At 41.4% G+C, this 113782-nt stretch overlaps 5 protein-coding genes across 7 annotated transcripts; all 5 read right to left on the bottom strand.

Moving 5' to 3' along the window:
- Positions 1-2188: 2188 nt before the first annotated feature.
- LOC131132601 (adapter molecule crk-like) lies at positions 2189-11675 on the bottom strand. Its single transcript, XM_058078378.1, has 3 exons — positions 11140-11675; positions 8124-8737; positions 2189-6051 (listed from the first exon to the last, which is right to left on the bottom strand). The coding sequence occupies exons 1-3, from the start codon at positions 11360-11362 to the stop codon at positions 5917-5919; spliced, it is 972 nt and encodes a 323-aa protein (XP_057934361.1). The 5' UTR covers positions 11363-11675; the 3' UTR covers positions 2189-5916.
- Positions 11676-12898: 1223 nt separating this feature from the next.
- Positions 12899-28772, bottom strand: LOC131132210 (smoothelin-like protein 2). 2 transcript variants are annotated; one of them, XM_058077622.1, is made up of 11 exons: positions 27564-28772; positions 21466-21727; positions 19484-19594; positions 19302-19424; positions 19092-19235; positions 18939-19001; positions 17863-17920; positions 17661-17783; positions 17474-17588; positions 15467-15618; positions 12899-13221 (listed from the first exon to the last, which is right to left on the bottom strand). In XM_058077622.1, exons 1-11 carry the CDS (start codon positions 27987-27989, stop codon positions 13095-13097), a joined length of 1704 nt encoding a protein of 567 aa, XP_057933605.1. In that variant the 5' UTR covers positions 27990-28772; the 3' UTR covers positions 12899-13094. The 2 variants fall into 2 exon arrangements, with proteins under 2 accessions (XP_057933605.1, XP_057933604.1); XM_058077621.1 differs by having other exon boundaries at positions 19092-19241; positions 27564-28771.
- An 875-nt stretch (positions 28773-29647) lies between these two features.
- On the bottom strand, positions 29648-60721 carry tlcd3a (TLC domain containing 3A). The gene is made up of 5 exons (XM_058077623.1): positions 60382-60721; positions 50681-50767; positions 42983-43202; positions 36724-36819; positions 29648-34392 (listed from the first exon to the last, which is right to left on the bottom strand). The coding sequence occupies exons 1-5, from the start codon at positions 60501-60503 to the stop codon at positions 34048-34050; spliced, it is 870 nt and encodes a 289-aa protein (XP_057933606.1). The 5' UTR covers positions 60504-60721; the 3' UTR covers positions 29648-34047.
- Positions 60722-71364: 10643 nt separating this feature from the next.
- LOC131132692 (ubiquitin carboxyl-terminal hydrolase 2-like) lies at positions 71365-80497 on the bottom strand. Of its 2 annotated transcripts, none has more exons than XM_058078545.1 (12): positions 80065-80497; positions 76936-76986; positions 76721-76841; positions 76176-76284; positions 75984-76094; positions 74282-74346; positions 74092-74195; positions 73928-74008; positions 73786-73864; positions 73513-73620; positions 73292-73412; positions 71365-71890 (listed from the first exon to the last, which is right to left on the bottom strand). In XM_058078545.1, exons 1-12 carry the CDS (start codon positions 80218-80220, stop codon positions 71785-71787), a joined length of 1212 nt encoding a protein of 403 aa, XP_057934528.1. In that variant the 5' UTR covers positions 80221-80497; the 3' UTR covers positions 71365-71784. The 2 variants fall into 2 exon arrangements, with proteins under 2 accessions (XP_057934528.1, XP_057934529.1); XM_058078546.1 differs by having other exon boundaries at positions 76936-76983; positions 80065-80491.
- A 3063-nt stretch (positions 80498-83560) lies between these two features.
- tecta (tectorin alpha) lies at positions 83561-109296 on the bottom strand. The gene is made up of 24 exons (XM_058077727.1): positions 108730-109296; positions 106388-106452; positions 105974-106113; positions 101988-102275; positions 101740-101877; positions 101505-101670; positions 100751-101163; positions 100067-100637; positions 99398-99993; positions 98538-99111; positions 97194-97822; positions 94160-94802; positions 93720-93928; positions 92387-92767; positions 91691-91977; positions 90780-91060; positions 90589-90699; positions 88905-89107; positions 88650-88813; positions 87480-87728; positions 87258-87420; positions 87099-87186; positions 85960-86079; positions 83561-85890 (listed from the first exon to the last, which is right to left on the bottom strand). The coding sequence occupies exons 2-24, from the start codon at positions 106449-106451 to the stop codon at positions 85808-85810; spliced, it is 6561 nt and encodes a 2186-aa protein (XP_057933710.1). The 5' UTR covers position 106452; positions 108730-109296; the 3' UTR covers positions 83561-85807.
- Between the last annotated feature and the right edge of the window lie 4486 nt (positions 109297-113782).

The raw sequence follows: 113782 nt of genomic DNA on the forward strand, positions 1-113782 counted from the left end.
TCCGGCGTCTGAGCTCCACCGCACCAACTGCGCCTCTGACAAAGTGTGTTTGACAATGACCGCTATTTTCCACTCTAAGTTTATAATGCAAACTAGTAACGCCGCTCGTCAACACTGTGTATTGGAGCAAAGTCAGCAAAACTGACATTGGTCCTGCACAGTACATCCTGACACCCTCCAGCTACACAACACAGGACACTGGCAAGCCAACAAATAATCAGTCATAAATCAACACTAACTTAACAAAACTGTATTGACCTCTTTTTGGTCAGGATTTCTGTCTTGTTTTTATTACCTGTAGGTGTTGACCAAACAGCTGTATGTCCGCCTTTTAATGCTCTTTGCACATTTTCCACGTTAGGTTAGTTAGGTTCGGAGATAATCTGTTTCTGTCAAACCATCAAGCATTTCTTCAGTGACTTTTTAAATTAGCGCTGGTGTGCGTTCCCCGGTATAAAAGGCAGTGCTATCATCCGCAAATAATACCAACTTTAGGTTTTTTGTCACTTTCCAGATGTCATTGATATATGAAGTTGAACAGTTTTGGTCCCAATATTGACCCCTGGGGTACTCCACATGTAATATTTAAACTTGCAGATGTACAGTTGTGCCCAAAGGTTTACACCCCCCTGCAGAATGAAATATTTTTTGGCCTTTTCTCAGAAAATATGAATGATAATACAAAAACCTTTCTGTCACTCATGGTTAGTAGTTGTGTGAAGACATTTATTGAAACAAAATATTTTACTCCATTTAAATCATAATGATAACAGAAACTTCTTGGACATTATTCTCGCCAGGGACAGTTCTTGTCATAAAGTGTTACTGTTTATACTGTATATCCTTTGCACAGTACACTCTCTCCCATCTTTGTTCTTCTAGATCAGGGGTGGGCAAACTTTCTGACTCGTGGGCCGCTTTGAGTCAACAAAATTGTCCAGGGGAGCCAGAAAATATATTTAACACACAAACACGATTTTATACTTACAATTCTAACATTCTGCATTGAATTACTTGTCTAATTTTATCTGTAAAAGTGTCATACTATCAGCTGTATGTTCTCATGTCCCTTTTTTTAGGAGCACTTTAAACATTAGATCACATCAAATTAAGAAATGTAATTAGATTTTTTTTTTTTTACTGAATAAGACATCCGACTAGCAAGCCATGTTGCCAGCTTGTATGTTAAAAGTTGAAATACTTAGAAAGCAACTGGCGGGCCGGATTCAAAGCCCGCGGGCCGTGGTTTGCCCACCCCTGTTCTAGATCTTTCCTGAAAAAGTTAAACGCTGTTGTCGTCTTTTGGAGTATCCATTGTAAATTGTAAACACTGGACGATGGTGGCTAATGTCACTGATAAACAGACCAGTAGTCGTGTCACTGGTGAATATTTTATCAATTGGAGTGGCACCAGTGGGCTGTTATGGTGCTTGGTCTTGTGATTTGGTGACATAGACTGAAGCTATACATTGCTATAACCAGCCCCCCACATGCTCGGAATGAAACCAAAATAGTCCCATTTTTTTAGTGCTAGGTTAGTGATGTTTTGTGCAGTTAATCGAACATAACGTTATGTTTAGGACACATAAATTGGAGGCTAACTGGGTAGCGGCCATCTCGTATGTCCCTGCAGTGATTCCGTAGCCTGAACGTAATATTTGAGAAATGTGGTGTAAATAAGGACTAATGAATGAATGAATGACTATAGGGGTGTTATTTCATGTCCACAGGTTTCTAATAATGGGAAAAAAACATTTTTAAAAAAGCAATAAACAGATTTTCTATGCCCTATGAAAATATTCGGTTTATTGATTCCTGCATTGTGGAAATTCATTTATTGATTCCTAGTTCATAGAAATTAGCTTATTAATTGACTGTGATAAATGAGGGACGACTGTACTTACACATTACAGTATAAATGTTTAAAAGGGCATTTTCTTTTGATACATTTTCCCCACTTTGAATCCAGAGTTCAGTACGAAACCGCAATAAAAACTAGTGTTTGAAAATAATTGAATAATGTTGAGTCAGTGTCTCTTAGTTTGCCACCTAACGAAGTGCTTCCTGTTACCTAAAATGACAACAAAGAATGCATTGGTTTTGGATGCAGCACTGGTGTAAAGTATGCTTGTTTATACGGCTAAACAATGAATACAAAACAAAGATCAAGACAGTGAAAACAAGTTGGTACATTTTTATTGACTAGGTATATTATTGACACATAACACGATACAGAAAAAAATGTATTTTCTTTTAAAACATGAAATAATATATTTTCATAACACTAACAATGTACAAAAGAATGATGTTTTTGCTCGTTTCTGGTCCTTTTAATGAGGCGGGGGATGAAAATATTTGAAAATTTTTTTTTGGGGGGGGGGGCATGAAGACTTTAGAAAGCAGTATGGGCGTTAAGGTGCATGTTAACAGGTCATACATACAATACACACAAGTGTCTTCTTTAACATTTACATCCCAGTCGCTATAATGCCATTTCATTGTGGATAATCTTCTTTATCCAAGAGTTTGCTGCAATTCCTCCTTAAATACCCTCAAAGGAACCAGAGTTTGGGTGTTTTATTTTTTAGAAGTGTTCACTCTGCCAAAAAGACAAACTTACTTGATCACATGAAGCTCCACATTTAGCAGCACAATAAGCTCCAACATTGAAAGGAGTGCTAGAGCCGCACTGGATCAAAGGAAATCAACTTAAGCCAGAAGTACGGCGGACTATTAGGGCCACATTGAGGAAAAATCGCAGATTTCGAGAATAAAGACGTAAATATGGGAGAAAAAAATCCTAACTTTATGTTACAGGCATTGCCCGAGACAGCTATGAAAGGGCGGACCTTTGTGTTAGCGCCACATGCGGGAGAAGGGCTGGACATGCTCATGTGTTTTGCTGCCACGTTATAAATAAAAGCTCGCCTGAAGCGAGAGGAAAGTTCCCTCTCTTCCTGAAGTTAGTCGCCGGACCAAGAGAAAATAGCTATGCTCTATTTTGCCCCCGACTCGAAATCTTAACATTTTCTTTCCTCATTATTACAATTTTATTCTCCTAAATGTACAACTTTATTCCCGTAGTATTACAAGTTTTCTCAGGAATGTACGTTTTTTCAAAATTTTTTTTTCTTGTAAATTTACGACTTAATTCTCATATAAACTTTTTTCTCCTAAATTGACAACTTTCTCGTAAATGGATGACTTTATTGCCGTAGTATTACGTAATGAGTTTTTCAAATATTAACATTTTTCCTGAAAATTTCTGACTTTATCCTCATATTAGTAATAATTTTTGACTTTGTTTTCGTAATATTACAAGTTCTGCCTTGTGCATTTATGATTTTAATTCCATAACGCTCCATGGTACATTAGAGCATGAAATAATTGCAAAAAAGTTTTATAATCAGCTATGCCGTTTTTTCTAAGTTAAAAAATGACAACATAGAAATAGCATAAGAGGAAAAAAAAATATTAAGAGAAAAAAAGACATCTAACAAGAAATCAATGTCTTAATATTAAATATTTAAATTTTAAAAGTCATGATTTGAGAAAAAGTTGTACCTTTTTGGAAAATTTGGTTAGAGAAAAAGTTTTATTATGGGAATAAAGTCAACATTTACAAGAAGAAAATTTACAAAGATTATTTAGGAGTTAAAATAATGGAAAAAATAAAATAACCCATCTTTTTTTCAAAGTACATCAAAAATGGGGGAAAATGAGCAATTTTGATGCCAATAGCTGAGATGCATTTTTTTCTTGAAATACTGTATATGCAATATAACTTACATATACATGTAATGCTTTAAGTGTCCAAGTGGAAAAGTTGCATCGTTTCATTTTTCACTTTCGCTGGAAAACGTATTGACATTTCCCTTTGAGTTTTTGCTCATAAAGCTCAGACTACATTCACACAATAATGCATCTAAAAACCAGACTATTGACGAAATAGTAAAAAATAGTAAATAATTTTTTTTTCCCTTGGAAAATTCAGATTTTATTTGGACATCACATCTTCTTACCTAATAAAATTACATAAAATTGCTCCTGTACTTTAAACTTTTTTTTAAACTCGTAACGATACGATTTCCCCCCCGATTTTCATTCTTATTCCTTCCAGTGTGGCCCTAATACTACTTTCAAACAAGTACTCCCAAATTGGAGTACTAGGAAATGTTGAGTAATGAGCATGAATACACATGTTGAGAAAGCCGGAGATATATATATATATATATATATATATATATATATATATATATATATATATATATATATATATATATATATATATATATATATATATATATATATATGAGTCCATCCGGTGTGGTTCAAGGTCATATAAATAGAGCATTTGTTCATCAGCGTCCATAAAAATAATCACTATCACCATTTTTTGTGATTGGCACCGAGCAGTTTGGACATTAAAAAAGGTGCAATGGGAAACATTTGGCTCAACATTCACTTAAATAAAATACGCTAAGATTTTCAAGCGACACGGTCTGGCTGGTCAGTTGTCCTAAGCAAATGTTTCGACTCCCGCAATGCCAGACGTGCCACCAAGCCGGTTCCTGCTGCACTAAAATCACAGAAACCAACGTTTTTTGGAGTTCCTGTGACGTTAGCTACTCTTGAGCGACGTGAAAACGAGCAGAGAGGATGTTCGGAAAATACGGCGGCCATTTCTGGGGTCAACTTTGCTTAAATATGTTAAATTGTAGTTTCTTTCCATTTATAGTTGATGGCGCCACCCGTGACGGACTAGCTCTCGCAGTTCAGTCTCATTTCCCGAAGTGACATCATCGGAGTACCATCACTCAGGTAAACAAACATGGCGGTGCACTGTACAAGTCAGAGGTTGTTTACAGTCATCAAGATTTGAGCCATGTGTCGATAGTTTGAGAAAAAAGGAAGAAACATTTGGTTTTAAGCCTTAAAACATGAAGATTAAGATTGGTCACCTTCAAAATACACAATGCTGACCCTTCAATTATTGTTTTAATGAGCGTAAAAGACTTTACTGTTTTGTTTCCATCCGTCTTTCCTGCTTTACACTTGATGGTCCATTGTCTTACACCTTCCTCTTTTTGTTATAGTATCACACAAATACTGTGAACATCCAGCAGCAGCACAACATTTCGGCATGACTGTTTTGATGATAAATGTACTGAACCAAGTCGCCGATCTACCTCGAAAAGCATTTGGCTGAGAGGTGTCGCGACTTTGAGAACTTGTTGGTCATGAGTGGCGCCATCAACTACGAATGCCATTTATGCATATTTGCTTTAAAAAATCCAACAATGCAGGACATTAAAAATTATATATAGAACTTATTCAAGCAAACTCGATGTCAGGGATCCTTGAACAGTTCAATGTTGCTCCAGAGCGCCTCTGCTGGCTATAGCCAGGCAGTGCACTACACACCACTTTGCCCCAAGACAAGTCAAATTATTCCCACATAATTAACCAGCTATTATGCCCATCCGTAAGCCAGAGGCGTAAACATTCACTTTTGGTTTCATGTCGCACACATGTAATGAGGGATTTTCAAAAATAAAAACAGAGTGAGACCTCTGTTGTTGTTTTCACCTGAAAAAAGATTGGCACTTGCAATCCCATATAAATCATAAGCAACATAAGAAAGTCATCTGTATACCTTATCAATAAAGGTATGTATAAAAATGATCATTTGGGTTTGACCGATGACTTTCATGGTTTCTGTTCTGGAGGAGCTCAAGTCCATCTGAAGAGAAGCCCTTTTCACTAAAGCTCATCTGGCCTGCCTTTACCTCGGACCCCGGGGGGTCCGGGACCTGCTGAACTCACGTTTGCTTTGTCGTTTGTGTGTGTGTCCTCCCCTCCTTCACAACAAAAATGAGCGTGAATGATGCGGGAGGCGACACATGAGAGCGTCTCTCAGCTCTCATCGTCCGGCTGGTGTTGCTCCAACAGTCGGACGTGAGTGAAAGGGAAGTGGCCTCGTTTGCCCTTGCACTCACCCTCCCACTGGCCGTTCACGTTGATCTTGGTCACTTTCACCATGTCGCCGACCTGTTGAAGGATACGGAAAAAAATACATATTAAATATGGGATGTGTACGGCTCATAAATACTTGGATTTGGGGGAACGAGTGCAATGCTTGCTGGCACCAGCAGGGTCTCAACCAGTTTACCTTTTCATATTTACTGTTATATTATATAATAAAATATAAATATTAGATATATATTTATTATTATACTATTTTTTATTATATATAATAAATTATATATAATATTTAATGTTTACCTTTTAACACATTTTAAACCAGGACAGCTTTGGGAAGTTAGGCAAATATTACAAAAGATAAATAACTAAAAACCATCATTGAAAATTGTAATTGAATTAAAAAAAATAAAAAACACTAAATGTAGGAAATATAGTCAAATACCTGTCCTTTGTTTACAATGCAAAAACAAAGGAAAAAAAACTTTTTCTTTGCATCTTTATATTTACTGTATACAGAGCAGTAAATTATTTTGTGTTATGTTCTAAATCTGTGACTAAAAGTAGTTATTTGGCCATCCAAACCTTTTTTACTTTGTTGTTTTATAGAAGTAAACAACGGTTCAGATGTGTGACGTGTCACTGGAACAAAAAATATGGATGTCAGTTTTTTTTTTAACCAAAATTTTGTGTTTTTGCTGAAACCACCGTATGTTCTACTGCTGATTTATAAAGACCCCAAAATGCTAGCAACAAACTTTTTTTTCCTGCTGAAAGAAGAGAGTATGAAGTTTCTTTATATAGTTTCAATGGTTATGTAGTCAATATTTTGTGGGTATTGAAAGTTTAGCAAAAGTGCCCCAAAACTCTGGTAGTATGGCGCTCCCTTCTTTTCACACCCACATTCATACCTATGGACAATTTGGAGTGGTCAATTAACCTAGCATGTTTTTGGAATGTGGGAGGACGCATGCACGGGGAGAACATGCAAACTCCACAGAGATCGTCAATGGTGGAATCGAACTCGGTTCTCCCAAGCTGTGTGGCCTGTACATTAACCACTGTCACCATGCAGCCGAAATAGTAACATCAAAACTGAAAACAACTCTGGCGCCAAGAGGGTTGAGAGTTAATTTGACATAACAGCAAACATAACAGTAAAATATAGAGTATATTAAAAAAACAAAAAGTTAAAAAAAAGTAAACTAAATCAAAGTAACCGAAGAATTGATCATTCATTTTGCCAGTAAACGTCATCAAATGTCAATCCACAATATGCAGAGCAAACAGCTAGCGGTTTGGTCCACAACATATCAGAATGTCCATCATTGTTGTCCAAAGTCGAAGTTGATGTGTGAGAATATTTTGCTTTGCCAAAACCACAAAGATAATTGATGTCCTTTCTGAGATGACAATTGGAAATGTAATTTAAAAAAAAACATTTGAAAGGCTGTCATTTGAAAGGATATTTCCATTATTATTTCACAAAACGAGGACACAAATACTTGATTAATTGGATAATCGATTAATAATCAATTAACTGATTAAGTTTTGCAGTTTTAACTGCGATACTCGGAAGTGATTGTGCGATGAAATGTAATTGGGGCTAGGTGTGCCTACACGAGCAATAAATCTGCATGATATGATAATGGCGTCACTTCACCACTGGAGGGAAGGTGCTTAAAGCTGCATGCGTAGCGTTGTCTTATGTTTCATTAGTAAAATGGGAAATAAAAAGGAGGGCAAAGTTTTGGGATAGAATATATGCAACTGTAGACTTAAGTCACTTTTCGGTGACTAAAAACGGTGGAAAGGCCAAAAAGGTGTGGAAAAATGTAAATGTCCCAGAATGCCTTTCTGCTGTCGTCCCCACAATGAGACACTCCCATCACTGAAATCGGGACACAATGGGCAAGTGTTGCATTCTGTGCTAATATGTGCTGGTCAGTGTGTCACTGTGTGGCTGTCAGCTCACATTTGTAAGGGCACTTTGTGCAAGTGCACACATGCGTGAGTCGGCCATTGATGAGCATTAAAGTTCAGCTGACACCACGATGACGGGGAGGACAAGAAGCGACGCAAATGAGGGCATAACGGTGACTAGAGGGGACAGTCGTGGTGAAAAAGTGCGAAAGCGCTACCTCCAGAGCGAGCGCCGTCTTGTCGTAGGCGTTGGGCACCCTTTTCTGAACAGCCCGGGCGTAGACGGGGCCGTTCTGTAGGTTGGGAAGCTGAGTGTTGACCACCGGCTGGGCGTACTGGCCCGGGTCACCCAGAGCGTTGCCCTGAGGGGCCCCAGTTCCGTCCACACTAGCCAGTGCAACGCCGACGTGCCCCCCTTGTCCAGTGCCCACAACAGGGGCGCCCATGCCAGTGGTGCCGGCTGCGGTGGGCGAGGAAGGTCGGTACTTCTCTACGTAGGGTACAGGAATCATGCCGGCGCGCCCCTCCTGGTTGGCGGCGTTCCACCACTGCTCCTCGGGCTTTTCCAGCACGCGCAGGATGTCGCCCTTGTGGAAGGGCAGGTCCTCCTCATCATTGCCCAGGAAGTCAAAGAGCGCCCGGACAAACTCCGCCTCCTCAGGCTGCTGGGGGGCGCCAGCAGAGGAGGCACTGACAAACGCTGAGTTTTTGGATTTGCTGATGGGTTCTATGAGGGTCGTGGTGTCCAGGTAGTGGATCTTGTAGAACTCCAGCAGGGACGGCAGGGCCTCAAACTCCTGATCCCCGATTCGAAACCGTGGAGGAGCCAAACCTGGCAGAGGACACACGTTAAGCTCCGCACAAACATTCATATTTTCGAGATGTGGTGGTTAGGGGGGGAAATCACTTGATGATCTGCCTACTGATAGAGACCTGACATAGTACCTGGATCGATCTGTGAGGGGCAGCAATGAGCCACATGGTGCCCGATCTGCCTGGATATAAAAAAGCAGTAGCAAGGCTAGGTAAGGCTTGTGTTCATGTGTGCAGGAGTCAGGGGGTACATGGCTTCAGGTGAAATGTCTGAAAAACGTTTTGGGAACCACCATCCTACATGAAGTTATCCTCCCATTCTGTGTGGAAGTGGTAAGTTTTGGGCTTCGGTGTCCCTTAATTTAGAATCCAGTACATAAATTGACGTTGTTGAGTGTAAATGTGAATATTTCTTGGTTGAATTTGTGCACAACCTCAACTTAGAATCTTCTCTCTGTGTCCTGTGGCGAGTAATTGACGCTTCCGAGTACCGAGGCTTGATTCATTGGGGGGAGGGGTTGGAATTGATGACGTCCGAAGCCTCGCTGCCCGGCTTCGGGAAAAGGTTCAGAATTTGCCGCGATGTTTGCCTGTCATCAAACATTCTCAACACACACTTCCAGCCTTCAAAATAAGAGCGCCACTTCTTTTTTCAGCTTTTTCCGGAGCAAACCAAATACAACTGGAATTGCACTGATGCCTTTGTCTTCCGTAATCGCAAGCACGGGTCATTACAAATTGTCGTGAATTTTGTAGCAATGTTAGCAGTGGCTCACATCCCATTAAAAAAGTTTGCTAAGCTACATCCGTTTTTGAATTGCTGGGAAAAATTACTGGGATGAAATTTCCAGGTAATTGCTTGTTTTTTTTTTGTAATATTCAGACAAATGTGACAGAGTCAAAATCTGAAATATTATGATTGACTGAGACTTAATTTAATTTTTATTGAGCTTTTACTTTGTTTAATTGATTATATTTATAAGCTCTTGACATGCCAATGACAGTGTTAAATACTAAAGTGTATTGCTTTTGATACCATTTACTCCCATTATTATGCCAAATGATTCATGAAAAAATTGTTTTAAAAAAATATTGTCAATGATATTAATTATCGACAATAATTTCTCTGACAATTATTGTCCAAAATTAGTTATCGTGACAATCCTGGCAGCCCAGGCTCTTACATTACAGGGATAGTTTGTATTTTTTGTCCGTCAACAGCGACTCATTCTCCACTTGGTCCTGAGCCGAGTTCTGGTGGGATTTCGGTGGTGAGGAAAGTAGTTCCAGCTAGTTGCTGAGGACAGTTAAGTAAAAAGTTTGGCTTCTCAAAACAATATGCGTTCAAAAGTATCATACATTTGCATCACAAAAATGCCTATTAGAACTATCCCTTTAAGAGGCAGCCTGTCAACCGCCAACATATCTTTCGCTTGTCAAACTGGATATCCGTACTAGATCATGTGGAAGATTTTCTATGGCTTTACAAAAAATGGAGACTGAGGGATACTGCAGCATAGTGGAGACTGTGGAGCAAGCCAACATTAGCATGTGCGTATGACAGTTATGTACTGGAACTAGTACCTTGTAGTACCTCGTTTCTCCAAACAAGTCCTATATGACTCCCTGAAGTGTGAAAAGGTAGCCTAAACCCAGAAAGGGCAAAGGTCGTGCAACAAAAGAGCAGAGAGTCTGAGGTGGAAGCAGGACTGCGAGTGTGCAAGAAGGCAGGATGACAGACATTCCACAGAAGCCAAACTGAGTCGTCATCCCCCAGTTGTGACAGCGGAGGTTGTCCAGTTCCATTCAAAAAGTAACGGGCCAGTCGGCACAGCCAGCATCACCAACAAAATCATCTTCAATCTTACTACTAAGGAAGTCTGGCTGGGAGTGGGACGTCAGCAACCAAAGTGCATTCAGAAATATGTCAGTTCTGCGACTGCTTTAACTTTATAAAAAAAATAAACAAAACTTCATCACAATCACTGACTATTTGCATCCTTCGGGTTCAATTAATGCGTGCGGGGTACTACTTGTGATACAATTATTGCAGTCCTGACGTAAACACCCGTTTTCTGACATGCTATATGGGCCACTAGCTAGCAGTGCAGCACGGCGCTACACCACTCTTCCAACTTCAAATGTTGGTTAAAAAAAGTCTGGTGTATGTTTCCAATGCGCCGAAATGCAAAGCAGAAAATGCAACAACAGAATATGTGCAATCAGCTAAGGGGTTGCAAAGTTCAAATGGCAAAATGCTGGCAAACGGATCAAATTGTACTTTCCACTATGGCGGTTTAGTGCACACGGTGAAGGCGGAACAGGGAGGGGGCGCAGCCATAGCAAGCAAGTCGGGCATTTTTAAAAAAGTGTTATTTTGCACATCAAGAAAAGGGGTTATAGGAAAATATGTCAAATTACCTGAGCCGGATAATCGATTGTTATTACTGATGCTGTTGATGATATAGTGGGACACTTTGGAGTTCTCCGACACGGACAGCACGTAATCCCCGGGGCTGGTGATCGAATCCCTCACCAGGAAAACGCCATGCCGCTGCCCCTGTAAGAGAGAGACTGCTTCCTGGCGGCTCAGCCTCCCCCAGTACCAACTCGCTCGGTCTTCGGCGTCAAAATGACCCGCCATGGCTGAACGATTCCGCCCGAGGCTTGAGGCCTCTCTTTATCCGCAACTCATACAAAAACTTTGGGTCGGTGACTCTCCCCCCGCATTAGAAAAAATGTGTTATATGACGACTTGAGGCGATTTTCCCGAGTAACGTCGAGGCACCGAGGGTTAATATGTTATCGTAGCCCAGTAAAACCCTGATACAGAACTGGTTTGTGTGATGAAATGACGCCAAAATCCCAAAGTAATATGCAACAAGAAACTCCGGGACTGAAATGGCGGATCTGGGGAAAAGTTGACCTCATCTACCGGAAGGGATGCCTGGTCAATGGGAAGAGCTGCGTTCAAGACATCTGGCGAACGTCGGAAAAACGACACACGTGTTTCAAACTCACCCTTGGTCGTATTTTGAAAATATTTATCATGTTTATCATGATTGATTCGTCTTTTCACTGTATTTTGTTGAGATTACAGGTGTAATTCATGAACATAAACCCGTCAAGTGCAGCATGAGGAGTGGGTGTGGAAATATTAAAGAAAAAAATATAATATTGTGGGAAACAAACAAAACAAATTTGTAATTTTTTGAAGATTAGTTTTGGAAAAAGTAAAAAAAGTCAAATTATTATGGAAATAAAGTCAACATTTCACGAGAATATACTAATAATATTATGAGAAAATATAATGTCATTTTAGGAGCCTACAGTTGAAATATCAGATGAGGCGGAATGTTATGAGAAACAAAACAAAATAAAGTTGTAATTTTAAAATGTATAATATTGTGGATAAAATATTTGGGGGAAAAAACAGTAAATGACAGTAAATGTGGTAATAAAAAAACAGCAAATAATGAAGTTGATACTAATGTTATGCTTTTCACTTAAATCACAAACCTCTGATGTTTTTTATGAAATATACAGGGGGATCGAAAAATAACGCCCTATTTTAAAGTGCTTATAATATATTCATATGTTCATATGTTGTAATAGTTTTTTGTTGTGTATGTTCCATGATGTATGGGAATTAAATCTTTGTTCATGTTTTCTTTTTGCCAGTTACACTGGTCTACACTGGTCTACACTGGTCTACAAGCAAAATTCTTCCAGGACAAAAGTAGTGACATCAAGAAAAAGTAAGTTAGAAGTGAAGATTCGCTATAGTTTTCGAGATACAGTATTGGGTAAAAATAGGAAAAATATGCAAAATAAGGCAAAAACAGTAATCTATCAGAAGGAGTTCTATCTGAAAGCCTATGTGCACATTCCAATACATTCATTTTCATGTCTAAAGTGTTGACATAAAATGTTTTGTCTTTATTTGCAGAAATCTCCCTCTTGGAAGTGGACAAGATGCATGCATGGAGAGAAATTTCATGAACGGTAGCAGAAATTTGCATCAGAGTTTCTTAAAATAACAAAGCAGATCATTATAAACAGCTGATGGCAAGGTTCTATACTGTAAATATATCAATACATTCTACCCCCACCCGCCACTCCCAGCCCAATACTTCTCACAATTCTAAAAAAAAACACGATATTTTAGAAAAAGGCTTTATTTTTGCACATTAACACAGTGTATATATGTGTCGTGTATATATAAGAATAGTGTAAACACTGCCAATCTAGGCACACACGCAACTGGAGTCACACCAGTAGTAGTAGCACAGCAGCTTGCTGAAGGCGCTGGTTAGATATACTGTGGCAAAACTACAATGTGTATTTTTGTCATGATGCTGATCTCTGATACAGAGTTACTCAAACGTCTTCAAGTGATTGTACAGGGACTGCACATAAGTAAACACGCACATGGGGTCTGGCTTGTCCCCCATCTCCAGCATGTCGTCCACCTCGATCAGACGGAGACAGTCGGCCTGGTCCCTGACAGGGAGGGGACGCCATAGTTAGTTACATCGTTACAGTTAGTTACATGGTGACATGGTTACACTTACATCATTACAGTCAGTTACATTGTTAGAATTACAGTTACATCTAAATTATCTGTATTCGCAGCTGTACTTGGGGTGGGCGGGCAGGAACCGGAAGTGGGGGCTTACATGTGTACATTATTTTAAGTCTGAAATTGACATGGACAACAACAGGGAAATCATCTATCAGCCTTGTTCATTGTCCCCCCCCCTCAAAAAACATTCAGTACTTGAAGCAAAGTTTTCCAAGTGACTTTATCTTACCAGCCAAAATAGACGACAGCAGATGGGAAGGGGGGGGGGGGGGGGGGGCACCGTGTACAACTATTTGACCATAGCCTTTCAGGCAGGGTTACAGGGTTACGGTTACATTCTTATAGTTACAGTTACTTTGTTAGAGTTACATTGCTACAGTTACAGAGTTACGGTTACATTGTTATAGTTACAGTTGCTTTGTTAGAGTTACAGATTTACATTGTTAGAGTAGTTACATTGTTAGTTACATAGTTACAGTTACATTGTTATAGGTCCACTTACGTTAGGGTTACATCACTACAGTTAGAGTTACATAGTTACAGTGACATTGTTAGTTACAGTTGCTTTGTTAGAGTTACAGTTACTTTGTTAGAGTTAGTTACATCGTTAGTTGCATAGTTACAGTTACATTGTTATAGTTACAGTTGCTTTGTTAGTTACATTGTTAGAGTTAGTTACATTGTTAGTTGCATTGTTACCGTTACATTGTTATAGTTACAGTTGCTTTGTTAGAGTTAGAGTTACATTGTTAGAGTTAGTTACATCGTTAGTTGCATAGTTACAGTTACTTTGTTATGGTTACAGTTCCATTAGGGTTACATCGATACAGTTACAGAGTTACATAGTTACAGTTACATTGTTAGTGTTACAGTTGCTTTCTTAGAGTTACATAGTTACATTGTTAGTTACATCGCTAGTTGCATAGTTAGTTACATTGTTATAGTTACAGTTGCTTTGTTAGAGTTACAGAGTTACATTGTTAGAGTTAGTTACATCATTAGTTACATAGTTACATAGTTAGAGTTAGTTACATTGTTAGTTACATAGTTAGAGTTACACTGTTATAGTTACAGTTGCTTTGTTAGAGTAACAGAGTTACATTGTTAGTTACATAGTTCCAGTTACATTGTTATAGTTACAGTTACATTAGGGTTACATCGATACAGTTGCAGAGTTAGTACTTGTTAGAGTTACATAGTTACATAGTTACATTGTTATAGTTAGTTACATTGTTAGCCACATAGTTACAGTTCCATTGTTGTATTTGCAGTTACATTGTTATAGTTACAGTTGCTTTGTTAGAGGTACATATTTACATTGTTAGAGTTAGTTGCATCGAGTTACAGAGTTACAGTTACATTGTTATAGTTACAGTTAAATGGATACAGTTACAATGGGTTTTAACTATGGAGGCCCCACAGGGAACCAAACAAATGAGTGATGTTACTGTAATGTTGGGTGAGACACACAAGCACCAAATTGGTGGACGGAACAAGAGGCTTCTTTTGCAGCTTTGAATAATGTCTCAACAGGCACAATAATCCCTCCTAAAAACATGGGCTACTCTTGCACGCCAAGCTCAAATTCATCGTCACTTCTTGTCCCCCAGCACCGGAACACATTTACAGCAGCACACACGAGCACCAGTCTTATTTAGGTTTATCTTATCTTATGTTTATCTTATTTACTCTTATTATGTCTACTGTATTGGATAATAGGAGTGTAAAGGTAACTATAGGGGTGTTATTTCATGTCTAGAGGGCTCTAATAATGTTAATGTATTTAGAAGGCTTAGAGAAATTTTTAGGTTTAGAGAAAATGTTTTCTGCCAAAATATTCCATCAATAAATAAGGAATCCTACATCACGTATCACAGTCTGGAAGCAAATACTCGCCATAAACGAGGGATTACCATGTCACATTTTCATGTGACTCCCATGAGAGGGACCTAGGGGGATTTTTGGAGAAGCTTGTTCGCGCCCAAAATAATAATGCCTCAAAATCAATAATCACCATTTTGCACCTCATTTTTGTAAAATGTTTAGTGTTTTCCCTGACGCTAACATCAGTCTTTTTGACATGGTGACATTTTTTTAAAAAGCAAACGTTTCTTCATGGAGGTTCAGGGGCCATTTTGACACCTAAGGGTAAGTTGAACTTACTCGGCCGTGGTGAAGGCCATTTCCAAGTTCTGCTTGCGGTTGGCGGGCTGTAACGTGTTGTAGTCAAACGCCAGCGGGAAGAAGGAATGGACCAGAGCGCAGAAGGCCATGCCGTCGCTCCAGCTGGAGGAGAAATTCTGGATGTCGATGTTCTGCCGGGAAGATGGCAGCCCATTATTTCTTGTGGCCTTTTCTAGTGACCCTAGAATCTGTTAGCTCTTCCACTGTCAGAACTAAAACAAATTCTTTTTCACTTTAAATGTAACTGAAATTTATCTTAGCAGGCTTGAAAAATATTTTTTTAGCCGCACTGGTCTAGAAGCCACATCATAAAATGGCATATTCTGGCGAACATGAGCCTGCAAGGACGAGGCAGCTCCTTACTTGACAGGAGCCAATCAAAAGCCATGAAAAAACACATGGTGAGCTTGTCCACCTCTTGGAAGTTGCAGGAGGCCATTACTCATGATTCAGGGTGCCATCTTACAACAAACACTAAACTCATCACACAGCAACTTAGCACTGAAACGTATACATAAGAAATATACAAACATGAGCAAATAATTTCATTGGAGGACAGACCGCATAGAAACTGGATGGGTGGTGCTGCAATGCTGTCTCTGTCCACCAGAGGGGGAGCAGATGAGCCTGGACACTAGAGGGGAGGCTGACGTCATTGCAGCACGCTAATGCACTATGGGAAAACTTTTGTTTATTTTTTCATTTCTAGTACACTGGTTCACGTTTGTATATTTCCGAGTGTTAGGTTGCTGTGTGACGAGCATAGTGTCATTAGCAAAGTTGTGGGTGCACCGATAGCTTGTTACTGGCTCCTGCCAAAGAAAGCGCTACTATTTCCTCACTGACTTGCGAGTGGTATGCTAGTTGTATAAGACGCAGGGTTCAGAATTGAAAGAAGAAAAACGTAGCAGCTTATACACTGAAATTGATGGTACTTCATGGAACATGATTTATGTTTAGAGCAGAGGTGTCTAAAGTGTGGACTTGGGCCTGCAGCACATTCCAGAAATATCATTTTGCAAAAAAAAAAAATCATCAGTAATTTTACAAAAATGTAAAAATAAGAAGAGTAGTTGTTATCTTTGGAAAATTAGGTTGCAGAAAAAAATCATGTTTCAACAATAAAGTCAAAATATTATGTGAATAAAGTAAGAATTATGAGAAGAAAAATTACTGGAAAAAAGTAAAAACAGTTAGCAAATGAAAAAACTAAACTAAAGCAGAAATGGAAAAAACAGCAGTAATTTCATGAGAATAAAATCAAAATATGAAGAGACAAAAACTGTATTCGAATGAGAAAAAAGGTTTTTCATAAAATGAAATTTTACAAGAATAAAGCTGTAATTTTATGAGGAATTATTTTTTCATTTTAGTAGAATAGACTTGAATATTACAATAAAAACTTTATTTACTCTATAATAATAATATGATAAAAAACAAAAACAACAAAAAATGTATTGAAAATTATGTTGCGGAAAAAGTGATATTAACTAATATTATGGGCATAAAGTTATCATATTACAAGACGAAAATCTGTAATGCCATGAGAAGTGAAAATTTGAAGAGAAAATTTCATATTCTACCTAGAATTAATAATATTGTGACTAAAGAGTTGAAATATTAAAATGTTATATTTTTGAAGTTATAGTATTTATGCTAAACAAAGCAACAACAAATAAGGTCGCAAGGTCGATTCATGAGAATGTCATATTACGTTGAAGATATGAAGTGAAGAAGTTGGCTTTGTGTTTAAAACGCGTGATAAAAAACAACTTTGAGAAGTTGAATAAATTCTTTAAAAATGATGTAATGTGCACGCCGGGCCACTAGATGGCGATGCCACTGCCTACGTGCCTACAGTAAAACTTACAGGAGTGTTTCCATGGGAACGTCCAATTAAAAACCCAAATGGTTGCGTTTTTAAAGGCACTTTGTGACGTAAAGAAACCAAATGAGACAAAGTCCAGTTCAGATAGTTTTCCCTACCTGGTATCCGATGGTTTTTGAGCGGCACCACTCCAGCAGGATCTGCTTTATACCGCTAGCGCTCGAGACTCCAAAGCTCTGGGATCGCTTCAGTTTGGGCTTGGAGTCCTTGGGCCTACCGATGAGGAACGCAACTTACTTAGGCTGTGACGGTGATGATAATATCGTGATCATATTTAGTACAAACTTTGTCGGCTCCGAGTTCATCCTCTCGAAGAGGGCACGTTTGGCCTGTGCCCCGCTGGAGCGAGGGAGCGTGTGAGACTTCACCGGGTCTGGTTTGAACTCAACGCCGGTGGAGTTGGTTTTCCTGGAGAAGAAAAGCAGCAACACTGGCCGGGATGCGGATATGCTGGATGCTGGAAACGCCTGATTGGCTGCAAACTTACTTGTCAAAACTTGGCGAGAAACCTGCTTTTAGGATTGATTTGGAGGGAAGAAGCTTTTCTGGAAAACACAAAACAGTACTTTTTCTGCCTGTGTCGGCTAGCATGCTAACACACAGCAGACCAGTGCTTCTCCAACAGTGCCCCCCCCACCCCGTGAGGCGCAGTGAACTGTCAGGCATTTTACAAGAATTTTACTCTGAAATATGCTCTGCTAAGCCACATATTTATTTTATTTTATTATTTTTTTTTTTATTATTTTTTTAATTAATTTAATTTATTTTTATTTGTAAATTTATGTTTAAATCTACGTATGTTTAATTTATTTTTGTAACTTTATATATGTCATTTTAAATATATTTTACTTTTCTTTGACACTTTTATTGAAGTCATTTTTATTTGTTTAATTGTATTGTTTTTTGTAAATTTATTTAGATCATTTGATGTATTTAAAGTCATTTTTATTTTTGACGCTTCAAGACATTTTTGTAACATTTATGCTTTGATTTGTCTTTTTCATGTTTGTATTATTTTTATGGTTTGAAATTTTTTATTTCCATTTTTGATTATTTACATCATTTTAATTTATTTAGAATATTTTTACCTTTTATTAAAATAATTTAATTGGTTTTTTTAAAACTTGTATTAAGTCATTTTTATTTTCAAGGCTTTAAGACATTTTTGTTTCTTTTTCTACACTTGGATTTGTCATTTTTTACTGTCATTTATTTCATGTATACTTCCACCGATTTTTTTCAATGTATTTTATTATTTTTGTCATTTTTATGCATTTATGATACTTGAAGACATTTTTATGATTTATTCTTTTAGACATTTAGGTCATTTTCATATGTATTTCTTTGACTATTTTTTCCACTCCAAACAAAGCTTATCTTTTAATAAGTCATTTTTTGCAGTGGTTTCTATACAGTATTTGTAAATATTGTAATGATGAAGCTTTTATACTATGAAAGCTCATATTTTAATGTCATGATTGAAGCGCTCTTTGCCACCCAGCCAAGACTTTTGGGACCCGACCCACCAGTTGAGGACCACAGATAAAGTATTTTTTTTTTTACCTGCCGGCTGAGGAAAGCTGACACTTCTCTTCAGACTGGGGCTGGGCGTCTTTAGGACGGGAGCTGCATGGAGTGGAGGAAGCCAGACACAAAGGAAGAATGATGACAGAAACTGTGGAAGAAACGTGGAAAACGAAGATTCCATGCGACTACCTCTCTTGAAGGGGTATTCCCCGGGTTTAACCGTGGCTTCCGGCGTATCGGCGTTGGCTTTCCCAGAAGCCGAGAGAGACGAGAGAGGCGAGAGAGGCGAGAGAGGTGAGAGAGGCGAGAGTGGCTTGGCTTCGCTGCTGACATCTAATCCTAAGAAGCAAAGACCCGTTCAATGGATGAGGTTCGAAAACACAAAAACTGCAGACTCACCGCGTCGGAATGGATACTCTCTTGGTTTGATGGTCTGGGACTCCGGCGGCGATGGATCAGATTTAGGGGCGGCGGCGAGCGGATGGTGGGCAGACACCAAGGACGTTTGATCCCGAGATGCTCCTGATGATACCAAATGATGTATGAGCTGGGGACAGGATGCCGTTGGCCTGGGAACTGACCTTTATTAGGAAGACACTCCACGGATGGATCCTGGGAAGGTTTGGCTGCTTCCTGATTGACTTTGGAGGTGACGGAAGAGATGGGAAGATGAGGCTGGGGTTCATCTGCATCTGGAAAACCACAAAAACGCAAACAAAGTTAATAGGATTAGTAATGACATTCCCGTGCATGGCAGGCGGGAGAGACCGGTGTCTGTCGGGTGGAACTTCTCTAAATAGGAGTTTATATTCAATACAGAGCAGTGGTGCGATAAATGCATGAAAAAGGAGACAAAAATCATTCAATTGTGAAATTAAAATAATAAATAAATAAAGAATAATACAAATTCTTCATGCTGGGGTGTCCAAAGGTTTTTCCAGTGAGGGTCACATTGTGAAAAATGAAAGGATGCAAAAATATTTCAAGAAAAAACTGCATCTCAGCTTTGTCAAATAAATGAAAAAATATTAAGTTCAATCCCCGTTTTTGTTTTTTTCAATTTTCCAAATACTTCAACTTTCTTCTTCAGTAATCTCCATCCATGTGACTTTATTCCCAGGATATTTTGACTTCATTTGCATGGGAATTCAACTTTGACCTCAGCCTAATTTGCCAAAAATTACAACTTTTTTTTATTTGTTTCTTGTAAAATTACGACTTTAAAAAAAACTTAATGCTACAAAAATGGCATAATTTTTTTCTGTTGCGATGGAGGTTTACAAAATGACAGCTTTTTTTCTATTGTAACTTTCTATATTTTCCAATGGCATTTATGACTTTATGACCTCCAAGTTGATGTTTTTGCAAGTATTTATCTCTTTGTTTGTGTTTTGGGTTCAAAATAACTTCAAAAGATTAACTTTTTCAAAACTTCTGGATGCAGCATTTTTTTTAAGGGGACGTTTTATGCTTTTTCCACTTTTCTGACCTATTAATGTAAAAATTAATACATTAAAATTAGAATGTTGTATTCTGGTATTATAAGATGCGTCAGGTGATGAGCCCTGAAAGAAGTTTGGAAAGTCAATGCGACCCAGACTTCCTTATATGGGGTGCAGATAGCCTGTGAACGCATACTCGGGAGCGCTCAGGAGTGTGACCAATCACAGCGGAGTGGACGTACCCAGGGGAGGGGCGGGGGCGGGGTAAATTAAACAGCCCGTTTGGGTCCGAAGCAGGAAGTCGATGGAAACATTGCAGAAAGAGGTGCAGATTCTGGAAGATCTAGAAAGCTTTCTGTGCAGGTTATTGTGGGAAGCCGTAGGAAAAAAGATATATATTTTTTTATTTTAATTTTTAAAATGAAAATGAAATGTAATGAAATATATATATATATATTTAAAAAATATTATAATATTATAAAATATATATGAAATGAATGAAAATGAAATGTAATATTATAAAATTATAATTACAATATATATATATAAAATAATTTTATAATATTACATTTCATTTTCATGTAATATTAATAATATGTAATAATGTAATATGTAATAATGTAATATTATAAAATTATAATATATATATTATAATTATAATTTTATAATATTACATTTCATTTTCATTCATTTCATTTCATATTATATTCATATTATAAAATTATAATTATAATATATATGTATATATTATGATTTTATAATATTACATTTCATTTTCATTCATTTCATTAAAAATTAAAATCTATTTTTTATACAATTTTATATATATATATATTCTAATTATAATTTTATAATATTTTTTAAATATATATATATTTTTTTCATTAACATTTAAAAAGTTCTAATAAAAGTTATACATTATGTGAATAAAGTCAAAATATTAGGGGAAGAAAATTTACAAGAAGAAAGTTAAAATTAAAATAAGACAAAATAGCATCCAAGCTCCAGCATACCCCCCAACCCTAGTGAGGATTAGCGGCATAGAAAATGGATGGACGGACGGATGGAAAATATGATCTTTCATTTTGGGACAGCGTTTGGATTAAAGAGATTTTCCTCACCACTTTTATTTCTGAAGGCTTTCACCGTGCTTTCCGTTGACGCTTTGGACACGGAAGCGGGAGGGTGGGCGACCGCTGGAGCTTCCGTGTTGACTTTTGTCACGGCCGTGATGGGCAGATGAGGTTCGGAAGGACCTCCCAGCTCCTCCTGGGCTGAGCCGTGCTTGGTGACGGCAGTGAGCGGCATGTGGGGCCGGGGGGGCGGCGGAGCAGAGTCTCCTTGCGTCTCATTTTGCTGTTCCGTCGCCTTGGCCTCCACACCCTGTCGGGGAAAAACATTTCAAATTGATTTCCATGAAGTTGCTGGGTCATAATGGAGTTGACGGGGGGCGGGGGCATCCGGGACCCAACATGCGGCAGCTGCCGTCTGTCTATTTGTGGGTGGGCCTTAGCAACGCCACAACTATTGTTGACTGTTGACACTCCAGCGTGTACCCCCCTCTCAGGGGCCAATGCCATTATTCCACACCAGTATTTTAAGACGAGGGGGCTAAATATAAGCCTGTAGAGGACCACAAAGTATCCCACCCTACATCCTGTATTGTTTATGGCAGGGGTGTCCAGCGAGGGCCCCACCGGGATAAAAGAAAGGACGACATGTACTGTTGATATGCTATCAAGTTATTTACACTTCAAGAAAAAAGTGCATCAATTATTCTTGTAAAATGATGACCGCCATTTTGAGACATTTTCTTTTCCTAATTATGACATTATTGCCATAATATTTGGACTCACTGCTGATTTTTTCATTTTTGCTGTTGTGGTTTTGTGTTAGTTTCATGTCTATTTTTAGAATGTGTTGCGAGCCAATCGAAAAACATCTTATTTTGTTTCTCATATTCAATTTTTTTTATAGTTCAACTCTATGCTCCTAAAATGACATTATTTTTCAAAATAATATTATATTTTATTTTGTAAAATTGCAATTACTTTTTACTCCGTATTTGACTTTATTCCTGTAAATCCATCTAAATTACCACTTGGAGTGGGCGGTGCATAAAGCGGAAGTGGGCGTGGTTTAACCAGAAATGTGTGAGTCTTCCATCTGTACATTATTTTAAGCCTGAAATCGACATGGATTGATCAGAAGTTGCTATATTTATGATTACCCGGCCATATGTGTACTGTGTACATATGTGTGTGTAAGTGATCTGTGTACCTAATGTTGTGGCCAGTCAATGCGGCAGAAGAAGGTTGGCCGACGTCCGCAGCAGCTGAACGGTTTCTCCTGCAGCGACAGCTGTGGCCAACAAACTCGTGTTCCCGTTGCGGGGCTATTTTAAATGTCGCCGCCGGCCCCCGTCTGCAAGAGTTTCCTTTCTGCTCTCAGGTCCCGATTTAGAGGAGTTAAACCGAGCATCTCCTAAGTATATGACCCTGGAGCGTGGCCTTTATTTGCCCCCGCCCCTTAAACACCCCGGGCCTTTTTCTTTCCTGAGACGGGCCGTGCCACGGAGATCTCGGATCTCGTAGCCAATCTGTCAACTGGTGGGAGATTAGCGCTGCGGTAGCCTCTGTAGGCTACCCCTAGCACTAGGATATCACACAGTCCGACTCTGTCTGACACCCTTAACCCCCTTAAACCCGGGTCGGGTTCAGCACCCTGGACTTCGGCATGCAGATGATCAGCTTTTGTGTTGAAAGGCATTTTTCGGCATATGGTAATCACATGCTTTTTCACGGAAATCGTCCCTATAAATGAGTGCTTCTAAAATGGTGGGGCGGGCCCCAAGGGGGGCGCAGAGAACTGCCAAGGCTTTCATTTTAGTGAAGACTGCTAATTTTTAGTACTCAACATGGATTTTTTTCTCTTGAATACGCTTGTATGCTTTCCATTTCCTGGTTTATCAATAACAGTATCAGATTTTTTTCCCAATCATGATCACGTTGGTTCCACCACAAGAGCTGTTATGTAACAATTATAAGTTATCACATGGTTTGTCTGGTGTCAGGACAGGTATCATGTCCCCAAGTGTCAGTATCAGCCCGAGACCGAGGGCTGATACTGGGCCTGATACCAGACAAACCATGTGATGATCTTATTATCACATACTATTTAATCATGAGCTTATTATCACGTACTATTTCATCAAAAGACCATTTTGTTTCGCAGCAAAACAAACGCTGTGTGTTCACGCTCCTGCGCTGTTTTCTGATTGCTTGTTTCACGGGCACGATACCAGAGCAACGCGGGGGCTGATACTGGACATGGTTAAACTCTATAGTTTATCAGTATCACTGCCCTGGGCTTTGACACAGTATCATTTCGGCCTTTTCCCGTATCATTCATGGGCGGTTTCTAGGGTACAGGGCCAATTAATACTTAATTATGTGATAATTATCGGTATCGGCTGATATCGGTATTGGTAATCGACAGTTAACCAATATTGACATATTGGTTGTCAGCAAAAAAGCAAATATCGGACATCCCTAATTATATTCAGTTTCTCTAGAATTTCATATTGGGGGGAACGTGAAAAAAATAAAAATTCTTGTCCCTTAGGGGCGGGGTGGGGGGGGGGGGCATGACAGAAAATAACGGAGAAGCACTGATATAAATGGAAAAAAAAACCCCCAATGAAAATAGAATGGGCCATCGGGCTCTTTTAGCTAAAGTTTAAATAAACCAAACAATAACCAAAACAATAAAAAAGAGACCCTGCCTCTGTTAAGAGACAAAATATATTGATTATAAAAAATAGTTGGTAAAAAATGTAATGTGATGCGTATCATAGACACCACGCCATATTTATCATTTTGAATCCCTGTCTCTAATATTGAAAAAAAAAAACAAACAAACAGAGAAATAACCCAGAAATACTCTAAAAATGTCGTGGCGTAACGCAGGGTGCCACAGGGTGGAGTGTGGCGCAATGTGGTCCAGTGCGCAGCCAATTTGGTAATTTGTAGAATGGATTGTGCAAAGATGGGCGCACCAGGGGAGGTGTTCCCAATTTTCAGCTTGGTGCAGTGATAATTCCGTGACACGCCAAAGGTGCCCTGAAAGCTCGCCTATTCCGACCTGGTCTATTCTTGGCGCAGGCGAAGCGCACCCTGCGCAGTGGTAAATTGGCTGACAAGCAATCTGACACATCACCAAAACCTCACAGACAGGTTTTTCAGAGTGTCAGGCACATTTCAATGCAACCAGCAACCACTATTGAAAGTAAGCGTCTGAAGCCATCCCTTCGATTTCAAGCCACATATTTATGCCGCCGCATTGAGGTCGCTAAAATGGTACTACTTGCTGAGCTCCATATTTTCAAAGAAGTTGAGTGTTTATTGGAACGTGAAAGGCAGGGGTGTCCAAAGTACTGACCAGGGGTCAGCGGCTGTTTTTTTGTTGGCCCACAGCACATTCTAAAAGTAAAAACTAAAATTTAGAATAACAGTAATAATTTTACAAGAATGGAAAAACGTACTTCGAGAATGTCATAATATTATGAGGAAAAATCCAGTAATATTACAAGACACAAACAAAACAAAACAACAAATAAAGTTGTAGTGTTTGGAAAATTAGGTGGGGGAGAAAGTTCTAATAGTACGAGAATAAAGTCAAAATATTATGGGAAAAAAGTCATGATTGGGAGAAAAAATTTAAAATGTTGAATAGTTGGAAAATTTGGAAAAACAACAGCAGAAATGGAAAAAACATAATTTTATGACAGTAAAGTCAAAATATTAAGAGAAAAAGTCTCAAATAACATAGTGGAAAAATAATGTCATTTTAGTAGCATAGACTTTGAATAGTAACAAACAATTACTTTTTTTAAAGTCATAGTATTATAAGAACGAAAACAAAATGAAGTTGTCATTTTAAAAAAAATTAGGTTGGGAAATTTAGATATTCTGGGAATAAAGTCATTTTACCAGAAGACAATTCATGAAGATTATTTAAGAAGAAAGTTGAAATATTTTCAAAACAACAACAACAACAAAAACAAAAAGAGTGAAGTTGATGGTCTTTTTCACCTGCAGCGGTGATGTCAAACTCAATGGCACAGGGGGCCAAAACTCAAAGACCTGATCTATTCTTGGCGCAGGCGAAGCGCACCCTGCGCAGTGGTAAATTGGCTGACAGGCAATCTGACAGTGCATCCTGTACAGGTAAATATTTTTATTTTGTTCTGATTTTGGCCCCCTTATTAAGACTGTAGGCTACCCCAAGCGCTAGGATATCACACAGTCCGACTCTATCCGACACCCTTATCCCATTTAAACCCGAGTCGGATTCAGCACCATGGACTTGTTGGAACCATGCCAAAAGTTTGAATGGTAAAAACCATCACTTGTACATTAGCTGGATAACCGGTTCTCCAACCTGTGGCACGAATTAAGACTTGTTGTGAATTGTGTGCTACATATACTTCCACTTTTAAGAATGACTTAATTACACAGATCACAATAAGTGCTTTGTTCCATAAGGTCCGTGAGGCGAGCCGACACAATGCTATTTTTCCAAACACTTCCAAGGGCCATTGTGACACATGTGACCTCGAGTACATGACAAAGCCGAGATGCAGTTTTTTCATGAACTTGATACAGAATATAACTTAGCATATCTACATGTGTTTATTTTCAAGATATCGAATGGCAAAGGTGCGTCCTGTCCTTTTTGGCCACCCCAGGTGCCAGGGGACTTCATGAGGATTATCCAATGTACATTAGGATAGCTTCAAACCTCTTGAAGCAAACGTCATCATTAGCGCATGTGCACAGTGATCATTCCCATTTTCCGCTACTTCCTGGGGTATTAACAGCTTCAGATACACGATAGCGCTAATAAGTCAGTCATGCTAGCAAGATTCCTTCAGGAAGATGGGTAGACCGGCTAACGTCACGGGCAAAACGCAATGTCGGAAAAGTGTTTGAAGTGAAGAACAGCTGCTTTCTCTCCCAGCCAGGGTATTCGTCGTTGACAGGGTGATAAACGTAATTCAACTTTCCATTAAGAGATTTGAGAGTCGGGCTGGCAGCGAGTGGCGAGATTCCTCGGCCATCAGGTGACAAGAGGTTTATTTTTGTGTCGGCTGGGGGTGGGTGGGTGGGGGCATGACGTTGTGATATGCATAACACAACATGAGGACTGGCTGTTCTATTTGGGGCGGCCACCCTTTAGGTGTTACTCACCGACCGGGAATCAAATCTTCGAATCGAAGCTGCATTCATGCGTGTAGACGGTATTGGCTTTTAAGGCAAAAACCACCGGATGTGACGTAGCTGGAGGGGAAACCCGATACAGAGCACACGCTACCCTAAAAATAGCCGTGGCCTTTTGGCTGCTGCTGTAATAAAAGCTAGCAAGCCTCCTGAGTGAGGATATAATCACGATATTAAGGATGATAGATGACGTACCCCTGGTGCGATGGTGGAACGCAAGACTTTAAACGATAATGTAAGAAGCCTAGGAGACGTGGTCCCCACTAAACCTCCGTCAATCTGTAATTTTGATTGAAAAATGATAGAACATTTTGGAAATATTATTGTGTTTTCTGCTTGGATAATTGGCAGGGACCTGGAATTTCACTGGCAACAATCTCTAGCGTCATACACTTCAGACCCTGCAGGCCCGGTAATAGTCCTTCAAATAACTACAGCCACAAAATTCTGAATTTCACTACGGTTCCTGCTTGGATGACTGGCAGCGATCTGGTTTTTGCATACTCGTTGGACTCTGGAGGCCTGGTAACAGTCCGTCAAATAACGGTAGCCCAAAAGTTGTTCCTGCTTGGACAACGGGACGCAATCTCTCATTTGCAAAGTCGTTTTTGGAACCAAGTAGCTACCTAGTAACGGTCCATCGAATGGTTCAGAAAATAACTGGATTTTAAATAATAATCCAAACATTTCCTGATGTTTTTCGGGTTCGTCTGTTTCGAACCACCTAAAATGGAATCCCATATTTTCCAGCAACTGCAGGGTTTTAGTCACACCTAAGTACCTAAGTACAAACTGCTAAGGAAGAGAGTGACATGACTGCTTCAGGCAAACAACTCCAACTTGCACCTGACTGCAGGTTCTTCAAGGTGCCTTCAAGAAACCTTCACATAGTTTTAGTGGCAGGTAGCATCAGTTAAGTGGAGAATTTGAATACTCACGTTTATTTCCATCAGCTTCTTTGTCCTCCATGCAGGTCCGATTGACTCCTCAGAGGATGCAGCCAGACCTGCCGGGCCCCTCAGGTCTTCCCGGTTCCTGGTCTGCATCTCCTTAAGTCCATTCTCCGCACCCTTCGACCCGCCGGGGGAACTCCTGTCGATCTGCACCCCGGCCAGACTCTCTACCAGACGGCTGAGGGCCTCCAGCTTGGCGCGGAGCTGCAGGTTCTCCTCCTGGAGCCTGTTTACGGCTTCGACCAGGGGCTGGTTGGAGACGCTCATGTCTTCCATGCGTTGCTCCATACGCTGCTTGAAGGCGCTCACGTCGACGTGGACCTCCTTCACGGCGGCCTGCAAGGTGGTGTTGAATTGGACCAGGGCCTCGTGCATGACTTTCTCCTCGGGACCCTTGGCACCTTCATCCATGGTTTGGTGGGAAGTGTCACCAGGAGGGATTCAGATGTAAGTCTTCAAAAAATCTTTTTTAAAAATACCTGCTTAGTCCATACAATCTTGGACTTCTCTCGACACTCGTCTTCTATCTTGTTTACCTTTTTTAAAGAAAAAACCTCCACATCAAGTCATCTTGGTGGCAACGTCACGCATTCGGATGAGGTTTGGAAAAAGTGCGTTGCAGCAACGGAGGGATGTACACTCAAACTGACCTTCCGCCAAGATCTGGCTTTGGTCCCATCCTGGTTTTGCCTGTTGCCCCAGCTCAGCGTGCCATCTGTGTTTGAGAGCAACAGGTTTGTCTATGTATTTTGGGACATAAAGGGGGCAGGGCACAGAAGATGAGTAGGTGGGGCCAGGATTATTTATGTTGCCACTGGTCCAAGCAGAGGAAGTGACTTGCTTGCTATTTCCATTCTTCTTCATCCCAAACTTCCCTGATAGCTTCTTCCACACCAAAACCATCCAAACATGCTTTGATGGACCTTAGCTTGTGCACGGGGAGCAAAAACATTTTATTCAGGTGGAAGCTCCAAAATGTGTTGCTAAGATAAAGACTCTCAATCCAAGGGATAACGACAATGACAACAAATATCATTGTTTACAATTGTTGTCACTCCAGTAGCTCAACCTCAGATTGACTCAGCAGTGCTGCCAAGTGGAATAGATGTGCAATTGCAGCTTAAAGACCCACCATGGATAACCACAACAAATTGCACAAATGCAGATATTTTCTGCATTTCTGCCAAAAAATGTTTGTGTATGTTTGTGTATCTTTATTAATAACATATTCAACAAAGAGGATGCTAACACTTTATCCATACAGTGGAACCTTGGGAACGATCATTTACTCGTTCCAGGTCGGACAGTAACTGAAACCAAAAGCCAAAACCGAAAAAATATCAACACGGTTTTATAGTTTTACATGCGAAAAACTATTCAAAATTCAAATAAATGCATATAAATGATAAATGAAAAGGATAAATGAACATCCACGGGTACTTTTACCTCAATGAAGACGCAATTGTTGACAAAGACACGGTGACAGCGAGATCAACAACCTGCCTACGTCTTTGGTAGCCAATGAGCTAATCCACCTAGCAAGTCCAACTGTGTTGTATATATATATGTATATATGTATATATATGTATATATTTTTTTTAATCACAAAATGTCCTAGCATCCGTAACTTGCTAACAAAATGGCCACCGGAACCGGGCGCCTGCTGTGTCGCCCGTCCATGATGTCATCAGCAGTTGACTCACGAAAACATTCACACAAAACATGTTTTTCTCGTGGCTTATTTGCAGCTGTGATAAAAGAAAAGCAGAGATTTGAGGTGAAACAACTCATGGCAAAACAGGAAGGTGGTGTTGATCTCGTTGCCACATTATGTCTTTGGGGAACGGAAAGCTAAAGATGCTAACTGGATTCGTGCAGTGGATTAACAATATGACCGGACGCTTGCCGTATTGTGCGCTAACCAGAAAACGTTTTCCGGCGTTAACCAAAAAGCACGCTAACCCAGACGGACTTGAACTGAGGTTCCACTGTATATGAGTATTATTTCATTTGGATTAGATTTTAGCTAGCTATTATATTCACATATATAAAGGACACTGAAGCTCAAATTCAAAAGACTATCAAATCAAATTTATTGATTTCCTTTAAAGGGGTGCTCCAAGTTTACAAGTAGAAGATAAAAGTTCATATATCTCCTCTTCCATACAATATTTTCATATTTTGTCATAAAAACCTGTCCATTCTGCCAAAAATATCAAGCTACAAAACAAGGTCCAAGCCATCAATTGTCTTTACCCATGGAAAAAATGATTTGGAAAAATAGAACACGGGGGTCGGGGAGGAAATGGGAAGGTTGGTGCAGAAAGTGTTCAAAGTTTGTGCCTGTGGTGCGTTTAAAGACTAAAAATTTAATTTCAGGATGCTAAAAATGGACTAAAACAAACAAAAAAAGCACAGCAAACCAATTTAAGACATTGATATATCTAGTTTCAATGGCCTAACCATAAATTTAGTTCAAAAAATGCAAAGGCCTTAAACTAATAAACAAACCGGGATCAGTTCTTATTCATGTCTTAACAATGCAAATTGACTCCAAATATTTAAATTAACCTAACACATGATTGTTTAGTAAATGATGTATATATATATATATATATATATATATATATATATATATATATATATATATATATATATATATATATATATATATATATATATATATATATATATATATATATATATGCTGGTGATGATAACCATAGAGTTAGAGCCACAACTGTAAACACCGCCTGACAACTTTTTTTTTTTCCTTTCACACTGGAAATGATCAATATTTTTCCACAAGGCGGTTCGCTGTCCGATCAATATAATTCCACCACATCATATCACAGCTCAAATATTTGTGCATTTTTATCAGAACAGTGCTGCATTCATTTCATCATGGAAGAAAAAAAGGAAAAATAATGACGCTACACTGGTTAAATTATTAAACTACAACTCCACTTGAAATACATCCTGTGATCAATCACTACAGCTTTGTACGGGAAATGATTTTAGCTTTGAAAAGCTTTAGTATCAGCTAATCATTCCGAAAATTGTTTTAAAAAAAGTGCTCAACTTCTGTCACTTGCATACTGTAGGCCTGGTAACATTTAACCTCCAAACATTTTACATTAGCGCTGCTAGCGGAAAACATTTTCCCTCAGTAAGGGACAGCTTTATCGCGATGCTAACATTTTTTAGCTCACCCTGGGAAAAAGGGTTAGCATTAGCAGCTAATCTACACAGACTGGAAAGAGCTAGCTTACTTTAGCGTCATTGATTCGCATTTTGTGAGTGGTCCACAACCACCATGCTAATGCTAACATAGAGTATAATGCAGATTCAGTGTTGTAGCTGCCCTACAGCCAACATCTTCTATTTTAGGGTTCAATTGAACCTAAAAATGAAGCCGAGTACGAATGGAACAATCGGGAAAGATTTATCGAAAAGAGCAAAGAGAGAGATGGTTTACTGATCCATTAAGACAAAAGAAAAAACTAGCGTGGTGGTAAATATTTGGGCGAAACGCATCATCTTCACATTGCTCACGTTGCTACGACGGACTAAAGTGCCTGACAGTCTTTGGTTTACCAACCAGTACAAAAGATGCATCCCCCGCTAAGCACGGCGGTGAAATATAAACGAATCTACAGAAAAGAACAAAGCAGAAGTGATGAAACGATATCTGCGCTAAAGTTGAGAATCAGCCTGCTCGTCACAGTGTCAAAATCTTCCGTCATTATTTATCTACATCTAACCCTGAGGAAATAGGATCAACTTAAGACATTCCACGTGAAAAACTCAAAGTGGCCCAAATTTACTCTATTTAATTGGTTTGTGTTTTTTCTGCAATTACAAGTAATTTGTAGCAGTACATACAAGTACCTTCATGTACAAATGGTTTGACCCCACCCCCACCACCTTGTTTCTTCAGTTCATTGGTCATTTCAAAACCTGGTACAACTAAAATGCCATTTGTTTGGATAACTAGAATGACAACAAAAATAGCTCAGAAGAGTTCAATCCTGGGGCTGCACGGTGATAGAGTGGTTAGCGCGCAGACCTCACAGCTAGGAGACCCGGGTTCAATTCCACCCTTTGCATGTTCTCCTAGGTTGCTAGGTTAATTGGCCACTCCAAATTGTCCATAGGTATGAATGTGAGTGTGAATGGTTGTTTGTCTATATGTGCCCTGTGATTGGCTGGCCACCAGTCCAGGGTGTCCTGTCCTGGGATAGGCTCCAGCACCTCCGCAACCCTCATGATTATAAGCGGTAGAAAATGAATGATTGAGTTAAATCTTTTGGTAACACAATGCCATAGCTATTGATGTAAGAACTTAACTGATTGTGGTAATTATAAGGAAATTATTATATTATAATTATTATAAAGAAACCCATGAAAACTGCAAGATACAGTATTAGCTCCCATAACTCTTATGAGTTATTTTGGTACTCAAACAAATGTACCTTTAGTTGTATCAGGTATTAAAATGAACAAGATGGCCACAGATCTGTTTTATAGCGACGGTGGGGTTTAGAAAAGCGGAACCACACATTATGGTGTAAAAACAACTTACTAAAACTTCAAAAGGACATCGAGATGAGTGAAAACTACAAAATGCAATTCGAGGCAACTTGAAAAAGGTGCATAGTGTCGACAGGCAACGCCTCGCCGAGCACTGCCCGAACTCTATATTTCCATCCATCCATCATCTTGCCAGAGTTCCCTCTTTAGCAGGCCAGCTAACCTATCCTGGGTCTTCCCCGAGGCCTCCTACCAGTCCGATATGTCTTGACCGCCTCCCCAGGGAGGTGTCCAGGAGGTCTCCTGACCAGATGGGCAAGCCACCTCATTTGGCTCCTCTCAATGTGGAGGAGCAGCGGTTCTGCTCAGGGTTTCTCCAGGATGACAGTGCTTCTCACCTTATCTCTAAGGGAGAGTCTAGCCGCTCAAAGGAGAAAACTTGTTTCGCCCGCCTGTACCGCCGATCACGTTAGTTCGGTCATTATTCAAAGCTCGTGACCTTAGGTGAAGGTAGGACCGGAGCTCGACCAGTAAATTGAGATCTTTGCCTTTTGGGCTCAGCTCCCACTTGACCACAACGAAACAAATAGGGAGTCACTTGTCAACAAGACCGCGAGGGACTTAAACTCGTCCACTTGAGGCAGGATGCCATCCCGTACCGTAAACGTATTTGTGTCGCCGAAATCAGTCGATTTCTATGCTGGGTTGAACGCAAAGATGGTCCTCACGGATGGATGGATGGATGGAAATATCGTCATGTGTACATCACATGACCAAACAGTCTTATTTTGTGGATTTGAACTGATGAAGGTTATCTGTTAGCACCGGGTCACGCCCAACTCTAAACTTAAATATCGACCGACAGTACGCAAGCAATTGAAGGAAAAACTACGCACTCAAACCAAAGTGATTCCGATTAAAGAATAATAATAAGAACAGTAAAAGCAAAATGAAACCTTTCACCTGGAATGACTGCAGGTTTTTTTTTTAATGGAACTAATCTTAAACTATGTGAACGCAACAAGACGGAAATCAAATTTGACTTATGTCTTGTAAACATGCAGCACGGCTGTTTTTTTTTGTTGCATAGGTCCTCTTCGCATGAATGTCAGTTAGTCGCCTATAAAGCTTTACCGTGTATGATATCATCTTGTAGTAGGAAGAACCCGCATTCTTCCTCTGTAAGAACAGAAAAACTTACTGAATTGTAAATCAACCACTGATATGCTAGCTATTGATAATGATCAAGTCGTTTAAAGGTTAAGATATTTTCGTTACAAATGATGATTAAAAACCTGAAGTGTTTAAAGCCCTCGTCGGTGGAAGCTGACCAGATGTGGTCTACCCTCATCTTATTGCTCGTCTCTGAGGCACCGGCTGACCGCGGAGTGACATGTGTTAGCCTTCCAGCCAATTCATCAAAACATTTCAAGAAAAAAAACTAGCAGTCATGTACCAACCAAGGACGGAACTTGGGGTACACGACAACCCTCCCCCACCCCCCCAAAAAACAACCTATCCGCTACATTAGCTTCGGTTAATACTGCCTGAATCTGCATCACTAGTGAGAAAAACTTTCTAGTCATAGAAGCGGAAACAAGACCAAAGAGCCGCCATTCGCACAACAAAATCACCCAATAAATATCTGTCATAGCAGCCACTCGCACACACTTAACGGCGACAGAGATGATTTGAGTCGTGGAGCGAAGGCGGCGCTCAAATCTTAAAACGGGGAGGAGGCTTCAGTAACATCCCAAAAGCACACCGCCAAAGACGTCAGTAGTCGTTGTCAGGGAGGTCCACTGTTAGCAGCAGATTTCAAACTGGAGGGTGACAATTGTGCGAAATACGCCAGCAGTCCTCCCGGCGTACGGTACAGGAGTGTGGGGGTTGGATGCGAGGAGTCGTGTTTGTGTGCGACGACGGCCACCAGAGATCACTCGTTCTTTGAAGTGGACGGGACGGCGTCCCCTCCGGCGGGGGCGTCTGTGGGCAATGCAGGGGCAACTTTGGGTGGTGAGGCGGACCGCCGACTGCGCTGGTACAGGCGGTAGCCCTTTCGGCACAGCAACACGAACCAGTAGACCTGCGGCGCCAGGATGCAGCAGTTGCCCAGGTTGGCAGAGAGTGGCAGGTGGGGGGGCACGGCGTAGAGGGGGATGCCGTAGTGGCGCCCGTACATCCAGTACATGTACGGGAAGAGGGCAATGCGGCACATGAAGAAAGTGAGCAGGACCATGCCGCCGTTCAACTTGTGCAGCCAGCATTCCTGGAGGCCCAGCTGGTGGAGGAGACAACAGAGTTCAAGATGGACTTGATGTCGGTTTCCCGAACCTCAAAGCACAATCACGGAAATCTAAGTCGGAATGCAAACAAACAAGAATAACCAAGGACAACAAGGATCTCCTGTATTTAGTCAGCCCCCGTGCACTGCCGTGGGCTCGGGCCAAGTCCTTCGGGATGAGCATGAGCGCTCCCTAAAAGCCCGGTCTATCGATTCGATGACTAGCGCGGCTCTTAAGGGTAAGAGCATTAGCGTTTACCGTTTATTTGCACCGCCACACTGGCTGGCATCCGTTACGTGGAGACTGTGGAGTATAACCCTGGGTAAGCTAACATTGGTTTTTCTTTTTGTAGGTCCAAGCCACACATCCTCAGAAGGAACTGCCTGGAAGTCGTTACATATAGTAATGCTGGTAGAAAGTGGGCTGTCAAAGCTAAAGGCTATATGCTAAAGTATGAGATTCAGCTGAGTTCATTACCTCCTCTGTAGAGTTTTCATGGTAATTGTGGCTTTGTTTATGAGCAAAATAGTGGGGAAAAACATCTGGAAACGTGTGGAGTTCAGACCAAGAAAGAAACCATAAAATTATATCGCAAAACTACCTGGAGATCCAGGAATCGACATCATGTGGCATTTCTAATAATGCATGAATCATTTATCTGCAAGATGTTGGTATTTACATATAGTTTACAATTAGATGCTGACCATTAGGTACTGACCATGTGCACAGCATCTTTAGAGGAAGAGGTAAATGTAACAGTAGATGTAAATGGACAGTAGATGTCAGCAAAGACCAGGAAGCTCCTGCGGTCACAAATGCCACATGACATGTCAGCTGACATCAAAGTCCCTTCCTGGTTTGTTGCTGCTCCCAAAGCGGCATGCAAAACTGCTTTTTCCATTATTTTATTATCCAAACTCCAGGTAAAATAGGTCAGCAGCAAGATACAAAGTCTTCTTTGCATTTGTATAGTTGCTAGTTCCGTGTAAAACCTTGGAGCCCACCCTGAACTCCATAACAGAAATGTATTTTTCTACACTTTACCTGTTGATATTGTGATTAATTTTTTTATTAAAGGAGAAAAAAATCCAAAGCTACATGGCCGTGTGTGGAAAAAGTGATTGCCCCCTAAACCTAAACCGGTTGGACCATCCTTAGCACCAACAACTGCAATCAAGCACACTGTGGAGGAATGTTGGCCCACTCATCTTTGCAGAATTGTTGTCATTCAGCCGCATGAAGCCTTTTTAAGGTCATGCCACAGCACCTCAATATGATTCAGGTCAGGACTCCAAAGTCTTAATTTTGTTTTTCTTCAGCCATTCAGAGGTGGACTTTCTGGTGTGTTTTGGATCATTGTCCTGCTGCAGAACCCAAGTTGGTTCCAGCTTGAGGTCACCAACAGACGGCCGAACTTTCTCCTTCAGGAGTTTTTGGTAGACAGCAGAATTCATGCTTCCATGTATCACAGCAGCCGGAAAACAGACCCACACCATCACACCACCACCACCATATTTTACTGTCAGCATGATCTTTCTCTGAAATGTGGCGTTACTTTTACGCCAGATGTAATGGGACACACACCCTTTTGAGACAAACTTTAATGTTGTTTTTGGTCTTGGAACTCTGCCATGAAGGCCAGTGTCTTTCTTATGATGGGGTCATGAACACTGACCTTAACTGAGGCGAGTGAGGCCTGCAGTTCTGTGGATGTTGTTGTGGGGTCTTTTGTGACCTCTTGGATGAGTCGTCGCCACAATCTTTGGGGTCATTTTGGTTGGCCGGCCACTCCTGGGAAGGTTCACTATGGTTCTGTGTTTTCTCTGTTTGTGGATAATGGCTATCACTGTGGTTTGTTGGTGTCCCAATGCTTTGGAAATGGCTTTATAACCTTTTCCACATCTCAATCTCCTCTCAATCTCTTATGTTTTAACAGGTGGTCTAATCACTTTTTCACACAAAGCCATGTAGGTTTAGATTTTTTTCTCCTTTAATAATAAATAAAAACTGCATTTTGTGTTCAGTTGTGTTGTCATTGAATCATATTTAAATGTGTTTGATGCTCTGAAATATTTTAGATTGACAAACGTGCAAAAAAAAAAGAACTCAGGAAGGGGGCAAAGACTTTCACACCATTGTATATTACACAAAGAAGCGCATAGTCACGTGAACAAATGATGACTCCATAAGATAAAAGTTATCGTATGAAAGCATCACGTCTGCTGCTGCGGCAGGCGGGACTTTCCCAGGCCGAGGCTGGCTGTTGTCTTTGAGAAGCAAAAAAGCAAGACAACAGATATCAGGGGCGTGTCTGAGTGTCGCCTCACCTGAATCAGTATCTTCCCCAGGGAGACAAAAGGAGTGCTGAGCTCGGTTAGAAACAAGCAGCCGACGAAGAAATCTCCCTTTCCATTTCGAAAGAACTGAAGAATGGAAGGGGAAAAAAAGAGTGAGCGAGAGTAAAAACAAACATTAGCATGGAAAACAAAACACAGCTGGCAACCAAGGACAAACTCTCAGAAACAGGAGGGTATTAAAAGGCTCAAGTGCGAGTAGGCCATTGACTAAATAAGTACTAACACAACCTGAAAGTAAATCCTCTGTTCATTACGATTGGTCCGCTTTTAAAGACGGGAGTACTTCCTCTCTTTATGACCTTTTCTCACACCATTTGGACGCCATCCAAGACGTCACACCAGGAAATATTGCAGAGTCTGCTTTTACACTGACCGCTTTGAAGGAAGTAATTGGCCAAGTAAAAAGACACATATTATTTCAGAACGGCTGTTTAGACTGTTTAGACCAGGGTTGTCAAAAGTGTGGCTAGGGGGCCACAGAACTTTTAAAAATAGAATTTACAAAAAACTTCAGCAGCAACAAAAATGAAGCAATGTTGCAAGAATAAAGTCAAACTCTTTAAATATTTTTTTAGAAAAAGTTGAAAACATGGAAGTTGAAATATAACTATTAAAGTTGCCTAAAGTGCGGCCCTGGGGGACATTTGGAGCTTGCAGCTTTTTTTTTTTTTTTTTTTTTTTTTAATTTGATTTGCCTTCAGCACATTCTAAAAATATAATTTACCAAGAAAACTGAAATGAAAAGCAATAATAAATAAATAATATAATAGAAATAAATAATAAAATATGAGAATAAAGTCAAAATATTAAGAGAATTAAGTCATATTCTAATGGCTAAATAAGTCACAATTTTATGAGGAAAAAAAAGAAAATATACAAAGATCTAAAAAGAAAAAAATAATGAACAGCAAAAAATGGGGGGGAAACTGAAGTTGAATTAATAACAGACATTTTCATCCATATGACAAAGATAGTTGTAAAATTAAAATAAATAAATAAATATTATAAGTAATAGAAATAACTAATATAATAACAAAATATGAGAATAAAATCTAAATATTAAGAGAATTAAGTCATATTCTAATGGCTAAATAAGTCACAATTTTATGAGGAAAAAAAAGAAAATATACAAAGATCTAAAAAGAAAAAAATAATGAACAGCAAAAAATGGGGGGGAAACTGAAGTTGAATTAATAACAGACATTTTCATCCATATGACAAAGATAGTTGTAAAATTAAAATAAATAAATAAATATTATAAGTAATAGAAATAACTAATATAATAACAAAATATGAGAATAAAATCTAAATATTAAGAGAAATAAGTCATATTCTAATGGCTAAATAAGTCACAATTTCATGAGAAAAAAAAGAAAATATACAAAGATTTAGAAAGAAAAATGTAATGAACAGCAAACAATGGGGGGGAAACTGAAGTTGAATTAATAACAGACATTTTCATCCATATGACAAAGATGATGCAGTCATTTTTCTTAAAATATAGAACCTCTAAGCGTAATTCCATAGCATATGTGGTGCTTTTCAAAATACCAAAGTGGCAGAGTTGCATCCTTTCATTTTCACTCAGTGGCCCTCGCTGGAAGTGTGGACACCCCTTGTTGAGACTGAATAAACTAAAAAAAAAGGAAACAAAAGTGTGCAAAAGTAAGACACCACCACAACCCCAGTGATGTCAGAAGCTTTAGTAATGAATGAAGCTTTCAAATATTGACCAATGCGGTTAGAGATGCCATCCCGACAATAGACCTCCCGGACACACGGACACTCTTGTGGACAAAAAGCTCTGTTTGCTTGGTAAAGCTCGCTAGCTGGTTGGCTTGCCAGTGATGAATAAAGGATGAGCGGCTCTGCCATCTGTGACGGGAACTTAACACCGCAACTACCTGGATAGGCAATCCCTTGTCACCCTTCCCTCCCTTCCCCCAACCACACGGCATCCAAACCTGAGGAAAAAGACTGGTAAAACCACACACGTCGACCTTAATTGCGAGCCGCAACGGCCTCCGGGCCGCTGAGAAGGAAAGGATATTTGTGGTTTGTGCTTGCCATCTGTCTGTTTTGTGTGTGTGGGGGGGGTTAGATACCCATCTGGCTTGTTAACCTGTGTGCCAGCACCATGCATGACAAGCTAATCCTCCCGCAAAGACAAAATAAAACACCCATTTTTATGCCATATCCCGTTTCCTTATAATAGGATGCAGTTGTCCCCCGGCAGGTTGCACTGATCGGACAACCTCAACCCTCCGATATTTTAAACACGCTAATAGGAGAATAAAACACCTATTTTGATACTGTTTTACAAGAGGGATGCTAGGTTTTTGCAGGTTGGATCCCTAGTTGCCCTTTAGAAGACGCTCCCCTAATTAAATGGCTTTTAGAAATAAAAACTCTACAAAACAGATCCACTCAGCTTCTTTGTAGCCCAAATCGCCCCTCTAGTCCCTCCCCTCAGTAACCATCCAATCACTGTTGGATGGTTACTGCCAAAATGCAGCACAGATTTTGTGGAAACAAAGAGATAACTAATAATAACAACAACTAAAACCAAAGATTACCGGTAATACAACATTGGTTGTTAAAATCTGGCTGAAGGAGATATTTTTTTTTTAATGTTGGTGGATCACAAGCACGATGCCTGGGTTAGCCTGCCGCTGTGTTTAATGCAACTGTCCGGAACAGATGACGTGTACATGGTGCATGACGCGCATTGTGGTGTACCTCCGATGCGCAATCTAGTGGGCCCTCCACATTTAAAGGCAATGAGAGATGTTCATTTGATTGGTTAAGATTACACTCAGCTGTGTTAAAACCTCTCACAACTTATCTCCTGCCTCTTTGCCACTTGCGCCGGTGAAAAGGATGGAGGCGTGGGTGCGCGGTGCTGCGCTGTACTGCGCTGTACTGCGCTGTACTGCACTGCTCACAAAAATTGCAAAGTGCGCTGGCCACACCCTGTTGGCATGGTGTAGGTGCGGCCCAGGGCAGGTGCGCCGCGCCAAAATGGCTTCCAAAATGGCTTCCAAAATGGCTTCCAAAATGGCTTCCAAAATGGCTCCCAAAATGGCTCCCAAGATGGGTGTACTGGTTTCCTAGGACCAGGAGAGCCAGAGTGTACAGCAGGAGAAGCTGCCCGCTGTGGAGCATTAATGTCGGATAAGCTATGCCAGCGTGAGTCCATAGAGGTGGGGAGAACCAGTGTACAGCTGGAGGAGTACTTCGCCCTTCGCCACTGTTGTTGCCGCTGCACTACCCAGCATGCTTTGTGGGGAATTTGGAACAAACAATTTTATGTTACGTGTTATGTTTAGCGCTTAGTTGTTGTTTATCATCCAGGTACTAGCAGTAGGTGATTTGTGACACATTAACTTGCTGTGCATGTCGTTAAATTTTGTTGCACTGAGTAAGTATGTTGTTCTGCTTGACGCCCGCCGACATATGGATGGTCCCTCGGCCAAATTTCTTAAGCCAATGTGGCCCACGAGTCAAAAAGTTCAGCATACTAAAGTACTTATGTCTTATTCTCCTATTATGTCTACTATATTGGGTAACAGGAGTGTAAAGGTGACAATAGGGGTGTTATTTTAATGACTGGGGCTCTAATAATATTAAAAAAAACATATTTAAAACGGTTGTAAACAGGTGTTCTGTGAACTGTGAAAATATTCAATTTATAAATACAGAATAATACGGTGGAAATTCATTAATCACAGTTAACTTAATACAATTAACATAAAAAGATCTGCTGTGGCGACTCGGTAAAGAAAAAGCAGAAAGACACAAACTGTTTGTCAGACAGACAGTGAGCTTATATAAAAATGACCCAACCAAAATACAGGACATTTTCCTCAATATCTCAGTAAGATTAAGACTTAATGACGCAAAAGCTGCAGGCTTTTAGCATGTTTAACTGGCAGTGCAACAGGCAGGCAGGCAGCCAGAATGATGAGTTAAGAGACAGTACTGGGCGGCAGCTGCAGCTAAATAATGGAAACGTAATGTGATCTGGTATTGTTGCAAACTAATAGCCCTGAGGTGGTCCCTCCATGCAGTTAGTTCATACACCAATATGAAAAATGGTTCCTCCCACGAACCAAACATACTATACTATATTATATAATTATGCACACATCATTTCAACAAACAACATCGCAACACTTGTTTTTGCTCCCATCTGTCATGAGCTTAACTCAAAATATATACAACTTTTTCTTGGTACACAGAAGGACTATCTCCCACAGAAAGTGATATTTTGTAAAGCAACACATATAGATATGCTATAAAGTCAGACATATTTCAAGAAAAAAATGCAAATATTTCAACCTTCTGAAATAATCTTCATAAATAACTCTTCATGTACCTTACATTTTTACATTTTATTTTGAAAATGAAGAAAAATCTAGCATTGTTTAAAGTAAATACATAAACACATATATAAAACAAAGAGGAGAAAAAAAACAGTCCAATATATGTCATTTGTACTTTCAAAATGGAGAGCGTGGAAGTCGAAACTTTATGTATCACCTTCTCACCTTGCATGATTCATCAATATTTACATGCTTGCACTTAAGAATAATAATAACATAAACAAAACAGCCAAAAATATTGTAAATATAAATATTAACCAAGAGAAGAATGAATAATTAAATACTAGACAGTGGAAGAAAAGGAACTACGTCATCCTTGGTATTTATGTACTTGGTACTGGTATTTATGTACGTGCAACGTCCCTTTTAAAGATCATATTTTTATACTTATATTATTATTTCTCTTTTAAAAGTGCTGGATGTTTGGGCATGGTTTCCATTCATCATTTATACGCTTCCATAGTTTCACCCCATAAACAAATACACAAAAGGTTTTCCTTGTAGTTCTTCTACATTTTGAAAAAAACTATTCCCTTAGAGTGCTCATGACACCAAAACATATCCATCTTATTTTCCCCATGTAAAACAACATTGAAAAGCATATTTCGTGTGTTGGGTATGTGCTCCAATGTTGAAATATTAAAAATTTTTTTTTTTTACAATTTTCATCTTCCAGGATTGGAGGAGGAACAAGTGGCGTTTACACCAGAAGTTCCCACCCGGAAGTTGGTGTTCACTACAATGCAGTCCCTGTTGTTATGCTCCAGTTCCATGTGACTTTCTGTTGTTGTATATTTTGGGATATTATGCCATCTCATTGTGTTCAAGGCTTTTGGCTGAAACGCTGGAGGAGACGCAGTGAGCTTGTTTACATTTCCATGAGACACCATTTACCCCGTCAGATGCGTTAGCAAACTTTGCGGGACAAAGCTGACTGGCTTGTAATGATGCGTTATGTCGTACAGTATTTATTGTAGCATGCAATACATCCAAAGGGACACCTTTGATTGCAGCATCACTACGAATGTTACAGGAACACAGTTATGTAAATGGAACATAACATGTTTTCTTTGTCGGGCTTTAGTGGTATGTCCTAAAATAGGTATGTCGCATGAAGTGCATTGTTAGCTAGCTCATACTAACTAATTTTCTCTCATTACAAGGCACAGAAAAAGGAAAGAGTGTATTCATGTTTCACATAAGGATTGTGAAAGTTTTCCTTGAACATGTCAACTTTCTTCTTGCAATTATGACTTTATTGCTATAATTTTTGTTTCTTTCGGCTTTTTTTCCCAGATAACGGAGTGGCCACACAAGAACCTAACACCCACCCCTCCCCCCAAGTTTTAGAAAATAATTTAGATAACATGAACTATTATAGTTTTTTTTCCTCATATATTCTCCTACAATTAAGACTTTCTCATTAAGATGGTGCTGTGGACCACAGGCTTCACTTCGGGCCGCTGATGAAGCCTGACGGCCGCCTAAACATTGTCTACATACAACCCATTGAGCTCCGATCCCAGCGTGGGGAACCTCCCTTTATTATGTTGCTGCTTGTTTGAGCTCACTCCGCCTGTTTGTTTTGTATAAGTGTTTTTTCCTGAGTGCTCCACTATTCATCGGTCTAAGTGTCTACCGTCCTATTCATTGGACAGGCCGTGATCAAGAATTCTGACTTGACTATTGTCCTTCATTTCCTGTCTTTCCGCAACTTGAGGAACAAATCAAATCCTCCTTTGTTGTCCCCTTTGAACCAGCTTGGTATTGTACCATTCTGTGCAACAGGACCTGTAAAATCACACTTCCTGTATAGAGTATATGTTTCATTATGGCATCCTTACCAGCGTGACCGGCAGCAGCACGGTGAGCAGGGCGATGTGATGCAGCACCAGCAGCAACTCGCGGCGCACGAAGGAGTTCACCGTCTGCAGGGAGTGCTGCATGTACTCCTTATGCCCTTTGACCCGGAAGCGGTGGTAGTGGCTGAGGTACATGGCGAGGAGGTCGTAGGCCATGTAAGGCACGCCGTACCGGATGACAAAGTAGGTGGCCAGCCAGTGTCTGAAAGAGACATTTCCAAGTATTACTCACAAAAACATGACAGAAAATATCAATACTCATTGCTCAACTGATTCGAAGCATTCCAAAGTCGAAACATTCAGCCCACAATGTCCCACTTTTCCAGAAATCCCTCACAATGCGTACTTATTACACCAGGTCACCAACCCGAAGATCAGGAGCTACAGGTCGATGTTGGAGACTCTGCCGATCAATCATGAGAATATTAGAAAAAAACCTATTATTACATCGGTGCCAAGAGGCACTGAATGTGCTTGTCCTCCTCCAGGCAGGCAACCCGCAAGCTCCAGCTTGGACCCCAGTCCCCAACACCCAATTGGAGCGATCAGTGGGACCTGACTCACAGAGGTTTGTTACAGAAGCCCAACAAAATTGTTGGACATGCTGTGTAACACAATTCCACTAATTCATGTTTGTAACAAAAAAATCTGAGTTTGGCAGTGGGTTCGGCTCAGAAGACAAAAAAGGCGATTAAAAAAAAAAAAACCTTAGTGGAAATAGTTTGAACACAATGCAATATCAAAACACAAACAGTTGTTTGGCAAAAATATCTGTCACTGTTTTCCTAAATATCTTTTTGCCTAAAACACAAAGATGTTAAACAGATCTGCTTTCATGGATGACTAAGGACAGGAAAAAGTAGTCACATTTGAGAGGCTGAAATCTGAAGTTATTAAAAAAAAAATCACAGTCAAATATTTTCCAGGCGAAAAATACTGATTTCATTCAGAACTTTATAGTCCATGGTCCAAAAACTCCCACTTTTCCCCTTTGATTCTGCATTTTCTATACAGCATTCCATCTCTGCCTTAGCTCTTTCATCATAAACTACATTCTCGAGTTTATTGAAGTGAATTGATTTATCGATAAATGATAAATCCACTCATTTGAACAGCTGGGCTATATGGTGGATGATTGCAGAGGCTTTAAAGCTAACCTTATGTAAGTGCAGCATAACAACAGCTTGTCTGGATAGCTAGCTGGCTTATGTGCGATGATTATGATGATGGTTAATTATGTGGCCAGGCTGGAGGAAAGCTGCAGGGCAGCAGCTCTGCCCTCTGACCTCTGCCAGGGTTCTTTAGCTCTTTAAGGTCACTGCATGCAGATTAACAAGAGCCAGCCGCAAACACAGTACACGCAGCCCCTGCCATTTCACGGCTAATTCATTCAGTTTTGTGCCTTTTAAAAAGGAAAACTCCACTTTTGGTGGAATTTTTCTAAAATCCTCTATTCTAGAGAAAAAAAGCTACCATGTGGTAGCTAAGAATACATGTGACAAGATACACCTATTTCAATTATAAAGCCCCACAAAAAACACCAACAATGTTCTACATAATATATATATATATATAACATAATATAAATAAACATATCAACAAAGCTACAGCGCCATTTTTATTGTAGCAGCTAATATGAAGAACTACAAACTACGAACCAATGCATTAGGACACCAATCTGTACTGACTAGGAAACCACAAGAAACCACAAGAAAATGATGTGTCAAGTATTATTAGTATTTGCAAGCGGCTCTATGGACTGAAGCTCGTGTTATGATTTCATGTGAGGGGGAACTACCGCTGTAGCTTCGTAGCCGGATACCCAACATGAAACTAACTTCGAATGTACCTGTTACTGCATGGGCACAACATGTACAGAAAACATTGATGACATTTTTTACAAGGCTTTATAGTGAAAATTAGGGGTGTGACAGCACTGAGGACGATTCGATACACATCTCGATGCACTGCCAGCGATACCATACTTTAACCATTCATGGAATTTTCTGGCGATACGATTCACCCTCTTCACGTTTGCGATACCATAATCATTTAGTTAAAATCAATACAATCCGATATGATATGGTGCAATTTCTTGCGATATGATGCAATTCAACATGATGCAAATAAGCAAAAAATGGAATTCCGTATGGTCCTACAAAAAGGATTTGGCTTTATTCCTTCTAGGCACTTGGCAGTAAATTCAACTAAAGTGCTGTTTGTCTTTTTTACTATGCACCACTTCTTCATCATTCTTTTTGCCATCTTAAAACAGCAACAACTTTTCAAAAACAACTTTCCTCCCACTTTCACATGGGCTATGCAATTCCAGTAGCAGTGGTTCAGTGGTGGAGTCAAACAATTCAACAATAATTACTGCTGTAAAAAATATATAATATTAATATATAATATGAATGAGCTAGCAGCTAGGCTAATACAGTAGTGAGGAGCAGAAAGTGGAAAACAACTTCTACCCTTTTTAAATTGTTTCACAATTCAGGAAGAAGCCAACTGCTCTGCTGTTCTAATGTCACCTGCTGGGGGGGGGGGGGGGGCACTTGTTGCAGGGACGGACAAATAGCTCCTGGACAATTTGGAAAGCAGCGGAAGATCCACTTGAAACCTGATTTGCTTGGTTCTTCCCCGGTGTCCGACGAGGAACTTGGCGGGGAGGGGGCGGTAGACTTGTCTGTGTTGTGGTGTCCCCTTTTTAAGGGGGTCTGCATGTTTGTCGTGCTGCCGTTGTACGGCTTCTTAACACGGCATTCTTTGCAAATGACGGACGTTTTCTCGAGCTTTCCGTCACTCCATAGTGTTTCCAAACATACCATTTAAACGTTGTGGGGGGGTTAAATATAGAAACTTCCTCGCTGTTGCTTGCTACGAACGTCCATGCTGTTTTACTAGTAGTTGGATGTGCCTCACGGCTTCCGTCCGTATTCAATACAAAAGGCCAAATAATGATGGTGCATTCATTGCGCCTGGGGAACAGCATATGGGGTGAAGTTGAACATTAATAAAACGGCGCTTGCATCGGATTTTACCAATACCCACAAACACATCGCAATGAATCTAGATTTCACCCGTCAATTGCATCCATACCCGGTGAATGAGCCGATGCACTCGCATCGATGTATCGATTAATATTGATTATTTTCCACACCCTTAGTGAAAATGTGTCACATAATGTGCATTGTTAGCTCCCTCGTGCCAACTGTTTTTCCATGCTTTTTATTTTTCCTTAGAATGCACAGAAAAGGGAAAGAGGTGTGCTCATGTTTGGATGGGCAAAATCAAAGTGTACCCCCAGGGGTGCACAAATTGTCATAAGGGGTAGGTAAATAAAAAAAAAAAAAAAAACCAATTACCGCCTAAAGCTCACAATTCCGCCGTGAATCACCACCTTATCGGGGTGGAGGGGTTTGAGTACTCCAGTGGTCTTAGGAGCTAGTATAATGTCTATGAGCCGATAGGCCTCTGGTATGATCTCCCAAGGCAAACAGGTCCTCGGTGACGGGCCAGATCAAGAGTGAAAGCAAGAGAAGAGACCAATCACCTGGACGTATGTAGGTTACCAGAGAGTAACCCTGGAGCCAGGCACGAAGGAGCCACCTGCAATCTCCGCCCTGTAGACCCACCACCTGCGGGAGCAAGCAGGGTCTGGTGCATTACGTTTGGGTGGCGGGCGCCTGGCCGACCTGGTCTTTGGCAGCCAAATCTGGTTCTTGGGACATGGGATGTCACTTCTTTTTTGCGAGCGGTTGAGACATTCCGACTAAATATAGTCGGACTCAACTAGACCCGCAGTTTGGTTTCTGGAACCAAACTCTTCGAGAGGGCTTGGACCTTGTTCTACTCTGCAGTTGCTGCAGGGGAGAGGCAGCGAGGTGGCGTGGGCTTATTAATAGCTAGGTTCCTCTGTGTTGGAGTATCCCTGATGAACAAGAGGGTCATTCCCCCCCCCCCCCCAACCCGAAGGCGTTGGGGGGGGGGGGGGGGTCCTGACTGTTTGTGCGTACACGCCAAATGGCAGTTCAGAGTACCCAGCCTTCTTGGAATCCATCTGTTGACTCTGTCGTTCTACTGGGAGACTTCGACGTGCATGTGGGCAATAACAGTGTGACCTGGAGGGGTGTGATAGAGAGGAACGGTCTCACCATGTTCGAACATAGGGATGTTCATAAGTGCACTTGGAACGAGGACACCCTAGGCCGCAGGTCTATGATCGCCTTTGTGCGTCCGTATGGTGAGCTGTTCTGGGCATGCCCACCTGGGAGAAGACCTCGGAGCAGACCGAGGACACGCTGGAGGGATTACAATGCCTTGGTGTCTAGGGTCCAGGAAGTCTGGCCTTCCCTACTGAGATTGTTGCCCCCGCGAATTATGAGTGCGCCTGAATGCCTCACGGTGCAGAGGAAGGAGACAGAGCATGACGATCTTCATTGCTTTTTTGTGAGTTATATGAACAGTAAGTACGTTTGAAGATGATGTTGTGTTTAATCTTGAAGGTTTAATTCATATTGGTGTTCTAATCACTGCCCTGTGAAAGCCTGTCCATGTACGTGTGTGTTGGGATGAGAGACTGGGGATTCCAGGCTTTATCGCTGGTTGGACTTTCAATTTGATATCAAATTAACATGCAAACTTAAATCAAGAAGCGATTGCAAGTGGACAAAAGTGAAGGATGTACATTTTTGCATCGAGGCCTACTATCAACAACTGTCAGTCCTCTCGATCAATCTCCTGGTATGGCTGCTAATCCAAGTTCATCATTTTATAAAGCTAATAGATTATTAGAAAACCCATCTAAAAATCTCTTACCATGCTGTTAACTACTCCCTTCAGAGAGAAGCACAAACTGGGTCTAACAAGGACAGAAAAACGATGCACAACTGTGCAAGAAGACAAATATCTGAGAGTGTGTAGTTTAAGACAAAGACGCCTCACAGGTCGTCACCTGGCAGCTGCACTAAATAGTAGCCGTCAAACACCAGTGTCAGTATCAACAGTGAAGCGGCCACTTCAGGACTTCAGACTTCAGACTTCATGGCAGGATTGCCAAGACAAAGCCATATCTCAGACTGGCCAAAAAAATTTCCAAGTGATCCCAAACTTTTGAGCGGTAGTGTATAACAAGCCGTTTATTCAGATAGCGATGCCTTTGAGCTGTAGCGACAAAATGCAAATGCATTGACAAGCAAATTCCTCAAACAAATTGGCTTCATTTGGTAGGAAAATTGAAATGGGAGGCAAAGCAGCTCAAACATTCTGCAACACTGTTTAGTAGAGCGTTCACTCGATTTTTAAATTAATCATTTTGATGTGTTTTAGGCATTTAAAATTATAATTCCATAACTGTAAAAACTGTGTTCACATTTTTTGAGGCTTGTGGCTCAACTGTTAAGTTAGCAAAGAACGCCAGTCCAATGACGTGATAGACGGGCGTCTTATGTGATTTCCGCTTCTTGTTTCCATGTACTAGCAAGCTAAAGGATTGCTACCGAGGATGTTTTGTGATAAAACTACACAAAGAACACGGTTGGACTCATGCAGTGTATTAATAACATGACACACCAAAATCGTGGCTTCAATTTTTGACTCTAACCAAAAAACACGCTAACCGAGGTTGCACTGCATTTTCTGGGATTTCTGAGCATACTTACATCATCGTGTGAACATCTAACTGCTAGGGCAATACCAGTTTGAACGTGTGCATCAATTGCGTGTTATTGATAAGAACATCCACTATCCGGTATGTTGTTGTGATGTTCAGCGGGTCCGTGAATGCAACTTGTGCGAGTGTGAACAGAGAGACCAACCCAACCCACCCACCCTAATTCCCTTTGGCATGCATGAAAGGCAAAACGAGATCTTCACACATACAGTTTCAGCTTTGACTGATGTTGACTTTGACTGCCTTTTTGGCCGCTTTTCTCGTGTTTGTGTTTGCTTCATGATTTGGTCCATCGAGGGCCGAACCAAAGACGCAATGAGTCAAGAGAACAAGCTGCAGATTAAACAACTAAGAAAATGATCATTTGTTGTAGCCCGACAAGAGAATTACTCCTACAAAGCGTGTCTCCTTGTAATAACTCTCCGCCAGCCCTGACCCTGCTAACTAATCTGATGGAGCTAAATTTAGTGCCATTGGAATCTTCCTTCTAGTCTATTCATTCATGTTTCCATTTTATTTTCCTCTCCTGTCGTCGTGGTGAAGTGAGTAAAGTGTTACGACAAAGGCCGACGGCAGCGACAGATTGTGATAGGGCATTAGAGTATTCATTGGGTCTGGCTGCTAAGCATGTGTCTGATAAGCCCCCCCAGGGCCTTGTGCACGTCACAGGACAGCACAACTGAGCAGCGTTGTAGAGGAATTAAGCCGTGTCGGCTGAAGGGGAGGGAGGGGAGCAGGGGAGAGGGTAGCGGAGGTGGGGTGGGGTGGCATTGCCGGTGAAGATTAGAATCCTGAAACTGGGACTGCCCGGGTCTGGCCGCTGATTCAGTAGGATTACCAGGATAGCATTAGCTTACATTCACACTTTCCTTAAAAAAAATACACAACACACACACATTGGGAGGCTAGCATGATGCTAATGCTAAATGGCTTTCAGGAAATGTAGCAGGAAGTAATTTTATTTACATTCAACTTTGTTGTTGTAAATATGAACACTACATTATATATTACATTACATTATATATATATTATATGTTCCAGCAAACAGGGAAGGCCTACATTTCTCGAGGAACTCGAAAACCATGTAGACCACATTACTTAGATGCAGCTGTAATATAACCTATAAAGACAATAATAATTAAAAAAAACTGTACAAGACTATAAAATATATTATACTTAATTATACCTCATAAGGCATTTGACACAATTAACGCTTTTATTCAATTAACCGCAAAGTCTCCTATAGTCGCATGGTGAGTGGTCTACAAACACAAACAAAAAAACAAACTATATTGACAGTTGTCAATATTGACAGCTGTGGCTGTAGACGACCTACTGATGTACTTTTTAAAACTAGCGCCACAAGTTGGCAGTAGCATTCAGCAGTTTTTTCTACTGTCCTCCTGGGTAAATGAAGGAACGCTTTGTTGCCAGGACCGCTGGCAGTCATGTACTGTATTCACAAACAAAACACTTCCTTATGGTGATCATTAGCCGTGATTTTTTTTCTCACATTTGACAGGATCTTTTGATATTTTCACATTATCAACTCCTATACCCAAAAAATTAGATAGTGGGGTTCGGCAGTAGTCCGGAAGTCCACAGTAGCGCTTGAGTGACAGCGGAGTGGGTGTATGCCAAAGTGGAATCAATAAAAACTGAAGGAAATACAGCTGGAATAGGTGCAGATTCTGGAAGACCTAGAAAGCTTTCTGTGCGGGCTATCGTGTGTAGGAGTCCAAACTCAATACAAAGGGACAAAAAATTTGCGTGATGGGTTCCCTTTCAAAATATCCTAATTTGTGAGTCAGAGTCAAACATAATTGACTTTTTAAAATAAAAAATGATTAATATACCAAAATAGTTGTCAATTAACTGGCTAATTGATTATTTATTGATTGATTTATTTGTGCAGCTCGACTCCACTTTGTTGCACAGACTTGTATATATGAATAGCAACGATGAGTTAGCATCAGACATCAGAGTAGATGGCAGCACATTCTAACCTGCTGTGGATGACGTTGTCCCGGCATGAAGAAACAACGATGATTCCTGCTGTGGTTGCCATGACAGCATGGATGGAGGACACCAGCCTGAGAAAGACAGACACATCACAGAAAGAAAACAGCAACACAAAAAATTGGTATTTAGGGTTTTAGGGTATGATTTAATACTTTGACCAGAAATTACATTTACATGGACAAACATTTCGGACATCCTTTCTATCTGTACTCCAGATCTCAGACTTTGGATTTAACGTCTTGGCTAGTCACTACCAACCACTTTTAAAAAGTTCTCCCTTAGTGCTATATTTGCAGACGTATTGCGTGAATTTGCCAAACAATAAGCAGTTGTGAGTCTGTGCTCCATTCCCCTCACGGCAATCTGCATTGGCTTGCAGCCATGGATCACGGACCACGCACCAAGCGAGGCCAATGTAATACTCCAGTCTGAGTCGAGGCAGGCTAGTAAATCGGCTGACCACAAACTAACTAACTAACTAACTAACTAACTAACTAACTAACTAACTAACTAACTAACTAACCCACCCTAACCATTTCTATACCTTTGACCTCCAACCCCAAAGCCACACACGTTTCCTGGGCTGTCACAAGACCCAGATTTTTACACAGCCCATTCATTGTGTGTCCGCCAATACCCCTCCCACCACCTCCCCCCCTTGCTGCTGCTGAAAGGCTGCCGGCGTGACGAGAAGGAGAGCGAGACAGAGAGAGACAGTGAAAAAGAGACATAGAGAGAAAGAGAGAGTGGAGGGGAACGGGAAAAGGGGGAAAGAATTCCTCACTGCCCTGTCCGCTCTTTCCTGCTGCGGTGGCTTTTGGTGGTACAACTTTGTCTTTGACTCGCAGGCCCAGTTTCGTTACGCGTGATGGGTCGCTGGCTTGCTCTTTCACGTGCTGTCACACTCACGGCGTCTGACAGTTGCGAGCTACATCACCGCTGTTTGCGTTGGCGATGCAGCAAAGCAAAAAAAAAGTGAGCCAAGCCAATGGGCATACAGAGCATCTCTCGGCAAGGATGAACTATCTGGTTCAAACACTGGGTGGGGGATACAATATTTATATATTTAATATTTTTGTAATCGAGGTATTCGAATTATCCGAATAATCGTGGCAGCCGTGAATGAAACACTGACTTTTTTGTTTTTTTTTTGTTAGGGCTTTAAGCACCAAAACAGGTACCTCCCATGACATCCGTTGTTAGTTAGCTCAAACTAACCGTTTTCTCTCGGTGGAACGCACAGAAAAGGGACAGAAATACAGTGTTCATGTTTCACAAGCTCAATTTTTCAGACACAAATTACACTACCGCTCAAAAGTTTGGGATCACTTGGAAATTTTTTTGGCCAGTCTGAGATATGGCTTTTTCTTGGCAATGCTGCCATGAAGTCTGAAGTCCTGAAGTGGCCGCTTCACTGTTGATACTGACGGGTATTTGATGGCTACTATTTAGTGCAGCTGCCAGGTGACGACCTGTGAGGCGTCTTTGTCTTAAACTACACACTCTCAGATATTTGTCTTCTTGCACAGTTGTGCATCGTTTTTTCTGTCCTTGTTAGACCCAGTTTGTGCTGTTCTCTGAAGGGAGTAGTTAACAGCATGGTAAGAGATTTTAGTTTTAGTTTAGATTTTTTGATGGGTTTTCTAATAATCTATTAGCCTTATAAAATGATGAACTTGGATTAGCAGCCATACCAGGAGATTGATGCAGAGGCCTGACAGTAGGCCTCCAAGCAAAAATGTACATCCTTCTTTGAAAATCATCTGATTCATTTTAAATGTTTGTGAAATGGATAAAATTTTTGTGAACCCCAAACTTTTGAGCAGTAGTGTATGATAAATTATAACTTACAGCTTGCTCTTCAAAACGACCAAGTAATGTTGAAAAGGCATCGGACGTCAACAACAGTTTGGCGTATAATCCAGTTTGGCCCATGTTCATAAAACAGTCCCGTATTTTCCTCTTACTGGCCAGGAATCAGAAACTCCAACCACTCTACTGCTTATTGCTTCCCTCTCTGGGCAAGTTAGCTTTCCCTCACACCTGAACAAACACTTGCTGGTAGCCATTGCTCTGTGCTAACACGGTGACATCTTCAACGAAAGAGTGCAGCAGAGCGGGGGGTCGGGGTTGGGGTGGGGTGCAGGCCTACAGCTTGTACCCAGGCATGCCCATATAAGGAAGTCTGGCTCGCAGTGACGCCACAAAGAGAAAACCGAGCATGCAGAGCCATCCAAATCTTAGCACTTAGCATAAGAATACAACATTCTAACAAAATTGGAATTGTGGAAAAATCATAATAAGTCCTCTTTAATAAAATAAAATAATTTAAATATGTTTGTATATATTTATTAAATATTTACAATAAATTGATATGCATGTATGTATGCATGTATATATGTACAATGGGAAGAACAAATATTTGATACACTGCCAATTTTGCTGATTTTCCCACTTACAATTGCAATTGCACTTGCATGTAGAGGTCTGTAATTTGTATCATATGTGCTCTTCGATTGTGAGGGACGGAATCTAAAACAAATTTCCAGAAAATCACATTATATGATTTTTTTGCATTTAAGTAAATGAAATAAGTATTTAATCACCTACCAACCAGTAAGAATTTCGTCTCTCATAGACTTGTTAGTTAGTTAGTTAGCCCTCGTGTTCTCCACTCATTAGCTGTATTAACTGTACCCGTTTGAACTTGTTACCTGTATAAAAGACACCTGTCCTCACGCTCAAACAAACAAACTCCAACCTCTCCACAATGGCCAAGACCAAAGAGCTGTGCAGGGACATTACAGATAAAGTTGTAGACCTGCACAAGGCTGGGATGGGCTACAGGAAACTAAGCAAACAGCTTGGTGAGAAGAACAACTGTTGGAGCAATTATTCCAAAATGGAAGAAGCTCAAGATGACGGTAAATCTCCCTCGTTCTGGGGTTCCAAGCAAGATCTCACCTCCTGTGGCATCAATGATCATGAGGAAGGTGAGGGATCAGCCCAGAGCTACACGGCAGGACCAGGTCAATGACCTGAAGAGAGCTGGAACCACAGACCATCTGGATGATCCAGAGGAGGAATGGGAGACGGTCATGTGGTCGGATGAGACAAAAATTGAACTTTTTGGTCTAAACTTGACTCGCCGTGTTTGGAGGAAGAAGGATGAGTACAACCAAGAACACCATCCCAACCGTGAAACACAGAGGTGGAAACATTCTTTGAGGATGCTTTTTTGACAAGGTGACAGGACGACTGCACCGTATTTTAGGGGAGCATGGATTGGGCCATGTATCGCCAGATCTTGGCCGACATCCTCCTACCTTCAGTAAGATCCCTGAAGATGGGTCGTGGCTGGGTCTTCAGCACGGCAACGACCCAAAGCACACAGCCAAGGCAACTAAGGAGTGGCTCTGTAAGAAGCATCCCAAGGTCCTGGAGTGGCCTAGCCCGTCTCCAGATCTGGATCCAATAGAAAATCTATGGAGGGAGCGGAAAGTCTGTGTTGCCCCCAAACCTGAAGGCTCTGGAGATATCTGTATGGAGGAGTGGAAAACCCCAAAATCCCTGCTGTAGTGTGCGCAAACCTTGTCAAGAACTACAGGAAGCGTCTGATATCTGTAATTGCAAAGAAAGGTTTCTGTGCCAAATATGAAGTTCTATTTTTCTGATGTATCAAATACTTATTACATGCACTCAAATGCAAATGTATTATTTAAAAATCATACAATGTGATTTTCTGGATTTTGTTTTATATTCCGTTCCTCACAGTTGAAGAGCACTTATGATACAAATTACAGACCTCTACATGTTTTGCAAGTGGGAAAACCAGCAAAATCGGCAGTGTATCAAATACTTGTTCTCCCCACTGTATGTGTGTTTGCTTGTCTGCTCTTCTCTCAGTGACACACAGGCTGGATGACAAGAGGGTTCACTTTGCATCTGTCTGTGTGCATTGGTTCTATAAGGGGAATGAACGGAGAGTGGGCTCTTATCTCATTCAGCCTATTTGTGGAGATAGGGCTACTAGCTACGAAAGCTACTACCCTAGCTGCATGAGCTCCGTGACTAAGTGCGCTCACAGAGCCAGCATGCGCTAACATGAAGGACAATACATGACCGATTTTAAGGTGAATGCCGCAGTCACAGTGTGGAAATATTTCGGTTTTAAACAGAATCAACACAATGAGCACAGTAAAACCGATGACTGACGTGAACAGTTTTCTCAACTGGGGCAAAAAGTACTAATGGAGGGGCACGGTAGGCGCTGCCTTCGTCCCGATAGTCAGCCCTTGCTGAGGCGTTTGGTTGGAAAATTTAAACAAAACAGTGAAAAATGATGCACAGTTGACAGTGTTGCTGGCTACATTGCAAAAACATAAATACATACATAGAGGCAACTTATGTGTCGGCCATTTTCATCTATTTATTCCTGCTCCTCTTCTTCCTACTTCTTATTCCGCCTCATTTTTTGTCCGCTAACTACTCCATTTCTTTCTTTCTTCTACTTCCATTTCTTAACAAATTAAAAAAAATCCACTCAGGACAAATTTGCTATCTACTTCTCAAAAATATTCCCATCTTTAGCGTAATTTCATATTCATTCATTTTCTACCGCTTATCCTCACGAGGGTCGCGGGGGTGCTGGAGCCTATCCCAGCTGTCTTGGGGCGAAAGGCGGGGTACACCCTGGACTGGTGGCCAGCCAATCACAGGGCACATATAGACAAACAACCATTCACACTCACATTCATACCTATGGACAATTTGGAGTGGCCAATTAACCTAGCATGTTTTTGGAATGTGGGAGGAAACCGGAGTACCCGGAGAAAACCCAGACATGGCCGAGGGTGGATTTGAACTCGGATCTCCTAGCTGTGAGGACTGTGTGCTAACCACTCGACCAACGTGCAGCCGTAATTTCATATTTTCTGTGAAAATGTTTCCATTAAAAATTAATAGACAATTTAAATGGTGAGGCTGCACGGTGGTCGAGGGGTTAGCGCGCAGACCTCACAGCTAGGAGACCAGGGTTCAATTCTGCCCTCGGCCATCTCTGTGTGGCGTTTGCATGTGGGTTTTCTCCAGGTACTCCGGTTTCCTCCCACATTCCGAAAACATGCTAGGTTAATTGGCCACTCCAAATTGTCCATAGGTATGAATGTGAGTGTGAATGGTTGTTTGTCTATATGTGCCCTGTGATTGGCTGGCCACCAGTCCAGGGTGTACCCCGCCTCTCGCCCGAAGACAGCTGGGATAGGCTCCAGCACCGCCCGCGACCCTCGTGAGGATAAGCGGTAGAAAATGAATGAATGATTAAATGAATTTAAATGGTGCCCCCTACTGGCGAAAAGTCACTTTTCCAACTGTTCCATTACTTTGTGGATTTGACAGTGATGGCCTGAATGGTTAATAAATTATGTGCTTCCCAAAGCAAAGGTACCTGGTTCAATTCCCGCTTATGGATTCAGACATGTTGTATACAGTTTACATCTGATTACATCAGACAGAAGTCATTGTCCTCTTATCACAGCCACCTATCAACTACTTGGGGCAATGGCTAAACTGACAAGACAACAATTCTGATTTCTTGATAACATTAATTGGTGATCGCAAACATCGAACTGACTTTGTAGTAGTTGAACATTCTCAGGTTCAGCTCACTCGGGACAATTGCGGTACCAATTTAGACCTTTCAAAATAATCCCACATTAAGTGTAATGTCATATTTTCTGTAAAGATTCTACTTAAAAGTTGAATCTTGTAGAGTGCTTGGTTTGTAATCTAGAGGTCCTAAGACCAAGTCCAGAGGTTCCGAACCACTTTTAAAGGTACTGTAAAAATGTAATTACATCAGATGGAAGTCACTGTAATTTAATCACTGCCAACTATCAACTATTTAGCAGCAATGGTTGAACAAAGAAGACAGTAAACTAAGACTTTTTTATTTTTAAAATTTTGGGTTGCAAATGCACACCACTACATTAATAACAATGACAGAATGTTGTCCACAGTGTATCCCACCTTTTGCTCAAGCCCATTGGAGTAGTCTCCTTCATACCTGGTGTTTGGTATCAGATAAATAGAAGAGAACAAGTAAGTAAATACACATATTGTATTTAAATACAGCATGTGTGTTTATTTATGTACATCAGATGACAAAACACCTAATACACAACCTTAAACACATAATATTAATAACTGCACTGGACTTATTTGGCATACCCTGCTGCTGCCCCAATTGTGGCAAATTAGTAAAAATGTATAGTGCAGCTTATTAAAGCACTTGGATCCAGAGATGGTTGGATCAATTCCCGATGTGAGCTCAAACTACCAATTTACTCTTACTTTCATGCTATGTTTTAGCGTATTTCCACAGCATTTCAGTCCAGCTTCAGCTTTTCAGAATGCACATGCAGTGTCTGCTGACATTGTGTCATCTACAGGAAACGGGCATGAATCTTCCGACATGAGGTACTTTCCAATAGGCTGCTATTCCAGCCAGGGGTTGGCCTACCGTGAGGCAAACACAGGCAATTGTGTGGGCCCCCCAAACATTTCATAAAACATGATAATTCTTCTTTTTTTAAATCTATTTTATCTACTGTTTTAATGCTGAAACTCCATCAAAATGTGTGATCTTTCATATGTGTACCGACCGCTACCCCTCACTTATCATGCAATGGACTATTCCGTGTTACTGCGCATGTCCGGAAGACTGGAGCGAAGCTAATTTGTTGGCACCATGTGTTTGATTGGCGGGGTGATTACCCGAGTGAAGCAAAGAGGAAAAGACGAGTGGAAAAAGTATTTTTCTTTTTTATCAGAAGAACCAAAGGTGTTAACCTTTTTCGCAGTCACAACCAACGTAGAATACAGCAGTACCGCTACTGCCAGTGTCAGCTGAGGAGGAGAATTCAGTAGCTTCTCATCACAAAGATGTGAGTACTACAGCGGTGAACTAAGAATGTTTTGAAATATGTAAAATCAAGTCTGTGATTAATTTCATCTGATAAAGCATGACTTGAACTCTAACTTGATACCTCATTCACTTCCACAGAAGACGTTACAGCACATTTCATACCGGAAAATAGCACCTTTGCATTAACACAGAGTCAAGACAAAAAAGTGTCCACCCACGGACCTTGGCAAGTACAGCCATACTACAAAATATATAATCATTTAGGCTGTGAAAATCTGTTTAAAAAGTCAGAGTAGTCATTTGAACATCAAAAAGGGAAGAACATTAAGTATCATATTTTTCATGTATATGCCTCAGACTCCAGTGCAGCAGTATTCCTTTTCAACCCACAACAAATACCTAGCTGTCAACGACAAGAATGTATAAAATCCTCACCATATTTGAGAAAATCAATGTTGTTTTTAGCATGGTTCTCTTATAATGATAACTACCGTATTTTCCGCACTATAAGGCGCACCTAAAATCTGTTTTTTTTTTTAAAAAGCTGACTATGCGCCTTATAATCCGGTGCGCCTTATATATGGATCAATATTGAGCCGCGACAGGTCTCGCAACTTACGGTAAGCAGCCACCGACTCCATTTTTCCCGTAGAAGAAGAAGTGCGCTGTGCATACTGGGAAATATTAAACAACGATTCACTTTCATTTGTGCGTTTGTATAAAGACCCTGAAATGGCTCCTATTAAGAGACACGCTTACAACGCAGAGTTTAAACTCAAGGCGATCAGTCACGCAGTAGAACACGGAAATAGAGCAGCAGCAAGAGAGTTTAACATTAATGAATCGATGGTGCGGAAGTGGAGGAAGCATGAGGATGAGCTGCGCCAAGTAAAGAAGACTAAACAAAGTCATTTTGCACATTACGAGTGTCACTATATTGCGATTGCACTAACGTTTAATTTACCATAACAGTATCAGACGGTTTTTTGCGCGTTGACTAAATGGAGGAAAAGTAAAATGTTATGCCTTGCTGTTGTTCAAAGATGTTAAAGATGTGTCACGAAAATGCTTTACCTCAGAGAAAATAATAAAACAGCTGTTTATTCATTTTGGGAGTGAATGGAGTTGTGGAAAGCTTGTTTGTTATCTATTAATAAAGTTTGACTGACCTATCTGACTGTTTTGTTGACATTCCCTTTAGCGCGGCACCATCTAATGGTTGCATAACGTAACTACAGCCTCTACTGTAGCGCCTTATAATGCGATGCGCCTTATGTATGGAAAAAGTTTTAAAATATATCATTCATTGAAGGTGCGCCTTATAACACGGTGCGCCGTATAGTGCGGAAAATACGGTAACTTATCCATATTTTATTTGCGTATATACCTACAATCCGGGAATCCATATTGAAAATCGGACAATACACAACATGTAGCCATTTTGGCTGAAAATAAACATATTTCGCTCCATCAGATTTTTATGAAATTTAATCTGCAGAAATATATTACAGTGACTTCATAAATTATATACCTTTTCTCTTATCCCGAAGCTCCGATTCCTGAGTTTGAAGAGCTTAACATTCAACATTCAAAGTACGAGTGAGTAGATGTGGTACAAATAAAAACACTCAGTATAAATGTGATACAAAATTGAAGAGGAAGAAGTCATCCACCTAACAAACATGTACACAAATGATAATGCACCCAACATCCTATGAAAACAAAATCACATTTTTAGGAACTTATTAATTGCAGCAAAAGTGCTGTGCTGACTCACTTGTTATGTAATAAAAAAATAATCCCAAGGAGGATTTTAAGGACTTTTATCTAGTTCAGGAAATATAATGTTTCATATTCATACTTTTTTTGGTTTTGGGAGGGGGGTATATAAACATGGCTATGTAACTAGCAACTTAATCTGCCAGGTATAATTACATACTGACATTTAGCAATAATGTCAAATCCCCCAAAATGAAAAGGATGTGGGGGGCATTGAGGAGGTTTGCCGGGAGCCGCCAAATGGCTAAATGCGCCCCTGAATCCAGATAAGGCGTATTTGTCCTTGGTGGTGGTATGTGTTCTAGTTCTTTAGTCTTCAGGTTGACTGTGTCGACTAGGAATACAATAGGCTGCAGGGTGGTGAACGTTCAAGTTTGGTTCTTTCTCGCTGGAGAAAACAAGCCGGCGTGACGTGCCCGCGGCGTGGACGCTCGGTGAGGAGCGAGTTTACCGTGAGATGAGCAGTAAGTGTGGAAGCAAATGTGGAAGCATTACTCCGGAGGAGGGCATCGCTAGCTCAGCAAGTCGGGCTGGCCCACAGCTCCGAAGAGGATTAAGCAGCGTGACAGTGTACCAACGGTGTACCAATGAGCACCGGACTAGTTTGCAACATGAAAGCAAGTGACGTTGACTCACTTTAACGGGATTATTCACGACAGAAACCGATTGCGTCCAACATCACATCGAGTGGTGATGGTCAGTTTAACGTCCAAACAAGAAGACGCGAGGAAATTGCACCATCACTGAACTATGCGTGCGAATGACAGTTGTGTGGACGTGCTTCTTTGCCATCGTCCCAGCAGTTAGTCTGCAATCGAACGGCGCTAAGTGAATCATCAAAGGATACTTATGTGACATAATAAAGCGGGTCGACACAGCAAGAGTCGTGAGGGAGCCAGGATAGTAAGCATCACAACAATTACTAACACAAGTGAGTCCGGCCAGAACATTGATTCTGGGGACAATGAACGGGTAGTTTACCTTTCACTAACGAGCACCACGTCGGCATCGCTCCAATGTGGGAACACTCTGGGCAGGATCCTCCTGAAGGCGAAGAACAAACCGGGGAAAACTACGGCGCCACAAGCTAACACTTGCAACATCCTGACCGCTTCGTGTGGCCGCTAATACACTTCGCCCGGAGACTCGATTAGCCTCGCCTCGCCTCTTGTCTCTCCGCTTCCTCGACGCGAGCTTCACCGGTTCACGCACGCCGCTGGAGCATTTCTCACGCGGGGCCAGGAGGTGGAGTTTCGGCCGGGATCAGTCCACCATCAGGACGAGCTATCGGCAGCAGCAGCAGCACCAATGGCAAGCCAACTGACGGAAACGCAATTGTACTTCCGTCTTCGTGTGTCAAAATAAAAGTTTGGCTTCAAAATAAAAATAGCTTTTTCCTGTTAGACCCCCCGCAGTGTTTTTTTATTTAAAAAAAGACACATTTTGCAAATTGAATACAGAAGAAATGAATTTTTGTATTTATCCATTAATGTATTACAACGTGTGTCTGAACAGGCTTTCTTACTAACCGCCACTAGGGGGCACCTAAAGTATGAGACGACAAGCACTCAACACGCACTATTATTTATTCATAGTGGTCTGGAGCGATCGTTTCTTAACTGCGGAGAGTACAAGGCGTCTACTAGGAGGAAGGTGGGGGAAGCTTTTTATGCCAATACTAAATGAGATACCTTTATTTTATTTTCTATATTCTAAAAATATTAGTATTTTGGTATTATCATTGTAGATAAAATGATTAATATATATCTAAAATATACTGCTTATATTATTATTGTATATATTACGGCCTCTGTCCCCCACATTATTTTTTAAAATTTATTCGCTTTACGGAAGGCTAGTAGGAATGAAAGATGAAATTTCACAGTAGTCTGTATTACAAAATGTCAATATGAAATATTGAATAATATGAATATTAATAAATATTATAAATATTAATATTAATTAATGGCACATTACTGGAACGCCAAGATCAGATATCAGATCAAAAAATGTTAAAAACCCTCCCAAATTCAGCTTTACCGTTTCCATGTCTGATTGAACAACATGTTGCATTTATTTTGGACCACACAATATTAATTAATTAATATATAATAATAGTCCTGAATCTGAAAAGATTCAGTAAGTTTTTCACCAAAAATCCAACCAGTCTGACAGTGAAATAAATACCTGGACACTGCAGGTGAAGTTTCCTCCAGTAGATTCCCCTAGTTCATTCATTCATTCATTTTCTACCGCTTTTTCCTCACGAGGGTCGCGGGGGATGCTGGAGCCTATCCCAGCTGTCTTCGGGCGAGAGGCGGAGATTCCCCTAGTTTTTATATAAAAAAGTAAAGAACAATTAATGGAAAATTCACATTTTATTTGAATAAAGTTCAATAAATACATAATAACGTAGACTGTGACATTTGTTTTAAAAATCAATAGGGGCATCATTTACATTTGAATTACAGTCTTAGGTACTTCCCCTTGATACCTCGTTTCCTTATTTCCATCATAACTTCTTGGACAACAACTTTTATACTATGAACTATTAACTAATTGTATCAACTATAACTATTTCAGTATTATTACAGTATTATGTAACCTAATCTGCAGCCCACTTGAAAATTCTGACACTGGATGTAATCTTATCTAATGAAGTGGCATTCAGATGCATATCTTTATGGTCTGCCCTTGCTGCCTTTAAAGAGGTCCGATAATGATCATTTCAGGGCCTTTTCAAATGACATTGGCTGCCAGTGGAGCACTACAGGAAGTTTCTTTTCACAGTAAAACACTATCACTAAATCTTAGGTTGTATACCGGGTTAATCAACATTCTTCTCCTTTTGGCCCCCTTTAGCCCCTTTAGCATATCGCCATATGCTGCATGGTTGTGGAGTCATGAAAGTGAAAACACTGTCATATAGTATGGTACGGTATGGCACGATCAGGGTGTCCCCGGGAATTCTGGGTGGTTGGAATTATCCTGGGCGCCCCTGGATATGGTCTGATATGGTATGGTATAATATGGTATGTTATGGTATAGTCTGATACGGTATGGTATGCTATGTATGTTATTGATGTGGTCTGACACAGTATAGTATGGTTTGGCATGGTACGGTATGGTACAGTATGGTCTGGATTTGAACAAATCCAAGGCCCCAGAATTCCTTACGCATTTGTGACATGAGAAATTGGAAAGATCCTGAGGGAATCTCATGATCACAGATGATCAATTATCACATCTTTACCGTATCACGATATTATCACTGGCAAAATAAAGTTTTTTAAAGGTACATAAATATACTGATTACTGCATGATTGTTGTATTGGGATATTGGTATTGGCAAATAAGAACACCAGGGGTGTTCAAGGTGTGGCCCATTTTTTATTTTTATTAGCACAAGGCACATTAAAAAAATGCAATACAAGAAAATCAGCAACAGCAGAAATTGAAAAACCCTCAGTCATTTTAAAAAATAAAGTCAAAATATGAAGAGAAAATGAGAAAAGTTTAAAATTTTAAAACATAACATAATGAATAACATAATGTTATGAGAAAGAAACAAAACATAATAAAGTTGTCATTTTTTGAAAAACTTTTGAACTTTTGAAAAAATTGAATAACGTCAGAAAAAATGTCAGAAATGTCAGAAAAAATGATACAGTTTTAATCACATAGTGTTGAAAAATTCAAGAAAAATTATTAACTTTTTTGTCTTAATACTATAAGAAGCCAACAAAATAAAGTTATCATTTTTGGAAAATTGGGTTGGCGAAAAGTTATAATATTATGGAGAAAAAGTATTACAGAAATGAAGTCATACATATGAGATGAAAATTTACAAGATGAATGTTGGAGAATAAAAACAGACATGAAAAAAACAGCAGTCATTTTCCAAATATTAAAGGGGACCTATTTTGCTTATGTTTTAGCCCTTGGTATTGAGTTGTGGACTCCTGTAGAGCAGCTACACACAATAACTAGCACTCAAAGCTTTTCAGTTCTTCCAGAATCTGCACCTATTCAGCTGTTTTTCTTTGGATTTTGCGGTCCCCGCGAAAACCGTCTGTTTTAATGTATTCCGCCCATGGCCACGCCTACTCTGCTTTGGTTGGTCACACTGCCGAGTACATACAAACACTTCTGGTTTGTGCTGCCAACTTCATAGTAGCATAGAGTTTGAATATTAAAAAAAACACATTATTTTTTAAAATAAACAAAACAAAGTTATGTTGTCATTTTGGACAAAAGACCAAAGCGTGAAGTTGATACTAATAATAGACTTTATCACCTAAGCTTCTTAGCGTAGGTGCATGTGTTATATCAAAATAGCAAAGTCTTTTTTTTTTATTTTTTTACAAAAATCGTCCGATACTTATTGGTGGTCGATTGATCGATGCCCTCCAATCCAAATATATAGGTAAAAAAAAATATATATATATATATATATATATGTAAAATTGCCATATTTTACACATAGATTCAATTGGTGATTAATCACGATGAATTAATTTGAAAACTGTGATTAATTTGGACACTCTGTCTAAAACAAAACAAGCTGGAAGACGATTTTTCTGAGAGTGCAATGAATTCAGGGTGAACATCTTGAGAACATGTGACCGATTTTGGATTTAAAAAAAAACGTGAGGGTGAAGCTCGGCGTGACCAGTGTTGACACCAGTGTTGACACCAGTGTTGACACCAGTGTTGACACCAGTGTTGACACCAGTGTTGACACCGTGACGACGCTGCCAGTTCGTGGAGCAGCGCTACAGGTGCTAGGTGATGGCTTTTTTTATGAAGCCATAAAAGCCCGATTATAGCACTTTGCTAGTCAATAGATGGCTGTACGGGTATGGTATCATGGTGACGTGCACACGGATCAAGATGGGAGGGTCTCGGGTGATGGAGGGGTGATAAAAAGCCCTCATAAACGTTGGCGTCTGGGAAGCAGTGAAGCTAAGAAGAACCTCAGGTAAGCTGGACCACTTTTGGATGTATTTAGTCAACTTTCAAACGCAAATATCTTTGAGAATCGTGTGACTTTAATGATAGCTTAATAAACCTGGTAAATATTCCTAGTATGTTTTCTCTTTCCTCAGCTCAGAAACCGGCAGAAACAGAAGCATCATTCTTACCAAAAAACAACCAGAAACGAATCATGTCTTTTTTTGTTTCCTTGCTTCTGAAACCGATGCTGTTTTTTGTTATGGTTTCCAGCTTCTTCACACGTTTGAATCGTTGAGAGCCTGAACTCCAGCAGGATGAAAGCCAGTGTACTTGCGCTGACACTGTGCCTCCTCCTTGGGACAGGTAACCCCAAAACACACACACTCAAATAATGAGACGTTTCAGTATGATGCACATGTCAAGGTAACGTGAAGGTCGGATGTTAGTTGTATTTCCTAAAGGCAGCTCATAAAAGATGGAGGTTTATAGCGCCATAAATATTTACATTGTTTGTCCAAAGGGATTGTCATTTTAATGGAGGTGCGGGTCAAAGATTAAACCTATTGTTTCAGGTGGGGGTGTTCACACTGCCTTCCATACAAAACAATTCAAAGGATGCAGGGACACATTTGCGCCAAGACGATGTGCTGTTATCCAGGATTTAACAAGAGAATTATTGTGAGAAAATAGTTGCAATCTTGTAATATTGTGAGGAAAAATAAAGATAGTTATTGTCCCGATATTAGCATAAAAATGCAATATTGATATAATCGGAAATTGAGAGTTAGACAATATCGGCATATTGTTTTTTTTGGCAAAAAAGCCAATATCGGACATCCCTACAAAAATATGCAATTTTAGTAGTATTTAGTATTTAGTAGTATTACTTTCTAAGTTGTAATAGTATGAGAAACAAAGAAAACAAAATACATTTTTGGAAAATTAGATTATGAGAATAAAATGAAAATATTACGGCAATAATTAGTCATACTTATTTACCAGAAAGTTGAAACAGTTGAAAAATGTTATATATATGGAGGTATATATATATATATATTATATTTATATATATGTTACTAAAATATATAGTATATGTTACTAACATTTTTGTCATTTCGTCATTATATGACAAGTTTTATCTCTTCATATTTTGACTATTTAATATATATATATATATATATATATATAAATTAATATTAATAATATATATTAATAGTAATTTAAGTCGGAGAAAAAACAACCAAGTTGTCATTTTTGGAAATTCTAAATTTTCAAAAATTTTGGAAAATGGAGTTTAACAGGAAAATATTATGACAATAATAAGCCATAATTAAGGGAATAAAATAGATTAGAAAACAGTTGAAACATAAAATGTAATAATCAGCAACAGCATCCCAAATACAGATTTCAGTCAGTGCATTTGCAGGTCAGGCTCAGCAAAGAACAAAAGATCACCAGCTGGGGTGGGGGGGGGGGGGGGGGGGGGGGTGACAATGACATAAAGGCAAAACAAAAAGAACAGCCCACGGGACATGACCGGAACCGACTAAAATAATTATGGGAAATTTACCTACCGCTTGCAGTTCATGCAAGACGCGGTTTTATTGACAGCTCTTCCACACGGAAAGTTGTGTGCTGCAGTGAAATGCGTCCAAGCGGAAACAGCAGTTAGATTGAACTAATATTTGAAACACTTCTATGCTAGGACTATGTTATGCTAGCCATAGCATTTCAGTATGTGGAATCAAACTATGGAATGGATTGAGTAAGGAAATCAAACAATGCACAACGATGAGCCAATTCAAGAAACAATACAAGCAGTTGTATTGGATACAATACAACCAGTCATGATGTGCTATATATATCACTATATTGACACTTACTATGGTACCCATTATGGCATTGGATGCTCATATCACCTCATACCTCGGTATGAGGAAAACCTTAAACTGTATTATGGAAAGCAGGAAGTGAACAAATGTAACAGTTACTGATTGTAAAAGTACCAGATGGAGAGGTAGGATTTAATAAGCTTTGCTTCTTCCTACTCCTTTTGGAAATGTGGAACTAGGAACTGATTATGTGATGCACTCAATTGTAATCTGATGCATGTTCAAATGAAATTAAACCATTACCATTACCAATATTCTGCATCACCGCACCACAGCGTCCGCTCGGAGTCACACGGAGTATGATGCTCTTTTAACTTTATTGTGACCTGAACGCAGCAACAGCAGTGCAATTCCAACACCATATTCAGTGTATTTCCCCAACAAAAATAGGTAGAATTTGTTGCATTTAAGTATGCTCGGAAATTCCATAAAATTCACTGAAAACATCTGAATTCAACTTAAATAATGTGATGTGTTTGATGCTACCCTGCATTGCTCAGAATAACACGGTAAATGTATGACTCAAATGTTCTGCTACTATTAAATGAACTTGTGTTAGATAAATAGATTCCAGCCTTTGGGGCAGATTCCATATTCCATCCATCTATTTTCTATGCTGTTTATCCTCACAAGGGTCACGGGTATGCTGGAGCCTATCCCAGCTGTCTTGGGGCGAGAGGCGGGGTACACCCTGGACTGGTGGCCAGCCAATCACAGGGCACATATAGACAAACAACCATTCACACTCACATTCATACCTATGGACAATTTGGAGTGGCCAATTAACCTAGCATGTTTTTGGAATGTGGGAGGAAACCGGAGTACCCGGAGAAAAGTTTGCATGTTCTCCCCATGCATGCGTGGGTTTTTTGTTGTTCTGCTAATTTGGAGCGACCGGAACAGGAGGGGATAGAAAAGAGGAAAGAATTAAAAAAGAGGGGGGGTGCATGGACAAGAGAGGGACAATCCAAAGGGGCAGCAGAGAGGCAATCCCGACTAGAAATAGGGGGCCAGCAGGCCGAAGGAGAGCCAAGCCATGACAGGCTCGTAGACGCCCCCCCACCAGCTGGAAAGGAGCCCGCCCACGGTCGTTGTCCGTCCCCCATGCTACCACCATGCTACCACACACCCCCAGGAAGCGAAGCCCCAGGCCAGCCCACACCAGACATCCAACATAGGAACGCCTGCCACATGCACACCCACGTGCTCAAACCCACACCTGGAAGCCGCATCGCGACATCCCGGGCAGGGCATCCGAGGCGCAATGGGGCAGTGGACCCAGGGGTCCCAGACCCACAATCCAGACCACTAGCCTCATAGAACGCGGGCTGCTAAGGAACAAGAAAACCTGAGGCCAAAACCTGCTGGGTAGCAAATCCCCTGAGCCGAAGTACCTCGGCCCCAAGCCGTGGGGAAGCCAAGCACCAGAGCCCAGAAGGCGAGACCAGCGGCAGACCACAGACTCCATCAGCCACCGGGAGCCCGACCACCCTCCTGCCCTCAGAACCAACAGCGCACCACCCACCCACCGGAGAAACATCCACGACAAGCCTGCAGACACACCAGGCAAAGAAAGGAAAACACTGCGGTTTTCCTTTCCCCTTCCTCTTCCCCTTCCAGACTGCCGGACGCCCCCCCCCAAGCGCGCAGAAGTGCCCGTGAAAGCACCACAAACTGCACCCCTGGCGCAAGCCCCGGTATCAACCAGTCCCAGCGGACCCCCAGGAAGGGCAGGCAAACCGAACAAAAAAAGCCCACAAGCGACCGCACCCCAGCAGCCAGCGGGCAGGTCCACAACTGGTCCCGACCCCACAGGTGTAGGATAGGCAGGCGGTACCCCGACCCAGCCAAAGAGTGAAGTTGACGCCAATACGACAAAGCTGAGAGGCCGTCTTAGCAAATCTACGCTTACTGACTTGTCTTTTGTGTGTGTTTTTGTGTAAAAAGTTGTTGTGTGTGGAGGACAGACAACAACCCGTCCAGACCTGACGACCCAGGCTTCAAGCCTGACTACGCCCGATTCAGGCTTTACTACCCAGGATCCAGACGCCACTACGCCCACGACAGGCTCACCTCCACCTTCTTCACCATCCACTAGCCTGCTTCCAAGCGACTCACCCACATCGGTTATCCAAACCACCGTAGGCGAAGACCCACCAGAAGGGCTTTCCCCGGGCGCCATAGCGGGTATTACCATTGGATCTATCACCGGTGTGGCGGCCATCGGTAAGTGGGAACACGTCCTCCGTACAACCGATACCGCAGTTTGACGTCTAAAAACGGAGAGTTCAGTTGTACTGGCAAAGCTTCTAAGAAGTATTCTTGTTTCAGGTGGTGGTATTTTTGGTGTACTGCGGTACACGGGCAGGGTCTGAGTACAAAGGCTACCCTCATTTGGACGGCACGGCTGACAAGGAATACGTGTTTAGTATGACAACGCTACAACGGCCTATTAGCGCTATCTGAGATATTGAGAATAAGGTCATAAATTTACGAGAATTAGGTCGGAAATTTAGTCCTAGATTTTTAAGAGAAAAAAGACATTTACATTTACGAGAACAAAGTTGCAAATTTATGAGAAAGAGGTTATGAATTTATGCGAAAGTCATACATTTTGATGAGAAAAAAAATGTAATTTATGAGAATAAAGTTCAAAAGAATTTGCCCAAGGTCAAAGGTCACATCCCTCCTTTTCATAGCTGTCTCAGGCAATGCCTGTTACGACGCAGTATTAATCTGGATTTTGGGAATAAAGCCAATGTGACCTTTGGCCCTGGGCATGTGGAGGGAGCGGGGGTAAGGAAGGCACATGCTAATGTGCCATGCTAATCCGTTTGTCTTTGTTTTGCTGCCACGTTATCAATAAAAGCTTGCCTGAGGCTGGATGACACATAATATTACAACTTTATTCTCGTAATTTTTAGTCTCCCGTGTTGTACTAATACAACATCATAGAAAGCACTTTTTCATGACAGTTATGTTTTTATTTGGCATGGAATATTTTGAATCTTTGAAAAGGGACTTAGGGTCAAGGGCTGATGATGTATGATTACAAAAATAATTCTCACAATGTTTTTAATGAATTTAATCAATAAGGGCTCTGAGCTTTTCCATGTGTTTCCTTGTGGTACATGTTTTTTTTTTTAATAAATAATTGTTCTTTAAAAATATGTGTCATTTCTACCTAACAAGCAACATATTTACCTTCCTTTGTGTCAGAGGACAGTGTTGTACCAATGGTGCTAATTTTTATTGGCCCATTGCACACTCTAAAAATAGAATTTAACAGGAAAACTTAAGAAAAAAAACAACGGGAACAGCAAAAATTCTATTAATTCTCCCGTGCTGGCTAGGTTAATTGGTGACTCCAAATTGTCCATAGGTAAGAATGTGAGTGTGAATGGTTGTTTGTCATTAGCCCGGTGATCTGTAAAATTCACCTTGCTTGAGAAGAAGACAAACATTTCTCGTGTTGGTCTTTTAGCACCTTTCTGTCTCCTAGTGAGCATCAGGTGAGGCGGTTGCCGGACAATTCACCTTTGGCTGTCTTAGCGGACTTTAGACCACATCAGGAGGCCACTTGTAGTCTTGTATGTTAGCACAGGCCATTAGCCGCGTGTGTCAACACAGCTAACACTTTCATGATTTATGTTTGGTTAGACTTGATTAAAGATATTATTTAGTGTTGTTCCCGCTTCCTCGGTTTTGTTTATTTAGCTACAGTTGCACATACAATCTAAAGAGAGTCAATACAAGATCCATTACAAAGATAATACTGGATTAATAATGTCCAAATTTCATGTATTCACTTTTAAACTGCCATCATTTTGCGACAACTACAAAACAGCGCTCTCTGGTGGCTGTCAATATGTTTACATGACAAATGGTGCATTACAGGTCACTCGGATGTAGGAACATCGGACTGCGGCGCTTTTTAGTTTCTAGACCTCAAATGAAACAAAAAAGCAACATTGTTGATGACGTCACAATGGGGTTACATCTTCGCGCCAGTAAACAAGCAGAAGACGCTGACGTCGGTGAGTGTCACGTCTTCAGTACGAGTGACGTGAAGCTAAAGTTAAGATAATCTCCTGATTGACGTTTATATTCAGGAGGCCGTCGCCATTACTAATTTGTGACGTCAGATTTTATTCCTTCTGATTTCCCAGTTGACTAGAAGGCAGCATTAATCCTCGCACAGGCTACAGGAAGTGGATCACCCGGTTTAGCCATTTAAATCCAATCTGCCCGTAATCTGCTCATTCGGGCTGTTCGTTTACACTTGATGACCCTCACCACGATGGAACTATGCTTTGAAAAACGGCAGTCTGAACATTTTTTTCACGTTAAGACAAAACAGGAGTCTGCTGGATGACGCCCTCTTGTGATCGATATGAGTATTGCAGTTGTCATTCAATTTTTTTGACCTTGTGTCCCATACAGGTGTTAAAGGGGATCTAAGCTCATTTTTGCATTGAGTTGTGGACTCCTGTAGAGCAGTGGCACACGATAACCCACACAGAAAGCTTTCTAGATCTTCCAGAATCTGCACCTATTCCAGCTGTATTTCCTTGGCTTTCCAAAACAGTCTGTTTTAATGTATTCCACCCGTGGCCTGCCTCCAGGCACGCCCACTTCGCTGTGATTGGTCACACTCCCAAGTGTTCCTGAAGACTTCCAGACTACTGCCGAACCACACCTTCTAATTTAGTGTGTATAGGAGGTAACAACTGAATAATCCATTTGGAGAGCTACTTGAAAAGCGGGTAGGAGCTACTAGCTAGAGACCCCTAGCTTAGCGTGTATGAAGAATGGTAACGGAGGTCCACGTTTACCAAGTGCTTGACATTGGTAGCGGAATGTGCTCATTTGTGGCTGTCACTGTGGTGTGCTGGAGTCCCAAAGCTTTTATAATGCCCCCACCCCAACACATTTTATAATTTTTTTGTACATTTATCAGGTAATACTTTATCGAAGTGTACATGTTTTTGTTGGACAACCCCCCCCCCCCCCAAAAAAAATGTATAAATACATTATGTATGAATATTAATTATGACTAATTCCTTTGCAGTTTTGAAGCATCCCACCTTACCTGTTCAAATGAAACAAAAGCAAGGAAAGTTTGAACTGACTTTTAATCATAAACGCGCACACACACACAGTGTTGTCGCTGCTTTGGTGTTCCTGGCTCTGCTGCATGTGCTGTACAAAAATAAATCCATACTGGTGGTGCATCACAGTTGTTCTTTTTTGCCCCTATTTTTTCCTATGACTAACAGAATAAATTATAAATTGCAGTAGTCCTCAATAGTCCATGTTAGTCCAGTGCATACAAAAAACCCCTAAAGAGAAATCCTGGAAAAGACTAAGAAAAATATAAATTCAGGTCCGGGATGGGACAGCAGTAAAACAGTTCATACTGTCCTGACCCGGCCTTGTCCCGCCTTCTCAAATAACAGCAGTCACAGTCTGCTCTCTCCACCAGGGAGAGCTATCACCCTGCGGGCGTTGCAACAGTGTCCTGTTGTCAGGGCGCCTAAAGGCGACACGTCTGACTTTTGCCGTGCTGCGAGGCAGCAAGCTCGTAGAAGAGGATGTAGGCGTTGCTGCTGCGAACCTGGCTGGAGGACATGGGGCTCACCCTGCACAACAACAATAACAACAACAAAGTCACAACTGTGACAAAAAACATGCAAATGTGTGCCGTCATCGCCAATACAAACTAATAGCATTCATCTTTATTGTAGTCGTGTCTAACGAGGAACTAAAAGTCTAATTGATCAGTAGCAATATACTGTATATATTTTATTCATTGCATATTCTAATATAGAATTTTCATTCTATATTTATACTGTTTTTTTGTGTTTGGAGAAACACACCTTAAAAAAAGCATGCATCTTTAAAACATTTAAAACATTGTCTGAATGAAAAAAAAAGCCAAAAAGTGGATTTTTTTATTTTATTTTTTTATTACGTTGTTCACAAAATTTGGAAAACAAACAAAAATAACAGACTCTTAGGGTTTTTGGGGATTAAGTTGCTCCCAAGATTTGAAGATACCTGCTTAAAAATGTTTAATTTAATTTAAAATGAAAAGCAACATGAAAAAAAATATTATTATTATTTTTATTATTATATTATTTAAAATAATTATTGTGTGTGTGTTTTTTTTACGTTTTTCTCAAACATGGCAGGTCCTGCTTATATTATGTTATATTATAAAAGAGTATGTTAATGAAAAGTATGTGTCTACAAAATGTTTTTATCAGAAAAAAATGGACTCTGGGTTTTTTCATTTTTTTCCAATTTTTTTGGATTAAGTTACTCTCTAGATTTGAAGATACCTGCTTAAATTTTTAAAAAGATGAAAAGCACGTATCTCCAGATGTTTGATTTTTTTGGTCTGAATGAAAAAATGTGCAAAAAGAGCTTCCTTGTTTGTTGTTATGAGGTCGCTCACAAACTTGGGAGCAAAGTAACATGTCAATGATAAAGCATGAATCTCCCAAATATTGTTTTTATTTGACAAAAATACCAAAAAGGTATTTATTCCCTTTGGTTTTCTTTGGCTCAACTGCTCACAACATTTGCAGAAAAGGTCAAAATGTTTGACTTTATTATATTTATTAAAAATATTATTATTATATTCATTCATTTTCTTATTTTATTTATTATATTTACTATATAGGAAAACATGTAAAAAATACTTCATTATTGTGAATGAAATTGTATTTCATTCACATTTATTATGATTATTTCTTATTTATTTATTATTATGATTAATATTTTCTCAAACATGGCAGGTCCTGATGATATTATGTTATATTATAAAACAACAGTATGTTAATAATGAAAAGCATGCATCTACAAAATGACAAAAAGTGTTTTTCTTTTTCTTTGAACGAAAATAACAGACTCTTGGGGTTTTTTGGGATTAAGTTGCTCATAAAATTTGAAGACACCTGCCAAAATATTCATGTTTTTCAACAATGTAGAGTCAAATCTACCCAAACCAATGAAAGCCTTTTGTAGCCTGGGCCTACCTGCAGTCGTTGTAGCTGTACCACTCCCCCACCGTGGCGTTCTTACAGTAGGCCGTGTAATGACCCCCCAACGTGTTCCCCCAGTGGTTGGATACCGCATAGAGGTTATACACGGCCCGCTCTGTGGGGGATGGAGGGACACACACGCACACACACACAGAGAGAGTGAGGCTTAGCCAAACTGCAGTAAAAGAAAAAGGCGAACAACGGCGAATACGTACCGCCGCCCTCGGACGCAAACTCCCGCAGGTCGAGCTCCTTGAGGGGGAAGTTCACATACGTGGACAGCTTGCTGGCTCGGACGTTGGAGTCAGAGAAACGCTTCAGGTCTGAGAGGGGTCAGGGGAGTCAAGGAGGACGGAAGAAGGAAGCGGGGGCCGCGAAGAGGCCATGTTTGTTATGATGTAGAATAATGCAGATGCTGCTGGCTCTGTTTAACTCGTCTTTCCTCCATGACAGCAGCCATTGAAGGTCATACAAAAAAAAAAGGATACGAAGCACAAGAATCTGAGGGAACTTCTGAATGCTGAATCTTTTGATGCATTTTCGCCTGGCTTTGCATCTGTTGCAAGTCTGCAGATGGAAGCACAAACGAGGTGAATCAACGCTTTCACGGCTGAAATGTTGGCGTCTTACCGGCCTCTCGTCTCCATCCAGCACATCCTCCTTGGCGAAGACCCTCAGGCAATCTCTGAGCGTCACCTCGCCAGACATCCTCTGTGGAAGAAACACACTCGTGTCAGACTGCACACACCGTACCACTGAGACTTTTTTTTGGGGGTGGGGGGGCGGGTTCTGACCAGTGGGATGGGTATGGAGAGATCCCAGAAGGGCTCGAAGACCGTGGAGCGGAAGCCGCAGACGGTGCACGTCAGCGAGCTCTTCAGTTGCCCGACGAACAAATCTACCAGAGGAGGGAATGTTTATGATTCATGTCATGATTGGGGGATGCTAGCTGTGCCGCTGGACGCTAAACAGAGCGACGCTTACCGACAACTTTGCTGTCCTCCCGCTCCAAATACAAGCTCCATGTTCGTTTGGCTTTTTCGTCCTCCCTGTGAAGGCAGCATTTGGACAAAGTCAATTCAAACAATCTGCTCATGTCTAGGAAAAACACAAACAGGATTCATTCTTGGGGGGTCCAGATAGCACAACTTGATGATGTAAAGGGGGTGTGGCCTTGCGACTGATATCAATGAGGACCAGTCAAATGGTGGCCGGATGGATGACGGAGTTATGTAACAGCATCAATGATAGAACCGACAATCCAAGCGATGCCGTCATTCCCATTTTTCCAAGGTTTTTGTGCAGTTTCCGAAAGAAAACCACGACTGGTCGGGAATCTTTATGACCGTTTATGGTCTGAAGAGCCACTAATTACATCACTTCCAATATTTCTAGCAAATAAGACAATAATTGCGATTGACCAACGATCAATTCAGTAACAGTTTATGGCAGGGTGGGCAAACTTTTTGACAATGGGGCCGCATTGATTTAACAAAATTGGGGCGGAGGGGGGTCGGGGGGGGGGGCAGACTATATAGTAAATAGATAGATAGATAATTAATTATTCATCTCCAAGAGAAATTCACAATAAAAATTCACAGTATTTTACATTTAACAGTCCATTTTTACACATACATTTTTACACACATTTTACACGTAAAAGTGTCATGCAACCTGCTACATGTGCACTTTGAGATTGAGATTTATTTGGTGCGTTATAAATTAAATTAAGTATTATTTAAATTAATTTTAATAAATAATATTTATATTATTTACTATAATAATAATAATATTGAAAAGGGACACAAGCACACAATAATAATAGTTATAATATATTATTATATCATATATTATATAATAATAATAATAATAAATAATAAAAGTTATTATTATTATTATTATTACTACTATTATTATTGTGTGCTTGTGTCCCTTTTTTCAGGAGCACTTTGTAAACAACAGACCACATAAAATACCAAAATTGATAAAACAGCTACTTCAACCATCAAAATGTTGGCTCAAATGAAATACTTTGGAAAGAAGGGGCGGGCCATATTCAAACACTTGGCCGGCCGTAGGTGGCCCCCGGGCCGTAGTTTGCCCACACCTGGTTTATGGCCTGATGAATTACGCGTTGTCATAACATCCTCTCCTTGAAGCGGATAAGATAAGTTGGACGACCTCCTCGGTGTCAGAACTGCCTTGTTTTTGGGCTTTAAAGAGATGAAGCTGATTAGTCAGGAGTTTGATCTCCGGTTTATGGACTGAAAGGTTACTAGTTGCCTTTCAGTCCCTCCACGGAACCAATGATTCGTGCAATCAGTTGGCCGACCCCGACGGCGACAGAACAGCCTTGTTTTTGTGTGTTTGAGGAAAAGTGTCACGGTTCATCCAGTTTTATCTCCCTTGTATGGCGCAAAGACCTGCTAAACGTCCTGTCAGCAGATAAGATGGCAATTTAACCGTTGATTCGTGCAAGTGGTTGCATAACTTTGCATTGACAATACGAGCGGCACACAGAAAAAGTCTGCTTCATTGTTGCTACCTGAGACGATTCCTTCCAAATATGGCCGCCAAGGCTTTTTGCCGAGGTGGCAGGCAGCAAATCCCACTGAGGCGACATTTTATGGCCACCGGGTGACTTATTGGGAGCGGAGGTGACGACGGCGATGATGCGGTGACTTACGAGAGGTGGTCAAAGTCCTCATTGGGCAGCCTTGTGGACGTCGTCACCCTGTTCACCTCATTGTGGAGGCCATCCAGCAGGAAGCGCAGGAACTCCTGGGCGTCCTGCTGACTGCAAAGGCACCGGGGTCAGAAACAACGGCATACATTCGGAGGACTTGAGTCAAAGACAAAAAGGATGTTGTCGTCTTACTTGCACCCTGCAAATTTGGGAGCGTACAGCTGGACCTGGTTCCTGAAATCGGAGGGAGTCACAGTCTCGTTGAAGGACGTCCACAAGCTCCGAGTCAGCTTGGCAAACTCTTCGGGAGAAACGGGGAGAAGGGGGGGGGTCATTCCTTGACAAAGAACCTATTTGCCGTTGTAACTAACAAAAGATGGTCAACATGAACTCTTTTCTAGTTCCGTTTCTTCCCAAAGAGAAACAAAGCGGTGACCTACTGTACCTATGCGTCATAAAGTGACTCAACGTTGTTATGCAACCAACCGTTTATATGCTAGCTCGACAAAATAGCGTGCCTGCGTGTATCTTATCTTTTCTGTAGGAAAACAGGAGACTGCGGAGCCAATTGTCATTGATAAGTGAGGTCACCTGCGTAACAAATTTGTGAACTGTTTTCCGACAACGGCCTCAGTGTGTAATAATACTGTATCAGTCATGGTTGTGGTCCTTGCGGGACGCCTTCAGCAGCGACACGCAGACAACATAAAATCATTTCCACTAAAATGACCTCCTACCGTCAGTGAGAGCGGAATTGGTCCTGCTGTTGTTCAGGTCGGTTCGATGGACGTCCCTCAGGCAGTAGTCCCTCAATTCGGGGGTGTTACTCAAACACTGAAGGATAGAGTTCATGAAACACTGCGCACACACACAAACACACACAGCAATACATTAGACAAGAGGTGTATGGGTTTTTTGGGGGGGCGTGTGAGGTGCATGCTGGTACACTCACGGTGTTTCCCAGGTTCTTCAGTCCCACCAGGCCTTGCGGACTCTGCTTCTGCTTGGAGAAAGATAGCGGAGTCAATCTTGGCTACTTGCTAGGAATGTATTTTCCACGCATTCCTTGCTGGTCGTAGAACATCGACGGTACGGATGCCTACCGAAACTCTTCGTACGCACACCGAAGGGATGAAAGTCGTGCAACCCCAGCAGACATGGAGAGTCTGACATGTTATTTCAACACCGCCACCCCCGCCATGCCAACAGTTAGTGTATAGTTCCAACACTGTAGAGTCATCTCTCGTTTATCACACTTAATTGGCTCCGGACTCGACTATGAATTTCTGCAATGGAATATTTTTGTACTCTGAGCATAGAAAATATGTTTTTCACACCTACAGTCACATTTACACTCTTATTACCCAATATGGTCGACATAAGAGAAAATAAGACGAGTCAGACAGACAGGAAGTGACGTTGAGTTGAGTTTCAGCTTGGGTGGGTTACAGCCGCAACACTAGCCTGTGTTTTTATTCGAGATCACTGTGCCTGTTGTGAGATCATTAAACCTGCAATAGACTTAGACTATTGTTCCAGACCGTTCCAGAGTCCGTGATGGAAGTCTTTTATGAAAATTGCTGTCCGAAAGTCTATTTGTATATTCCTTATGTCTTTTATAAATAGAACATTTGTAACATTGATTACGGTTTTGAGCAACCAGCGGTTGTTGTGTAAATTTGTGCATGTGATTTCCAAGTGTCCATGAACACAGCAGCACATTGTGCCCGAGGAGGTACGTGATGCACCTAAATGCACCTCAAAGAGCTAGCTGAGCGTCGGTAGCCGCCTTTGATGGTTTGAGCCTGCCTCCCACGTGGAGTAGGAAGTGTCCAGCCTTTGCGCGAGTTGTGTGACTCAACAAGACCACACACACACGCACACACACATTACCCCTCTGGACACTTACAACTCTTTGGACAAACCCACGCTTCTCTGGACAAACATTTATTGTTAATTAGCCCATCCACCTGCACAATAAAGAGGATTACATGATTCTCTTTCCATGGTGTTCCAACTCTAAAGGAACCCCTTACCCCCCACCCCCTCTCTTAACAAGATATTAGATGCAGGCTGACATAATCATGATATCAGACCAATATCAATATCAAATCAGGACACCCTAGGCACCAATTATGGATAATATGTCAACCATACCTACTCCTAATCCTACAGTCACTGAAGCTTTAGTTTTCTTTTAAAAAAAAAATACATGTATAATACCATTTTTTGTTGGCCTAAAATTCCAAATATTTCTGAAAATATAGTTTTAATTCAAAAATATTTTTCTAAATATTTACAGCATTATTCCCTTCAAAGTGTACCAGTAGGACAAAAGAGCAGTACTCCTGAGAACGAGCATGCTGAAAACCTTTTGGACCAGTTTGGATAGTTCAAAGCAGAACAATGAAAAGCCCATTTGGGGAAAAGGACGCTAATTACGCACGCGGTCCAGATAGCAGTGATAAAGAGATGATATATTTGACTTATGTATTTTTGAATAAAAAGTGAGAAAAGGCGTACGCAACTTTTTGCCCCGTTTTTTTGTGTAGCCAGGCTTTTTAGGCGAGACTCCAGAGTGAGTGGTACGGGAATAAAACTGGCGGTGTTGGTGCTGTTATTGTTATATTTACCTAGATTGTTACGATTATTAGCATTTTGTTGTTCTTTTTTTTTACATAATCCCTATATCAGTCCACCGGCGTGACAAAGTGGAATGTCGTCGGTCACATTGCTGGCAGCCATCGTTCCGCATGCTTGCATGAATAAACAAAGCGGAGCTCTTGCTGCTACCGTGACATCACCAGACCATGTGATGCAGGCGCGACGAGGGAACATCGTGCGTTCTTCGGTCGCAGATTCTTTTTTTGCAAAGGGACATTAGCATCCCATGGTTGCTATTTTGTTTTTTGCTTGTCTTGTTGTTAGTAGTGATAATGATAGCATAGCACAGCACTTTTATTATTGCTTGATAAGATTAGCTCGCACTGCGTATCAGTTTCAGTTGGTGTCACACAGAGGTTCCGACTGTAAACGTGTTTTGTTTTTCAAAGCAGAGACTTTGTGCTGCTCAAACAAGATAACAGCACGCTATGTTGGAGTCATTCTGCACCAGATGGTCATTGGCTCCCTCTGCTCAGCAGGTGATACCCTTCCCTAAAATAGCCCATCCGAGAACACGGAGCAAGCGGTGCGTCCAGGTAACGGTGTTTCTCTGCTTGTTTAGCATGTCTACAACATGAGGTCAAGTGTCATCAAGCGGCTACGTAACTGCTGGAGGCCGTGTCAACATAGACTCTCGGCGAGGCCACTAAACACAGGTCCAAGGTCCAAACGACACAAATACTTCTACAAATGCTTAAAAAAAGAATAAACATCACCTTAAACAAACATCTGGCAACAATTTAGTAGCCAGATGTAGTCTCTTATCTTTGATGTGTTAGCATGTTAGCAGACACTTCCACCAGTAACACTGCTAGCTAACACTGGCATAAAATGGTATAAATAAATGTGCTTGCCATAGGCTACTAATTTGCTTTTAATCACTTAAGAGTGACAATGTCAGCCATTGGGAATGCCATTCAATTACAGACATTCCATTGTTTTTAATCGGATCATTAAATGTGACTTAAACCTCCATGTGCTAGCTTGCTGGTATATTTGTGTACTAGTTTATTTTAACCCTGGGGTTCTCAATAACACTTTAAAAAACCTGATGTATGTTCAAATAAAATTAAACAAAGTGAAAGTACAGCTAAATAAAAGCTTTTCAACAACTGCATTAGTCATTCTCTGTCTATATTTAGGCTAACATGCTAGCAGTCACTATGCTAACAGGGCTGACGTTATTCAGTTTGCTAATATTGGAATAGTATTGATGTACAATGAAGTTAAATTCATAAATTAAATTAAATGTCACTTACAATACCACCTTGTGTCTCTGGGGGCGATAATGACTTGATTTGAGCATCATGCTGAAGCAGTTACAAAAGGTACATTTAACAGAACTCCATAAAATGATATTTCATATCAATATTATCGGTCTCAGTAGATAAAAACGGCCGCTTTGGTGGGGACTCACCTTGGCCTGGTTGATGATCAGCCCCATGAATGTGGACACCAGCATTGACCGGGACAAGGACGGACCCTTGCGCCGCAAATCTGGTTTGGCTGCGGGTAGAGCGGTGGTCGGTTCCTCCGGTGCTGTCACCGTGTAAGAGTGTCGCAGGGACGGCATGGTGGACGACGTCGAGGAAAGATTTCTAGAGGGTCGTAACGTGTGACGAGGACAGACTAGTGGGGTCCGAAGCGTCTCGCAGGAGGTTGCATAATGATCTTAGCCGCACAGACGCAAACGTTCAACACCTCTTTGATGACCGTTCTGTTGGAAGACTAACGGCAAACTGCCGCTTCCTGACTTTTTACTGTGGACGTGAACGCCCCCTCCCTTTCCACCATTAATAAACCGGCCGCCGAGGCTGCCTTCAGGTGCAGTGGGAAACGTCGCAAAGCTATTCATTAGACTAATCCTACTAACTACTTATTTAAAATTATTTAAGATGCAGTATATGTGCTGATGCGTTTTGATGTATGTGAAAGCTAAAACCAAAGCGAAAACAGTTATTGGTTGGATTAAAAAGTGAAACGTTTTACCATGCATATTAGGGATCTGCTTATTGGATGGTTTAGATTTCCGGTATTTCGCTCACTATTTGAAATTCTAACCCCGTTTTTTTTTAATTCATTTGGACAAGTTGTTTTGATCAGTTATTGACCTCAATGACAATAATTCCACTTTGCACCTCATATCTACAAAATATTCAATATATTGTGTGCTAATATGGATTTTAATGACATAAAACGATATATACTGTATTTGAATTTGAAAAGTTTTGATGGTGACAGTGGGAAAAAAGTATCACTTTTTTGTTATAGAAATATTTTGGTTTATTTGTATAAAAAACTTCATATACATAATTTATATATAGTGTTAAGTGATATCAAATTCAATGTATTTTTTAATTGAATAATATATAATAGTTTTTTATATGAAATATAAATGAAATGGCTTGCTTTACAACGTACGATTAATGTTGATACCTGGGCACGGTTTATATGCACGTTGCATAAAAGCGTCTGAGACTTTGTGGAATCCATAAAAATGTGTTGTAAAATTAATTACCCTGAACTCTTACATAATCCTGGATGTGTGTTTGCTGCCGTTGTCTCCGCATGTTGCAATGTTTCACGTTTGTTTCCTTTAGCAGCCGACTCTGTGTAAATCGTTTAATTAGATGTTTTTTTTGTTAGCTGAAAACGGCTGTTTTCACTTCAGTTAACTAAACAGATGGCCAAGGATGTGGACGTCCTCAGTGTGCAGATTAGTGCTGATGTAGAGCAACCATAAGCAAAAAAATATATATCATAGTTGCAAGATAAGAACAAAAAAATCCCTTGCGTGTGTTCCACATAAAAAAGGTTTCATCAGCTTTCCTTATTGACTTTGTGACCTTTGCATTTTTGCACTGACTTTTCCCCGCGTGTTAACATTCAGACCAGTGCCTTGCTCAAAGACTTCGTGAAGGGAAGTATTTCAAGCATCATATTGTCAAGCACTTTTGAAATAGAGTAAGCTTATTAGTAGCGTCCGACCAGAGGCAGTTTAAACAGCAGTTAGTGCCGTTTCACGGCCATTTTGGGTTTAGATGGCCCTCAGCCTTGTCTCTCAGGCAAGCTCGTTGAATGTAGTTATTGAGCTCCTGCACACACTCACACTCATTCATTTTCTACCGCTTTTTCCTCACGAGGGTCGCGGGGGTGCTGGAGCCTATCCCAGCTGTCTTGGGGCGAGAGGCGGGGTACACCCTGGACTGGTGGCCAGCCAATCACAGGGCACATATAGACAAACAACCATTCACACTCACATTCATACCTATGGACAATTTGGAGTGGCCAATTAACCTAGCATGTTTTTGGAATGTGGGAGGAAACCGGAGTACCCGGAAATCCCACACATGCACGGGGAGAACATGCAAACTCCACACAGAGATGGCCGAGGGTGGAATTTAACCCTGGTCTCCTAGCTGTGAGGTCTGCGCGCTAACCACTCGTCCACCGTGCCGCCCACTCGCGACCAATTATTGTATAAGAATGTAATTGAAATGTATGAAGTTTCAATAAAAGACACAATCTGGACGAAGACGTTGCTGCTCCGTGTCCTCACTGCTGTCCTTACAGATATGGATGGATTTGTTCTGTATTTTGTTGTGACGGTGCCATATCCTGGGACCCGTAACACTTGGAGTCAGCAATTTATTGCAAACAAGCATTGAAGTCAAAGAGGCTGTTCATCCGCAGATCAAAGGTTTAACACCACAGCCTTTAAAAGGCAAAATCTGACTAAAAATGTGTATTAAATGTGATTTAGTGTCAGTATTCACACTGTCGTGATCTCTTGATGGCAAAGGCAACAGAGCTTTCTCTCTTTGAACGTGGTAGGATTGTTGAGCTGCATAAGCAAGGCCTCTTGCAGCATTTCTGCCGAGGTAGAAACGTCTTCAATCATCTTGTTATGGAAACAAAAAAGTCAAATCATGTCACCGGCCCAAACCCAGAGGTTCCGATTGACTGTCGTTGGCCCAAATGAAGGTTGTTACTGGTGCCGAGTGCAATCCAATAAACATCACGGCAGGACGGGGGATCAAACCCGCAACCTACCGGTTGGGAGATGACCACTCTACCAACTGAATCACACCACCGAGGGTATGTACGTCAATATAAAAAACATATTTTAAGTCACACTTTTTTCCATTGGTGGGCTGTTCCTGCGACTTATAGTCCAGTGTGACTTATGTATGTTTTTTTCTACCTAATTATGCATTTTTGGCCTTGTGCGACTTATACTCTGGAGTGACTTATAGTCCAGAAAATACTATTTAAATAAAATAAAAATAAAATTATGACAAATAAAAGTAGTAAATAAATAAAAATGAAAAAAGTGTTTATGTTCCATAAACACTGGACACCTTTTCTGTTCATGTTTATTTTTAGTGTAGCTGAATAAGCATTGTGTTAGCATATCTTACACCTATTCAGCCTGTTCTCTATTCTTTTATTGTTACAACTTGCCTTCCAAGAGGACGTAATGTCTGTTTTGGTCAAGTAGTTTGGAAAATAAATTACCCGCAAAAAATGCGACTTATACTCCAGTGCGACTTATGTATGTTTTTTCTACCTAATTATGCATTTTTGGCCTTGTGCGACTTATACTCCGGAGTGACTTATAGTCCAGAAAATACTATTTAAAAAAAATAAAAATAAAATAAAATTAAGACAAATAAAAGTAAATAAAATAAAAGTAGTAAATAAATAAAGTAAATGAAAATAGTGATGACTACAATAATTTTTTAATACGCATGCACATGCCCCATGTCTATCTAACAATAATACATAAAATATTGTATATTATGTTATTTTTATTTATTTATTATTATATTTATTTATTATATACACGCAAATATAAAAAGTCATAAAATAATGAAAATAAAATTAAAGACAATGAGTCTGTTTACATTTTTATTCCCGACAAAGGTTCCGCACTATATCTGTCTATCACAATTATATAATGTAGTTGGTCCACTAAGTGACCAAAGTGATATGCTTCCTTAAACACACACACACACGCACGCACACATACCCACACACAGTTATGTAAGCCGCCTACATACGTAACCGGCTCAACAATGGCCGACAGAGGGCAGGAAAGGAGGGCAAATAGGGCCGGCTGTGCGTTCCGTCGGCATGCCTGCACGTCAGCTGGCGACATTGGAGCATGCTAACAGCCCGCATGAGCGACATGTGACGCGGCAGGACAGAGTGGCTTGGCGTGCGTTGAAGTGTGGCGTGCTTACGTAAGAGGCTGCTTGTTGACTGACACACACACACACACACACACACACACACACACACACAGGCGATACAAAAGAACAGTTGATGGTTTGCGGTTGGATGAGTTTGGTGTGGAGGAGCATGAGCGCGGCTGATGAGAACTTCTTGGTTTATTAAAACATGTTGAGAACACACACAAACATGCACACAACAAAAACCATGATGGGAAAACACACACGTCACATGACCTACAGAGCAATATTAGGGCGGAACAGACAATATACACAAAAGATAACAATGTCATGTTTGGACAACCAACAGTGTGTGAGAATAAAAGTTGTCATTTTTTTCCCAAGATTACAGAAAAGTCCTTTTTTATATTTAAAGAGGCAGTGTCACTGTTTTGTCTCATAAAAATAAAAATAACCTGTAACATGAAGTAAGGTTATTTTCGTAATGTACAACATTTTTTTTGGCAGTATTATATATGACATTACTCCCATAAAATAATGCCTGTTTTTGTACAAATTTTATTTTTTTGCACACAATTTCAAAATTATTATTGTAAAATGACACCCCCGACGATTACAAATGTATTGTCGTAAGACTACGATTTCATTGTACTATTAAGACATTACTCATAAAATTATGCTATTGTTGTTGTTAAAAATTAATTCCCATATAAATACAATATTTTTCTCCAAAAAATGCCTATTAAAAAATCAATTACAACTTTATTGTTGTAAGATTACGACTTCTTTTTAATATTATGACTTTACACCCACTAAATTATGTTTTTTAACATAAAATTACAGCTTTATTCAATGAGAATGTCAAGATTGAAAGTCAATATTTAGATGTCCCCAATAACTTTGTCATAAGATGATATAATTATATGACTTTACACCCATAAAGTTACACTTTTGTTCTCGTAAAATGACTTTTTTTTTTTAGGTCAACGTTTTCTTCATCATATTACACCATACTTATTGTAATACTATGTCATTAATTATAATTATGCTTTTTCTGGTTTATTGTTGTAGAATCAAGTCATAATATTCTGACTTTAGTTTGATAATATTTCACATTATTCTCTTAAAACCATGACTTTGCTGTCATGGGTGTTTTTTGTTGTGTGTTGCTCTAATATTGCTTTGCATCACATGCCCATACATTTATACATAAACAAAAATCTTGAATTTATTGCAAAATAAACATTGTGAGAACTTGGTGAATGAATGATAATCATAACTCGACTCATCGGTTATTTGCTTTGTAGGTTTTTCCATGTAGGGAGCCTGTGACCTTTCAAAATAAAACCCTAGTGTGATGGAAGAAGAGCACTGCCATGCCAGACATCATCGTATGGCGTGTTTTGGCAACGCAAGGAGCGATGCGTGACGGAATCTGATTGGGACACGTGACTCAAGATGAGCCTATACACAAATCACACGTGAGTGACTCACTGCTGCCTCCTGAGGTATGATGTGGTATTACAGGACCCTCACACACAGAAATATGCATTTCAAAGGGCATATATTGTGTTTTTACAGCATTTCATTTGAAAAGAGGACATTGTGTTTTGTCACTAAAGTAACACAGGAGCAGCCAAAACATTAGGAACACCTGCACAGTGAAAATATCAGGAACACAGTGAAGGAATAACACAATAATAATCATTTTGTAGTGAGTGCAGCATGTGCAGCTGTACCTAATGAAGTGTCCACTGATGTTACAGACAACTCTGGGCCCTTAAGGATGTATTTTCTATGGCGCCCTCTAGTGGCGGTAATGGAAATCACACAGCCATCATGAATAACATCATGAATAAAAATGGCATCGTTATTTCGGGGGTGGACAAAAGCAAAGCGACTGACTTGGTGAGACAAATTGTCATTGTGCTTCTTCCAGTCGTTGGGCTGCGTTGCAATTGTGCGTCAGTGAAGAGGAAGCAGATGGGAGAGCACAGCGGCACTTGGCAGAAGCAGCGCAGGAGCGAGTCTGCTGCTGCAGCTCGCCGCTGCATTAAAAACAAAAGAAGAAATTATGATGGGAAATACTTGGTGATGTATTTATTCCGAGCTCTTACTCCGACAGCTCCTCCTGTCCGGTTGCAGCATTCCAGTCACACAGCTACACACTGGACCAGTTGCCTTACTGGTGCACATCTGCTCACAGCCGCCGTTGTCCTCCTCGCACCAGTCTGACTCTGGCGGGGGGGAAACAAATAGACGCAAATAGACGACACATGGAGATGTTGACTTTGAATATTACAATTTTATTCTCGTTTTTTTGTCATAATATGACAACTTTTTTTCAGCAAAGTGATGACATTTTTCAATAATATTTTTTCCCCCCGGAATATTACATTTTTTTATTATTTTCATAATATTATGGCTTTGTTCTTGTAAAATTAGGAATTTTGTCTCTTTGATTTTTCCAAAATAAGTTTTTCTTGTAAAGTTAATATTTTTGTGGGCTAGTAATATTTAGACTATTTTGACATATTGACATTTGTTTTTTCTTTTAAATTATTATTCTTATTGTTTTTCTTTTAGTAAATTCATGACTTTTTTTGTCTGGTGATATTTAGACTTTTCTTCCTTACAATATTACAACTTTGCCATAAAGTTATGACTTTTGTTTCCTTTTCCCCTCATATCCATAATATTTCAGATTTTTTTTTCAGGAAAGGTGTAATTTTTCCCTCCAGAATAATCAAATGAATTTTTCTTCTTTAGTAAATTTAGGACTTTTTAGTCTGCTGATATTTGGATTTGTCTTTCTCACAATATTACAACATTTTTTTCATAGTATTTCAGCTTTGCTTGTAATTTCTCAGAATAATTTTACTGTTTACTGAAATAAATATGACGTCATGCCTTGCAAATTAGTACTGTTTTCAAAAGAAATATTCTAACTTTATGATTGTAAAATGAACACTTTTTTATCCTAAAAATACAGCGAGACTCTTGTATTATTATTAGTGTAATATTGTTGTCAAAATGAGCTTTTTGGGGTGTTTGTAGAAGGGTGGCTTGGGGTCATTTCTCTTGCTGAGTTTCCTCCTGGGGATTTTTCAGTGCGGTTTCATGCTTGAATATACATTCAAATGTACGTGAATATAAATTCAAAAATACATGAAAACGAATAGATGTGCGGCCATTACAGAGTCTCTACCAATGTGTTGCAATAGCGTCAATGTATAGTAATGCGTAATGTTCCTACCTCGTCGTCGAATAGGGCCGACACTCAGTATGTGCTCTTTCAGCAGCCTGGCATCCTGGGAGTACATCCTCCTCTTTGGCGGACAGTTCTGGACATCAACACAAACTTGAGCACACTTGTCGGGACGAGGCCTCGGAGGCGGGCGCGTAGCGTGCTCACCACTTTGCACGCGGTCTTGTCGGCGTCGCAGAGCGAAACGTCGCAGTGGAGGTGCACCTCGTCGTAATCGCCGATGAACTTGAAGACGGTGACGTGGAAGCGGCAGGTGAGCGACACGCCGTTCTCCGCCATGCCGATGGTGTTGTCCTTCACGTTGGGGCACCTTTTCCCCAGAGAGGACGTTGAAGAGATTGAAGCTGTCAACACGTTAAAAGGTTTTACCCTCGCTCGATGATGACGTAGCGCAGTCGGTCGCTGCTGTTGCGAGAGGGCGTGGCCCAGCACGTGTTGACCACCAAGTGGAGCTGGTTTTCGTCGGCCCCGTCCACAAAGACGCCCACGTAGAGGATGTCCCGCGTGCTGAGCACCACCTCCCCCTCCGTGTAGGGATGGCGGTACGCTGAGTTCTTGTAGAGCGCCATCTTGGTGATGAAGTTCCCTCCTTGAGTTGGGAGGGTGAGGTTGATCACGCTGTCGGAAGGCGGGAAAAAGGGAAATGCATACAGGCATGTCTTTTAATAAGTGGGTCATATAAAAGTGAAAAAATGGCATACAAAATGACATATAGTGCTTTTTCTTGGAAAAAGAATATTCCAATATAAATATAAATATAAATATATATATATAAATATTGCAGAACATTACAACTTCATAGAACAATATTTTCCCTTTTCCCCCTCACAACATTACAATCTTACTGTCATAAAATGAAAATATTTTTTTCATAACATTATGAAAAAAACAACTTATAAAAACATGACTTTTTTCCTCCAAAAAAGGAAAATACAAGAGAGAAGAACTTCTACTTTATTCTTTATTTAAAAAAATGATTGCGATATTGAAACTTTTCTTGGGATATTAGAAATTATTCATCTTGATTGTGGTAAAATTGCCACTTTTTTAAACCACATTTTTACATCAATAAAGTTATTTATTTTTTGCAGAATATTACAACTTTGTCATAAAATTACAGCTTTCTTCTTGTAAAGTTATGACTTTTTTCTCAAAAAAGAAAATGTATTTAATTTTATAATTTTTTAAATTTAATTTATAATATTAAGATTAAAAATGTATTTTTTTTACATTAGCACATTTTATTTGATTTGACTTTTTAAACAAATTGTAAAATTACCAATTTTTTAAACTACATTTTTGTTGAATATAATATTATATATATATATATATATATATATATCCCTACTTAAAGTTAGTAAATAGGGATGCAATGTTTGATGGAAAGAGATGTCAATGTTGGAAATATCAATCAAGTATGTGCATCCTCAAAAAAACTTGCGACAATATTAAATATTGCAATTTGACATGTAAAATAGTAATATTTTTGGAGGTAAGGTTCCTCCATGATTCCTGATGAGGTAAATACCAAGAGCTGACCTGAGGATGGGTTTGAGGACGGTCTCCAGCGAGATCCTCAGGTCCAGCTCGTAAGCGCAGGCAAACTCCACGTTGATGGTTTTGTCTCGCGTGATGACGTTCCCCGTGTTGTTGACGCTCTCGATCCACACCGTGTTTTTGTACATGATGTGTGTGCCGTTGGACTGTCGGAACAAACATTGTCATGTAATGCCACATTCAGCCTCAGGGGGGCAGCAGGAAGTCGCTCGACGGACATCTTTGGAGTTCCCTGACCTGCACCATGGAGCCGCAGTGTCCTTTCGTGTTGTTGATGTGGAAGGAGATGTAGTCCTCGCCCTCCATGGCGGCGCAGTGCTCGTCGTTGATCCTGACGTCTCCGCGTTCGAAGCCCAGCTGGAATAGCTTGCACTTGGAGATGGACACTTCCATCCGGGCGTGCCTGCAGCTCACCTCCGCCTGTATGATGTCATCGTCGCCTGACAAGACACACACACGCGCCACCTTTTGAAGTCATGGCAGCGCAGTGGCTGCAACCAGCAGAGGCGCTGTTGTTCTTTCAGTCACAACCAGCTTGATTAGCTCCACCCATGTGGTGGCACATCTCATCCGAGCAGCGTCATTTCGCTACACATTAAACACTGGTATGGAAATAGGAGTGCAGAACATCCCATCCATCCATCCATCCATTTTCCTCCGCTTATCCGGGTCCCGGTCGCGGGGGCAGCAGTCTTAGTAGGGAAGCCCAGACTTCCCGGTCCCCGGCCACCTCCTCCAGCTCCACCGGGAGGACACCAAGGCGTTCCCAGGCCAGCTGTGAGACATAGTCCCTCCAGCGTGTCCTAGGTCTGCCCCGGGAGCCTTTTCCCGGCTGGGCATGCCCGGAACACCTCACCAGGGAGGCGTCCGGGAGGCATCCGGACTAGATGCCCGAGCCACCTCAACTGACTCCTCTCAATGTGGAGGAGAAGCGGCTCTACTCTGAGCCCCTCCTGGATGGCTGAGCTCCTCACCCTATCTCTTCGGGTGAGTCCAGCTACCCTACGGAGGAAACTCATTTCAGCCGCCTGTATCCGCGATCTCATTCTTTCGGTCATGACCCAAAGCTCATGACCATAGGTGAGGGTGGGAACATAGATCCACCGGTAAATTGAGAGCTTTGCCCTCCGGCTCAGCTGTCTTTTCACCACGACGGTCCGGTACAGCGACCGCATTACTGCAGAGGCTGCACCGATCCGTCTGTCGACCTCACGCTCCCACTTTCCCTCACTCGTGAACAAGACCCCGAGATACTTAAACTCCTCACTGGGGGAGTGCAGAACATGCAGTTGAAAAAATATATATATATTTAAAACAAAATTATTTGTTATTTAAAACAAATGAATCAACACTAACCTGTAAAAAACATATAAAAACATGAATTATTATTATTATTATTATTAATAATAACAATAATAATAATAATAATAATAATAATAATAATAAAAGACAGCTCCCTCGTGAGGAAAAAGCGGTACAAATGAATGAAATTATAAATTATAAATTGTAAATTATAAATATAATTATAATTTAATAATAGAAAATATATAAAACTCAAATCATATTTAAAAAATAGCTAAAAAGGAAGGAACTTGACATATAGTATATACCATGAATAATAAAAAAAATAACAAATAATAATAATAATAAAAAAAATGATAAAAGACTGCTGGGATAGGCTCCAGCACCCCCTCATGAGGAATAAGAGGTAGAAATGAATGAATGTATGAAATATAATAATAAAATAATTATATAAAAAATATCTAAAAAGGAAGGAACTTGACATATAGTACATACCACAAATCAAAAAATAATAAATTATAATAAATAAAACGTAGAATAAATAGAAAAAGATATAAAGAATAGATATATAAGAATAAATATAGAATAAATATGAAAAAGTGTACTCGTAAGCGCTCACCTCCAGGGCTGGTGGGTAATTCAGGACATCCGCACAGGTCGCTTCCATTCTCCTGCTCGCAGGTGAAGTTAGTGCAGGTCTCTGTTGCACAGGGGTCGTAAATCCATTCTGCTAAAGACATCGGTGCACACACAACGTTAGCTGCCACACACACTCTGTTGTGTGACGCCGTTGCCTTCAGGCGGCCTTACAGCAGTTTTCCTGAGTGATCCACTGGGTGGTGAGGGTGCCCATGGAGCGGCAGGCCTCGGCGTAGGCGGCCAGCGAGCTGCACACCTGAGCCCCGCGCTGGTTGTAGCAGCCGTCCAGGTAGCAGGACTGGTAGAAAGGCCTGGGGTCCAGCAGGCCGTGGCACGGCTGGAAGAAGCCCTTCAGCTCGGTCAGCTTCAGGCAAGCGTCTTCACTCTGCAGCGCCCGCACCGCCGTGTTGGTGCACGACTGGGCCAGGGACGCATATTGGCTCACATCGCACCTACGGGGACACGGGATTGTGTTTTGGGTTTTTTTTAAGCACGTTTGCTTCCAAGGATGTGTTTCTTGCAATCACCAGATGACGCCAGAGAAGCCACGATAGGAGCCACTTCATTAGGTACACCTACACAATCTGTACCTGTTTGATGGAACTTGAATAATATGTTGCACTACGTACATGGCATGAGCCATGAATGAATTCATACATTTTTTTAAATATATATTAAATACTCTAAAAATGAGCCATAAATAAAACATTTTTTAATAGAAAGGAGTAATATTAGGCAAATAAAATTAGGCAAACAAATATGATTAAAAAAACATTTTTTAAATAATAAATGAATTATTTTTTTAGGAAAAAAAGCAGTAAAATTTTGCTGTGTACCATGTTGTATTTCTGCCAATCACCACCAGATAGCGCCATAGAAAGACATTACATCGTTCATTCTCCTCCATATGCAGCGTGTACGTCTTTCAGACGACCATCATGCTCGGTTTAACAATGTGTGTTAATGTCAGCTATACATAATATTATTAAAAGCTATATCAAATATGAAACAACATATTGTCAATGTCATGCATGTCTGTAGAACACCACAATGTAGCCCACATGAACATGCTCCTCCCTTACCTGTTCTGCATGCCGTTGGTCTTCCAGCTCTGGGCCAGCTCCAGTGCGCTGACGGCCGCCTTGCCAGTGGAGGTGATGTAGTCGTCGGCGGGGACGCCGTTGAAGTTGCCACACAGGCCGCACAGCTTGTCCTGCATCCGCTGGCCCATGGTGATGCTGAGCGTGTTGAAGCGATTGTAGCGTACGTGGATGTCCTGCGGTGAGTCGATGTCCACGAAGCCCTCGGATGTGGACAGTCGGGTCATCAGGCCGGTGACGAACGGCACGGATACCGGCGTGCCGTTCACCTGCGGGCGACCAGGACATACAGTATGATATTTAGGAAAAATCAATAAATTATGTCACCCTCGGCCATCTCTGTGTGGAGTTTGCATGTTCTCCCTGTGCATGCGTGGGTTTTCTCCGGGTACTCCGGTTTCCTCCCACATTCCAAAAACATGCTAGGTTAATTGGCCACTCCAAATTGTCCATAGGTATGAATGTGAGTGTGAATGGTTGTTTGTCTATATGTGCCCTGTGATTGGCTGGCCACCAGTCCAGGGTGTACCCCGCCTCTCGCCCAAGGACAGCTGGGATAGGCTCCAGCACCCCCCCCAACGTGAGGATAAGTGGTAGAAAATGAATGAATGAATTATTACATGGAGGTATAGCGTCTATTAGTTGAGGAACTACGGTAATGGTGGTCATCGTCTCTACCTTGACAGTGTTTCCAGAGATGAGTATGTTCTCCTCGTTGATGTAGAGGTAGACGTGGGAGATGGTGGTGAGGTTGGGCGTGCTGCCTTTGTCGAAGTTGGCGATGAGCTGGAAGGAGAGGTCGGGCAGCTTGTGGCAGTTGGTGGACAGGACAAAGGAGCATGAGGCCGCCAGCCGCAGCGAGGCGCCATCAAACGTCTTGAACACGCCGCCGCCCGATGCCACGCACTGGGCGGAGCGCCGGGCGAAGCAGCCACGCACGCCATGGCGCAAGGCACACTCCTCGTCCGCCTTGCAGCGCCGCGGGTCGCACTGGATCAGGTTGCGACCGATGCAGCGACATCGCTTGGAGCAGTCGGTGTTCCAGAACAGCTGTTTGGGCTGAGATGAAAACACACCTATTAGCATTAGCATGTCAATACACGTAAATAGCTTGTTTACGTTTACATTATAAATGTACAGTATGAGTTCTACTAGTAATGCACTTCATTTAACACTTTTTATGCTTGTTGTTTTAGTTCTTAAGTCCAGTAATTCACTAGCCACTAAGCCAGGGGCATCGAAAGTGCGGCCCAGAGGGCATCGGCAGCCCAGAGCTCGTTTTTTAAAAACTGGCCCGCTACTGAGTGCATTGTAGAAAAAAGTGTAGAATTAATTGAACTAAAAAAAACTAAAAATAGAGCAAAAAAGAACAATTTGAAAAGAAATACTAATGACTCAAAGCAACATACAGCTTTGTCTTTAAATATACCCAAATATATTTACCCATATATATATATATATATATATATATATATACGTATATATATATATAAATGGATATATGGGTATATATATTCATTCATTCATTCATTTTCAACCGCTTATCCTCACAAGGGTCGCGGGGGTGCTGGAGCCTATCCCAGCTGGTTTTGGGCGAGAGGCGGGGTACACCCTGGACTGGTGGCCAGCCAATCACAGGGCACATACGTATAGACAAACAACCATTCACACTCACATTCATACCTATGGACAATTTGGAGTGGCCAATGAACCTAGCATGTTTTTGGAATGTGGGAACAGGGAGAACATGCAAACTCCACACAGAGATCCCACCGAGGGTGGGATTGAACTCGGGTCTCCTAGCTGTGAGGTCTGTGTGCTACCACTGCACGCTAACCATAAATATATACATAAAAATATATACATAAAAAATGTCTTCCTTTTTGCAAACGTAAAAATAACTTAAACATTTTTTGTATAACATTAAAGAAAGCTGCTGTAAATATCAAATATTTGAATGTATTTTTTACGCTTGGAGAATGTCACTAAAATTTGTGTGTGTGAGACTGACCTCATAGTACTTGCCGTCTGTGTAGCAGCCACAGTCTTGGGGCAGGATGCAGCTCTTGCCGTTGACCACATAGCCCTGGTCGCACTGGCAGCCTTCCACGCAATCGGGGGGGCTGCCGCTGCAGTCCCTCTGGCCACGGGTGGGGGCGCACTGGGGCGGGCAAGGCGGCATGCAGCTGGAATAGTGGCTGTTGGGAGGACACCTCTGGACTGGGCGCACAGAGATACTAAACATGTTAATAACCTAATAACTTTTTTTTTAATGAACCTTTTAAAATATTTTATTATTTATATTAATCCATATAAAATGTCAATATCATATTTGAAATGTACTTAAACAATGGGAAATGTTATTTTAATAATAATAATGTAACAATTCTGTATAAAAATAAGTATTAAACCAAAAAAATCACTGATAATCACGTTTAGGTCCCAACCTACCGCAGGGGGTGTCGCCCCGCCATCCAGTACCAGGCACGCCGTGGCTGTGACAGGTGCTGGCGTAGACCTGCAACCAGTTACAAGCCGTCTCCAGAGCTCCCTCATCCAAGCAAGCGTCCTGCAGGCAGTTTTGGTAAAAGAACGCCGGCGTCACCTTGCTGTGGCAACGTGCAAACACGCCCTCCCGATCCGCGATCAGGCCGCACAGTGTCAGGACCTCAGGATCCATAAACACATAGAGTCCGTCTCCCAGGTGGAAGCGGATCCTCGCGCTGACGCCGTCATCGCTGTCCTCGTCGGTGTCCGTGCTGACAAGAGCTGCGTCACTTGTCATGCCGTCATCCCCCAGGCTGCAGCGTGGGCAGGAGTCCCCGCAGCCCACCTGGCAGAAAGCGTCCCTTTCGGCCCAGGCCACCCCCCAGTCGGTGTTGCTGAGTGTGGGCGGGGTTAAGGGCAGGCCCTGGCAGAGGCCGCAGGATGTGCCGTAGAGGTGACGAGGTAGAGTCAACAGCAGGAGAGTGTTCCAGTCGAAGGCCACCTTCAGGCCAAAGTCCGTCTCCAGGATGAGCAGCAGTCCTGAGGTGAAGATGCTGACCTTGCCTGGACCCAGTTTTAGGGGAACGGATAAACGCTCCTTATTCACCTAAATCGAAGGAAACATATCAATACATTGAAAGAAACTTTTGACTCAATGGATGCTACACCGGTTAATTGGTCACTCCAAATTGTCCATAGGTATGAATGTGGGTGGGAATGGTTGTTTGTCTATATGTGCCCTGTGATTGGCTGGCCACCAGTCCAGGGTGTACCCCGCCAGAAGACAGCTGGGATAGGCTCCAGCATACCTGCGACCCTCATGAGGATAAGCGGTAGAAAATGGATGGATTAATTATCATATTGAATATTTTTAAAGCCCTTTTATTCAAACATAATGAATTAATTCATCATTGAGTGTTTAAGATCCTATTACCGCTAACTTGAAATCTGCCAAGCAGCAAAGTTGGGAAAAAAATCAGATCAATTCTGCTGCCATGAGGCTGGAATATGTAGAGTGGTGTGAAAGTGTTTGCCCTCTTCCTGATTTCCTATTTTTTTACGTTTGTCGCACTTAAATGTTTCATCAAGAAATTTAAATATTAGTTACTGACTAGGGGAGAAAAAAATCCAAAGCTACATGGCCGTGTGTGAAACAGCGATGGCCCCCTAAATCTAATAAGTGCTAGGGCCCCCCTTAGGAGCAACCGCAATCAAGCATTTGTGATAACTTGCAATGAGTCTCGCTGTGGAGGAATGTTGGCCCACTCATCTTTGCAGAATTGTTGTCATTCAACCACATTGGGGAATGAAATTGCATGAAGCCTTTTTATGGGCATGCCACAGCATCTCAATAGGATTCAGGTCAGGACTGCTCCTCCGTGAATCACCACCTTATCGTGGTGGAGGGGTTTGAGTGCCCGAGTGATCTGAGGAGCTATGTTGTCCCTGGTAGGGTCTCCCAAGGCAAACAGGTCCGAGGTGACGGGACAGACCAAGAGTGATTCAGAAGACCCATATGACTAAAACAAATAGGAGGAACCGTACCTCGCCCGGATGTGGGATATCAAGGCCTCACCCTGGAGCCAGGCCTGGGGGAGGAGCTCGCAGGTGAGTGCCTGGTGGCCGGGCCCAGCCCGAAAAAGCCACACAGGATCTCCCCCTCGTAGACCCACCACCTACGGGGGCAAGCATAAGGGTCCGGTGCACTGTGTGTTGGGTGGCGGTCAAGGGCGGGTGCCTGGTTGACCTGGTCTTTGGCGGCCAAATCTGGTTTTTGGGACATCCCTTTACATTGAGAGGAGTCAGTTGAGTTGGCTCGGGCATCCCTGGTGAGGTGTTCCGGGCATGCCCAGCCGGGAAAAGGCCCCGGGGCAGACCTAGGACACGCTGGAGGGATTATGTCTCACAGCTGACCTGGGAACGCCTCCTAGTGGAAGTCTGGAAGTCTGGGCTTCCCTACTGAGACTGCTGACCCCGCGACCCGGACTCGGATAAGTGGAAGAAAATGGATGGCTGGAAGGTCAGGACTTTGACTAGGCCACTCCAAAGTCTTCAGTTGGTTTTTCTTCAGCCATCCATAGGTGGACTTGCTGGTGTGTTTTGGATCATTGTCCTGCTGCAGAACCCAAGTTGGTTTCAGCTTGAGGTCACCAACAGATTCTCAGACAGACATTCTCCTTCAGGATTGTTTGGTGGACAGCAGAATTCATGCTTCCATTCATCACAGCAAGTCTTTCGGGTCCTTAAGCAGCAAAAACAGCCCCAGACCATCACACTACCACCACCATATTTTACCATTGCTATGATGTTCTTTTTCTGAAATGTGGCGTTACTTTTACGCCAGATGTAATGGGACACACACCTTCCAAAAAGTTAAACTTTTGTCTGGTCAGACCACAGAGTATTTTCCCAAAGGTCTTGGGGATTATCAAGACGTTTTCTGGCAAAATTGAGACAAGTTTTAATGTTGTTTTTGTTCAGCAGTGGTTTTGGTCTTGGAACTCTTCCATGCAGGCCGTTTTTGCCCAGTGTCTTTCTTATGGTGGGGTCATGAACACTGACCTTAACTGAGGCAAGTGAGGCCTGCAGTTCATTGGCTGTTGTTGTGGGGTCTTTTGTGACCTCTTGAATGAGTCGTCACTGCGCTCTTGGGGTCATTTTGGTTGGCCGGTCACTCCGGGGAAGGTTCCATTTTTGTCAGGCAGGTCCCATTTTAGTGATTTCTTAATTGAGAACAGGTGTGGCAGTAGTCAGGTGTGGGTGGGGCTAGATAAATTCACCACAGTTAAGTTATATTTCAACTGGGGGGGGGGGGTGTAATCACTCAGGCTTGGATTTTTTTTTTCCTTTAATAAAAAAAGCTTCATTGAAAAAGTGCATTTTATGTTCAGTTGTGTTGTAAATTTTTTGATGATATGAAACAGGAAGGGGGCAAATACTATATATTTAAGTTGTTAAAAACGCCACATTAATCATGTTTAGATTGTTGTTTACTCACCATGGCGGTGTTCTTGTAGCTTTGAGTCACCTCAATCTTAAAGTCATAGACCTCCAGGACGAAGCCCCTCACCCAAACAGCCAGTCCCGTGTCCCTCTCCTCATTAAGAGCTGCCAGTTTAAATTGAGGCAAGCTTCCTGTCATGGCGGCGTGGTCGCTGCTCCCTCTCTCACAGTTGCTGGTGGCCATAATGAGGCTACAAGAGCTCTGCAGCTCAAATGGAACGCCACCAAATAGCAGGAAGTGTCCATAACCAGCTGCTACACAGAGGGCTTCGGTGCGAGGCCGACAGTAGTACAGGCCATCCTCCTCTTGGCAGTACTCCTCAGGGCGGCATGGTGCCGGCATGCAGTACACGCTGTTGTCGGAACCGTTGCAATAACAGCGCTCCTGGCACTCCCAGTCAGTCCAAAAAGTGTGGTTGGAGGCCAGCTGGTGGCCGTGGCTGACACAGCCGCACTCGCTGCGGGGCACGCACTGGGCGTCCCGCAGGGCGAAGCCGTCCTCGCAACGGCAGCCCTCACGGCAAGGCAGACGGCAAGGCTCTTCGGGTTCATCCAAGCCGGAGCAGGTCAGCGGGCAGGCGCTGGTACACTCGTCAAAGTGGCTGTTGTCTGGACACGGGAGTGCTGGAAAAAAGGGATGGTTGTTGTGGGAAGGCTGAGGGACAAGCATGATGCATTAAACATCACTTATGATGCAAAAATGACACATTGTAATGGTCTATCAGTAATATGGTCTGCACGGTGAAGGTGGTTAGCACACCACAAAACTTGGAGACCCAAGTTTGATTCCTCACGCATCTCTGCATGTTCTCCCTGTGTGTGCGTGGGTTTCCTCCCACATTCCAAAAATGAAGGAAGTTGAGCTCAGCAGAGGGGAAGAAAGTTTACATATAAGGAATAATATAATATTAAAGTTAATATTTATATTAAAGATTTTTTTTATTAAAAATGTAAAACTTAAAATTAAAATATTAAAGTTAATAATATAAAGTTTATATTTCAAGAAGTCCACCCCTCTGTGACATCACAAAGGGGCAGTGACACCTTTTGAAAGCGTTTTGAGCCATTCCAAACTTCTTTCAGGGCTCACTTCCAAATGTGCAAACGTCATTATCTGAAACTTTTGGCATCTTTCAACATGAGAATAGAACATTCTAACTACGTTTATAGGTCAGAAAAGTGGAAAAAGTATAATAGATCCCGTCTCGTCTTGTCTCGTTTTTGTGGACACATTGTTTGTTTGTTTTCTTTCGGCTTTTTCCTGATTACGGAGTCGCATTGTGTCCCCTAATTACTATGAAAAGACAATATAGGACCTTACTAACCAACGTTTACTTACGGCAGTTGGTGGCTGTCCTCCAGGAAGCGACGAGGACCTGAGCATCCTGGCAAGCTGTGGCGTAGGCCTGCAGTGAAGAGCAGAGCGCAGAGCGGTTCCCATCCTTCACACACATGTTGTATAAGCAGTTCCGGAAAAACGGCGATGGGTTGACAGCCGCGTGACATGCCAGAAAAGAGCTGTTCCCCGGGTCATTAATGTTTCCACACATCCACGAGCTCTGGTAGAGGCGCAGGTCTGTGCACGTCCGGTACAGTTCGTCGCAGTCGCCATTACATGTGATGTCATCGGCGATGGAGGAGCGCCAGCCTTCCACGAACTGCTCAGCAGACTCGGCCAAGCGTCCGTTTGGGAGGCGGAAGTCGTCATTGGCGTCGCTGTTGAAGACGCCGCACAGGCCGCAAGTGATGTTGTAAAATATGGTGGAGAGGGAGATGTTGATGAATCCCTGCTCCGTATAGAGGACGCGCAGGCGACCACGGGACTCCACCACTGTGGCGTTACCTGGCGCTCTGTAGACGGCTAAAGTCTCCAAAGGATGGACGTAAGGAAGGGTGGTCAGTTCACCATTGACCTTGGACATAAAGAAGGTTCATCGTGACATACTCATCAAGCGTAGAAGTACTTCAGCAGTACAATTCGGTTCAGTTCAGTACGTTGGTGTTTAGTTACATTTTGTTTTTTATGCTTGGCTGAGGTAACGGTCCCTGTTGGATGGTACAACTAGCTTGCGGTAGGGTGGCGTGTCGCGTTTATTTCTGTTGCTGAATCCACCTCACCAAAAACTAAGCTTCGAGGGAAACTGATTTACCAAACAATGAACTGAACTGTACCGTACCACCAGGTTAAGGAGTACTAACCTTGACCGCTTCCAAATCCATCCCTCCCACTTGAACCTCCAGGCTAGCAACTGAAACTACCACAGGTCTTTTCCAAGCAGGACCTTTGTTGACCAGCCGTCTGCCTATCTTCACCTCCACCATTGAGCCGTTAGCTGGCGCAGCACCGCACAGCCTCAGCAGGTAGTAGGAGCTGTCATCTGGGAACAGCAGGAAGGCGCCGTCAAAGGATGATGTCACAGCGTTCTGAGCCATTGAACACACCCCCTCCCTGCGAGGGTAGCAACCCAACTTGCCCACCTCCGCCCCACACACCTCGCCCTCCTTGCAAGAGTCGTTGAAGCAAGAGACTTCGCCTGCGGTGCCGCAGGTACAACGGAGGCTGCATTCGGCCCCGGACCAAAAAGTGTCATTTAGAGGGTAATAGAGGCTGTTGTGCTCGCAGCCACAATCGTCGCGCTGCACACAATGGTTGCCGCTGAGGACGTAGCCCGGGTCGCACTGGCAACCCTCCGTGCAAGGGTGGGCGCAATACAAGGGGGCAGTGACGTCCGAGCAGGAGGCTGGACAGGCGTTGGTGCACACTTCGTAGTGGCTGAACGGTGGACATGTCAGAGCTGACCAAGAGAAAGGAAATTGGGTCATTTTAGAAAATAAAATATGTCTGAGGAGAGTTAAAGTGAAACTCACTGCAGAAGGTGTGAGACCTCCACGGTCGGATGGTGACACCCAAGGCCTGACAGGCTAGAGCGTAAGCTTGTACAGCCTGGCACAGTGTGGTGATGTTGTCCTTGTTGCTGCACATGTCGTAAACACAACTAAACACAAAGGCCGTAGGGTCCACCACAGTTCTGCAGTCCCTGAAAGGTCCATCCGTTTTGTTGATCAGTCCACAGTAGTCGGCGCTAAAGTAAAACGCTTCTGTTAGTGGGTCGCATACGGTGCAGTTGTCCACGCAACCGTCTGTACACCGCCAGTCGGCATCCTGCGCCCGCCAGCCTCCCCCAAGCTCCGCCACGCTTTCCGCAAGGGTGCCATCAGGAAGAACAGGATCATCTGCGGGGTCATCGTTGTAGTTGCCGCAAAGGCCGCATGTGTTGTTGAAGTAGGAGCTAGGTAGGGAGATGGAGGCGTAGTGCTGGCCGTCGTAGGTTATGAGGAGTCCGAAGTCTGTCTCTAGAGCAACTGCCATCCCGGACTGGTAGACTCTAATTGCGCCAAGCTGAAGCTGGACCGGTAAAGTCTTCACCAAACCATCCACCTACAGAGAAGACAAGAGTGAAGATTCACGGTCTTCTACGTCTACTGGATTTTGCCTTGTTGTTGACTTCAAAAAGTTCAGTTGAGTCGGCTCATGAGGAATCAGGAGCTCACCTGAACAGTTCCCAGATTTCCTTTGGGCAATGTGACCCTGTGACTGTACACCTCCACGGTCACATCTCGAAGCCAGGACACATCAGCCACACCACGGTCCTCGTTTTTGGCCTCGACACTAAAGAATGGTAGCCCTGGTACTTCCCAGCAAGGTCTAGCCAGCAGATAGGTGCAGGTGCCTTGAAAGTGGTAGAGCAGGCCGTCAAAGGTGTGGTAATGTGGGTCTCCGAACACCACGCAGGTGCTGGTGCGAGAAGGCTGGCAGTAGAAGGCCCCCTCCTGATGCTCGCAGGTCTCCAGCTGCCCACACGGAGATTCCTGGCAAAGAACCTCATTGTCGATGTCGAGACACCGACACCGTTGAGAACACCGGTCAGACAGCCAGAAGACCTCTCCTCGTCTGTAAAAACGACCTAAAAAGTTGTAGGAAAGAGAGAATTTAAAAGAACACCTTTCCCCAGACATAAACATTTGTTGAGTGGTAAGAGGTAATCCAGATCCAGCATTTGGTCTTGGTCCAACGGTACCAAGGGCTAATTGTACATAAAAGGTGCACGGACCTCTTGAAATTGCTTCTTCGTATGATTCCATCAACTATATTGGCTTTTAGGAGAATTTAACAAACTCAAAAACTATGTTTTTCATAAAAGTTGCTAACTTTTATGATTCATCATTATGTAGACGGACACCAACATTAAAGTGAACATTCTCGATAGGAAGTTTCACACAAACAGGTCAAAAAGACTGAACTTACCATTGTAACTGCAGCCATTGGCAGGGTCGACAAACTCCGGATCAACACGGAAGAACCAGCGCCCGGGAATGTTCACATTAGTCGTCTGATCAACGTTCACTACTTCGTTGGACCGCGATCCCGGCAGGTTGAAGAAGTGTCCGATTTCTCCGCCGTTAAAACCTAACTGAAATATGGAACGTTGTGAAGCGAATTTCATTGTACAGTTGCGTATCGCCTCGGAATACAGCAGTACCTGAGCTGTGGTCCCCCCGAGTCCAGTCAGAGGGTCTCCGCCACTGGCTGTGCCTGTGCTCCAGGTGATTTCCTGGTAGTTGAACATGGCGAAGGACATGGCACCATCTGAGATTAGCACAGTTTGGAATGTGTTCACCTTTTAATTAAACAAGAGAATTGAAACAGTTTTACAAAAGAGCAAAAGCAAGAAATAAAATGGTGTCTAATCACAAGATTTGCTCGCAGACGACTGCTCTACAAAATTACCGGGGTGGTCTGGCTGCCCCCATAGAAGGTCACTTGATACCACGTGACGATGAAGGCCCAGGTGGCTGTGAAGTTGGGCGCGCTTTTGAAATGCCTGCGGACGTCCTGTGTTGCCCTTTCCAGTATTTCTACTTGGGTAGACTCTCTGTAATAGACATCACCGCGGATCCCATTGTGCACGTCCGCCCACAGGGGGGCAACGAACGATCTGCTGTCGCTCAGGGGGAACGCCTCAGGCGTGAACTGGCTGACTTGCTCATTGAAAGATATCACTCCGTTGTTGTTGACCTGGGAAGAGAAGTTGCGTGAGTGTCAGATGTATTTTGTACAATCTTGTTCCGGCTGGGAAAGAAGGTGGCGTGGCGATAATGAAGAACAAACTTGACTGCTACTTGTTGAACACAGAGACCTTTATGAAACTATGCAGCGAGCCTCAGTACTGGCCTAAAGCATCCTTTGAGAAGGTTAGGTCAGATCTGAAGCACTTCTGAGCTGAGTCCTAACAACAGTCAGACTTTTTTGCAAACTAACAATCAAGCTGGGTGTCCAAACTACACCCCAGGGGCCCGTATGTGGGTCCAAGGCAATTTCTTTATCGGCCATGGGCCAACATTCCTTCCAAGTCCCCCCAAACAAGTAGACCACATCTGGAAAGAATCCAATCAGGTTTCAATCAGGTTTTATTGCACCTGATTTAGTGTCATATCCAGGAAGTCTAATACACGACTGTTTACGGCTAGGCTGCTGGTGGAACCCCCGTCAGTAGAGCACATTGCTGCATCTATACGATACACGTCAGATAATACATTAAAGTAGGGGATATTACAGTCAGTCAGCATCCAGCAGTTTTATTTACCTCTGCATGCGCTTTAAAATGTTGCTACTCAGCTGCTTTTTTTCATGAAACCCCTGAAGTCATCATACCCCTGAACAACATACAAATGACACTTTCTCCAAACCAGATGACTACAATTTGGACAAGGGAGTCAAAACTTAAAATTGAGGTGCACGCATTTTTTTTTGAGTGTCCAATCACCGCCACATCATAATGATAACAGTTGCGATGATTGGAGGCAGACACCACATGAGTTTTGGCTCCACAACTACTACTTAACAGAAGGCGTGCAAGGCCCTTCCAGCACATGATGGCGGCGGACACGAAAAGTAGCAATTGTTATTGGATTTCCAATACTTGCAGTACTTGGTCGGTATTATCTGTGTTTTTGCTAACAGCACATCAACAATGGCTTCCACTGCAAGTCATTTTACTGTACTAATAACAGAACCACTCAATAAAACCATGATATTTTTGGCAGTTTTTTTTTTGTGCCTATCTTTTTTCCCCCAATATCCAGGATTAATCATCAATCAATCATCAATCGAGAAAACTCATTTAATCATCACTATTTCTCACTAGTGTAAGAATCATCTACGTACCAGTAACTATATCTCAATATAATAAAATAGAAGATCCTTGTAAAGATTTCTGCAGGTTGTGTCATATATACAGTATATAAATAGCAGTCGCTCTCCAGTTATTACTCGCTTAAGGTCAATGGATAACTTCTTTTTTTTACCTCCACCAAGCGCAGTGGAAAGCGCAAGCAGGTTATGTTTGTTTGTTTCTGTTCAAAATAACTTAGGGATTTTGGGTAAGGGGATATGCAAGTGATACAATTTTGGGGGGTGATCCAAAATTCAGAATTTTCCCAATATTCACCTTTTTCCCTAAAACTAATTACCTGCTACTACTACAGTAAACCTCGGATATATTGGATTCAATTGTTCCCACTGGTTTTGTCCGATATAAGCGAAATCCGTTATATGCGTATACCGGAAAATGTCCGTTTTACGCATATATCGGATTTATATCCGGTATATGCGTAAATCGGATTTTATCCGTTATAAAAAGGCACTTCCTTGACTATGTTTCCAAAGTACCTGGACGCGCAGGCAACGCTGCACACGCTGCAAATGACGTCGTATAGCGGCCTGTCACGATTCGGCGAATCGGAGCGCCACGATGCGGCCATCCGATATATGCGAGGGAAATTTAATGGAAATACATTGGAACGGGACTGGAGATTTTGTCCGAAATAGGCGAAATCCGTTATAAAAAATCCGATATATGCAATGATTTTTTATTGGAAATGCATTACAGAAAAATCGGTTCTTTTTTATCTGTCCGTTGTGAGCGAATGTCCGATATATCCGAGGTTTACTGTACCACAATTCTCAACTATTCAGATCGTTCCAACTTCCAACTTCTCAACGCATTCGGCACACTTAGCCTTTCCGGTACATTGTGCTATCATGCTAGGTGTTTTAGTTAGCATTGCTAGCAAGCAAACATTAGCATACTAACATAACTACATTAATTTTTTGGCGTAATTAACACAAAAAACAAACACACCTCTAGTCCATTGTCATCGCAACACTTCCTCACTAGCCAAATCGCGAGATGCTTTCACTGACATCCCGAATATCCCAACTACCTGCGAGCTGCATCTCATTTTTTTCGTTGTTATTCTTGTTTAAATCACAATTACATGAAAACTGGAAATTACAATATTTGTACAAATATTTGTACAAAAGACCGGTTTATTAGTGTCCATTCTCTTTTGCTGCTTTAAGTGAATATGATTAAACGCAACTCCCATTTACGGTGCACCAGGGCAGCCGAGCAGGTTTCAGAGTTGTCGTAACATTTGATGTTCAACTAACAATGTGGCTTATAAACGTAAGTAACCTGGTTATTTGTCATCCCTTCGGTGCTAGACGCTGTTTGCACCGTCATATTGGAGTGTGTTGGGATTCAGCCGCCAAGCTGGCCGCTAACTGAGCTAAGTTAGCCATTGCCACTATGATATTGTTAGCATGCTATTTCAGTGTGTTTGCTTATAGCCGAGATGTTATGTTGCTGTGCATTTCTTTATGTTGCTAACTGCTAGCTTTATAAGCAACGCAGTAGGGTAGATGAATATCATTAATGATTCACAATAACATATAGCTATTTGAGAAGTGTGTATCAAACTGGTAGCCCTTAGCATTCATCAGGACCCAAGAAGTAACTCTATTTCAAAAAGGTTGTATAAGGTATAAAAAAAGAAAAGCAAATAAAAACAATAAAGGTGGATATTCTTGTCACTCACTTTGTAACGCTTAACATTTCACTGCATTTAATGATTCGCAGGGGTATGCTGGAACCTATCCCGGCTCACTTCAGGCGAGAATTCAAGAAAGCAGTGTTAGGTAAATTGATTTTCAGACTTGTGAGCCATCTCTTCATTTGATTTAAATTTTGCTGCTGTTAATACATACAAATATATATAATCCTGCCCTAGTATAATTTGTCTTTCTTTCAATAAAAATATGGGAATGTTTCAGACATAGTGAGACATGATTAATTTGAAAACAATGATGAATCTAATTAAAAATTGCAATCATTTGGCAGCCCGATATGACTTATTTTGACTATCATGCTAGGTGGTACATATTATATAGGTGGTATATATTGACAGTTACTATGGTACCTATTATGTCATGATGTCATTGTATGGTCATATCACCTTGTACTTCGGTACGTGACAAAAAAAAGAAAACAAATGAAAAACAATAAAAAAAACTATATTAAACTATATTAGGAAAGCAGGAAGTGAACAAATGTAACAGTTACTGATTGTAAAGGTACCAGATGGAGGGGTAGGATTTAATAAGCTTTGCTTCTTCCTACTCCTTTTGGACATGTGGAACTGGGAACTGATTATGGGATGCACTCAATTGTAATCTGATGCATGTTCAAATGAAATAAAACCATTACCATTACCACTTAGCGCTATTATGCTAGGTATTAGCATTGCTAACATGTTAACATCAGTCATCTAAATATGTAGATAAAATAAATGTAGGACTAATATTTCCGTGTAAATCACAATGGGGGAACTTTGGCGCTTGTGAAAAAAAACATGTGACGGCTCAGTTCTTACGTAGATGGTGCGGTAGGGGATGCTGAAGAAGATGAACGGGATCAGCAAAGGAATTTCAGCAGAACTCCCATCGTCCATCTTGGGGGTCACCAGATCCATGTGGGCAGGACCATATGGATACAGGATGTCCTGAGCACTAACTAAAAAGAGAATTTTAAAATATATTTGAAAAACATAGCACGGTCATGTGAAAAAAAAAATGCTTTATTAAACCTCATAAGTCACACTGGCTTGACATGTCTTACAGAACCCAAGGAAGGGGAACCACTTTTTCACACCACTGTACATGTGTTGCTTTACTAAATATCAATGTGACAACACTCTCACTGTAAAACATTAGGACACCTCTGTATGTGCGTGCTGGTGTACCGAACATGATGACATGCGTGTGCATGTGCTGTAAAAGTGTCATACCTCCAGTGAGAGCAAAGATGCTGCCGATAAAGAGCAGAATGACTGGATAGACTGGCCTCACCATTCTAAATAAAAAACACAGGAAGAAAAGAATGATAAGGGAGATCACGTTGTGTTCTCGTTGTTTCTTTACCACAGCGTCTCCTACTACATGAAGGACGCTTTAAACTAATGTCATGCTCCTTCTTCTTTAAGATCAGGCTCCCAGGTCTCCCCCGAGGAGTCCTGAAAAGACCCCATTATGCATGTCAAGACAATGTGTCAGGATCACATTAGCCTTTCCAGTCCCCGGTGAGGAGGCAGCAGTGGATTACAGCCTGTTCTCCGCTGACGACTGCGCTGCCACAAGGCCGCCTTAGACTACATGAGGGATGAAGGGGGCAATGAGGGGCACTAATGGCTTGGAGTGAGTGGCTTCGACTTGCCAAGGTCAGTGCCGTGGCAACAACTTGGCAAAGGCAAACACCCTTTTACACTAAACTAGTTGTTTGGTCAAACACAAGACGGTTATGTTCATGTGGGCAATCAGAATACTTAATACTTAACTATCAGCGTACTGTACCTGTATAATGTACTCCAATATGTGAAAACATTTTTGGTTATGGTAATGGTAATGGTTTTATTTAATTTGAACACGCATCAGATTACAATTGAGTGCATCCCATAATCAGTTCCCAGTTCCACATGTCCAAAAGGAGTAGGAAGAAGCAAAGCTTATTAAATCCTACCCCTCCATCTGGTAATTTTACAATCAGTAACTGTTACATTTGTTCACTTCCTGCTTTCCATAATACAGTTTAAGGTTTAGGTTTAATAATGTACCTCGTACCGAAGTAGGAGGTGATATGAGCATCCAATACCATACTGGGTACCATAGTAAGTGTCAATATAGTGATATATATAGCACATCATGACTGGTTCAAGACTCTTCATCCTTGCAAACATCAACTGCTTGTATTGTTTCTTGAATTGGCTCATCGTTGTGCATTGTTTGATTTCCTTACTCAATCCATTCCATAGTTTGATTCCACATACTGAAATGCTATGGCTAGCATAACGTAGTCCTAGCATAGAAGTGTTTCAAATGTACTTCTTCCCTGAGATCATATTTCTCCTCTCTTGTAGAGAAGTATTGGATGACATTTTTAGCTAATTGCTTATTTTTAGCCTTATGCATTATTTTAGCTGTTTGAAGATGAACTATATCAGCAAGTTGAAGTATTTGTGATTTTAGAAATAAGGAGTTAGTATGTTCTCTGTAGGCGGCATTATGAATTATCCTTACTGACCTTTTTTGCTGTACATTTAGCGAGTGAAGATTTAGTTATTTTTATCGTTACAATATCTTGGTTAGTCCGCCTTATCCACCAGGGGTGATCAACTATGGAATATGTGACCAAGACAGGTCCAATGAATCCCAGAAAGCAACAAAGGTTAAATCTTGGGTGAAGGGAAAACAGAGTGGCACACATAAACTGTGCATGACCCCCCCCCGGTGACCCTACTTGAAGGAGTTCTCTTGCATTATGTACAGTAAAAGCCCAACTAGGTAGAGACAGAGGCAGCTCTTCATAACTCTTTGTCCAGCACATCAGTTGCAACTCTGTGAAATTGTAATCTAGTCTAGTAATGATTTCCTTTTGTCCCCTACTTATAATAAAACTGATTTCTAACTGCGATTAAACGCAATTAATTCTGAGTTAACTATGGACAATATGCGATTAATCACGATCTAATATTTTAATCAATTGACAGCCCTACATACATACATCTATATATATATATACATATACGTATATATATATATGTATATATATATATATACATACACACATACATATATATATTACCAGTGTAATACCTTTAGAATTTGATTAATACTGTATTTCTTTATATTGTTTTTTTTTTTTCAAATATCACAAGTATTTCAATAAAAAATACTGAAGTCTTAATGTCCTTTTGTGAAGGAGTGGTATTACAGGTCAGACTGTCAGACTAAACAAGCTGACAAAAAATGCTCCAAAAATCCTGTGCATTCACTGTGCAATAAACCATGAAATAAAAGGTGCAATAATCATAATTTTGCCGCTATATTTCTGAAATGATCTTTTCATATATTTCATGTAACTTCATGTTTGTTTGGGATTTGTCATGATATACGATCACATCTCTTTTTTCCCTTTACCTTATTGTGTTTTTATCTTAATAATGTACTCGTAGAAAACAAGTTTCCATCCATCCATCCATCCATCCCTTTTCTATGCCACTTACCCTCGCTCAAAACAATTTAGATTTAATAAAAGACGACATATACGACAGCACATTATTGATGATGTACCCACCTGCCTTCACCAGACGGACGTGTAGCACCTGGCAACCTCCACGTAGAACAGCCCCATCCAGGGTGGGACCACCATCCACCAGGTGAGTCAGGTGAGCTGATCAAGACTCAAGCCGGGACCTGGATGTTCTTGACAGCTCTAATTCCAGCTCCAGTCACCAAAACCAAAACCAGTCCATCCAGCCGGGTCCTTCCAATGAGGTCTGTCTTGTTGGAAGTGCAAACTCTGGCAGGATTAGCTTCAACTTCATAGGAGATGGTGAAAGGGGTGTGGAGGGGAGGAAAAAGGGGGCTGGTGTGTTGTCGCTGAGGGGAGGGGCTGTGTTGGAATGTCAGGAAGCCAGGTACTGGATCCATGGTCAGTGATGGACACAAGATTTCCAACAGGGAGATCGTGATGGAACAGGACTGGCAGTTGCAGAGATTTGCTAGTTTGATTCTCAGGCAATCCCAAAGTGCCTTTGGGCAAGGCTCACTATGAGTATGCTTCATTCATTCATTCTTTTTCTATGCTGCTTGTCCTCGCCGGGGTTGCGGGGGTATGCTGGAGCCTATCCTAACCTTTCACACTCACTGTCATCCCGATGGACAATTTAGGAAGAGGATGTTTTATATATATATATATATATATATATATATATATATATATATATATTATAAGTTATATTACAGCTATAAAGTCAAAATATTATGAGAATAAAGTCTGATTATGATCATCATAATTATTATTTATGAAGACAGTTAAACAGTTATAAATAAAAAACGACTGATTTTACGAGAATTAAGTCAAAATATTAAGAGAAAAACGTATTCTCGTGAAAATTATGGCTGTAATTCACAATAATAAAATCAAAATAGTATGAGAAAAAAGTTGTAATCTAATGAGGAAAATGTCGCTTTTGATCAGGAAAAAATTTTAATATGAGGAAAAATAATTTTAGTAGCATAAAGTTCATTCATTCATTCATTTTCTACCGCTTTTCCTCACGAGGGTCGCGGGGGTGCTGGAGCCTATCCCAGCTGTCTTCGGGCGTAAGGCGGGGTACACCCTAGACTGGTTGCCAGCCAATCACAGGGCACATATAGACAAACAACCATTCACACTCACATTCACAATTTGGAGTCGCCAATTAACCTAGCATGTTTTTGGATGCACGGGGAGAACATGCAAACTCCACACAGAGATGCCCGAGGGTGGGATTGAACCCTGGTCTCCTAGCTGTGAGGTCTGCGCGCTAACCCCTAGACCACCGTGCCGCCCAGTAGCATAAAGTTGAAACATAAATTAAAAAATAACATAATTTGAAAAAAGTCATATAATGGGAAACAAATAACACAATGAATAAAGTTGTCGTTTTTGGAAAAAGTTAGGTTGGTGAAAATGTCAAAATATATATATTATCTATATTTCATGTTGAAATATTTGGGGCGGGGAAGCAAAAGTGGGAAATGAAAAGCAAAGAGTGAAGTTGATACTATTAATTTCATTTTTCACCAATATCGCAAAGCTGAGATGCAGTCTCTTATTGAAATAAAAGGATATATAACGTCTTCACATGTCCCTTGACAAATACTGTATCAAAGTCGTATCCTTTCATTTTTCACTATGTGGCCCCTCGCTGGACACCCCTGACGTATGAATGGAGATATTTAAACGGTGGACATTCATTTCCCAGAAAAAAGGCCTTCCTGCTAAATCATTAATATAATAGCACCCCCTGACTGAGTGTAGTTTGTGTACACCTGAGCGGAGGAAAAAAAGAACTGTACAGTTGTTCAGCATTTTGTCCTTCAAAGCTCCCCGAGGAGGTCGAATTACAGAATTAACATGAGCGGACATTTGGACATTCTGTCTCTCCTGCTTTTTAATTAGGAGGAGCCTCATTTAGGAGTTACACAAGACACAGAGATGCTGGCCAGATAGGGGTGGGGGGGACTCTCAGGTGGATGCGCACTGATAGGGTCTGGGAAGGAAGGGGTGGGGGGTGCAGTGATTCGGGGCTTTGTTGCAGGAGGACAGAGGGAGTAACTGGAGAGCAGGTGGGGGGGGGGACAAGATGCGTGAAAGGCCAGGAGCCTCACTTCCATTAAGAAGAAGCACAAGGCTGAGGAGTCTCTAATACCCCCCCCCCCCCCCCCCCCACACCCTCACTTCCCCAACCCAGCTAAAGACTCGGCATTAATGGACACACCCTCTGAACCTGGCTGTGATGAAACCAAATCAGCCAAAAACAACAATAACACCCACCGGCTGCCTGAGGAGGGGTTTGTGTTTTGAGGAAATAAGATGGACAGGAAGGACATTGGATACTTTTTTTTTACTTCTTGGGTAGTTCACAGCATCAGCGAGTGACTGCTTGCTATATTTCTTGCGGTCCAAGCAGAAGCTGTAGCAATTCTATATTTGATAAATTTTACTTAAAATTTGTCAGATCAACATCCGGAGATGCTCGGACTTGACTGCACTCTTAACTCATTCAATACCATATCATTTTCCACGTTCTTTAGTCATCAGCAGTAGGACATTTTAGGACAATTTTCAATTTTCAGAATATATCAGTCCCCGACTAGAAAAGGGCGAAAACCAGCATTTTGTGAAAGCATAACTTTCACTTTGACACAAATATATATTTTTTATTATCTAAAAGGTCTTACTTATGTTCTAATGTGGATTATTAAAAAACGGAAAAAGTATATACCATGTCTATATAAGATAGTGGTGGGCAAAACCCGATCATTCCGGTTCATTCAGTAAAGAGATCCGTTCATTTCGGTCAATTGGTAGTGAGCCTGTGATCGCCCCCTGTGAATAGACCCGGTCAGCCGTTCACTTATGTTCACGTTCGTTCCGACTCAACAGTGTGATGACTTGTGGTGTGTCGGTCATGAACGAACAGGTCAAAAGAACTAGTTCTTTTTTTGAACGGAATGAACGAAGTCACCGACAGTGTCGGCCAATCTCTCGGTCTCGGTCTTTCAGTCAGCTAACCCCACCCACCCACAGAGCGAGGCGTGACGATAGGATAAGACAGGTAAGCCCGCAGATGGTCCCGCCCTGGAAAAAGGAACGGTGAACCGACTCTCCAGCCAATCAAAAAAAAGCATTTGCTAACCCGAACCTAACCCCCTAACCCTAACTCCCTAACCTAACCCCTAACCCCTAACCCCTCTAACCCTAACCCCTAACCTTACCCCTAACCCTACCCTAACCCTAACCCCCCAACCCCTAACCCTAACCTAACCCCTAACCCCCTAACCCCAACCCCGTAACCCTAACCCCCCTAACCCTAACCCCCCCAACCCTAACCCCTAACCCTGCAAAAAGGAACGGTGAACCGACTCTCCAGCCAATCCAAAAAAGCATTTGCTAACCCTAACCTAACCCCTAATCCCCCTAACCTTACCCTTAACCCTAACCCCACAACCCCCTAACCCCTAACCTAACCCAAAACCCTAACCATAACCCTAACCCCCCCAACCCTAACCCAACCCCAACCCCCTAACCCCTACCCTAATCCAAAACCCTAACCATAACCCCAACCCCCCCAACCCTAACCCCTAACCCAACCCCAACCCCCTAACCCCCTAACCCAACCCTAACCCTGCAAAAAGCAACGGTGAACCGACTCTCCAGCCAATCCAAAAAAAGCATTTGCTAACCCTAGCCTACCCCCCCAACCCACCTAACCCTAACCCCTAACCTTACCCCTAACCTTACCCCTAACCCTACCCTAACCCCTAATCCTAACCCCCTAACCCAACCCTAACCGTAACCCCTAACCCCCCTAACCCTAACCCGCCCTGCAAAAAGGAACGGTGAACCGACTCTCCAGCCAATCAAAAAAAAGCATTTGCTAACCCTAACCCAACCCCTAACCCTAACCCTCTAACCCTAACCCTAACTCTAACCCCCCCTAACCCCCTAACCCTAACCCAACCCTAACCCCTAATCTAACCCGCCCTGCAAAAAGGAACGGTGAACCGACTCTCCAGCCAATCAAAAAAAAGCATTTGCTAACCCTAACCTAACCCCTAACCCTCTAACCCTAACCTAACCCAACCCCTAACCCCCCTACCCTAACCCTAACCCCTCCAACCCCCTAACCCTAACCCCCCTAACCGTAACCCTACCCTAAACCTAAACCCTAACCCCCTAATCCTAACCCCAACCCTAACCCCCCCAACCCTAACCCATCATCAGCAAAAAATGGCAGTACTTTTGAAAAATGGCTGGGATTTGTACGTTAACCAGAAAATGTATGCAAACTGGAGGAGGCGGAGTACTGACTGAGGCGTTCAAAACTCTTGAGGTTTTTAGTGAAACGGGACTGGCAGACATTTGTCTCTGTTAACTCGTTCACTTACCCTGGGGCTGCTAGCTAAATTAACTCATTCAGTCCCAGTCCTTTTTCAAAAGACCACTCGTTCACTACCGGACATTTTATATTATTTTTTCAAGCTTTTTATTGTCATATTTATTTAATATTAATTACTTATTTACACTTTTAAGTCATTTTTTCTTGTTTTTTTCATTAAAAATATTATTTGGATATAATATTTAGTATTTTTTAGACTTCATTTTTATTTTTATGATTTTTATTTAAGTCATTTTATGACTATTTTTGTACTTTTAAGTGATCTATTTATATTTACTTTTTATTTAAGCCATTCTTATTACTTTTTGTGCTTTCAAGCATTTTACGTCATGTGCTTTTTAAATTTTATTTAATTACACTTATTTTTTTGTTGTATTTATTTATGCCTTTATATTTTGTATCTTTTGAAACATGAATAGACATACTTACATGTCCAAAGTGCATTTTATTACAGCATTTTGTCAAGGAAATGAGGAAGAAGATGACTAAAATATTCCTCAATTTTACTTCAAAATAATTCAAGACATTAATCGAACATTACCGTATTTTCTGGAAGATCAAATTTTTTTCATGGTTGGGCTAGTCCTGTGACTTACACTCCGGAGCAACTTTTTTCCACACTTGACACTTGTTCTAGGCTTGAGTGCCAGGATCTGGTACTCCTGTCCAACTCAACAT

Source organism: Doryrhamphus excisus, chromosome 7, assembly GCF_030265055.1.
Source record: "Doryrhamphus excisus isolate RoL2022-K1 chromosome 7, RoL_Dexc_1.0, whole genome shotgun sequence".
NCBI lineage: Eukaryota > Metazoa > Chordata > Actinopteri > Syngnathiformes > Syngnathidae > Doryrhamphus > Doryrhamphus excisus.

Bases quoted from the DNA above. Each gene is read 5' to 3' on its own strand.
- LOC131132692 (XM_058078545.1), bottom strand. From the start codon at position 80,220: ATGCCGTCCCTGCGACACTCTTACACGGTGACAGCACCGGAGGAACCG. The intron at 74,347-75,983 runs GTAAGTCACCGC...CTGCCTTCACAG, and splicing joins GAGGACTTTGACCACCTCTC to GGAGGACGAAAAAGCCAAAC. The intron at 73,413-73,512 runs GTACGTATTCGC...CATCCCCCACAG, and splicing joins GTTTGCGTCCGAGGGCGGCG to AGCGGGCCGTGTATAACCTC.
- tlcd3a (XM_058077623.1), bottom strand. From the start codon at position 60,503: ATGTTGCAAGTGTTAGCTTGTGGCGCCGTAGTTTTCCCCGGTTTGTTC. The intron at 36,820-42,982 runs GTAAGGATGCCA...TCCATTCTTCAG, and splicing joins TGCTGCTGCCGGTCACGCTG to TTCTTTCGAAATGGAAAGGG. The intron at 34,393-36,723 runs GTGAGGCGACAC...CTCCTCCACCAG, and splicing joins TGGGGAAGATACTGATTCAG to CTGGGCCTCCAGGAATGCTG.
- LOC131132210 (XM_058077621.1), bottom strand. From the start codon at position 27,989: ATGGATGAAGGTGCCAAGGGTCCCGAGGAGAAAGTCATGCACGAGGCC. The intron at 17,784-17,862 runs GTAAGTTTGCAG...TTTCTTCTCCAG, and splicing joins TTCTCGCCAAGTTTTGACAA to GAAAACCAACTCCACCGGCG. The intron at 13,222-15,466 runs GTAAGTTCAACT...CCTCCCTGTCAG, and splicing joins ATGGCCTTCACCACGGCCGA to GGACCAGGCCGACTGTCTCC.
- tecta (XM_058077727.1), bottom strand. From the start codon at position 106,451: ATGGTGAGGCCAGTCTATCCAGTCATTCTGCTCTTTATCGGCAGCATC. The intron at 93,929-94,159 runs GTAGGTTGGGAC...CTGTGCGCCCAG, and splicing joins GCGGGGCGACACCCCCTGCG to TCCAGAGGTGTCCTCCCAAC. The intron at 87,729-88,649 runs GTCAGCTCTTGG...GCCTTCCGACAG, and splicing joins GTCCTCAAACCCATCCTCAG to CGTGATCAACCTCACCCTCC.
- LOC131132601 (XM_058078378.1), bottom strand. From the start codon at position 11,362: ATGGCGGGTCATTTTGACGCCGAAGACCGAGCGAGTTGGTACTGGGGG. The intron at 8,738-11,139 runs GTAATTTGACAT...GTCCTCTGCCAG, and splicing joins CAATCGATTATCCGGCTCAG to GTTTGGCTCCTCCACGGTTT. The intron at 6,052-8,123 runs GTAGCGCTTTCG...ATCCTTCAACAG, and splicing joins AGACGGCGCTCGCTCTGGAG to GTCGGCGACATGGTGAAAGT.